Here is a 144,179-nt window from a genome sequence, read left to right on the forward strand (position 1 = left end):
GTTTCAAAATATATATACGAATACACAAAAAATAACGTAGATTTCTATGAAAATATATATACAAAATACACATAAAATGAAGTAAATACGTATAAAAAAATGTATACAAAATAAACATAAAATAATGAACATTCGTGTCAAAATATATAAACAAAAGACCAATAAAAGAATGTGTATTTGTATAAATATAAATATAAAAAATACGCATAAAATAACGTAAATTTATATAATACTATATACAAAAATACACAAAAATAATTAAATTTGTATGGGAATAGATTTATAAAATACACACAAAATAAGCTAAATTTGAATTGAAATATATATACAAAATACATAAAATAAAGCAAATTTGTATCAAAATATTTATACAAATACACATATAATAACGTAAATTTGTATAACAATATATAAACAAAATACACATTAAATAATGTAAATACGTATAAAAAAAATATATACAAAATACACATATAATCGTGTAATTCGTATGAAAATAAATAAACAAAATACTAAAATAATGTAAATTTGTATGAGAAAACATATACAAAATACACATAAAATAACGTAAATTTCTATAAAAATATATGTACAGAAATGCACATAAAATAAAATTGCATAAAAATATATATACAAAACACACTTGAGATAATGTAAATGAGTATAAAAATATTTATACAAAATACCTATGAAATAATCTAAATTCGTATCGAATTAAATTAAGAAAATACCAATAAAATATTGTAATTTTTAATGAAAATATATATAGAAAATAAATATAAAATAACCTAAATACAATTACAAATATACACAAAATAATTTAAAATTTAATGAAATAAATATTCAAAATAAACATTAAAAAAGGTTAATTAATAATGAAATAAATGTAAAAATACACATAAAATAATATAAATTTGTATGAAAATATATATAGAAATAAACATAAAATAACATGAATTTGTATGAAATTTGTATCAAAATACATACGAATACACACAATAAAATAACGTAAATTTTAATGAAAATGTACATACAAAATACACATCAAATAATTTAAACACGTAGAAAATTATATATACAAAATACACATAAAATAATGTAAATTCGTATCAAAATAAATGAACAAAATTCCAATAAAAGAATGTATATTTGTAGGAAAATATATATACAAAATACATATTTAAAAATAAAATTTGTATGAAAATATATTCAAAAATTCACAAAAATAAATTAAATTTGTTTGAAAATAGATATGCAAAATACACATAAAATTTGGAAAATTTGTATTGAAATACATATACAAAATACTCTTAAATAAAGTAAATTTGTTTGAAAATATCTAAACAAATACACATAAAATAACGTAGATATGAATAAAATATATAAACAAAATAAACATTAAATAATGTAAATATGTATAACAAAAATAAATACAGAATACACAAAAACAGATATGCAAAATACATATAAACAATGAAAAAAAAATTCAAAATATATATACGAATACACATTAAATAAGGTAGGTTTCTATAAAAATATATATTAAAAATACACATAAAATTAAGTAAATACGTATAAAAAAATGTATACAAAATACACATAAAATAATATAAATTCGTATCAAAATAAATAAACAAAATACCAATAAAAGAATGTATATTTGTATAAATATATATACACAAAATACACAATAAATAATGTAAATTTGTTTAAAACTATACAAAATACACATGAAATGATGTAAATACGAATAAAAATATATATACAAAATACACATTAAATAATATAAATTCGCGTCAAAATAAATAAACAAAATGTCAATAAAAGAATGTGTATTTGTATGAAAATAGATATACAAAATACACATAAAATAACCTAAATTTGTATCAAACTATATACAAAAGTACACAAAAATATTTTAAATTTGTATGAAAATAAATATACAAAATACACATAAAATTAGGTAAATTTGTATTGAAATACATATACAAAATATACATAAAATAATGTAAATTTGAATGAAAATACATAAACAAATACACTTAAAATAACGTAAATTTGTATAAAAAAATATGTACAAAACACAAATAGAATAATGTAAAATCTTATCAAAATAAATACACAGAATATTAATAAAATAATGTAAATTTGTATGAAAATAAAGAAGCAAGATACCCATAAAATAAAGAATTTTTTTTATTTATAAAAATATATATACCAAAATACACATACAAATTTTTTATTTGTATTAAAATAAATATACAAAAAACACATACAATAAGGTAAATTTGTATTGAAATAGATATGCAAAATACATATAAAACAATGTATATTTGTTTCAAAATATATATACGAATAGACATAAAATAACGTAGATTTCTATAAAAAATATATATACAAAATACACATAAAATGAAGTAAATTTATATAAAACTATATACAGAAATACACAGAAGTAGTTAAATTTGTATGAAAATAGACATACAAAATACACACAAAATAAGCTAAATTTGAATTGAAATATATATACAAAATACATCAAATAAAGTAAATTTGTATCATAATATTTATACAAATACACATATAATAACGTAGATTTGTATGAAAATATACAAACAAAATACACATTAAATAATGTAAATACGTAAAACAAATATGTACAAAATACACATATAATCCTGTTATTCGTATCAAAATAAATAAACAAAATACCAATAAAATAATATAAATTGGTATGAGTAAACGGGTATGTTGCATATTTTTTTAATACAAACTTACCTTATTATATACGCATTTTGTATATTAATTTAATACAAATTTAATTATTCGATGTGTATTTTTGTATCAGTATTTTTATAAACATATGCTTTATTATATGGGTATTTTGCATCTTTATTTTCATAGAAATTTACATTATTTTATTGATATTCTGCTCATTCATTTTGATACGAATTGACATTATTCTATGTGTATTTTGTATATATTTTTCATACAAATCTACGTTATTTTATGTGTATTTGTTTATATATTTTGACACAAATTTACAATATTTTATGGGTATTTTGTATATATATTTCAAAAGAAATTTACCTAGTTTTATGCGAATTTTGTATATCTATTTTCATACAAACTCAAATTATTTCTTTGTATTTTTGTATATATTTTAATACAAATTTTAGTTATGTTACGTGTATTTTGTAAATTTATTTTCATTCAAATATATATTATTTTATTGGTGTTTTGTTGATTTATATTGATACGAATTTACATTATTTTATATGTACAATGTATATATATTTTTATACGCATTTACATTATTTAATATTTATTTTGAATATATATTTTTATACAAAATCATGGTATTTTATGTGTATTTGTATATATATTTTAATATAAATTTATATCATTTTATGTGTATTTTGTACATATATTTTATTACAAATTTACCTTAATTTATGTTTATTTTGTATGTGTATTTTGTATATTTATATTTATCCAAATACACATTCTTTTATTGATATTTTGTTTATTTATTTTAATTCGAATTTACATTATTTTATGTGTATTTTGTATTTTTATTTTTCATAGAAATTTACGTTATTTTATTTGTATTCGTATATATATTTTGAAACAAATTTACATTGTTTTATATGTATTTTTGCAAATCACTTTCAATACAAATTTACCTTATTGTATTTTTTTTTTTTTTTTACAGCAAAGGAGACAGCTCAAGGGCACAAAAAAGTAAACATTAATAAAAAAAAAAAGCCCGCTACTCGCTGCTCCTATAAAGAATCCAAAGAGGTGGCCGAAAGATAAGTCAGTTTCGGGAGGAGAGGTGTCCTGATACCCTCCTCTTGAAAGAGTTCAAGTCGTAGGCAATAGGAAATACAGATGAAGGAAGATTGTTCCAGAGTTTACCAGCGTGAGGGATGAAAGAGTGAAGATGCTGGTTAACTCTTGCATAAGGGGTTTGGACAGTATAGGGATGAGCATGAGTAGAAAGTCGAGTGCAGCGGGGCCATGGGAGGGAGGCATGCAGTTAGCAAGTTCAGAAGAGCAGTCAGCGTGGAAATATCGATAGAAGATAGAAAGAGGCAACATTGCGGCGGAATTTAAGAGGTGAAGACTATCAGTATGAGGAGGAGAGCTGATGAGACGAAGAGCCTTTGCCTCCACTCTGTCCAGAAGAGCTGTGTGGTGGAGCCCCCCACATGAGATGCATACTCCATACGAGGACGGACAAGGCCCTGTATATGGACATCAACTGTGCAGGGGAGAAGAACTGGCGGAGACGGTACAGAACGCCCAGCCTCGAGGAAGCTGATTTAGTAAGAGATGAGATATGAAGTTTCCAGTTGAGATTTTGAGTTAAGGATAGACCGAGGATGTTTAGTGTTGACGAAGGTGATAGCTGGGTGTTGTCAAAGAATAGGGGATAGTTGTTTGGAAGATTGTGTCGAGTGGATAGGTGGAGAAACTGTGTTTCTGAGGCGTTGAAGGACACCAGGTTCTTCTTGCCCCAATCGGAAATAATAGTAAGGTCTGAGGCTAAGCGTTCTGCAGCCTCCAGCCTTGAGTCGTTAAGTTCCTGAAGGGTGGGTCTTCTATTAAAAGAAGTTGAATAATGCAGAGTGGAATCATCGGCGTAGGAATGGATAGGACAGTTCGTTTTGGAAAGAAGATCATCAATGAACAACAGAAAAAGAGTGGGAGATAGGACAGAACCCTGTGGGACACCACTGTTAATAGATTTAGGGGAAGAACAGTGACCGTCTACCACGGCAGAAATAGAACGGTCAGAAAGGAAACTGGAGATAAAGGTACAGAGAAGGAGAGAAACCGTAGGAGGGTAGTTTAGAAAGCAAAGATTTGTGCCAGACCCTATCAAAAGCTTTTGATATGTCCAGCGCAATAGCAAAAGTTTCACCGAAACGGCTAAGAGAGGATGACCAAGAGTCAGTTAAGAAGGCTAGGAGATCACCAGTAGAACGCGACTTGCGGAACCCATACTGGCGATCAGATAGAAGGTCAGAAGTGGAAAGGTGCTTTTGAATCTTACGGTTAAGGATTGATTCAAAAGCTTTAGATAGACAAGAAAGTAAAGCAATAGGACGGTAGTTTGAGGGATTGGAGCGGTCACCCTTCTTAGGTACAGGCTGTGTGAAGGCATACTTCCAGCAAGAAGGAAAGGTAGATGTTGACAGGCAGAGGCGAAAGAGTTTGACCAGGCAGGGTGACAGCACGGAGGCACAGTTTTTAAGGACAATAGGAGGCACTCCATCAGGTCCATAAGCCTTCTGAGGATTGAGGCCAGAGAGGGCATAGAAAACATCATTTTGAAGAATCTTTATAACAGGCATAAAGGAGTCAGAGGGGGGATGAGTAGGAGGAATATGCCCAGAATCGTCCAGAGTGGAGTTTTTAGAAAAAGTTTGAGAGAAGAGTTCAGCCTTAGAGATAGATGAGACGGCAGTGTTGCCGTCAGGACTGAGGAGTGGAGGGAAAGATGAAGAAGTGAAGTTGGAGGAGATGTTTTTGGCTAGATGCCAGAAGTCACGGGAAGAGTTAGAGAAAGCAAGGTTTTGACATTTTCTATTAATGAAAGAATTTTTGGTTAGTCGGAGAATAGATTTGGCACGATTTCGGGCAGAAATGTAAAGTTCATAATTAGCATTAGTTTGTTCATTTTGTATATTTATTTCAATACAATTTAAATATTTTATATGTATTTTGGTATGTATATTTTTATAAGAAATGCGCTATTTTATGGGAATTTGGCATCTTTATTTTCATACAAATTTACATTATTTTATTAATATTCGGTGTATTTATTTTGATACGATTTTACATTATTCTATTTGTTTTTTGTATATATTTTTTTATACATATTTGCATTATTTAATGTGTATCTTGCATATATATTTTATACTAATTTATTATCTATTATCTATTTTCATACAAATACACATTCTTTTCATGATATTTTGTTTATTTATTTTGACACGAATTTACATTATTTAATATGTATTTTGTATATATATTTTTATACGTATTTACATAATTTCATATATATTTTGAATATATATTTCTATAGATATCTACTTTATTTTAAGTGTATTCGTATATATATTTTGAAACAAATTTACAATGTTTTATATATATTTTTGAATATCTCTTTCAATACAAATTTACCTTACTGTATATGCATTTCGTATATTTATTTCAATACAAATTTAAATATTTTATGTTTATTTTGGTATATATATTTTTTATAAAAAATGCGATACTTTTTGGGAATTTTGCATCTTTATTTTCATACAAATTTACATTATTTTATTGATATTCTGTGTATTTATTTTGATACGATTTTACAATGTTCTATTTGTGTTTTGTATATATTTTTTTTATACACATTTACATTATTTAATGTGTATCTTGCATATACATTTTATACATATTTACGTTATTTTAAGTGTATTTGTTTATATATTTTCATTCAAATTTACATTATTTCATGTTTATTTTGTATATGTATTTCAATACAAATATACCTAATTTTATGTGTATTTTGTAGATTTCTTTTCATACAAATTTAAATTATTTTTGAGTATTTTTGTATATAGTTTTATACAAATTTAGGTTATTTTATGTACGCATTTACATTATTTAATGTGTGTTTTGTATATATATTTTTATGCAAATTTACTTTATTTTATGTGCATTTTTGTACATATATTTTTATAGAAATTTGCGTTAATGGTATATGTTTTCTCATACAAATTTACATTATTTTATTGCTATTTTGTTTATTTATTTTGATAAGAATTACATGATTATATGTGTATTTTGTACATATTTTTTATACGTATTTACATTACTTAATGTGTATTTTGTTTATATATTTTTAATTAAATATACGTTATTATATGTATGTTTATAATTATTTTGATACAAATTTACACTGTTTTATGTATTTTGTATGTACATTTCAATTCAAATTTAGCTTATTTTAGCTGTATTTTGTATATCTATTTTCATACAAATTTAATTACTTCTGTGTATTTTTGTATATAGTTTTATACAAATTTACGATATTTTATGAGTATTTTGTATATTTATATTTATACAAAGACACATTCTTTTATTAGTATTTTGTTTATTTATTTGATACGATTTTACATTATTTTATGTGTATTTTTTATTCATTTTTTTATACGTATTTACTTCATTTTATGTGTATTTTGTATATATTTTTATAGAAATCTACGTTATGTGTATTCGTATATATATTTTGAAACAAATTTACATTGTTTTATATGTATTTTGCATATCTATTTCAATACATATTTACCTTATTGTATGTGCATTTTTTATATTTATTTTAATACAAATTTTAATATTTTATGTGTATTTTGGTATATGTATTTTTATAAAAAATGCGTTATTTTATGGCTATTTTGCATCTTTATTTTCATACAAATTTACATCATTTAATTAATATTCTGTGTTTTTATTTTTGATACGATTTTACATTATTCTATTTGTGTTTAGTATATATTTTTTTTATACATATTTACATTATTTAATGTGTATTTTGTATATATATTTGATACAAATTTACGTTATTTTAGGTGTATATGTTTATATATTCTCATTCAAATTTCCATTATTTTATGTGTATTTTGTATATGTATTTCAATACAAATTTACCTAATTTTATGTGTATTTTGTATATTTATTTTCATACAAATTTAAATTATTTTTGAGTATTTTTGTATATAGTTTCATACAAATTTAGGTTATTTTATGTGTATTTTGTATATCTATTTTCATACAAATACACATTCTTTTATTGATATTTTGTTTGTTTATTTTGACGCGAATTTACATTATTTAATGTGTATTTTGTATATATATTTTTATACGTATTTACATCATTTCATGGGTATTTTGTATATATATTTCTATAGAAATCTACGTTATTTTATGTGTATTCGTATATAGATTTTTAAACAAATCTACACTTTTATGTGTATTTTGCATATTTTTTTAATACAAATTTACCTTATTGTATATGCATTTTGTAAATTAATTTTAATACAAATTTAATTATTCTATGTGTATTTTTGTATATGTATTTTTATAAAAATATGCTTTATTTTATGAGTATTTTGCAGATTTATTTTCAAAAAAATTTACATTATTTTATTGATATTCTGCTCATTCATTTTGATACGATTTTACATTATTCTATGTGTATTTTGTATATATTTTTCATAAAAATTTACGTTATTTTATGTGTATTTGTTTATATATTTTGACTCAAATTTACAATATTTTATAGGTATTTTGTATATATATTTCAAAAGAAATTTACCTAGTTTTATATATAGTTTGTATATATATTTTCATACAAACTCAAATTATTTTAATGTATTTATGTATATATTTCAATACAAATTTTAGTTATGTTATGTGTATTTTGTAAATTTATTTTTATTCAAATATATATTATTTTATTGGTATTTTGTTGATTTATATTGATACGAATTTACATTATTTTATATGTACTTTGTATATATATTTTTATACGCATTTACATTATTTATTATTTATTTTGAATATATATTTTTATTCAAGTTCATGATATTTTATGAGTATTTGTATATATATTTTCATATAAATTTACATTATTTTATGTGTATTTTGTACATATATTTCATTGCAAATTTACCTTATTTTATGTTTATTTTGTATGTTTATTTTGTACATTTATATTTATACAAATACACATTCTTTTATTGGTATTTTGTTTATTTATTTTGATTCGAGTTTACATTATTTTATGTGTATTTTGTTTACATTTTTTATACGTATTTACTTCATTTTATGTGTATTTTGTATATATATTTTTATAGAAATCTACATTATTTTATGAGTATTCGTATATATATTTTGAAACAAATTTACATTGTTTTATATGTATTTTGCATATCTATTTCAATACAAATTTACCTTATTGTATGTGCATTTTGTATATTTATTTTAATACAAATTCAAATATTTTATGTGTATTTTGTTAAATATATTTTTATAAAAAATGCGTTATTTTATGGGTATTTTGCATCTCAATTTTCATACAAATTTACATTATTTTATTAATATTCTGTGTATTTATTTTTAAACGATTTTACATTATTCTATTTCTGTTTTGTATATATTTTTTTATACATATTTTCATTATTTAAGATATATATTGTATATATAGTTTATACAAATTTACATCATTTTAAGTGTATTTGTTTATACATTTTCATTCAAATTTACATTACTTTAAGTGTATTCTATATATGTATTTAAATAAAAATTTACGTAATTTTATGTGTATTTTGTATATTTATTTTCATACAAATTTAAGTTATTTTTGTGTATTTATGTATAAAGATTTATACAAATTTAGGTTATTTTAAATGTATTTTGTATATCTATTTTCATATAAATACACATTATTTTATTGATACTTTTTTATTTATTTTGAAGCGAATTTACATTATTTTATGTGTTAGGTTATTTTATTTGTATTTTGTATATATATTTTCCTACAAATATACATTCTTTTAGTGTAATTTTGTTTATTTGTTTTGATACGAATTTACATTATTTTATGTGTATTTTGTATATATATTTTTCTACATATTTACATTATTTTATGTGTATTTTGTATATATATATATATATATATATATATATATATATATATATATATATATATATATATATATATATATATATATATATATATATATATATATATATATATATATATATATATATATTTATATATATATATATATATAGTGTATATTTTGATACAAATTTCCATTATTATTTTATGTGTATTTTCCCTATACAATTTCATCCAAAATTGCATTATTTTATTGATATTTTGTTAATTTAATTCGATACGAGTTTAGATTATTTCAAAGGTATTTTGTATACATATTTTTATACGCATTTACATTATTTAATGTGTTTTTTGTATATATATTTTTATGCAGATTTACTTTATTTTATATGCATTTTTGTACATATATTTTTATAGAAATTTGCGTTATTTTATGTGAATTTTGTAGATGTTTTCTCATACAAATTTACATTAATTTATTGGTATTTTATTTATTTATTTTGATACGAATTACATGATTATAAGTGTATTTTGTTCATATTTTCTTATACGTATTTACATTATTTAATGTGTATTTTGTTAATATATTTTTAGACAAATTTAAGTTATTATATGTGTACTTGTATAAATATTTTGATATAAATTTACATTATTTTATGTATTTTGTATATATATTTCAATTAAAATTTAGCTTATTTTATGTGTATTTTGTATATCTACTTTCATACAAATTTTATTACTTCTGTGTATCTTTGTATATAGTTTTATATAAATTTACGTTATTTTATGTGTATTTTGTATATTTATATTTATACAAACACACATTCTTTTATTGGTATTTTGTTGATTTATTTTGATACGAATTTACACTATTTTAAGTGAATTTTGTGTACATTTTTTTATATGTATTTCCTTCATTTTATATGTATTTTGTATATATATTTTTATAGAAATCTACGTTATTTTATGTGTATTCATATATATATATTTTGAAACAAATTTATATTGTTTTATATTTATTTTGTATATCCATTTCAATACAAATTTACCATATTGTATGTTCATTTTGGATTTTTTTTAATACAAATTCAAACATTTTATGTGTATTTTGGTAATATATTTTAATAGAAAATGCGTTATTTTATGGGTATTTTGCATCTTAATTTTCATACAAATTTACATTATTTTATTAAAATTCTGTGTATTTATTTTGATACGATTTTACATTATTCTATTTGTGTTTTGTAAATATTTTTTTTTGTACATATTTACATTACTTAATGAGTATTTTGTATATATATTTTATATAAATTTACGTTAATTTAAGTGTGTTTGTTTATATATTTTCATTAAAATTTACATTATTTTATGTGTATTTTGTATATGTATTTCAATACAAATTTTCCAAATTTTATGTGTATTTTGTATATTTATTTTCATACAAATTTAAACTATTTTTGTGTATTTTTGTATATAGTTTTATACAAATTTACATTATTTTATGTGTATTTTGTATATGTATTTCAAAAGAAATTTACCTAGTTTTATGTATATTTTGTATATCTATTTTCAAACAAACTCAAATTATTTTTATGTATTTTTGTATATATTTTAATACAAATTTTAGTTATGTTATGTGTATTTTGTAAATTTATATTCACTCAAATATATATTATTTTATTGGTGTTTTGTTGATTTATATTGATACGAATTTACATTATTTTATATGTACTTTGTACATATATTTTTATATGCATTTACATTATTTAATATTTATTTTGAATATATATTTTTATACAAATTCATGGTATTTTATGTGTATTTGTATATATATTTTCATATAAATGTACATTATTTTATGTGTATTTTGTACATATATTTTATTACAAATTTACCTTATTTTATGTTTATATGTATGTTTATTTTGTATATTTATATTTATCCAAATACACATTCTTTTATTGGTATTTTTTTTATTTATTTTAATTCGAATTTGCATTATTTTATGTGTATTTTGTATACATTTTTTTATACGTATTTACTTAATTTTATGTGTATTTTGTATATATATTTTGATAGAAATCTACGTTATTTTATGTGTATTCGTATATATATTTTGAAACAAATTTACATTGCTTTATATGTATTTTTGCTTATCTCTTTCAATATAAATTTACATTATTGTATGTGCATTTTGTATTTGTAATTCAATACAAATTTAAATATTTTATGTGTATTTTGGTATATATATTTTTAAAAGAAATGATCTATTTTATGGGAATTTTGCATCTTTATTATCATAAAAATTTACATTATTTTATTAATATTCGGTGTATTTATTTTGATACGATTTTACATTATTCTATTTGTTTTTTGTATATAATTTTTTATACATATTTACATTATTTAATGTGTATCTTGCATACATATTTTATACAAATTTATTATCTATTATCTATTTTCATACAAATACAGATTCTTTTCATGATATTTTTTATTATTTATTTTGACACGAATTTACATTATTTAATATGTATTTTGTATATATATTTTTATACGTATTTACATAATTTCATATGTATTTTGGATATATATTTCTATAGAAATCTACGTTATTTTATGTGTCTTCGTATATATATTTTGAAACAAATTTACATTGTTTTATATGTATTTTTGAATATCTCTTTCAATACAAATTTACCTTACTGTATATGCATTTTGTATATTTATTTCAATACAAATTTAAATATTTCATGTGTATTTTGGTATATATATTTTAATAAAAAATGCGCTATTTTATGGGAATTTTGCATCTTTATTTTCATACAAATTTACATTATGTTATTGATATTATGTGTATTTATTTTGATACGATTTTACATTAGTCTATTTGTTTTTTGTATATATTTTTTTTTTATACACATTTACATTATTTAATATGTATCTTGCATATATATTTTATAGAAATCTACTTTATTTTAAGTGTATTTGTTTATATATTTTCATTCAAATTTACATTATTTGATGTGCATTTTATATATGTATTTCAATACAAATTTACCTAATTTTATGTGTATTTTGTATATTTCTCTTCATACAAATTTAAATTATTTTTGTGTATTTTTGTATATAGTTTTATACAAATTTAGGTTATTTTATGTACGTATTTACATTATTTAATGTGTGTTTTGTATATATATTCTTATGCAAATTTAATTTATTTTATGTGCATTTTTGTACATATATTTTTATAGAAATTTGCGTTATTTGTATATGTTTTCTCATACAAATTTACATAATTTTATTGCTATTTTGTTTATTTATTTTGATACGAATTACATGATTATATGTGTATTTTGTACATATTTTTTTATACGTATTTACATTACTTAATGTGTATTTTGTTTATATATTTTTAAACAAATCTACGTTATTATATATATTTGTATAAATATTTTGATACAAATTTACATTACTTTATGTATTTTGTACATACATTTCAATTCAAATTTAGCTTATTTTAGCTGTATTTTTTATATCTATTTTCATACAAATTTAATTACTTCTGTGTATTTTTGTATATAGTTTTATACAAATTTACGATATTCTATGTGTATTTTGTATATTTATATTTATACAAATAAACATTCTTTTATTGGTATTTTGTTTATTTATTTTGATACGATTTTACATTATTTTATGTGTATTTTGTATTCATTTTTTATACGTATTTACTTCATTTTATGTGTATTTTGTATATATTTTTTTAGAAATCTACGTTATTTCATGTGTATTCGTATATATATTTTGAAACAAATTTTTTATATGTTTTATAATGTTTTATATGCATTTTGCATATCTATTTCAATACAAATTTACCTTATTGTATGTGCATTTTTTATATTTATTTTAATACAAATTTTAATATTTTATGTGTATTTTTGTATATATATTTTTATAAAAAATACGTTATTTTATGGGTATTTTGCATCTTTATTTTCATACAAATTTACATTATTTTATTAATATTCTGTGTATTTATTTTTCATACGATTTTACTTTATTCTGTTTGTGTTTTGTATATATTTTTTTATACATATTTACATTATTTAATGTGTATTTTGTATATATATTTGATACAAATTTACGTTATTTTAAGTGTATATGTTTATATATTTTCATTCAAATTTACATTATTTTATGTGTATTTTGTATATTTATTTCAATACAAATTTACCTAATTTTATGTCTATTTTGTATATATATTTTCATACAAATTAAAATTATTTCTGTGTATTTTTGTATATAGTTTTATATAAATTTAGGTTATTTTATGTGTATTTCTGTATATCTATTTTCATACAAATACACATTCTTTTATATATATTTTGTTTATTTATTTTGACACGAATTTATATTATTTAATGTCTTTTTGTATATATATTTTTGTACGTATTTACAGCATCTCAAGTGTATTTTGTATATATATTTCTATAGAAATCTGCGGTATTTTACATGTATTCGTATATATATTTTGAAACAAATTTATATACTTTTATGTGTATTTTGCAATTTTTTTTTAATAAAAATTTACCTAATTGTATGTGCATTTTGTATATTAATTTTACTACAAATTTAATTATTGAATGTGTATTTATGTATATATATTTCTATAAAAATATGCTTTATTTTATGGGTATTTTTCATCTTTATTTTCATACAAATTTACATTATTTTATTGATATTTTGTATATTTATTTTGATAGGATTTTACATTATTCTAAGTGTATTTTATATATATATATATATATATATATATATATATATATATATATATATATATATATATATATATATATATATATATATATATATATATATATATATATATATATATATATATATATATATATATATATATATATATATATATATATATATATATATATATATATATATTTTGTACATGTATTTAAAGACAAATTTAACTAATTATATGTGTATTTTGTATATCAATTTTCATAAAAATTGATTTTTTTTTGTATATATTTTTATAGAAATTTTCTTTATTATATGTGTATTTTGTGTATTTATTTTCCTACATATATACGTTCTTTTATCTGAATTTTGTCTATTTATTTTGATACGAATTTACATTATTTTAGATGTATTTGGTATATATATTTTTATACTTATGTACATCATTTAAATGTATTTTGTATGTATATTTTCATAGAAATTTACTCTATTTTATGTGAATTCGTATATATATTTTGATACAAATTTACATTATTGATGTGTATTTTGCATATCTATTTCAATACAAATTTACTTTATTGTAGGTGCATTTTGTATATTTCTTTCAATACAAATTTAATTATTTCATGTGTATTTTTTTAAATATATTTTTATGCATATATGCGTTATTATATGGGTATTTTCCATCTTTATTTTCATACAAATTTACATTATTTTATTCATATTCTGTTTATTTATTTTGATACGATTTTACATTATTCTGTGCATTTTCTCTATATATTTTTATACATATTTTCATTATTTTATGTATTTTGTATATATATTTTATGGAAATTTACGTTATTTTATGTGTATTTTTTTATATGTTTTCATACAAATTTACATCATTTTATGTGTATTTTGTATATGTATTTCGATACAAGTTTATGAAAATATATATACAAATACACATAAAATACCATGAATTTGTATGAAAATATATATTCAAACTAAATATTAAATGATGTAAATGCGCATAAAAATATATATACAAAGTACGTATAAAATAATGTAAATTCGTATCAATATAAATCAACAAAACACCAATAAAATAATATATATTTGAATGAAAATAAATTTACAAAATACATATAACATAACTAAAATTTATATTAAAATATATACAAAAATACATAGAAATGATAGTTTGTATGAAAATAGATATACAAAATACACATAAAACTAGGTAAATTTCTTTTGAAATGTATATATAAAATACCCATAAAATATTGTAAGTTTGTGTCAAAATATATAAACAAATACACATAAAATAACGTAAATTTGTATGAAAAATATATACAAAATACACATAGAATAATGTCAATTCGTATCAAAATGAATGAGCAGAATATCAATAAAATAATGTAAATTTGTATGAAAATAAAGATGCAAAATACCCATAAAATAAAGCATGTTTATAAAAATACTGATACAAAAATACACATCGAATAATTAAATTTGTATTAAAATTAATACACAAAATGCGTATATAATTAGATAAATTTGTATTGAAAACATATGCAACATACACGTATACTCATACAAATTTATATTATTATATTGGTATTTTGTTTATTTATTTTGATACGAATTACATGATTATATGTGTATTTTGTACATATTTTTTTATTCGTATTTACATTATTTAATGTGTATTTTGTTTATATATTTTCATACAAATTTACGTTATTATATGTGTATTTGTATAAATATTATGAATAATGTAAAATCGTATCAAAATAAATACACAGAATATCAATAAAATAATGTAAATTTGTTTGAAAATAAAGATGCAAAATAACCATGAAAAAGCATATTTTTATAAAAATATGTATAAAAAACACACATCAAATAATTAAATCTGTATTAAAATAAATATACAAAATGCACGACCAATATGGTAAATTTGTTTTGAAATAGATATGCAAAACACACAAAAAACAATGTAAATTTATTTCAAAATATATATAAGAATACACATAAAAAAAGGTAAATTTCTATAAAAATATATATATAAAATACATACAAAAATACACAAAAATAGTTTAAATTTGTATGAAAATAAACATACAAAATACACATAAAATTAGGTAAATTTGTATTAAAATTCATATACAAAATACACATAAATTAATGAAAATCTGAATAAAAATATATAAAAAAATACACTTTAAATTACGTAAATATGTATAAAATATATATATAAAATACACATTAAATAATGCAAATATGTATGAAAAAAATATATACAAAACACAAGTAGAATATATATATGTATGTATATATATATATATATATATATATATATATATATATATATATATATATATATATATATATATATATATATATATATATATATATATATATATATATATATATATATATATATATATATATACACACACAATATATCAAATAATGTAAATTTGTATCAAAATATTTATACAAATAAACATATAATAACGTAAATTTGTATAAAAACACATTAACAAAATACACATTAAATAATGTAAATACGTATAAAAAAATATGTACAAAATACATATATAATCATGTAATTCGTATCAAAATAAATAAACAAAATACCAATAAAATAATGTAAATTTGTATGAGAATACATATACAAAATACACATACAAAATGAACAAACAATATGGTAAATTTGTATTGAAATAGATATACAAAACAGGAAAACACACATAAAACAAGGTAAATCTATTTCAAAATATATATACGAATACACATAAAAAACGTAATTTTCTATAAAAGTATATATAAAAAATACATACATATAATGCAAATATGAATGAAAAAAATATATACAAAACACAAATAGAAAGGGTAAAATCGTATAAAAATAAATACACAGAATATTAATAAAATAATGTAAAATTGTATGAAAATAAAGATGCAAAACACCCATAATATAAGGCATTTTTTAGAAAAAAAAGGAGAGAAAAAAAAAAAAAATATATATATATATATATATATATATATATATATATATATATATATATGTATATATATATATATATATATATATATATATATATATATATATATATATATATATATTTATATATATATATATATATATATATATAAATATATATATATATATATATATATATATATATATATATCTATATATATAAATGTATATATATATATATATATATATATATAAATTTATATATATATATATATATATATATATATATTTATATATATATATATATATATATATATATATATATATATATATATATATATATATATGTATATATATATATATATATATATATATACATATATATATATATATATATATATATATATATATATATATATATATATATATATATATATAAAAAAATGTATACAAAATACACATCTAAATTTGTATGAAAATATTTATACAAATACACATAACATAACAGGAATTTGTATAAAATTTGTCTCAAAATATATACGAATACACACAAGAAAATAACTGTATAAACAAAATACACATATAATAATTTAAATACGTAGAAAAGAATATATACAAAATACACATAAAATAATGTAAACACGTATCAAAATAAATAGAAAAAATTCCAATAAAAGAATGTATATTTGTAGGAAAATATATATACAAAATACAAATAAAATATCTAAAATTTGTATAAAAATATTTACAAAAATACACAAAAATAGTTTAAATTAGTTTGAAAATAGATATGCAAAATACACATAAAATTAGGCAAATTTGTATTAAAATACACATACAAAATACACATAAAATAATGTAAATGTGTATGAAAATATATACAAATACACATAAAACAACGTAAATTTGGATAAAATATATATACAAAATAAACATTAAATAATGTAAATATGTATAAAAAATATATATACAAAATACACATAGAATAATGTTAAATCGTATCAAAATAAATAAACAGAATATCAATAAAATAATGTAAATCTTTTTGAAAAAAAAGTATCAAAATACCCATATAATAACGCATATTTGCATAAAAAATATATTTAAAAAAGTACGCATAAAATAATTTAATTTGTATTAAAATAAATATACAAAATGCACATACCATAAAGTAAATTTGTATTAAAATAGATATGCAAAATACACATAAATAATGTAAATTTGTATCAAAAGATGTATACGAATAAACATAAAATAGAGTAAATTTCTATGAAAATATGTATACAAAAGACATATAAAATAATGTAAATAAATATAAAAAATATATATACCAATACCCCTAAAATAATGGAAACTCGTATCAAAATAAATAAACAAAATTCCGATAAAAGAAAATATATTTTTAGGAAAATAAATATACAAAATAAACATAAAATAGCGAGAATTTGTATAAAAATATATACAAAAAAAACACAAAAATAATTTCAATTTGTTTGAAAATAGATATACAAAATACACATATAATTAGTTAAATTTGTATTTAAATACATGTACAAAATACACATAAAATAATTTAAATTTCTATGAAATGAAAACAAATACACATAAAATAATTTAAATTTCTATGAAATGAAAACAAATACACATAAAATAACATACATTTGTATAAAATATATATACAAAATACACATAGAATAATGTAAAATCGTATCAAAATAAATACACAGAGTATCAATAAAATAATGTAAATTTGTATGAAAATAAAAATGGAAAATACCTATAAAATAAAGTATATTTTTATAAAAATACATATACAAAAATACACATAGAATAATTAAATTTGTATTAAAATTAATATACAAAATGCACATACAATAAGGTAAATTTGTATTAAAAAAATATGCAAAATACACATAAAACAGTGTAAATTTGTTTCAAAATATATATACGAACATACATAAAATAACGTAGATTTCTATAGAAATATATATACAAAATATACATGAAATTATGTAAATACGTATAAAATATATATACAAAATATACATTAAATAATGTAAATTCGTGTCAAAATACATAAACAAAATATCGATAAAAGAATGTGTATTTGTATGAAAATAGATATGCAAAATACACATAAAATAACCTAAATTTATATAAAAATATATACAAAAATACACGAAAATAATTTAAACTTTAATGAAAATAAATTTTCAAAATACACATAAAATTAGGTAAATTTGTGTTGAAATGCGAATACAAAAATAGATATATAATAATTTAAATTTGAATGAAAATACATAAACAAATAAAATTAAAATAACGTAAATTTGTATAATATATATATATATATATATATATATATATATATATATATATATATATATATATATATAAATTACAAATTAAATAATGTAAATATGTATAAGAAAATATATACAAAACACAAAAAGAATAATGTAAAATCGTATCAAAATAAATACACATATTATTAATAAAATAATGTAAATTTGTATGAAAATAAAGAAAAAAATACCAATAAAATAACGCATTTAAAAAAAATAGATATACCAAAATACACATAGAAAAATTTAATTTGTATTAAAATAAATATACGAAATACACATACAATAATTTAAATTTGTACTGAAATAGATATGCAAAATACATATAAAACAATGTAAATTCCTTTCAAAACATATATACGAATACACATAAAATAACGTAGATTTCTATGAAAATATATATACCAAATACACATAAAATGAAGTAAATACGTATAAAGAAATGTATACAAAATACAGAATACACATAGAATAATGTTAAATCGAATCAAAATAAATACACAGAATATCAATAAAATAATGTAAATTTGTATGAAAATAAAGATGCAAAATACCCATAAAATAAAGCATATTTTAATATAAATACATATTCAAAAATACACATACAATAATTAAATTTGGATTAAAATTAATATTTAAAATGCACATACAATAAGGGAAATTTGTATTGAAAAAATATGCAAAAAACACATAAAACAGTGTAAATTTGTTTCAAAATATATATAAGAACACACATAAAATAACGTAGATTTCTATAGAAATATATATACAAAATACACATGAAATGATGTAAATACGTATAAAAATATATATACAAACTACACTTTAAATAATGTAAATTCCCGTCAAAATAAATAAACAAAATATCAATAAAAGAATGTGTATTTGTATGAAAATAGATATACAAAATACACATGAAATAACCTACATATGTATAAAATTATATACAATAATACATAAAAATAATTTAAATTTGTTTGAAAATAAATATACAAAACACACATAAAATTAGGTAAATTTGTATTTAAATACATATACAAAATACACTTAAAATAATGTAAATTTGAATGAAAATATATAAACAAATACACTTAAAATAATGTAAATTTGTATAAAATATATATACAAAATACACATTAATAATGTAAATATACATAAAAAAATATATACAAAACACAAATAGAATAATGTAAAATCGTATCAAAATAAATATACAGAATGTTCATAAAATAATGTAAATTTGTATGAAAATTAAAATGCAAAATACCCATGAAATAACGCATTTTTTTATAAAAAATATATATACCAAAATACACATAAAATAATTGAATTTGTATTAAAATAAATGTACAAAATGTACATACAATAAGGTAAATCTGTATTTAAATAGATATGCAAAATACATATAAACAATGTAAATTTCTTTCAAAATATATATACGAATACACATAAAATAAGGTAGATTTCTCTAAAAAATATAAATACAAAATAAACATAAAATTAAGTAAATACGTATTAAAAAATGTATACAAAATACACATAAAATAATGTAAATTCGTATCAAAATAAATAAACAAAATACCAATACAAGAATCTGTATTTATATAAATATAAATATACAAAATACACATTAAATAACGTAAATTTGTATAAAACTATTCACAAAAATACACAGAAGTAATTAAATTTGTATGAAAATGGATATAAAAAATTCACATAAAATAAGCTAAATTTGAATTGAAATATATATACAAAGTACATAAGATAATGTAAATTTGTATCAAAATATTTATAAAAATACACATTTAATAAAGTGGATTTGTATAAAAATATATAAACAAAATACTCATTAAATAATGTAAATACGTATAAAAAATTTGTACAAAATACACATATAATAAAGTAATTCGTATCAAAATAAATAAACAAAATACCATAAAAATAATGTACATTTGAATGAGAAAACATATACAAAATACATATAACATAACGCAAATTTTTATAAAAATATATGTCCAAAAATGCACATAAAATAAAGTAAATTTGCATAAAAATATATACAAAACACACATTAAATAATGTACATGCGTATAAAAATATGAATACAAAATACCAAAGAAATAATCTAAATTCGTTTCGAATTAAATTAACAAAATAATAAAATAAAAATAATGTAATTTTGGATGAAAATATATATAGAAAATGCACATAAAATAACCTAAATACAAATACAAATATACACATAAAATAATTTAAAATTGAATGAAATAAATATTAAAATAAACATAAAATAAGGTAAATCTGTAATGAAATATATGTACAAAATAACATTAAATAATATAAATTTGTATGAAAATATATATACAAATACACATAAAATAACATGAATTAGTATAAAAATATATATATTCAAAATAAACGGTAAATAATGTATAAAATATATAAACAAAATACATATAAAATAATGTAAATTCTTATAAAAATAAATCAACAAAATACCAATAAAATAATATATATTTGAATTAATATAAATTTACAAAATACACGTAAGTAAAATTTGTATTAAAATATATAAAAAATACATAGAAATAATTTGAATTTGTATGAAAATAGATATACAAAATACACATAAAACTAGGTAAATTTCTTTTGAAATATATATACAAAATACCCATAAGATATTGTAAATTTATATCAACATATATCAAGAAATACACGTAACGTAACGTAACGTAACGTATCGTAAATTTGTATAAAATATATATACAAAATACACATTAAATTAAGGAAAAATGTATAAAAAATATATATACGAAATACACATAGAATAATGTAAAATCGTATCAAAATAAATGATAAGAATATCAATAAAATAATTTCTATGAAAATAAATATGCAAAATACCCATGAAATAACGCATATTTGTATAAAAATATATATACAAAAATACATATAAAATAATTAAATTTGCATTAAAATAAATATACAAAATGCACATACAATAAGGTAAATTTGTATTGAGGTAGATAAGCAAAATACTCATCAAATAATGTAAATTTGTATTAAAATATATATACGAAAACATAAAATAGCGTAAATTTCTATGAAAATATATATAAAAAATACACATAAAATGATGTAAATAGGTATAAAAATATATATACAAAATACACCTAAAATAAGGTAAATTCGTATCAAATTCACATAAAATAACGTAGATTTCTATAAAAATATGTATACAAAATACACATAAAATGAAGTAAATACGTATAAGAAAATGCATAAAAAATACACATAAAATAATGTAAATTCGTATCAAAATAAATAAACAAAATACCAATAAAAGAATGTGTACTTGTATAAATATAAATATACAAAATACACATAAAATAACGTAAATTTGTATAAAACTATATAAAAAAATACACAGAAATAATGAAATTCGTATGAAAATACATATACAAAATACAGATAAAATAACCAAAATTTGAATTGAAGCGTATATACAAAATACATAAAATAATGCAAATTTGTATCAAAATATTTATACAAATACACATAATAACGTAAATTTGTTTAAAAATATATAAACAAAATACACATTAAGTAATGTAAATACGTATAAAAAATATGTACAAAATACACATATAATCATGTAACTCGTATCAAAATAAATAAACAAAATAGCAATAAAATAATTTAAATTTGTATGAGAAAACATATACAAATACATATAAAATAACACAAATTTCTATAAAAATATATGTACAAAAATGCGCATAAAATCAAGTAAATTTGCATAAAAATATATATACAAAACACACATTAAATAATGTAAATGCATACATAAAATAACCTAAATTTGAATAAAACTATAAACAAAAATACACTAAAATAATTTAAATTTGTATGAAAAGAAATATACAAAATGCACATAAAATTAGGTAAATTTGTATTGAAATACATATACAAAATACACATAAAATAATGTAAATTTCAATGAAAATATATAAACAAATACACTTAAAATAACGTAAATTTGTATAAAATATATATACAAAATACACATTAAATAATGTAAATATGTATAAAAAAATATATACAAAACACAAATAGAATAATGTAAAATCGTATCAAAATAAATACACAGAATATTAATAAAATAATGTAAGTTTGTGAAAATTAAGATGCAAAATACCCATAAAATAACGCATTTTTTTATAAAAATATATACCAAACACTCAAAAAATATTTGAATTTGTATTAAAATAAATATACAAAATGCACATACAATATGATAAATTTGTATTGAAAGAGATATGCAAAATACATATAAAACAATATAAATTTGTTTCAAAATATATATACGAATACGCATAAAAAAACTTAGATTTCTATAAAAATATATATACGAAATACACATAAAATGAAGTAAACACGTATAAAAAAATATATACAAAATACATATAAAATAATGTAAATTCGTATCAAAATAAATAAACAAAATACTAATAAAAGAATGTGTATTTGTATAAATATAAATATACAAAATAAACATAAAATAACGTATATTTATATAAAACTATATACAAAAATCCACACAAGTAATTAAATTTGTATGAAAATAGATATTCAAAATACACATAAAATAAGCTAAATTTGAATTGAAATATATATGCAGCATATATAAAATAATGTAAATTTGTATCAAAATATTTATACAGATTTGTCTAGAAATATATAAACAAAATACACATTAAATAATGCAAATACGTTAAAAAAGATATGTACAAAATATACAAATAATCAAAAAATTCGTATCAAAATAGATAACCAAAATAGCAATAAAATAATGTAAATTTGTATGAGAAAACATATACAAAATACACAAAAAATAACTCAAATTTCAATAACAATATATGTACAAAAATGCACATAAAATAAAGTAAATTTGCATAAAAATAAATATACAAAACACCTATTAAACAATGTAAATACTTATAAAAATATGTATACAAAATACCTATGAAATAATCTAAATTCGTATCGAATTAAACTAACAAAATACCAATAAAATAATGTAATTTTGGATGAAAATATATATAGAAATACACATAAAATAACCTAAATACAAATACAAATATACATATAAAAAAATATAAAATTGAATGAAATAAATATAAAAATAAACATAAAATAAAGTAAATTTGTAATGAAATATATGTAAAAATGCACATAAAATATCGTAAATTTGCATGAAAATATATATACAAATACACATAAAATAACATGAATTTGAATAAATTTGTATCAAATTATAAACGAATACACACAATAAAATAAAATAAATTTTTATGAAAATAGATATACAAAATACACATAAAATAATGTAAATACGTAGAAAAATATATATATAAAATACACATAAAATAATGTAAATTCGTATCAAAATAAATAAACAAAATTCCAATAAAAGAATGTATGTTTGTAGGAAAATATATATACAAAATACAAATAAAATAACTAAAAATTGTATAAAAATATATAGAAAAATACACAAAAATAATCTAAATGTGTTTGAAAATAGATATGCAAAATACACATAAAATTAGGCAAATTTGTATTGAAACACATATACAAAACACACATAAAATAATGTAAATTTGTATGAAAATATAAAAAAATACACTGAAAATAACGTAAATTTGCATAAAATAAATATACAAAATATACATTAAATAATTTAAATATGTATAATAATATATATACAAAATACACATAGAATAATGTAAAATCGTATCAAAATAAATAAACAGAATATCAATCAAATAATGTAAATTTGTATGAGAATAAAGATGCAAAATACCCATATAATAACGCATATTTGTATAAAAATATATATGCAAAAATACATATAAAATAATTAAATTTGTATTAAAATAAATATATAAAATGCACATACAATAAAGTAAATTTGTATTGAAATAGATATGCAAAATACACATCAATAATGTAAATTTGTATCAAAAATTATATACGAATACTCATAAAATAGAGTAGATTTCTATGAAAATATACATACAAAATACATACAAAATGATGTAAATAAATATAATAATATATATACCAAATATACCTCAAATAATGTAAATTCGTAACAATATAAATAAACAATATTCCGATAAAAGAACGTATATTTGTAGGAAAATAAATACACAAAATACTAATAAAAAAACGAAAATTTACATAAAAAGATATACAAAAATACACAAAAATAATTTTAATTTATATAAAAATAGATATACAAAATACATATATAATTAGTTAAATTTGTATTTAAATACATGTACAAAGTACACATAAAATAATGTAAATTTGTATGAAATGAAAACAAATACACATAAAGTAACGTACATTTGTATAAAATATATATACAAAATACATATAGAATAATGTAAAATCGAATTAAAATAAATACACAGAATATCAATAAAATAATGTAAATTTGTATGAAAATATAGATTCAAAATACTTATAAAATAAAGCATATTTTTATAAAAATACATATACAAAAATACACAGAAAAATTAAATTTGTATTAAAATTAACATACAAAATGCACATACAATAAGGAAAATTTGTATTGAAAAAATATGCAAAATACACATAAAACGGTGTAAATTTATTTCAAAATATATATACGAATACACATAAAATAACGAAGATTTCTATAGAAATATATATACAAAATACACATGAAATGATGTAAATACGTATAAAATATATATACAAAATACACATTAAATAATGTAAATTCGCGTCAAAATAAATAAACAAAATATCAATATAAGAATGTGTATTTGTACGAAAATAGTTATACAAAATACACATAAAATAACCTAAATTTTTATAAAACTATAAAAAAATACACAAAAATAATTTAAATTTGTATGAAAATAAAAATACAAAATAAACATAAAATTAGGTAAATTTTTATTGAAATACATATACAAAATACTGTTAAAATAATGTAAATTTTTTATGAAAATATATAAACAAATATACATAAAATAACGTAAATTTGTATGAAATATATATACAAAATACACATTAAATAATGTAAATATGTATAAAAAAATATATACAAAACACAAATAGAATAATGTAAAATCGTATCAAAATATGTACACAGAATATTAATAAAATAATGTAAAATTGTATGAAAATTAAGATGCAAAATACCTATAAAATAACGCTTTTTTTTTTAAATTATAGATACCAAAATACACATAAAATATTTGTATTAAAATAAATATACAAAATGCACATAAAACAAGGTTAATTTGTATTGAAATAGATATGCAAAATACGTATAAAATAATGTAAATTTGTTTCAAAATATATATACGAATACACATAAATTAACGTAGATTTCTATGAAAATACATATACAAAATATACATAAAATTAAGTAAATACGTAAAAAGAAATGTATACAAAATACACATAAAATAATGTAAATTCGTATAAATATAAATAAACACAATACCAATAAAAGAATGTGTATTTGTAAAAATATAAATATACAAAATGCACATAAAATAACGTAAATTTATTTAAAACTATTTACAAAAATACACAGAAGTAATTAAATTTGTATGAAAATAGATATACAAAATACACACAAAGTAAGCTTAATTTGAATTGAAATATATATACAAAATACATAAAATAAAGTAAATTTGTATCAAAATATTTTTACAAATACACATATAATAACGTAAATTTGTATAAAAATATATAAACAAAATACACCTTAAATAATGTAAATATGTATAAAAAATATGTACAAAATACATATATAATCATGTAATTCGTATCAAAATAAATAAACAAAAAAACAATAAAATAAAGTAAATTTGTATGAGAAAACATATACAAAATACACATAAAATAACGCAAATTTCTATAAAAATATATGTACAAAAATGCAAATAAAATTAATTTGCATAAAAAAATATATATAAAACACACATTAGATAATGTAAATGAGAATAAAAATATGCATACAAAATACCTATGAAATAATCTATATATCTATATCTATAATTAAGAAAATACCAATAAGATAATGTAATTTTGGATGAAAATATATATAGAAAATACACAAAAAATAACCTAAATACAAATACAAATATACACATAAAATAATTTAAAATTGAATAATATAAATATACAAAATAAACATAAAATAAGGAATTTTTTTAATGAAATACATGTAAAAATACACATAAAATAATATAAATTTGTATGAAAATATATATACAAATACACATAAAATAACATGAATTTGTTTAAAATTTGTATCAAAATATATATGAATACACACAAGAAAATAACGTAAATTTTTATGAAAATGTATATATAAAATACACATAAAATAATTTAAATACGTAGAAAAATATATATACAAAATACACATAAAATAATGTAAATTCGTAAAAAAATAAATACACAAAATTCCAATAAAAGAATGTATATATGTAGGAAAATATATATACAAAATACAAATAAAATAACCAAAATTTGTATAAAAATATATACAAAAATACACAAAAATAATTTAAATTTGTTTGAAAATAGATATGCAAAATACACATAAAGTTAGGCAAATTTGTATTGAAATATATATACAAAGCTCACATAAAATAATGTAAATTTGTATGAAAATATATAGACAAATACACATAAAATAACGTAAATTTGGATAAAATATATATACAAAATATACATTAAATATTTTAAATATGTATAAAAATATATTATATTATATATATTTTTATTGAAATTTCCGTTATTTATGTGTATTTTGTATATGTTTTCTCATACAAATTTATATTATTTTATTGGTATTTTGTCTATTTATTTTGATACGAATTACATGATTATTTGTGTATTTTGAACATATTTTTTAATATGTATTTACATTATTTAATGTGTATTTTGTTTATATATTTTTATACAAATTTACGTTATTATATGTGTATTTTTATGAGTATTTTTATACAAATTTACATTATTTTATGTATTTTGTATATATATTTCAATTCAAATTTAGCTTATTTTATGTGTATTTTGTATATCTATTTTAATACAAATTTAATTACTTCCATGTATTTTTGTATATAGTTTTATATAAATTTACGTTATTTTATGTGTATTTTGTATATTTATATTTATACAAACAACCATTCTTTTATTAGTATTTTGTTTATTTATTTTGATACGAGTTTACATTATTTTATGTGTATTTTGTATACATTTTTTTATACGTATTTACTTAATTATATGTGTATTTTGTATATATATTTTTATAGAAATCTACGTTATTTTATGTGTATTCCTTTGTATATTTTGAAACAAATTTACATTGTTTTATATGTATTTTGCGTATCTATTTCAATACAAATTTTCCTTATTGTATGTGCATTTTGTATACTTATTTTAATACAAAATCAAATATTTTATGTGTTTTCGTATATATATTTTTTATAAAAAATGCGTTATTTTATGGGTATTTTGCATCTTAATTTTCATACAAATTTACATTATTTTATTAATATTTTGTGTATTTATTTTGATACGATTTTACATTATTCTATTTGTGTTTTGTATCTATTTTTTTTATACATATTTGCATTATTTAATGTGTATTTGTATATATATTTGATACAAATTTACGTTATTTTAAGTGTATATGTTTATATATTTTCATTCAAATTTATATTATTTTATGAGTATTTTGTATATGTATTTAAAAACAAAATTACCTAATTTAATGTGTTTTTTGTATATTTATTTTCATACAAGTTTAAATTATTTTTGTGTATTTTTGTATATAGTTTTATTCAAATTTAGGTTATTTTATTTGTATTTTGTATATCTATTTTCATACAAATATACATTCTTTTCATGATATTTTGTTTATTCATTTTGACACGAATTTACATTATTTAATGTGTATTTTGTATATATATTTTTATACGTATTTACATCCTTTCATGTGTATTTTGCATATCAATTTCAATACAAATTACTTTATTGTACGTGCATTTTTTATATTTATTTTAATTCAAATTTAATTATTTTATATGTATTTTTGTATATATACTTTTATGCAAATATTCGTTATTATATGGATATTTTGCATCTTTATTTTCATACAAATTTACATTATTTTATTGATATTCTGTTTATTTATTTTTATACGATTTAACATTATTCTATGTATATTTTCATAGAAAGTTACTCTATTTTATGAGTATTCGTATATATAATTTGATACAAATTTACTTTATTTATGTGTATTTTGCATATCTATTTCAATACAAATTTACTTTATTGTATGTGCATTTTGAATATTTATTTTAATACAAATTAAATTATTTTATGTGTATTTTTGTATATATATTTTTATGCAAATATGCGTTATTAAATGGGTATTTTAAGTCTATATTTTCATACAAATTTATTTTATTTTATTGATATTCTGTTTATTTATTTTGATACGATTTAACATTATTCGATATGTATTTTGTATATATTTTTTTATACATATTTACATTATTTAATGTTCATTTTGTATATATATTTTATCCAAATTTACATTATTTTATGAGTATTTCTATATATATTTTTATACAAATTTACATTATTTTATGTGTATTTTGTATATGTATTTCAATACAAATTTGTCTAATTTTATGTGTATTTTGCATATATATTTTCAAACAATTTTAAAGTATTTTTGTGTATTTTTGTATATATTTTTATACAAATTTTATTTATTTTATTTGTATTTTGTAGATATATTTTCCTACAAATATACATTCTTTTACTGGATTTTTTTTATACGAATATACATAATTTTATGTGTATTTTGTATAAATATTTTTCTACATATTTAAATTATTTTATGTGTATTTTGTATATAAATTTTCATAAAAATTTACGTTATTTTCTTGTGATAATAAAAGAAGATAGATATACAAAATACACATATAATAACCTAAATTTGTATCAAACTATATACAAAAATACAAAAAAATATTTCAAATTTGTATGAAAATAAATATACAAAATACACATAAAAGTAGGTAAATTTGTATTGAAATACATATTCAAAATACACATAAAATAATGTATATTTGAATGAAAATACATAAACAAATACACTTAAAATAACGTAATTTTGTATAAAAAAATATGTTAAAAAACAAATAGAATAATGTAAAATCGTATGAAAATAAATACGCAGAATATTAATAAAATAATGTAAATTTGTATGAAAATAAAGAAGCAAAATACCCATAAAATAACGCATTTTTTTTTATTTATTAAAATATATATTCCAAAATACACATAAAAAAATTAAATTTTTATTAAAATAAATATACATAAAACACATCAAATAAGGTAAATTTGTATTGAAATATATATGCAAAATACATATAAAACAATGTAAATTTTTTTCAAAATATATATACGAAAACACATAAAATAAAGTAGATTTCTATAAAAATATATATTCAAAATACACATATAATGAAGTAAATACGTATAAAAAAATGTATACAAAATACATATAAAATAATGTAAATTCATATCAAAATAAATAAACAAAATACCAATAAAAGAATGTGTATTTGTATAAATATAAATATACAAAATACACATAAAATAACGTAAATTTGTATAAAACTATATACAAAAATACAGAGAAGTAATTAAATTTGTATGAAAATAGATATACAAAATACACACAAAATAAGCTAAATTTGAATTGAAATATATATATAAAATACATGAAATAAAGTAATTTTGTATCATAATATTTATACAAATACAAATTTGTATGAAAATATATAAACAAAATACACATTAAATAATGTAAATACGTATAAAAAAATATGTACAAAATACACATATAATCATGTAATTCGTATCAAAATAAATAAACAAAATACTAATAAAATAATATAAATTTGTATGAGTAAACGTGTATGTTGCATTTTTTTTCAATACAAATTTACCTTATTATATATGCATTTTGTATATTAATTTTAATACAAATTTAATTATTCGATGTGTATTTTTGTATCAGTATTTTTATAAGCATATGGTTTATTTTATGGGTATTTTGCATCTTTATTTTCATACAAATTTACATTATTTTATTGATATTCCGCTCATTCATTTTGATACGAATTGACATTATTCTATGTGTATTTTGTATATATTTTTCATTTAAATTTATGTTATTTTATGTGTATTTACTTATATATTTTGACACAAATTTACAATATTTTATGGGTATTTTGTAAATCCATTTCAAAAGAAATTTACCTAGTTTTATGTATATTTTGTATATCTATTTACATAAAAACTCAAATTATTTCTATGTGTTTTTGTATATATTTTAATATAAATTTTAGTTATGTGTATTTTGTAAATTTATTTTCATTCAAATATATATTATTTTATTGGTGTTTTGTTGATTTATATTGATACGAATTTACATTATTTTATATGTACTTTGTATACATATTTTTATACGCATTTACATTAGTTAATATTTATTTTGAATATATATTTTTATACAAATTCATGGTATTTTATGTGTATTTGTATATATATTTTCATTTCAATTTATATTATTTTATGTGTATTTTGTACATATATTTTATTACAAATCTACCTTATTTTATGTTTATTTTGTATATGTATTTTGTATATTTATATTTATCCAAGTACACATTCTTTTATTGGTATTTTCTTTATTTATTTTAATTCAAATTTACATTATTTTGTGTGTATTTTGTATACATTTTTTTATACGTATTTACTTAATTTTATGTGTATTTTGTATATATATTTTTATAGAAATCTACGTTATTTTATTTGTATTCATATATATATTTTGAAACAAATTTACATTTTTTTATATGTATTTTTGGAAATCTCTTTCAATACAAATTTACCTTATTGTATGTGCATTTTGTATATTTATTTCAATACAAATTTAAATATTTTATGTGTATTTTGGTATATATATTTTTATAAGAAATGCGCTATATTATGGGAATTTTGCATCTTTATTTTCATTCAAATTTACATTATTTTATTAATATTCGGTGTACTTATTTTGATACGATTTTACATTATTCTATTTGTTTTTTGTATATACTTTTTTATACATATTTACATTATTTAATATGTATCTTGCATATATATTTTATACAAATTTATTATCTATTATATTATATTTTCATACAAATACACATTCTTTTCATGATATTTTGTTTATTTATTTTGACACGAATTTACATTATTTAATATATATTTTGTATATATATTTTTATACGTATTTACATAATTTCATATGTATTTTGTATATATATTTCCATAGAAATCTACTTTATTTTATTCGTATATATATTTTGAAACAAATTTACATTGTTTTATATATATTTTTGAATATCTCTTTCAATACAAATTTACCTTACTGTATATGCATTTTGTATATTTATTTCAATAAAATTTTTAATATTGTATGTGTATTTTGGTATATATATTTTTATAAAAAATGCTATATTTTTTGTGAATTTTGCATCTTTATTTTCATACAAATTTACATTATTTTATTGATATTCTGTGTATTTATTTTGATACGATTTTACATTATTCTATTTGTTTTTTGTATATATTTTTTTATACACATTTACAATATTTAATGTGTATCTTGCATATATATTTTATACAAATTTACGTTATTTTAAGTGTATTTGTTTATATATTTTCATTCAAATTTACATTATTTGATGTGTATTTTGTATATGTATTTCAATACAAATTTACCTAATTATATGTGTATTTTGTATATTTCTTTTCATACAAATTTAAATTATTTTTGTGTATTTTTGTATATAGTTTTATACAAATTTAGGCTGTTTTATGTACGCATTTACATTATTTAGTGTGTGTTTTGTATATATATTTATATGCAAATTTACTTTATTTTATGTGCATTTTTGTTCATATATTTTTTTAGAAATTTGCATTATTTTATTTGTATTTGTTTATGTTTTCTAACACAAATTTACATTATTTTATTGCTATTTTGTTTATTTATTTTGATACGAATGAAAATAGATATACAATAATCTAAATCTGTATTGAAATATATATACAAAATACATAAAATAATGTAAATTTATATCAAAATATTTTAACAAATGCGCATAAAATAACGTAAATTTGTTTTAAAATATACAAAATACACATTAAATAATGTAAATATGTATAAAAAAATATATACAAAACACGAATAGAATAATGTAAAATCGTATCAAAATAAATACACAGAATATTAATAAAACAATGTAAATTTGTATGAAAATAAAGAAGCAAAATACCCATTAAATAACGCATTTTTTATGAAATTATATATACCAAAATACACATAAAATATTTAAATTTGTATTGCAATAAATATATAAAATGCACATACAATAAGGTATATTTGTAATGAAATAGATATGCAAAATACATATAAAACAATGTAAATTTCTTTCAAAATATATATAAGAATACACATAAAATAACGTAGATTTCTATAAAAATATATATACAAAATACACATAAACTGAAGTAAATACGTATAAGAAAATGTATACTAAATACATAAAATAATGTAAATTCGTATCAAAATAAATAAACAAAATACCAATAAAAGAATGTGTATTTGTATAAATATAAATATACAAAATACACATAAAATAACGTAAATTTGTATACAACTATACACAAAAATACACAGTGTAATTAAATTCGTATGAAAATATTTATACAAAATACAGATAAAATAAGCTAAATTTGAATTGAAATGTTTATACAAAATACATTTTATTGTGTAAATTTGTATCAAAATATTTATAAAAATACATATAATAACGTAAATTTGTTTAAAAATATATAAACAAAATACACATTAAGTTATGTAAATACACATATAATCATGTAATTCGTATCAAACTAAATAAACAAAATAGCAATAAAATAATGTAAATTTGTATGAGAAAACATATACAAATACATATAAAATAACGCAAATTTTTATTAAAATATATGTACAAAAATGCACGTAAAATAAAGTAAATTTGCATAAAAATATATATACAAAACACACATTAAATAATGTAAATGCGTACATAAAATAAAATGAATTTGTATAAAACTATATACAAAAATACACAAAAATAATTTAAATTTGTATGAAAAGAAATATACAAAATACACATAAAATTAGGTAGATTTGTATTGAAATACATATACAAAATACACATGAAATAATGTAAATTTGAATGAAAATATATAAACAAATACACATAAAATAACGTAAATTTGTATGAAATATATATTCAAAATACACATTAAATAATGTAAATATGTATAAAAAAAATATATACAAAACACAAATAGAATAATGTAAAATCGTATCAAAATATATACACAGAATATAAATAAAATAATGTAAATTTGTATGAAAATTGAGATGCAAAATACCTATAAAATAACGCATTTTTTTTTATAAAATTATAGATACCAAAATACATATAAAATATTTGAATTTGTATTAAAATAAATATACAAAATGCACATACAATAAAGTAAATTTGTATTGAAATAGATATGCAAAATACATATAAAATGGTGTAAATTTGTTTCAAAATATATATACGAATACACATAAAATAACGTTTATTTCTATAAAAATACATATACAAAATACACATAAAACTAAGTAAATACGTATAAAAAAATGTATACAAAATACACACAAAATAATGTAAATTCGCATAAATATAAATAAACAAAATACCAATAAAAGAATGTGTATTTGTATAAATATAAATATACAAAATGCACATAAAATAAGGTAAATTTATATAAAACAATATACAAAGATACACAGAAGTAATTAAATTTGTATGAAAATAGATATACAAAATACACACAAAATAGGTTTAATTTGAATTGAAATATGTGTACAAAATACATAAAATAAAGTAAATTTGTATCAAAATATTTTTACAAATACACATATAATTACGTAAATTTTATATAAAAATATACAAACAAAATACACATTAGATAATGTAATTACGTATACAAAATATGTACAAAATACACATATAATCATGTAATTCGAATCAAAATAAATAAACAAAATACCAATAAAATAAGGTAAATTTTTATGAGAAAACATATACAAAATACACAAAATAAACAAATTTCTATATAAATATATGTTTAAAAAATGCACATAAAATAAATTTGCATTAAAAAATATATACAAAACACACATTACAGTGAAAATGAGTATAAACATATGTATACAAAATACCTATGAAAAAATCTAAACTCGTATCGAGTTAAATAAAGAAAATACCAATAAAATAATGTAATTTTGGATGAAAATATAGATAGAAAATACACATAAAATTACGTAAATACAAATACAAATATACACATAAAATAATTTAAAATTGAATGAAATAAATATACAAAATAATCATAAAATAAGGTAAATTTGTAATGAAAAATATGTAAAAATAAACATAAAATAATATGAATTTGTATGAAAAAATATATACATATACACATAAAATAACATGAATTTGTGTAAAATTTGTATCAAAATAAATACGAATACACACAATAAAATAATGTAATTTTTTAAAAATATATATACAAAATACACATAAAATAATATAAATACGTAGAAAAATTTATATATATATATATATATATATATATATATATATATATATATATATATATATATATATATATATATATATATATATATATATATATATATATATATATATATATATATATATATATATACAAAATAATGTAAACTCGTATCAAAATAAATAAAGAAAATTATAATAAAAGAATGTATATTTGTAAGAAAATATATGTACAAATAACAAATAAAGTAACTAAAATTTGTATAAAAATAAATACAAAAATACACAAAAATAATCTCAATTTGTTTGAAAATAGATTTGGAAAATACACATAAAGTTAGACAAATTTGTATTGAAATACATATACAAAATACACATAAAATAATGTAAATTTGTATGAAAATATATAAACAAATACACATAAAATAACGTAAATTTGTATAATATATATATATATATATATATATATATATATATATATATATATATATATATATATATATATATATATATATATATATATATATATATATATATATATATATATATATATATATATATATATATATATATATATATATATATAAAATATATACATTATATAATATAAATATGTATAAAATATATATACAAAATACACATAGAATAATGTTAAATCGTATCAAAATAAATAACAGAATATCAATATATTAATTTAAATTTGTATGAAAATAAAGATGCAAAATACGCATATATGCATAAAAATATATATACAAAAATACACATGAAATAATTAAATTTGTATTGAAATAAATATACAAAATGCATAGACAATAAAGTAAATTTGTATTGAAATACATATGCAAAATACACATCAATAATGTTAATTTGTATCAAAATATATGAACGAATACACATAAAATAGAGTAAATTTCTATGAAAATATACATACAAAATACATATAAAATTATGTAAATAGTATAAAAATATATATACCAAATACACCTAAAATAATGAAAATTTGTATCAAAATAAACAAACAAAATTCCGATAAAAGAACGTATATTTGTAGGAAAATAAATATACAAAATTCACATAAAATAACGAAAATTTTTATAAAAAATATATACAAAAAACAAACAAAAATAATTTCAATTTTTATGAAAATTGATATACAAAATACACATATAATTAGTTAAATTTGTCTTTAAATACATGTACAAAATACACATAAAATAATGAAAATTTGTATGAAATGAAAACAAATACACATAAAATAACGTACATTTGTATTAAATATATATACAAAATACACATAGAATAATGTAAAATCGTATCAAAAATAAATACACAGAATATTAATAAAATAATGTAAATTTGTATGAAAATATATAAACAAATACTCATGAAATAACGAAAATTTGGATAAAATATATATACAAATTATACATTAAATGATGTAAATATGTATAAAAATATATATACAAAATACACATAGAATAATGTTAAATCGTATCAAAATATATAAACAGAATATCAATAAAATAATGTAAATTTGAAGGAAAATAACGATGCAAAATACTCATATAATAACGCATATTTGTATAAAAAATATATTGAGAAAAATACATGTAAAAATAATTAAATTTGTATTATAATAAATATAAAAAATGCACATACAATAAAGTAAATTTGTATTGAAATAGATATGCTAAATACACATCAATAATGTAAATTTGTATCAAAATATATTTATGAATATTCATTAAATAGAGTAAATTTCTATAAATATATACAAACAAAATACATATAAAATAATGTAAATAAGTATAAAAATACATATACTAAATATACCTCAAATAATGTAAATTAGTATCAAAATAAATAAAAAAAAATTCGATAAAAGAACGTATATTTGTAGGAAAATAAATATACAAAATACACATAAAATAAAGAAAATTTTATAAAAATATATACAAAAATACACAAAAATAATTTCAATATGAATGAAAATAGATATACAAAATACACATATAACTAGTTAAATTTGTATTTAAATACATGTACAATAATGTAAATTTGTATGAAATGAAAAAAAATACCCATAAAGTAACGTACATTTGTATAAAATATATATACAAAATACACATAGAATAATGTAAAATCCTATCAAAATAAATACACAGAATATCAATGACATAATGTAAATTTGTATGAAAATAAAGATGCAAATTACCCGTAAAATAAAGCATATTTTTTAAAAAAATGCATATACAAAAAAACACGTAGAATAATTAAATTTGTATTAAAATTAATATACAAAATGCATATACAATAAGGTAAATTTGTATTGAAAAAATATGCAAAATACACATAAAACAGTGTAAATTTGTTTTAAAATCTATATACGAATACACATAAATCAACGTAGATTTCTATAGAAATATATATACAAAATACACATGAAACGATGTAAATACGTATAAAAATATATATACAAAATACACATTAAATAATGTAAATTCGCGTAAAAATAAATAAACAAAATATCAATAAAAGAATGTGTATTTGTGTGAAAATAGATATACAAAATACACATAAAATAACCTAAATTTGTATAAAACTATATACAAAAATACACAAAAATAATTAAAATTTGTATGAAAATAAATATACAAAATACACATAAAATTAGGTAAATTTGTATTGAAATACATTTACAAAATACACATCAAATAATGTAAATTTGAATGAAAATATATAAACAAATACACTTAAATTAACGTAAATTTGTATAAAATATATATACAAAATACACATTAAATAATGTAAATATGTATACAAAAATATATACAAAACACAAATAGAATAATGTAAAGTATCAAAATAAATACACAGAATATTAATAAAATAAAATATATTTGAATGAAAATTAAGATGTAAAATACCCCAAAAATAGCGCATTTTTTATAAAAATATATACTCCAAAACACACATAAGATATTTGAATTTGTTTTAAAATAAATATACGAGATGCAAACACAATAAGGTAAATTTGTTTTGAAATAGATATGCAAAATACATATAAAACAATGTAAATATGTTTCAAAATATATATACGAATACACATAAAATAACGCAGATTTCTATAAAGATATATATATATATATATATATATATATATATATATATATATATATATATATATATATATATATATATATATATAAATATATATATATATATATATATATATATATATATATATATATATATATATATAAAATACACATAAAATTAAGTAAATACGTATAAAAAAAATGTGTACAAAATACACATAAAATAATGTAAACTCGTATCAAATAAACAAACAAAATACTAATAAAAGAATGTGTATTTATATAAATATAAATATACAAAATACACATAAAATAACGGAAATTGATATAAAAGTATATACAAAAATACACAAAAGTATTTAAATTTGTATGAAAATAGATATACAAAATACACATAAAATAACTAATATTTAAAAAAAATATATACAAAAATACACATAAAATAATTAAATTTGTATTAAAATAAATATACAAAATAAACATACTATAAGGTAAATTTGTATTTAAATAGATATGCAAAATACACATCAAATAATGTAAATATGTATTAAAATAGATACGAATACACACAATAAAATAACGTAAATTTTTATGAAAATATATCTACAAAATACACGTAAAATAATGTAAATACGTAGAAAAATATATATATACAAAATACACATAAAATAATGTAAATTCGTATCAAAATAAATAAACAAAATTCCAATAAAAGAATGTATATTTGTAGGAATATATATATATATATATATATATATATATATATATATATATATATATATATATATATATATATATATATATATATATATATATATATATATATATATATATATATATATATATATATATATATATATATAAAATACAAATAAAATAACAAAAATTTGTATAAAAATATATACAAAAATAAACAAAAAAAATTTAAATTTGTTTGAAAATAAATATGCAAAATACATATAAAATAAGGCAAACTTGTAATGAAATACATATACAAAATACACATAAAATGATGTAAATTTGTATGAAAATATATAAAAAATACACATAAAATAACGTTAATTTCCCTAAAATATATATACAAAATAAACATAAAATAATGAAAATATGTATAAAAATATATATATAGAAAATACACAGAATAATGTAAAATCGTATCGAAATAAATAAACAGAATATCAATAAAATAATGTAAATTTTTATGAAAATAAAGATGGGAAATACCCATATAATAACTCATATATGCATAAAAATATATTTACAAAAATACACGTGAAATAATTAAATTTGTATTGAAATAAATATACAAAATGAACCTACAATAAAGTAAATTTGTATTGAAATAGATATGCAAAATACTCATCAATAATATAAATTTGTATCAAAATATATACGAATACATAAAATAGAGTAAATTTCTATGAAAATATACATTCAAAATACATATAAAATGATGTAAATAGTATAAAAATATATATACCAAATACACCTAAGATAATGTAAATTCGTATCATAATAAATAAACAAAATTCCGATTAAAGAACGTATATTTGTAGGAACAAAATAGGTACAAAATACACATAAAATAAGGAAAATTTGTATAAAAATATTTACAAAAATTCATAAAATTAATTTCAATTTCTATGAAAATAGATATACAAAATACACATATAATAAGTTAAATTTGTATTTAAATAGATGTACAAAATACACATAAAATAATGTAAATTTGTATGAAATTAAAACAAATTCACATAAAATAACGTTCATTTGTATAAAATATATATACAAAATATACATAGAATAATGTAAAATCGTATCAAAATAAATACACAGAATATCAATAAAATAATGTAAATTTGTATAAAAATAAAGATGCAAAATACACATAAAATAAAGCATATTTTTTATAAAATTGCATATACATAAATACACATAGAATAATTAAATTTGTATTAAAATTAATATACAAAATGCACATACAATAAGGTAAATTTGTATTGAAAGAATATGCAAAATACACATAAAACAATGTATATTTGTTTCAAAATATATATACGATTACACATAAAATAACGTAGATTTCTATAGAAATATATATACAAAAAATAGATGAAATGACGAAAATACGTATAAAAATATATATACACAATACACATTAAATAATGTAAATTCGTGTCAAAATAAATAAACAAAATATCAATAAAAGAATGTGTATTTGTATGAAAATAAGTATACAAAATACACAGCAAATATTGTAAATTTGTATAAAACTCTATACAAAAATATACAAAAAATAATTTAAATTTGTATGAAAATTAATATAAAAAATACAAATAAAATTAGTTAAATTTGTATTGAAATACATATACAAAATACACGTAAAATAATGTAAATTTGAATGAAAATATATAAACAAATACACTTAAAATAACGTAGATTTCTATGAAATATATATACAAAATACACATTAAATAATGTAAATATGTATAAAAAAAATATATAGAAAAGACAAATAGAATAATGTAAAATATTATCAAAATAAATACACAGAATATTAATAAAATAATGTAAATTTGTATGAAAATAAAGATGCAAAATACCAATAAAACATATATACCAAAATACACATAAAATATTTAAATTTGTATTACAATAAATATACAAAATGCACATACAATAACGTAAATTTGTATTGAAATAGATATGCAAAATACATATAAAACAATGTAAATATCTTTCAAAATATATATACGAATACACATAAAATAACGTAGATTTCTATAAAAATATATATACAAAATACACATAAAATGAAGTTAATACGTATAAGAAAATGTATACAAAATACACATAAAATAATGTAAATTCGTATCAAAATAAATAAACAAAATGCCAATAAAAGAATGTGTACTTGTATAAATATAAATATACAAAATACACATAAAATAACGTAAAATTGTATAAAACTATAAACAAAATAATTAAATTTGTATGAAAATAGATATACAAAAGACAAAATAAGCTAAATTAGAATTGAAATAAATATAGAAAATACATAAAATAATGTAAATTTGTATCAAAATATATATTCAAATACACATATAATAACGTAAATTTGTATAAAAATATATAAACAAAATACACATTAAATAATGTAAATACGTATAAAAGATATGTACGTAATGTAAAAATTTATAAAAATAAAGATGCTAAATACCCATACAATAACTCATATTTAAAAAAAATATATATACAAAAATGCACATAAAATAATTAAATTTGTATTAAAATAAATATAGAAAATACACATACAATAAGGTAGATTTTTATTGAAAAAGATATGCAAAAAACACATAAAATAATGTAAATTTTTATCAAAATATATACGAATACACACAATAAAATAGCGTAAATTTTTATGAAAATATATATACAAAAAACACATAAAATAATGTAAATACATTGAAAAATATATATACAAAATACACATAAAATAATGTAAATTCGTATCAAAATAAATAAACAAAATTCCACTAAAAGAATGTATATTTGTAGGAAAATATATATACAAAAAACAAATAAAATAACAAAAAATTTCTATAAAAATATATACAAAAATACACAAAAATAATTTAAATTTGTTTGAAAATAGATATGCAAAATACACATGAAATTAGGCAAATTTTTTTTTAAATACATATACAAAATACACATAAAATAATGTAAATTTGGGTGAAAATATATAAACAAATACACTTAAGATAACGTAAATTTCCATAAAATATATATTCAAAATATACATTAAATAATGTAAATATGTCTAAGAAAATATATACGAAATACACAGAATAACGTAAAATCGTATTAAAATAAATAAACAGAATATCAATAAAATAATGTAAATTTGTATGAAAATAAAGATGCAAAATACCAATAAAATAAAGCATATTTTTTTTAAATATATATACAAAAATACACATAGATTAATCAAATTTGTATTAAAGTTAATATACAAAATACACATACAATAAGGTAAATTTGTATTGAAAAAATATGCAAAATACACATAAAACAATGTAAATTTGTTTCAAAATATATATACGAATACACATAAAATAACGCAGATTTCTATAGAAATATATATACAAAATACACTTGAAATAATGTAAATACGTATAAAAATATATATACAAAATACACATTAAATAATGTTAATTCGTGTCAAAATAAATAAACAAAATATCATGAAAAGAATGTGTATTTGTATATTAATATATATACAAAATACACATAAAATAACCTAAATTTGTATAAAACTATAAACAAAAATACACAAAAATAATTTAAACTTGTATGAAAATAAATATACAAAAAACATATATTATTAGGTAAATTTGTATTGAAATACATATACAAAATACACATAAAATAATGTAAATTTGAATGAAAATATATAAACATATAGACTTAAAATAACGTAAATTTGTATCAAATATATATACAAAAAACACATTAAATAATGTAAATATGTATAAAAAATATATATACAAAACACGAATAAAATAATGTAAAATCTTTTCAAAATAAATACAGAAAATATTAGTAAAAAAATGTAAATTTGTATGAAAATTAAGATGCAAAATACACATAAAATAACGCATTTTTTATAAAAATATATATACGAAAAAACATAAAATATTTGAGTTTGTATTAAAATAAATAGATCTACAAAATAAACATAAAATAAGCTAAATTAAATGAAAAATATATACAAAATACACATAGAATAATGTAAAATCGTATCAAAATAAATACACAGAATATCAATAAAATAATGTAATTTTGTATGAAAATAAAGATGCAAAATACCCATAAAATAGAGCATATTTTTTTTTAAAATACATATACAAAAGTACACATAGAATAATTAAATTTGTATTAAAATTAATATACAAAATGCACGTACAATAAGGTAAATTTGTATTGAAAAAATATACAAAATGCACATTAAAGCGTAATTTTGTTTTAAAATCTATATACGAATACACATAAAATAACGTAGATTTCTATAGAAATATATATACAAAATACACATGAAATGATGTAAATACGTATAAAAATATATATATACAAAATACACATTAAATAATTTAAATTCTCGTCAACATAAATAAACAAAATATCAATAAAAGAATGTGTATTTGTATGAAAATAGATATACAAAATACTCATAAAATAACCTAAGTTTGTATAAAACTATATACAAAAATACACAAAAATAATTTAAATTTGTATGAAAATAAATATACAAAATACACATAAAATTAGGTAAATTTGTATTGAAATACATATACAAAATACACATAAAATAATGGAAATTTGAATGAAAATATATAAACATATACACTTAAAATAACGTAAATTTGTATCAAATATATATACAAAATACTAATTAAATAATGTAAATATGTATAAAAAAATATATACAACACACAAAAAGAAACATGTAAAATCGTATCAAAATAAATACACAGAATATTAATTAAATAATGTAGATTTGTATGAAAATAAAGATGCAAAATAGCCATAAAATAACGCATTTTTTTATAAATATATATATATATATACCAAAATACACATAAAATATTAAAATTTGTATTAAAATAAATATAAAAAATGCACATACTCCAAGGTAAATTTGTATTGAAATAGATATGCAAAATACATATAAAACAATGTAAATTTGTTTCAAAATATATATACGAATACACATAAAATAACGTTGATTTCTATAAAAATATATACAAAATACACATAAAGTTAAGTAAATACGTTTAAAAAAAATGAATACAAAATACACATAAAAATCGTATCAAAAGAAATAAACAAAATACCAGTAAAAGAAAGTGTATTTGTATAAATATAAATATACAAAATACACATAAAATATCGTAAATTTGTATAAAACTATATACAAAAATATACAGAACAAATACACATTCTTTTATTGGTATTTTGTTTATTTATTTTGTTTCGAATTTGTATTACTTTATGTGTATTTTGTTTACATTTTTTTAAACGTATTTACCTAATTTTATGTGTATTTTGTATATACATTTTTATAGATATCTACGTTATTTTATGTGTATTCGTATATATATATGTATTTTTGCATATCTCTTTCAATAGAAGTTTACCTTATTGTATGTGCATTTTGTATATTTATTTCAATATAAATTTAAATATTTTATGTGTATTTTGGTATATATATTTTTATAAATGCGCTATTTGATGAATTTTGCATTTTATTTTCATACAAATTTACATTATTTTATTAATATTATGTGTATTTATTTTGATACGATTTTACATTATTCTATTTATTTTGTTTTATACATATTTACATTATTTAATGTGTATCTATATATATATTTATATATATATATATATATATATATATATATATATATATATATATATATATATATATATATATATATATATATATATATATATATATATATATATATATATATATATATATATATATATATATATATATATATATATATATATATATATATATATATATATATATATATATATATATATTTAATACGTATTTACATAATTTCATGTGTATTTTGTATATATATTTCTATAGAAATCTACGTTATTTTATGTGTATTCGTATATATATTTTGAAACAAATTTACACTGTTTTATTTGTATTTTGCGTTTTTTTTTCAATACAAATTTACCTTATTGTATGTGTTCATTTTGTATATTAATTTTAATACAAATTTAATTATTCTATGTGTATTTTTGTATATGTATTTTTAAAAAAAATATGCTTTATCTTATGGGTATTTTGCATCTTTATTTTCATAGAAATTTAAATTATTTTATTGATATTCTGTGTACCTATTTTGATACGATTTTACATTATTCTATGTATAACAAAAATAAAAACAATACACAAAAATAGATATGCAAAATACATATAAACAGTGTAAATTTGTTTCAAAATATATATACGAAAACACATGAAATAAGGTAGATTTCTATAAAAATATATATGCAAAATACACATAAAATTAAGTAAATACGTATAAAAAATGTATACAAAATACACATAAAATAATGTAAATTATTATCAAAATAAATAAACAAAATACCAATAAAAGAATGTGTATTTGTATAAATATATATATAAAAAATACACATTAAATAATATAAATTTGTTTAAAACGATACAAAATACACATGAAATGATGTAAATACGTATAAAAATATATACACAAAATACACATTAAATAATATAAATTCGCGTCAAAATAAATAAAAAAATATCAATAAAAGAATGTGTATTTGTATGAAAATAGTTATACAAAATACACATAAAATAACCTAAATTTGTATCAAACTATATACAAAAATACACAAAACTATTTTAAATTTGTATGAAAATAAATGTACAAAATACACATAAAATTAGGTAAATTTGTATTGAAAAACACACAAAATACACATAAAATAATGTAAATTTGAATGAAAATACATAAACAAATACACTTAAAATAACGTAAATTTGTATAAAAAAAAATATGTACAAAACACAAAAAGAATAATGTAAAATCGTATCAAAATAAATACACAGAATATAAATAAAATAATGTAAATTTGTATGAAAATAAAGAAGCAAAATACCCATAAAATAACGCATTTTTTTATTTATAAAAATATATATACCAAAATACACATCAAAAAATTAAATTTGTATTAAAATAAATATACAAAAAACACATACAATAAAATTAAATTTTGAAATAGATATGCAAAAATACATATAAAACAATGTAAATTTGTTTCAAAATATATATACGAATACACATAAAATAACGTAGATTTCTATAAAAATATATATACAAAATACACATAAAATGAAGTAAATACGTTTAAAAAAATGTATACAAAATACACATAAAATAATGTAAATTCGTATAAAAATAAATAAACAAAAAACTAATAAAAGAATGTGTATTTATATGAATATAAATATACAAAATACACATAAAATAACGTAAATTTATATAAAACTATATACAAAAATACACAGAAGTAATTAAATTTGTATGAAAATATATACAAAATACACACAAAATAAGCTAAATTTGAATTGAAATATATATACAAAATACATGAAATAAAGTAAATTTGTATCAAAATATTTATACAAATACACATATAATAACGTAAATTTGTATGAAAATATATAAACAAAATACACATTAAATAATGTAAATACGTATAAAAAAATATGTACAAAATACACATATAATCATGTAATTCGTATCAAAATAAATAAATAAAATACCAATAAAATAATATAAATTTGTATGAGTAAATATACGTTAAATAATGTTCTATAAAAAATATATGTACATAAATGCATATAAATAAAGTAAATTTGGTATAAAATATATATATACAAAATACACAAATAACAGAAATGCGTACATAAAATAACCTAAATTTGTATAAAATTATATAGGCAAAAAATACACAAAATAATTTAAATTTGTATGAAGAAGAAATATACAAAATGGCTACATATTAAATTAGGTAATTTGTATTGAAATTATAAATACAAAATACACATCAAATAATGTAAATTTGGACGAAAATATATAACAAATACACTTAAATAATGTAATTGTATAAAATATATATGCAAGATACATTAAATAATGTAAATGTGTATAAAAAAATATATACAAAAAGAAACAGAATATTGTAAAATACTATTGTAATAATAATATCACAGAATAAATAATCGTAATTTGTATGAAGAATAAAGATGCAAAATTCCTATAAAAATTATCGCATTTTATAAAAATATATTTACCATAAAATACACATTAAATATTTAAATTTGTATTGAAAACAACATGTACAAAATGCATATATAGTACAAGGTAAATTTGTAATGAAAAGAGATATTCAAATATATATAAAACAATGTAAATCTGTTTCTAAAATATATTTGAATACGCTACAAATAATCAGTATTTCTAGTAGAAATATATATATACAAATACATATGAAATTATGTAAATACGTATAAAAATATATATACAAATATATATCTTGGTAAATATCAATTAAAATAAAAATAAATAAATAAAATATCATGAAAAGAATGTGTGTATTTGTATAGTAACAGATAATAGATAACAAATTTGTATGATATATATGCAAGATACATTAAATAATGTAAATATGTATAAAAAAAAAAGATGTATACAAAACAAATAGAATAATGGAAATCGTATCAAAATAAATACACTGAATAATAACAGAATAATGTAATTTGCATGAAAATAAAGATGCAAAATTTACCTATAAAATAGCTGCTGTATTTCTTGCATAAATATATAAAATTAAAATACATAAAATATTTAAATTTGTATTGAAATAATTATACAAAATGCACAGACAAAATAAGGGCAAACTTGTATTGGAAAGAGATATGCAAAATAAATATAAAGCAAATGTAAATTTTGTTTCTAGCCAAAACATATACGAATAAATAAAAATAACGTAGATTTCTATAAAAATATATATGCTGTAAAACATACATATAAATTGAAGTAACATGCATAAAATATATACAAAATACATATAGAATACGTAAATTGAATTAAAACAAAATAAACAAAATACCAATAAAAGAATATGTATTTGTATAAATATAAATATACTAAATACCTATTATTAAAATAAAGTGACAAATACAGACTTATAATAAAATATATGTACATTAAATACATATAGCAAAGACAAATTTATATTAAAATTAATATACAAAATGCACACAAAAGGTACCATGAATCTGTATTGAAAATATATTCAAAAATAAATATTAAATAATGTAAAAAGCATTTCAAAATGTATATACTAGCACATATAAATGAAATTAAGATTGCAATATATAAATACATATATAAATATTGAATTCAGGCTGTAATATACATACAAATAGCAGTAAATTTATTGAAGATATGCAAAATACATATAAATATATGTAAATTTGTTTCAGGTCAGCAGAATATATATATATACTAGATTTCTATAAAAATACATACAAATATATAAATATATAAATACGTATATAAATGTATATAAATACACATAAAATAATGTAAATTCGTCAAAATAAAGGTAACTAAATTATACTAATAAAAATGAATGTGTATTTGTATGAATATAAATATACAAAAATGCACATAAAATAACGTAAATTTATATAAAACTATATACATAAATAATCCAAATTCTCATAAAAATATATGTGTCAAAATGACAACAACTTAGTATGAAGATATAAAATACATATAAAATTAGATAAATTTGTATTGAAATGAGTATAAAAATACAGATAAATACCTATGAAATACCCCAAATTTGTGCACGAACCAATTAAGAAATACCACTTAAAATAATGTAATTTTGGATGAAAATATATATAAAAAAATACAAAATACACATAAAATAACCTAAATACAACAGCTATGTTGGCTACAAAAATACTAATAAAATAATGTAAATGAATGAAATTATGATGTAAAATAAACATAAAATAAGGTAATTTGAATGAAATATACAAATCAATACATACATAAATATTGAATATAAATGAAAATATATATACAAATACATGTATATAACAATATGAATTTAGCAAAATTTGGTATTCAAAAATATATGCAAAATATATACACAATAATAAGCAAAGTACTTTTTAGAAAAATGTATATACAAAACACATAAATAACGTAGATTACGAAAATAAATTTATAAAAACATTACATAAAATAATGTAAAATATGTATTATACATAAATAAATAATACATTAATAAAATAATGCAATTTGGATAATAAATATATACAAAATTAATATTAAATAAATGTAAATATATATGTTAAAAATATATACAAAATACACAAAGTACAGAATTAATGTTAAATCGATATGAAAATGTGTATTTTGTAAATATAATATCAATACAAATTGAACGTAAATTTGTATGAAAATACATTTTCGTTGTTAAAATAATCCATATTTTATGTGTATAACGTATATTTATTTTTTCACAAAATATACGTACAAAAATACATAAATATCTACTTATTAGAATTTGAAACGAATTAAATAGTATTTTGAACAGATACTGCAAAATGGTATTATTTCACTGTATTTCTTTTGTAGATACTTGATAAATATACGTTATTTAATGTGCATTTTATATTTATAATTACACAAATAGAGTAAATTTCTTATTGGTATTTGTAAATATATATGACAAAATAGTCAGCATATACAAAACACATAACTAGTATTGAAGAGATATGTAACATATTTGATAATACAACTGTTACAAAAACACATACGAAATATTATAAAATAGATTTGCATGAAATGAAACAAATACATATAAAATTTTATGAAATAATATATATAGTTGGTATACAAATATGATACAGAATAATGTGGGAATATATCGGGGTAATAAATACACAGAATATCGACAAAATAATGTAAATTTGTATGAAAATAAAGATGTAAAATAACGGCATAAATAAAAGCATATTTTATAAAATACATATACAAAAATACACGTATAGATTAATTAAATTTGTATTAATTAATATACAATGCATATAATAATATATTTAATTTGTATTGAAAAAAATACACATAAAATAGTGTAAATTTGTTTCAAAATATATATATGAATACACATAAAATAACGTAGATTTCTTTATAGAATATATACAAATACATATTGAAATAATGTAAATACGTATGTAAAAATATATATACAAATACACATTAAATAATGTTAATTCATGTCAAAATAAATAAAACAAATATCATGAAAGAATGTATTTGTATGAAAATAGATATAAGAATACATAAAATAACTTACATTTGTATAAATTCATGGCCGTACAAAAATATACTTAAATCTCAGATGAATACACAAAACATACATAAAATTAGGTAAATTTGTATTGATGATATATATGCCAAAATACATAATGTAATAATAAAAGTAAATTTTGGCGAAAATATATAAACAAATAGACTTAAATAATGTAAACTATCAAATATATAAAAAACACATAACAATGTAATGAAAATATATACAAAAACACAAATAGAATAATAAAATCGTACTCAAAATAAATACACAGAATATTAATAAATAATGTAAATTTGTAAGAAAATTAAGATGCAAAATACCTTATAAAATAATGCATTTTTATAAAAATATATATACGAAAATACATAAAATATTTGATTTTGTATTTAAATAATAGATATATAGGGTCAAAAATACACATACAATAAGTTAACGAATTACAAATAAATATATAACAAATATACAATAAAGTCAAATTTGTATTGATATAAAACTATGTAATTTTTTTCAAAATATATATACGAATACACATAGTAACGTGTAAATTTCTATAAAATATATATACAAAATACATATTAAATAATGTAAATACGTATAAAAATGTTATTACAAATACATTAAATATCGTTAAATTGTATCAAAATAAATAAACAAAATAATAATAAATAATGTAAATTTCTTTATGAGATAAACATATACAAAATACACATAAATAATGTAAATATCAATAAACTATATGTATTAATATATATTTTTATACATATTTACATTATTTAATTATATTTTGTATATATATTTATACAAATTTACGTTATTTTATGTATATGTTTATATATTTTCATTCAAACTTCCATTATTTTATGTGTATTTTGTATATGTATTTCAATACAAATTTACCAAATTTTATGTGTATTTTGTATATTTATTTTCATACAAATTTAAATTATTTTTGTGTATTTTTGTATATAGTTTTATACAAATTTTATGTTTTTTTATAAGTATTTTGTATATCTATTTTCATACAAATACACATTATTTTATTGATATTTTGTTTATTTATTTTGACGAGAATTTAAATTATTTAATGTGTATTTTGTGTATATATTTTTATACGTATTTACATCATTTCATGTGTATTTTGTATATATATTTCTCTAGAAACCTACGTTATATTACGAGTATTCGTACATAGATTTCTAAACAAATTTACACTTTTATGTGTATTTTGCATATTTTTTCAATACAAATTTACCTTATTGTATATGCATTTTGTATATTAATTTTAATACAAATTTAATTATTCTATGTGTATTTTTGTATATGTATTTTTATAAAAATATGCTTTATTTTATGGGTATTTTGCATCTTTATTTTCATACAAATTTACGTTATTTTATTGATATTCTGCTCATTCATTTTGATACGATTTGACATTATTCTATGTGTATTTTGTAAATATTTTTCATACAAATTTACGTTATTTTATGTGTATTTGTTTATATATTTTGACACAAATTTACAATATTTTATGGGTATTTTGTATATATATTTCAAAAGAAATTTACCTAGTTTTATGTGTATTTTGAATATCTATTTTCATACAAACTCAAATTATTCTTATGTATTTTTGTATATATTTCAATACAAATTTTAGTTATGTTATGTGTATTTTGTAAATCTATTTTCATTCAAATATATATTATTTTATTGGTATTTTGTTGATTTATATTGATACGAATTTACATTTTTTTATATGTACTTTTGAATATATAATTTTATACAAATACATGGTATTGTATGTGTATTTGTATATATATTTTCATATAAATTTGCATTATTTTATGTGTATTTTGTACATATATTTCATTACAAAATTACCTTATTTTATGTTTATTTTGTATGTGTATTTTGTACATTTATATTTATATACATTACCATACAAATTTATATTATTTTATGTATTTTGTTTATTTATTTTGATACGAATTACATGATTATATGTGTATTTTGTAATTTTTTATACCATTTACATTATTTAATGTGTATTTTGTTTATATATTTTCATACAAATTTACTTTATTTTGTGTGTTTTGTATATATTTTCATACAAATTTAATTACTTCTGTGTATTTTGTATATAGTTATATAATTTTACGTTATTTTATGTGTATTTTGTATATTTATATTTATACAAATACACATTCTTTTATTGGTATTTTGTTTATTTATTTTGATACGAATTTACATTATTTTATGTGTATTTTGTATACATTTTTTATACGTATTTACTTCATTTTATGTGTATTTTGTATATATATTTTTATAGAAATCTACGTTTTTTTATGTGTATTCGTATGCATATTTTTAATCAAATTTACAGTGCTTTATATGTTTTTTGAATATCTATTTCTATACAAATTTACCTTATTGTAAATATAAAACAAAGTAAATTTGTTTCAAAATATATGCATGAATACACATAAAATAATTTTCTATAAAATATATATATACAAAATACATAAATTAAGTAAATACGTATAAAAATGTAACAAAATACATAAAATAATGTAAATTGAAACAAAATAAATAAACAAAATACCAATAAAAGAATGTATTTGTATAAATATAAATGTACAAAATACACATACAAAATAAACAAAAATAAGGTAAATTTGTAATGAAATATATGTACAAAATACACATAAATAATGTAAATTTATATGAAAATATATATACAAATACACATAAAATACCATGAATTTGTATAAAATTATATACTCAAAATGAATATTAAATAATGTAAATGTATAAAAAAATATATAAATTAAATACAAAATAATGTAAATTCGTATCAATATAAATCAACAAAATACCAATAAAATGATATATATTTTAATGAAAATAGATTTACAAAATACACATAACCTAACTAAAATTTGTATTGAAATATATATAAAAAAATACATAAAAATAATTTGAGTTTGTATGAAAATAGATATTCAAAATACACATAAAACTAGGTAAATTTCTTATGAATATATATACAAAATACCTATAAAATATTTAAATTTGTGTCAAAATATATAAAAATACACATAAAATAACGTAAATATATACAAAATACACATAGAATAATGTCAAATCGTATCAAATGAATGAGCAGAATATCAATAAAATAACGTAAATTTGTGAAAATAAGATGCAAAATTAAAATAAAGTATATTTATAAAAATACATATAGAAAAATACACATAGAATAATTGAATTTGTATTAAAATTAATATACAAAATGCATATACAATAAATTTAAATTTGATTATATTGAATGAAATAAATATACAAAATAAACATAAAATAAGGTAATTGTGTAATAAAATATATGTAAGAATACACATAAAATAAATTTGTATGAAAATATATATACAAATACATAAAATAACATGAATTTGTATAAAATTTGTTTCAAAATATATATACACACAATAAAATAACGTAAATTTTATGAAAATGTATATATAAAATACACATAAAATAATTTAAATACGTAGAAAAATATATAATCAAAATACACATAAAATAATGTAGATTCGTAACAAAATAAATATACAAAATTCCAATAAAAGAATGTATTTTTGTACGAAAATATATATACAAAATAAAAATAAAATAACAAAAATTTGTATAAAAATACAAAAAAATAGTTTTAATTTGTTTGAAAATAGATAAGCAAAATACACATAAAGTTAGCCAATTTTGTATTGAAATACATATACAAAACTCACATAAAATAATGTAAATTTGTATGAAAATATATAAATAAATACACATAAAATAACGTAAATTTGATTAAATATATATACAAAATATACATTAAATATTTTAAATATGTATGAAAATATATTATATTATATATATTTTTATTGAAATTTGCGTTATTTATGTGTATTTTGTATATGTTTTCTCATACAAATTTACATTATTTTATTGGTATTTTGTCTATTTATTTTGATACGAATTACATAATTATTTGTGTATTTTGTACATATTTTTTTATACGTATTTACATTATTTAATGTGTATTTTGTTTATATATTTTATACAAATTTACGTTATTATATGTGCATTTGTAAAAGTATTTTGATACAAATTTACATTATTTTATGTATTTTGTATATATATTTCAATTCAAATTTAGCTTATTTTATGTGTATTTTGTATATCTATTTATTTTAATACAAAATCAAATATTTGATGTTTTTTCGTATATATATTTTTATAAAAATGCATTATTTTATGGGTATTTTGCATCTTAATTTTCATTCAAATTTACTTTATTTTATTAATATTTTCTGTATTTATTTTGAAACGATTTTACATTATTTTATTTGTGTTTTGTATATATTTTTTATACATATTTACATTATTTAATGAGTTTTTTGTATATATATTTGATACAAATTTACGTTATTTTAAGTCTATATGTTTATATATTTTCATAAAAATTTAACTTATTTTATGTGTATTTTGTATATGTATTTCAACACAAATTTACCTAATTTTATATGTTTTTTGTATATTTATTTTCATACAAGTTTAAATTATTTTTGTGTAATTTTGTATATAGTTTTATACAAATGTAGGTTATTTTATGTGTATTTTGTATATCTATTTTCATACAAATACACTTTCTTTTCATGATATTTTGTTTATTTATTTTGACACGAATTAACATTATTTAATGTGTATTTTGTATATATATTTTTATACGTATTTACATTATTTCAAGTGTATTTTGTATATATATTTCTATAGAAATCTGCGTTATTTTATGTGTATTCGTATATATATTTTGAAACAAATTTACATTGTTTTATGTGTATTTTGCATATTTTTTAATACAAATTTACCTTATTGTATGTGCATTTTGTATATTAATTTTAATACAAATTTGATTAATCTATGTGTATTTTTGCATATGTATTTTTATAAAAATATGCTTTATTTTATGGGTATTTTGCATCTTTATTTTCATACAAATTTACATTATTTTATTGATATTCTGTGTATTTATTTTGATATGATTTTACATTATTCTATGTGTATTTTGTATATATATTTTATATAAAATGTATTTGTTTTCATTTCATACAAATCTACATTATTTTATGTTTTTTTGTACATGTATTGAAATACATATTTAACTAGTTATATGTGTTTTTGTATATCTATTTTGTATGTATATTTTCATAGAAATTTACTCTATTTTATGAGTATTCGTATATATATTTTGATACAAATTTACATTATTAATGTGTATTTTGTATATCTATTTCAATACAAATTTACTTTATTGTACGTGCATTTTGTATATTTATTTTAATACAAATTTAATTATTTTATATGTATTTTTGTATATATATTTTTATGCAAATATACGTTATTATATGGATATTTTGCATCTTTATTTTCATACAAATTTACATTATTTTATTGATATTCTCTTTATTTATTTTCATACGATTTAACATTATTCTATGTGTTTTTTGTATATATTTTTTTATATATATATTTACATTATTTAATGTTAATTTTGTATATATTTTTTATCCAAATTTACATTATTTTATGTGTATTTGTTTATATATTTTCATACATATTTACACTATTTTATGTGTTTTTTGTATATATATTTTTCTACGTATTTAAATTATTTTATGTGTATTTTGTATATACATTTTCACAAAAGAATTACTTTATTTTATTGTGTGTATAAGTATATATTTTGATACAAATTTTATACAAATTCATGTTATATAATGTGTATTTGTATATATATTTTCATACAAATTTATATTATTTTATGTGTATTTTTTCATATATTTCATTACAAATTTACCTTATTTTATGTTTATTTTGTATATTTATTTCATTCAATTTTAAATTATTTTATGTGTATATTTGTATTTGTATTTAGGTTATTTTATGTGTATTTTGTATATATATTTTCATCCAAATTACATTATTTTATTGGTATCTTAATTTAATTCGATACGAATTTAGATTATTTCATAGGTATTTTGTATACATATTTTTATACTCATTTACATTATCTAATGTGTTTTGTATATATATTTTTATGCAAATTTATTTAATGTTCATTTTTGTACATATATTTTTATAGAAATTTGCGTTATTTTATGTATATAGTTTTATATAATTGTACGTTATTTTATGTGCATTTTGTATATTTATATTTATACAAATACATATTCTTTTATTGGTATATTGTTTATTTACATTTATACGAATTTACATTATTTTATGTGTATTTTGTATACATTTTTTTATACGTATTTACTTAATTTTATGTGTATTTTGTATATGTATTTTTATAGAAATCTACGTTATTTTATGTGTATTCGCATATATATTTTGAAACAAATTTACATTATTTTATATGTATTTTGCATATCTATTTCAATACAAATTTACCTTATTGTATGTGCATTTTGTATATTTATTTTAATACAAGTTCAAATATTTTATGTGTATTTTATAGGTATTTTGCATCTTAATTTTCATTTTATATGTACTTTGTATATATATTTTTATACGCTTTTACATTATTTAATATTTATTTTGAATATATATTTTTATACAGATTCATGGTATTTTATGTGTATTTGTATATATATTTTTATATAAATTTACATTATTTTATGTGTATTTTGTACATATATTTTATTACAAATCTACCTTATTTTATGTTTATTTTGTATGTGTATTTAGTATATTTATATTTATCCAAATACACATTCTTTATTGGTATTTTGTTTATTTATTTTAATTCGAATTTACATTATTTTATGTGTATTTTGTATACATTTTTTTATACGTATTTACTTAATTTTATGTGTATTTTGTAAATATATTTTTATAGAAATCTACGTTTTTTATTTGTATTCGTATATATATTTTGAAACAAATTTACATTGTTTTATATTTATTTTTGCATATCTCTTTCAATACAAATTTGCCTTATTGTCTGTGCATTTTGTATAATTATTTCAATACAAATTTAAATATTTTATGTGTATTTTGGTACATATATTTTTATAAGAAATGCGCTATTTTATGGGAATTTTGCATCTTTATTTTCATACAAATTTACTTTATTTTACTAATATTCGGTGTATTTATTTTGATACGAATTTACATTATTCTATTTGTTTTTTGTATATTCTTTTTTATACATATTTACATTATTTCATGTGTATCTTGCATATATATTTTATACAAATTTGTTATCTATTATCTATTTTTATACAAATACACATTCTTTTCATGATATTTTGTTTATTTATTTTGACACGAATTTACATTATTTGATATGTATTTTGTATATATATTTTTATACGTATTTACATAATTTCATATGTATTTTGTATATATATTTCTATAGAAATCTACTTTATTTTATGTGTATTCGAATATATATTTTGAAACAGATTTACATTGTTTTATATATATTTTTGAATATCTCTTTCAATACAAATTTACCTTACTGTATATGCATTTTGTATATTTATTTCAATACAAATTTAAATATTTTAAGTGTATTTTGGTAAATATATTTTTTTAAAAAATGCGATAATTTTTGGGAATTTTGCATCTTTATTTTCATACAAATTTACATTATTTTATTGATATTCTGTGTATTTATTTTGATACGATTTTACATTATTCTATTTGTTTTTTGTATATATTTTTTTATACACATTTACATTATTTAATGTGTATCTTGCATATATATTTTATACAAATTTACGTTATTTTAAGTGTATTTGTTTATATATTTTCATTCAAATTTACATTATTTGATGTGTATTTTGTATATGTATTTCAATACAAATTTACCTAATTTTATGTGTATTTTGTATATTTCTTTTCAAACGAATTTAAATTATTTTGTATTTTGTATATAGTTTTGTACAAATTTAGGTTATTTTATGTACGCATTTACATTATTTAGTGTGTGTTTTGTATATATATATTGATGCAAATTTACTTTATTTTATGTGCATTTTTGTACATATATTTTTATAGAAATTTGCGTTATTTGTATATGTTTTCTCATACAAATTTACATTATTTTATTGCTATTTTGTTTATTTATTTTGATACGAGTTACATGATTATATGTGTATTTTGTACATTTTTTATACGTATTTACATTACTTAATGTATTTTGTTTATATATTTTTAAACAAATCTACGTTATTATATGTATTTGTATAAATATTTTGATACAGATTTACATTATTTTATGTATTTTGTATGTACATTTCAATTCAAATTTAGCTTATTTTAGCTGTATTTTGTATATATATTTTCATACAAATTTAATTACTTCTGTGTATTTTTGTATATAGTTTTATACAAATTTACGATATTTTATGTGTATTTTGTATATTTATATTTATACAAATACACATTCTTTTACTGGTATTTTGTTTATTTATTTTGATACGATTTTGATGTGTATTTTGTATTCATTTTTTTATACGTATTTACTTCATTTTATGTGTATTTTGTATATATTTTTATTGAAATCTACGTTATTTTATGTGTATTCGTATATATATTTTGAAACAAATTTACATTGTTTTATATGTATTTTTGAATATCTCTTTCAATACAAATTTACCTCTCCATATATACCAAAATACACATAAAAAAATTAAATTTGTATTAAAATAAATATTTAAAAAACACATAAAATAAGGTAAATTTGTATTGAAATAGATATGCAAAATACATATAAACAATGTAAATTTGTTTCAAATATATATACGAATACATAAAATAACGTTGATTTCTATAAATATATATACAAAATACACATAAATGAGGTAAATACGTATAAAAATGTATACAAAAATACATAAATAATGTAAATTGCATCAAAATAAATATACAAAATACCAATAAAAGAATGTGTATTTGTATAAATATAAATATAAAATACATAAAATAACGTAAATTTATATAAACCTATATACAAAAATACACAGAAGTATTTTAATTTGTATGAAAATAGATATACAAAATAAGGTAAATTCGTTTCAAATTCAATAAACAAAATTCAGATTTTATAAAAATAATATAAAATCAGATTATCAGATTTTGTATAAATATTTTCATACAAACTCAAATTATTTCTATGTATTTTGTATATATTTTAATACAAATTTTAGTTATGTTATGAGTATTTTGTAAATTTATTTTCATTCAAATATATATTATTTTATTGGTGTTTTGTTGATTTATATTGATACGAATTTACATTATTTTATATGTACTTTGTATATATATTTTTATACGCTGTTACATTATTTAATATTTATTTTGAATATATATTTTATACAAATTCATGGTATTTTTTTTATTTGTATATATATTTTCATATAAATTTACATTATTTTATGTGTATTTTGTACATATATTTTATTACAAATCTACCTTATTTTATGTTTATTTTGTATGTGTATTTTGTATATTTATATTTATCGAAACACATTCTTTTATTGGTATTTTGTTTATTTATTTTGATACGAATTTACATTATTTTATGTGTATTTTGCATACATTTTTTATACGTATTTACTTCATTTTATGTGTATTTTGTATATATATTTTTATAGAAATCAACGTTATTTTATGTGTATTCGTATATATATTTTGAAACAAATTTACATTGTTTTATATGTATTTTTGCATATCTCTTTGAATACAACTTTACCTTATTGTATGTGCATTTTGTATATTTATTTCAATACAAATTTTAAAATTTTATGTGTATTTTGGTATATATATTTTTATAAGGTATGCGCTATTTTATGGGAATTTTGCATCTTTATTTTCATACAAATTTACATTATTTTATTAATATTCGGTGTGTTTATTTTGATACGATTTTACATTATTCTATTTGTTATTTGTATATACTTTTTTATACATATTTACATTATTTAATGTGTATCTTGCATATATATTTTATACAAATTTATTATCTATTATCTATTTTCATACAAATACACATTCTTTTCTTGATATTTTATTTATTTATTTTGACACGAATTTACATTATTTAATATGTATTTTGTATATATATTTTTATACGTATTTACTTCATTTTTTGTGTATTTTGTAAATATATCTTTATAGAAATCTACGTTATTTTATGAGTATTCGTTTATATATTTTGAAACAAATTTACATTGTTTTATATGTATTTTGCATATCTTTCAATTCAAATTTACCTTATTGTATATGCATTTTGTATATTTATTTCAATACAAATTTAAATATTTTATGTGTTTTTTGGTATATATTTTTTTTTATAAAAAATGCGATATTTTTGGGGAATTTTGCATCTTTATTTTCATACAAATTTATATTATTTTATTGATATTGTGTGTATTTATTTTGATACGATTTTACAATATTCTATTTGTTTTTTGTATATATTTACATTTACATTATTTAATGTGTATTTTGTATATATTTTATACAAATTTACGTTCTTTTAAGTGTATTTGTTTATATATTTTCATTCAAATTTACATTATTTGATGCGTATTTTGTATATGTATTTCAATACAAATTTACCTAATTTTATGTGTATTTTGTATATTTCTTTTCATACAAATTTAAATTCTTTGTGTGTATTTTTGAATATAGTTTTATACAAATTTAGGTTATTTTATGTACGCATTTACATTATTTAATGTGTGTTTTGTATATATATTTTTATGCAAATTTACTTTATTTTATGTGCATTTTTGTACATATATTTTTATAGAAATTTGGGTTATTTGTATATATTTTTCTCATACAAATTGACATTATTTTATCAGTATTTTGTTTATTTATTTTGATGCGAATTTACATTCTTTTATGTGTATTTTGTATATATATTTTTATACGTATTTACATTATTAATGTGTATTATATATATATATTTTATACAAATTACGTTATTTTATGTCTATTCGCATATATATTTTGATACAAATTTACATTACTCTATATGTATTTTGTTTATATATTTCAATACAAATTCAGCTTATTTTATGTGTATTTTGTATATCCTTTTTCATACAAATTTTTTTTTTTTTGTATTTTTATATATAGTTTTATACAAATTTACGTTATTTTATGTGTACTTTGTAGATTTATTTTCATACAAATATACATTTTTTTATTCTTATTTTGTTTATTTATTTTGATACGAATTTACATTATTTTATGTGTATTTTGTATATATATTTATATACGTATTTACATAATTTTATGTGTATTTTGTATATATATTTTTATAGAAATTTACGATATTTTATGTGTATTCTAATATATATTTTGAAACAAATTTACAGTGTTTTATGTGTATTTTGCATATCTATTTCAATTCAAATTTACCTTACTGTATGTGCATTTTGTATATTTATTTTAATACAAATTTAAATATTTTATGTGCATTTTTGTATATATATTTTTATACAAATGCGTTATTTTATGGGTATTTTGCATCTTTATTTTCATACCAATTTACATTATTTTATTAATATTCTGTGTATTTATTTTGATACGATTTTACATTATTCTATGTGTATTTTGTGTATATTTTTTTATACATATTTGCATTATTTAATATGTATTTTGTATATATAATTTATACAAATTTACGTTATTTTATGTGTATTTGTTTATACATTTTCATACAAATTTACATTATTTTATATGTATTTTGTATATGTATTTCAATAAAAATCTTCCTAATTTTATGTGTATTTTGTATATCTATTTTCATAAAAATTAAAATAATTTTTTGTGTATTATTGGATATATATTTATACAAATTTTAGTTATTTTATGTGTATATTTTATATATATGTATTTCAAAAAATATATATTCTTTTATTGGAATTTTGTCTATTTATTTTGTTACGAATTTACATTAATTTAGCTGTATTTCGTATATATATTTTTCTACGTATTTTTATATTTTTATTTTATTTAATGTGTATTTATATATATTTCATACAAATTTACGTTATTTTATGTGTATTTTTTTATATGTTTTTAATCAAATTTACATTACTTAATGTGTATTTTTAATATATATTTTTATACAATTTTATGTTATTTTATGAGTATTTGTATATATATTTTGATACAAAATTACATTATTTTATCTGTATTTTGTATATATATTTCATTCCAAATTTACCTTGTTTTATGTTTATTTTGTATATTTATTTTCATTCAAGTTTGAATTATTTTATGTGTATATTTGTATTTGTATTTTATAAAATATGCTTTATTTTATGGGTATTTTGCATCTTTATTTTCATACAAAATTACATTATTTTATTGATATTCTGTGTATTTATTTTGATACGATTTTACATTATTCTATGTATATTTTGTATATATATTTCATACAAATGTACGTTATTTTATGTGAATTTGTTTTCATTTCATACAAATTTACATTATTTTATGTGTATTTTGTACATGTATTTAAATACAAATTTAACTAATTATATGTGTATTTTGTATATCTATTTTCATACAAATTTAAATTAATTTTGTGTATTTTTGTATATATTTTTATTCAAATTTTCGTAATTTTATGTGTATTTTGTATATTTATTTTCCTACAAATATACGTTCTTTTATCGGAATTTTGTTTATTTATTTTGATACGAATTTACATTATTTTAGGTGTATTTGATATATATATTTTTATACTTATTTACATAATTTTATATGTATTTTGAATATATATTTTCATAGAAATTTACTCTATTTTATGTGTATTCGTATATATATTTTGATACAAATTTACATTATTTATGTGTATTTTGCATATCTATTTCAATACATATTAATTTATTGTTTGTGCAGTTTGTATATTTATTTTAATACAAATTTAATTATTTTATGTGTATTTTTGTATATATATTTTTAAACAAATATGCGTTATTATATGGGTATTTTGCATCTTTATTTTCATACAAATTTACATTATTTTATTGATATTCTGTTTATTTATTTTGATACGATTTTACATTATTCTGTGTATTTTGTATATATTTTTATACATATTTACATTATTTAATGTATATTTTGTATATATATTTTATGCAAATTTACGTTATTTTATGTGTATTTGTTTATATATTTTCATACAAATTTACATTATTTTATGTGTATTTTGTATATGTATTTCAATACAAATTTGCCTAATTTTATGTGTATTTTGCATATCTATTTTCAAACAAATTTAAATAATTTTGTGTATTTTTGTATATATTTTTATACAAATTTTAGTTATTTTATTTGTATTTTGTATATATTTTCCTACAAATATACATTCTTTTATTGGAATTTTGTTTATTTATTTTGATACGAATTTACATTATTTTATGTGTATTTTGTATATATATTTTTTTCTACGTATTTACATTATTTTATGTGTATTTTGTATATATATTTTCATAAAAATTTACGTTATTTTATTGTGTATTCGTATATATTTTGATACAAATTTACATTATTTTATGTGTATTTTGCATATCTATTTCAATAAAAATTTACCTTATTGTATGTGTATTTTGTATATTTATTTTAATACAAATTTAATTATTTCATGTGTATTTTTGTTTATATTTTATGGGTATTTTGCATCTTTATTTTTATAAATTTTTACATTACGTACATATCTTTTATACGTATTTACATTATTTAATGTGTATTTTGTTTATATATTTCTATACAAATTTACGTTATTATATGTGTATTTGAATATATTTTGATACAAATTTACATTATTTTATGTATTTTCTATATTTATTTCAATTCAAATTTAGCTTATTTTATGTGTCTTTTGTATATCTATTTTCATACAAATTTAATTATTTTTGTTTATTTTTGTATATAGTTTTATACAATTTTACGTTATTTTATGTGTATTTTGTATATTTATATTTATACAAGTACACATTCTTTTATTGACATTTTGTTTATTTATTTTGATACGAATTTACATTATTTTATGTGTATTTTGTATACATTTTCTTATACGTATTTACTTCATTTTATGTGTATTTTGTATATATATTTTTATAGAAATCTACGTTATTTTATGTGTATTCGTATATATATTTTGAAAGAAATTTACATTGTTTTATATGTATTTTGCATATCTATTTCAATACAAATTTACCTTATTGTATGTGCATTTTGTATATTTATTGTAATACAAATTTAAATATTTTATGTGTATTTTGGTATATATATTTTCATAAAAAATGCATTGTTTTATGGGTATTTTGCATCTTTATTTTCATACAAATTTACATTATTTTATTAATATTCTGTGTATTTATTTTGATACTATTTTACATTATTCTATTTGTCTTTTGTATATATTTTTTATACATATTTACATTATTTAATGTGTATTTTGTATATATATTTCATACAAATTTACGTTATTTTAAGTGTATTTGTTTATATATTTTCATTCAAATTTACATTATTTTATGTGTATTTTGTATATGTATTTCAATACAAATTTACCTAATTTTATGTGTATTTTGTATATTAATTTTCATACAAATTTAAATAGTTTTTTGTGTATTTTTGTATAGTTTTATACAAATTTACAATATTTAATGTGTATTTTGTATATCTATTTTCATACAAATACACATTCTTTTATTGATATTTTGTTTATTTATTTTGACACGAATTTACATTATTTAATGTGTATTGTGTATGTCTATTTTATACGTATTTACGTCATTTCATCTATTTTTTGTATATATATTTCTATAGAAATCTACGTTATTTTATGTGTATTCGTATATATATTTTGAAACAAATATACATTGTTTTATGTGTATTTTGCATATTCTTTCAATACAAATTTACCTTATTGTATGTGCATTTTGTATATTAATTTTAATACAAATTTAATTATTCTATGTGTATTTTTGTATATGTAATTTTATAAAAATATGCTTTATTTTATGGGTATTTTGCATCTTTATTTTCATACAAATTTACATTATTTTATTGATATTCTGTGTATTTAATTTGATACGATTTTACATTATTCTATGTATATTTTGTATATATATTTTATACAAATGAACGTTATTTTATGTGAATTTGTTTTAATTTCATACAAATTTACATTATTTTATGTGTATTTTGTACATCTATTTAAATACAAATTTAACTTATTATATGTGTATTTTGTATATCTATTTTCATAGAAATTGAAATTAATTTTGTGTATTTTTGTATATATTTTCATACAAATTTTCCTTATTTTATGTGTATTTTGTATATTTATTTTCCTACAAATATACGTTCTTTAATCGGAATTTTGTTTATTTATTATGATACGAATTTACATTATCTTAGGTGTATTTGGTATATATATTTTTATACTATTTACATCATTTTATATGTATTTTGTATGTATATTTTCATAGAAATTTACTCTATTTTATGTATTCGTATATATATTTTGATACAAATTTACATTATTGATGTGTATTTTGCATATCTATTTCAATACAAATTTACTTTATTGTAGGTGCATTTTGTATATTTATTTCAATACAAATTTAATTATTTCATGTGTATTTTTGTAAATATATTTTTATGCATATATGCGTTATTATATGGGTATTTTCCATCTTTATTTTCATACAAATTTACATTATTTTATTGATATCCTGTTTATTTATTTTGATACGATTTTACATTATTCTGTGTATTTTCTATATATATTTTTATACATATTTTCATTATTTTATGTATATTTTGTATATGTATTTTATGGAATAAATTTCCATAAAATATATAAAAAATTTTTTATATATTTTCATACAAATTTACATCATTTTATGTGTATTTTGTATATGTATTTCAATACAAGTTTGCCTAATTTTATATGTATTTTGCATATCTATTTTCAAACAAATTTAAATTTTTTTGTTTATTTTTGTATATATTTATATATATATATTTTTATATATATATATATATATATATATATATACATATATATATATATATATATATATATATATATATATATATATATATATATATATATATATATATATATATATATATATATATATATATATATATATATATTGTGTTATTGGAATTTTGTTTATTTATTTTGATACGAATTTACATTATTTTATGTGTATTTTGTATATATATTTTTCTACGTATTTACATTATTTTATGTGTATTTTGTATATATTTTCATAAAAATTTACGTTATTTTATTGTGTGTATTCGTATCTATTTTGATACAAATTTACATTATTTTATGTGTATTTTGCATATCTATTTCAATACAAATTTACCTTATATTATGTGTATTTTGTATATTTATTTTAATACAAATTTAATTATTTTATGTGTATTTTTGTATATATTTTTTTTAAATATGAGTTATTTTATGTGTATTTTGTATATCTATTTTCATACAAATTTAATTACTTTTGTGTATTTTTGTATATACTTTTATATCAATTTACGTTATTTTATGTGTATTTTGTATATTTATATTTATACAAATACACATTCTTTTATTAGTATTTTGTTTATTTATTTTGATACGAGTTTACATTATTTTATGTGTATTTTGTACACATTTTTTTATACGTATTTACTTCATTTTATGTGTATTTTGTATATATATCTTTATAGAAATCTGCGTTATTTTATGTGTATTCGTATATATATATATATTTTTAAACAAATTTACATTGTTTTATATGTATTTTGCATATCTATTTCAATACAAATTTACCTTATTGTGTTTGCATTTCGTATATTTATTTTAAAACAAATTCAAATATTTTATGTGTGTTTTGGTATATATATTTTTATAAAAAATGCGCTATTTTTGGGGTATTTTGCATCTTAATTTTCATACAAATTTACATTATTTTATTAATATTCTGTGTATTTATTTTGATACGATTTTACATTATTCTATTTGTGTTTTGTATATATTTTTGTATATATATTTACATTATTTAATGTGTATTTTGTATATATATTTTATACAAATTTACGTTAATTTAAGTGTATTTGTTTATATATTTTCATTCAAATTTACATTATTTGATGTGTATTTTGTAAATGTATTTCAATACAAATTTACCTAATTTTATGTGTATTTTGTATATTTATTTTCATACAAATTTAAATTATTTTTGTGTATTTTTGTATATAGTTTTATACAAATTTAGGTGATTTTATGTGTATATTGTATATCTATTTTCATACAAATACACATTCTTTTATTGATATTTTGTTTATTTATTTTGACGCGAATTTACATTATTTAATGTGTATTTTATATATATATTTTTATACGTGTTTACATCATTTGATGTGTATTTTGTATATATATTTCTATAGAAATCTACGTTGATTTATGAGTATTCGTATATAGATTTTGAAACAAATTTACACTGTTTTATAAGTATTTTGCATATTTTTTCAATACAAATTTACCTTATTGTATATGCATTTTGTATATTAATTTTAATACAAATTTAATTATTCTATGTGTAATTTTGTATATGTATTTTTATAAAAATATGTTTTATTTTATGGGTATTTTGCATCTTTATTTTCATACAAATTTACATTATTTTATTGATATTCTCTGTATTGATTTTGATACGATTTTACATTATTCTATGTGTATTTTGTATATATATTTTATACAAATGTACGTTACTTTATGTGTGTTTGTTTTCATTTCATACAAATTTACATTATTTTATGTGTATTTTGTACATGTATTTAATTACAAATTTAACTAATTATATGTGTATTTTGTATATCTATTTTCATACAAATTGAAATTATTTTTGTGTATTTTTGTATATATTTTTATATAAATTTTCGTTATTTTATGTGTATTTTGTATATTTATTTTCCTACAAATATACTTTCTTTTATCGGAATTTTGTGTATTTATTTTGACACGAATTTACATTATTTGAGGTATATTTGGTATATATATTTTTATACTTATTTACATCATTTTATATGTATTTTGTATGAATATTTTCATAGAAGTTTACTCTATTTTATGAGTATTCGTATATATATTTTGATACAAATTTACATTATTGATGTGAATTTTCCATATCTATTTCAATACAAATTTACTTTATTGTATGTGGATTTCGTATATTTATTTTAATACAAATTTAATTATTTTATATGTATTTTTGTATATATATTTTTATACAAATATGCGTTATTATATGAGTATTTTGCATCTTTATTTTCATACAAATTTACATTATTTTATTGATATTCTGTTTATTTATTTTGATACGATTTAACATTATTCTATGTGTATTTTGTATATATATGTTTATACATATTTACATCACTTAATGTATATTTTGTATATATATTTTATCCAAATTTACGTTATTTTATGTGTATATGTTTATATATTTTCATACAAATTTACATTGTTTTATGTGTGTTTTGTATATGTATTTCAATACAAATTTGCCTAATTTTATGTGTATTTTGCATATCTATTTTCAAACAAATTTAAATTATTTTTGTGTATTTTTGTATATATTTTTATACAAATTTTAGTTATTTTATTTGTATTTTGTATATATATTTTCCTACAAATATACATTCCTTTATTGGAATTTTGTTGATTTATTTTGATACGAATTTACATTACTTTATGTGTATTTTGTATATATATTTTTCTACGTATTTACATTATTTTATATGTATTTTGTATATATATTTTCATAAAAATTTACGTTATTTTATTGTGTATATTCGTATATATTTTGATACAAATTTTATACAAATTCATGTTATTTTATGTGTATTTGAATATATATTTTCATAAAAATTTACATTATTTTATGTGTATTTTTACATATATTTCATTACAAATTTACTTTATTTCATGTTTATTTTATATATTCATTTCATGCAATTTTAAATTATTTTATGTGTATATTTGTATTTGTATTTAGGTTATTTTATGTGTATTTTTTATATATATTTTCATCCAAAATTACATTATTTTATGGGTATTTTGTTAATTTAATTCGATACGAATTTAGATTATTTCAAAGGTATTTTGTATACATGTTTTTATACGCATTTACATTATTTAATGTGTGTTTTGTATATATATTTTTATGCAAATTTACTTTATTTTATGTGCATTTTTGTACATATATTTTTAAAGAAATTAGCGTTATTTTATGTGTATTTTGTATATGTTTTCTCATACAAATTTACATTATATTATTGGTATTTTGTTTATTTATTTTGATACGAATTACATGATTATATGTGTATTTTGTACATATTTTTTATACGTATTTACATTATTTAATGTGTATTTTGTTTATGTGTTTTTATACAAATTTACGTTATTATATGTGTATTTGTATAAATATTTTGATACAAATGTACATTATTTTGATGTATTTTGTATATATATATATTTCAATTCAAACTTCGCTTATTTTATGTGTATTTTGTATATCTATTTTCATACAAATTTAACTACTTTTGTGTATTTTTGTATATAGTTTTATATAAATTTACGTTATTTTATGTGTATTTTGTATATTTATATTTATACATATACACATTCTTTTATTGGTATTTTGTTTATTTATTTTGATACGAATTTACATTATTTTATGTGTATTTTGTATACATTTTTTTATACGTATTTACTTCATTTTATGTGTATTTTGTATATATAATTTTATAGAAATCTACGTTATTTTATGTGTATTCGTATTTATATTTTAAAACAAATTTACATTGTTTGATATGTATTTTGCATATCTATTTCAATATAAATTTACCTTATTGTATGTGCATTTTCTATATTTATTTTAATATAAATTTAATTTTTTATATGTATTTTGGTATATATATTTTTATAAAAAAATGCGTTATTTTATGGGTTTTTTGCTTCTTTATTTTCATACAAATTTACATTTTTTATTAATATTCTGTGTATTTATTTTGATACGATTTTACATTATTCTATTTGGGTTTTGTATATATTTTTTTTATACATATTTACATTATTTAATGTGTATCTTGCATATATATTTCATACAAATTTATTATCTATTATTTATTTTCATACAAATACACATTCTTTTCATGATATTTTGTTTATTTATTTTGACACGAATTTACATTACTTAATATGTATTTTGTATATATATTTTTATACGTATTTACATAATTTCATGTGTATTTTGTATATATATTTCTATAGAAATCTACGTTATTTTATGTGTATTCGTATATATATTTTGAAACAAATTTACATTGTTTTATATGTATTTTTGAATATCTCTTTCAATACAAATTTACCTTACTGTATATGCATTTTGTATATTTATTTCAATACAAATTTAAATATTTTATGTGTATTTTGGAATATATATTTTTAAAAAAAGCGCTATTTTATGGGAATTTTGCATCTTTCTTTTCATACAAATTTACATTTTATTATTGATATTCTGTGTATTTATTTTGATACGATTTTACATTATTCTATTTCTTTTTTGTATATATTTTTTTATACACATTTACATTATTTAATGTGTATCTTGCATATATATTTTATACAAATCTACGTTATTTTAAGTGTATTTGTTTATATTTTCATTCAAATTTACATGTATGTGCATTTTTTATGTTAATTTTAATACAAATTTAATTATTTTATGAGTATTTTGCATCTTTATTTTCATACAAATTTACATTATTTTATTGATTTATTATTTATTTTAATTCGATTTTTCATTATTCTATGTGTATTTTGTATATATATTTTATACAAATATACGTTACTTTATGTGTATTTGTTTTCATTTCATACAAATTTTCATTATTTTATGTGTATTTTGTACATGTATTTAAATGTGTATTTTGTATATTTATTTTCCTACAAATATACGTTCTTTTATCGGAATTTTCTTTATTTATTTTGATACGAATTTACATTATTTGAGGTATATTTGGTATATATATTTTTATACTTATTTACATCATTTTATATGTATTTTGTATGTATATTTTCATAGAAATTTACTCTATTTTATGAGTATTCGTGTGCATTTTGTATATTTATTTTACTACAAATTTACTTATTTCATGTGTATTTTTGTATATATATTTTTATACAAATATGCGTTATTTTATGGGTATTTTGCATCTTTATTTTCATAGAAATTTACATTATTTTATTGATATTCTGTTCATTTATTTTGATACGATTTTACATATATATATTTTTTTATACATTTTTCCTTAATTTAATGTGTATTTTGTATATATATTTTATACAAATTTACGTTTCGTTACGTTACGTTACGTGTATTTGTTGATATATGTTGACACAAATTTACAATATCTTATGGGTATTTTGTATATATATTTCAAAAGAAATTTACCTAGTTTTATGTGTATTTTGTATATCTATTTTCATACAAATTGAAATTATTTCTGGGTATTTTTTATATATTTTTATACAAATTTTACTTATGTTATGTTTATTTTGTAAATTTATTTTCATTCAAATATATATTATTTTATTGGTATTTTGTTGATTTATTTTGATAAGAATTTACATTATTTCATATATACTTTGTATATATATTTTTATACATTATTTAATGTTTATTTTGAATATATATTTTTATACTAATTTATGTTATTTTATGTGTATATATATTTTCATACAAATTTATATTATTTTATGTGTATTTTGTACATATATTTCATTACAAATTTACCTTATTTATGTTTATTTTGTATATTTATTTCATTCAATTTTAAATTATTTTATGTGTATATTTGTATTTGTATTTAGGTTATTTTATGTGTATTTTCTATATATATTTTCATCCAAAATTCCATTATTTTTTTGGTATTTTGTTAATTTGATTCGATACGAATTTAGATTATTTAATTGGTATTTTGTATACATATTTTTATACGCATGTACATTATTTAATGTGTGTTTTGTATATATATTTTTATGCAAATTTACTTTATTTTATGTGCATTTTTGTACATGTATTTTTATAGAAATTTGCGTTATTTGATGTGTATTTTGTATATGTTTTCTCATACAAATTTACATTATTTTATTGGTATTTTGTTTATTTATTTTGATACGAATTACATTATTATATGTGTATTTTGTACAAATTTCATATACGTATTTACATTATTTAATGAGTATTTTGTTTATATATTTTTATACAAATCCACTTTATTATATGTGTATTTTTATAAATATTTTGATACAAATTTACATTATTTTATGTACTTTGTATATATATTTCAATTCAAATTTAGCTTATTTTACTTTTGTGTATTTTTGTGTATAGTTTTATACAAATTTACGTAATTTAATGTGTATTTTGTATTTTTATATTTATACAAATACACATTCTTGTATTGGTATTTTGTTTATTTATTTTGATGTGAATTTACATTATTTTATGTGTATTTTGTATACATTTTTTTATACGTACTTACTAAATTTTATGTGTATTTTGTATATATATTTTTATAGAAATCTACCTTATTTTATGTGTATTCGTATATATATTTTGAAACAAATTTACATTGTTTATATGTATTTTGCATATCTATTTAAATACAGATTTACCTTATTGTATGTGCATTTTGTAAATTTATTTTAATAGAAATTCAATTATTTTATGTGTATTTTGGTATGTATATTTTTTATAAAAAATGCGCATTTTATGTGTATTTTGCATCTTAATTTTCATACAAATTTACATTATTTTATTAACATTCTGTGTATTTATTTTGAAACGATTTTACATTATTCTATTTGTGTTTTGTTATTTTTTTTTATATATATTTACATTATTTAATGTGTATTTTGTATATATATTTTATACAATTTTACGTTATTTTAAGTGTATTTGTTTATATATTTTCATTCAAATTTACATTATTTTAAGTGTATTTTGTATATGTATTTAAATACAAATTTACCTAATTTTATGTGTATTTTGTATATTTCTTTTCATACAAATTTTAATTATTTTTGTGTATTTTTGTATATAGTTTTATACAAATTTATGTTATTTCATGTGTATTTTGTATATCTATTTTCATATAAATACACATTCTTGTATTGATAGTTTGTTTATTTATTTTGACGCGAGTTTACATTATTTAATTGTGTATATGTATTTTTATAAAAATATACTTTATATCATGGGTATTTTGCACCTTTATTTTCATACAAATTTACATTATTTTATTGATATTCTGCTCATTCATTTTGATACGATTTGACTTTATTCAATGTGTATTTTGTATATTATTTTCATAAAAATTTACATTATTTTATGTGTATTTGTTTATATATTTTGACACAAATTTACAATATTTTATGGGTATTTTGTATATATATTTCAAAAGAAATTTACCTAGTTTTACGCGTATCTTGTATATCTATTTTCATATAAATTCAAATTATTTCTATGTATTTTTGTATATATTTTAATACAAATTTTAGTTATGTTATGTGTATTTTATAAATTTCTTTTCATTCAAATATATATTATTTTATTGGTATTTTGTAGATTTATTTTGATACGAATTTACATTATTTTATATGTACTTTGTATATATATTTTTATACGCATTTACATTATTTAATATTTATTTTGAATATATATTTTTATACAAATTCATAGTATTTTATGTGTATTTGTATATATATTTTCATATAAATTTACATTATTTTATGTGTATTTTGTACATATATATCATTACAAATTTACCTTATTTTATGTTTATTTTGTATGTGTATTTTGTATATTTATATTTATACAAATACACATTCTTTTATTGGTATTTTATTTATTTATTTTGACTCGAATTTACATTTTTTATGTGTATTTTGTATACATTTTTTTATACGTATTTACTTAATTTTTTGTGTATTTTGTATATATATTTTTATAGAAGTCTATGTTATTTTATATGTATTCGTATATATATTTTGAAATAAATTGACTTTGTTTTATATGTATTTTTGCATATCTCTTTCAATACAAGTTAACCTTATTGTATATGTATTTTGTATATTTATTTCAATACAAATTTAAATATTTGATGTGTATTTTGGTATATATATTTTTATAAAAAAAAGCGCTATTTGATGGGAATTTTGCATCTTTATTTTCATACAAATTTACATTATTTTATTAATATTCGGTGTATTTATTTTGATACGATTTTACATCATTCTATTTGTTTTTTGTATATATTTTTTTATACATATTTACATTATTTAATGTGTATCTTGCATATATATTTCATACAAATTTATTATCTATTACTTATTTTCATACACATACACATTCTTTTCATGATATTTTGTTTATTTATTTTGACACGAATTTACATTACTTAATATGTATTTTGTATATATATTTTTATACGTATTTACATAATTTCATGTGTATTTTGTATATTTCTATAGAAATCTACGTTATTTTATGTGTATTCGTATGTATATTTTGAAACAAATTTACATTCTTTTTTATGTATTTTTGAATATCTCTTTCAATACAAATTTACCTTAATGTATATGCATTTTGTATATTTATTTCAATACACATTTAAATATTTTATGTGTATTATGGTATATATATTTTTATAAAAAATGCGCTATTACATGGGAATTTTCCATCTTTCTTTTCATACAAATTTACATTTTATTATTGATATTCTGTGTATTTATTTTGATACGATTTTACATTATTCTATTTCTTTTTTGTATATATTTTTTTATACACATTTACATTATTTAATGTGTATCTTGCATATATATTTTATACAAATTTACGTTATTTTAAGTGTATTTGTTTATATATTTTCATTCAAATTTACATTATTTTATGTGTATTTTGTATATGTATTTCAATACAAATTTACCTAATTTTATGTGTATTTTGTATATTTCTTTTCATACAAATTTTAATTATTTTTTGTGTATTTTTGTATATAGTTTTATACAAATTTAGGTTATTTTATGTACGCATTTACATTATTTAATGTGTTTTATATATATATATATATATATATATATATATATATATATATATATATATATATATATATATATATATATATATATATATATATATATATTTTTATGCAAATTTACTTAATTTTATGTGCATTTTTGTACATATATTTTTTTAGAAATTTGCGTTATTTTATGTGTATTTGTATATGTTTTCTCATATAAATTTACATTATTTTATTGCTATTTTGTTTATTTATTTTGATACGAATGAAAATAGATATTCAAAATATACATAAAATAAACGAAATTTGTATTGAAATATATATACAAAATACATAAAATAATGTAAATTTGTATCAAAATATTTTAACAGATGCGCATAAAATAACGTAAATTTCTTTTTAAAATATACAAAATACACATTAAATAATGTAAATATGTATAAAAAAAATATATACAAAACACAAATAGAATAATGTAAAATCGTATAAAAATAAATACACAGAATATTAATAAAACAATGTAAATTTGTATGAAAATAAAGATGCAAAATACCCATTAAATAACGCATTTTTTATAAAAATATATATACCAAAATACACATAAAATCTTTAAATTTGTAATACAATAAATATACAAAATGCACATACAATAAGGTAAATTTGTATTGAAATAGATATGGAAAATACATATAAAACAATGTAAATTTCTTTCAAAATATATATAAGAATACATATAAAATAACGTAGATTTCTATAAAAATATATATACAAAATACACATAAAATGAAGTAAATATGTATAAGAAAATGTATACAAAATACACAGAAAATAATGTAAATTCGTATCAAAATAAATAAACAAAATACCAATAAAAGAATGTGTATTTGTATAAATATAAATATACAAAATACACATAAAATAACGTAAATTTGTATAAAACTATATACAAAAATACACAGATGTAATTAAATTCGTATGAAAATATTTATACAAAATACAGATAAAATAAGCTAAATTTGAATTGAAATGTATATACAAAATACATAAAATAATGTAAATTTGTATCAAAATATTTATAAAAATACATATAATAACGTAAATTACACATTAATACACATTAAGTTATGTAAATACGTATAAAAAATATGTACAAAATACACATATAATCATGTAATTCGTATCAAACTAAATAAACAAAATAGCAATAAAATAATGTAAATTTGTATGAGAAAACATATACAAATACATATAAAATAACGCAATTTTTTAAAAAAATATATGTACAAAAATGCACGTAAAATAAAGTAAATTTGCATAAAAATATATATACAAAACACACATTAAATAATGTAAATGCGTACATAAAATAACCTAAATTTGTATAAAACTATATACAAAAATACACAAAAATAATTTAAATTTGTATGAAAAGAAATATACAAAATACACATAAAATTAGGTAAATTTGTATTGAAATACATATACAAAATACACATGAAATAATGTAAATTTGAATGAAAATATATAAACAAATACACATAAAATAACGTAAATTTGTATGAAATATATATTCAAAATACACATTAAATAATGTAAATATGTATAAAAAAATATATACAAAACACAAATAGAATAATGTAAAATCGTATCAAAATATATACACAGAATATTAATAAAATAATGGAAATTTGTATGAAAATTAAGATGCAAAATACCTATAAAATAACGCATTTTTTATAAAATTATAGATACCAAAATACACATAAAATATTTGAATTTGTATTAAAATAAATATACAAAATGCACATACAATAAGGTAAATTTGTATTGAAATAGATATGCAAAATATATATAAAATAGTGTAAATTTGTTTCAAAATATATATACGAATACACATAAAATAACGTAGATTTCTATAAAAATACATATACAAAATACACTTAAAATTAAGTAAATACGTATAAAAAAATGTATACAAAATACACACAAAATAATGTAAATTCGTATAAATATAAATAAACAAAATACCAATAAAAGAATGTGTATTTGTATAAATATAAATCTACAAAATGCACATAAAATAAGGTAAATTTATATAAAACAATATACAAAGATACACAGAAGTAATTAAATTTGTATGAAAATAGATATACAAAATACACACAAATATTTAAATTTGTATTGAAATACATATACAAAATGCACATACAATAAGGTATATATGTATTGAAAGAGATATGCAAAAATACATATAAAGCAATGTAAATTTGTTTCAAAATATATATACGAATATACATAAAATAACGTAGATTTCTATAAAAATATATATACAAAATACACATAAAATAATATAAATACGTAGAAAAATATATATACAAAATACACATAAAATAATGTAAATTCGTATCAAAATAAATAAACAAAATACCATTAAAGGAATGTGTATTTGGATAAATATAAATATACAAAATACACATACAAAATAAACATGAAATAAGGTAAATTTGTAATAAAATATATGTACAAAATTCATATAAAATAATACCATGAATTTGTATAAAAATATAAATTCAAAATAAATATTAAATAATGTAAATGCGTATAAAAATATATATACAAAGTACATATAAAATAATGTAAATTCGTATCAATATAAATCAACAAAACACCAATAAAATAATATATATTTGAGTGAAAATAAATTTACAAAATACACATAACATAACTAAAATTTGTATTAAAATATACACAAAAATACATAAAAATAATTTGAGTTTGTATGAAAATAGATATACAAAATACACATAAGACTAGGTAAATTTCTTTTGAAATACATAAACAAAATACACACAAGATAACATAAATTTGTATAAAACTATATACAAAAATTCACAAAAATAATTTAAATTTGTATGAAAATAAATATACAAAATACACATAAAATTAGGTAAATTTGTATTGAAATACATATACAAAATACACATAAAATAATGTAAATTTGAATGAAAATATATAAACAAATACACTTAAATTAACGTAAATTTGTATAAAATATATATACAAAATACTCATTAAGTAATGTAAATATGTATAAAAAAATATTTCCAAAACACAAATAGAATAATGTAAAATCGTATCAAAATAAATACACAGAATGTTAATAAAATAAAGTAAATTTGTATGCAAATTAAGATGCAAAATACCCATAAAATAACGCATTTTTTATTAAAATATATTACCAAAATACACATAAAATATTTGAATTTGTATTAAAATAAAAATACAAAATAAACATACAATAAGGTAAATTTGTATTGAAATAGATATGCAAAATAAATATAAAACTATATAAATTTGTTTAAAAATATATATACGAATACACATAAAATAACGTAGATTTCCATAAAAGTATATATTCAAAATACACATAAAACGAAGGAAGTACATATAAAAAAAATGTATACAAAATACACTTAAAATAATGTAAATTCGTATCAAAATAAATCAACAAAATACCAATAAAAGAATGTGTATTTGTATAAATATAAATATACAAAATACACATAAAACAACGTAAATTTAAATAAAACTATATACAAAAAATACACAGAAGTAATACAATTTGTATGAAAATAGATATACAAAATACACACAAAATAAGCTAAATTTGAATTGAAATATATATACAAAATACATAAAATAACGTAAATTTGTATCAAAATATTTATACAAATACACATATAATAACTTAAATTTGTCTAAAAATATATAAACAAAATACACATTAAATAATGTAAATACGTATAAAAAAATATGTACAAAATACACATATAATCATGTAATTCGTATCAAAATAAATAAACAAAATACCAATAAATTAATGTAAATTTGTATGAGAAAACATCTACAAAATACACATAAAATAACGCAAATTTCTATAAAAATATATGTACAAAAATGCACATAAAATAAAGTAAATTTGCATAAAAATATATATACAAAAAACACATTAAATGATGTAAATGCGTATAAAAATATGTATACAAAATACCTATGAAATAATCTAAACTCGTATCGAATTAAATTAACAAAATATCAATAAAATAATGCAATTTTGGATGAAATTGTATAGGGAAAATACATATAAAATAATAATGTAAATTTGTATCAAAATATATACGAATACACACAATAAAATAACGTAAATTTTAATGAAAATATATATACAAAATACACATAAAATAATGTAAATACGTAGAAAAATATATATACAAAATACACATAAAATAATGTAAATTCGTATCAAAATAAATAAACAAAATTACACTAAAAGAATGTATATTTGTAGGAAAATATATATACAAAATACAAATAAAATAACTAAAATTTGTATAAAAATATATACAAAAATACACAAAAATAATTTAAATTTGTTTGAAAATAGATATGCAAAATACACATAAAATTAGGCAAATTTGTATTGAAATACATATACAAAATACACATAAAATAATGTAAATTAGGCGAAAATATATAAACAAATACACATAAAATAAAGTAAATTTCCATAAAATATATATACATAATATACATTAAATAATGTAAATATGTATGAAATATATATACAAAGTACACATAGAATATTGTAAAATCGTATCAAAATAAATAAACAGAATATCAATAAAATAATGTAAATTTGTATGAAAATAAAGATGCAAAATACCGATAAAATAAAGCATATTTTAATAAAAATACATATACAAAAATACACTTTGAATAATTAAATTTGTATTAAAATTAATATACAAAATGCACATACAATAAGGTAAATTTGTATTGAAAAAATATGCAAAATACAAATAAAACTGTAAATTTGTTTCAAATATATATACGAATACACATAAAATAACGTAGATTTCTATAGAAATATATGTACAAAATACACATGAAATGATGTAAATACGTATAAAAATATATATACAAAATACACATTAAATAATGTAAATTCGCTTCAAAATAAATAAACAAAATATCAATAAAAGAATGTGTATTTGTATGAAAATAGATATACAAAATACATATAAAATAACCTAAATTTGTATAAATCTATATACATAAATACACAAAAATAACTTAAATTTGTATGAAAATAAATATACAAAATACACATAAAATTAGGTAAATTTGTATTTAAATACATATACAAAATACACTTAAAATAATGTAAATTTGAATGAAAATATATAAAGAAATACACTTAAAATGATGTAAATTTGAAAAACTTTGTATACAAAATATACATTAAATAATGTAAATATGTATAAAAAAATATATACAAAACACAAATAGAATAATGTAAAATCGTTTAAAAATAAATACACAGAATATTAATAAAATAATGTAAATTTAACCATAAAATAACGCATTTTTTATAAAAATATATATAAAAAAGTACACATAAAATATTTGAATTTGTATTAAAATAAATATACAAAATGCACATACAATAAGGTAAATTTGTATTGAAATAGATATGCAAAATACATATAAAACAATGTAAATTTGTTTCAAAATATATATACAAAATACACATAAAATGAAGTAAATACGTATAAAAAAATGTAAGAAAATTCATATAAAATAATGTAAACTCGAATCAAAATAAATAAACAAAATACCAATAAAAGAATGTGTATTTGTATAAATATAGATGTACAAAATACACATACAAAATAAACATAAAATAAGGTAAATTTGTATTGAAATATATGTACAAAATACACATAAAATAATTTAAATTTATATGAAAATATATATACAAATACACATAAAATACCATGAATTTGTTTAAAAATATATATTCAAAATAAATATTAAATAATGTAAATGCGTATAAAAATATATATACAAAGTACATATAAAATAATGTAAATTCGTATCAATATAAATCAACAAAATACCAATAAAATAATATATATTTGAATGAAAATAAATTTACAAAATACACATAACATAACTAAAATTTGTATTGAAATATATACAAAAATACATAAAAATAATTTGAGTTTGTATGAAAATAGATATACAAAATACACATAAAACTAGGTAAATTTCTTTTGAAATATATATACAAAATACCCATAAAATATTGTAAATTTGTGTCAAAATATATAAACAAATACACATAAAATAACGTAAATTTGTATGAAAAATATATACAAAATACACATAGAATAATGTCAAATCGTATCAAAATGAATGAGCAGAATATCAATAAAATAATGTAAATTTGTATGAAAATAAAGATGCAAAATACCCATAAAATAAAGCATATTTTTATAAAAATACATATACAAAAATACACATAGAATAATTAAATTTGTATTAAAATTAATATACAAAATGCATATACAATAAGGTTAATTTGTATTGAAAAAATATGCAAAATACACATAAAAGTGTAAATTTTTTTAAAAATCTATATACGAATACACATAAAGTAACGTAGATTTCTATAGAAATATATATACAAAATACACATGAAATGATGTAAATAAGTGTAAAAATATACAAAATACACATTAAATAATGTAAACTCGCGTCAAAATAAATAAACAAAATATCAATAAAAGAATGTGTATTTGTATGAAAATAGATATACAAAATACACATAAAATAACTTAAATTTGTATAAAACTATATACAAAAATACACAAAAATAATTTAAATTTGTATGAAAATAAATATACAAAATACACATAAAATTAGGTAAATTTGTATTAAAATACATATACAAAATACACATAAAATAATGGAAATTTGAATGAAAATATATAAACATATACACTTAAAATAACGTAAATTTGTATCAAATATATATACAAAATACACATTAAATAATGTAAATATGTATAAAAAAAATATATACAAAACACAAATAGAATAATGTAAAATCGTATCAAAAATAAATACTCAGAATATTAATAAAATAATGTAAATTTGTATGAAAATAAAGATGCAAATAGCCATAAAATAACGCATTTTTTATAAAAATATATATACCAATATACACATAAAATATTAAAATTTGTATTAAAATAAATATGAAATATGCACATACAATAAGGTAAATTTGTATTGAAATAGATATGCAAAATACATATAAAACAATGTAAATTTGTTTCAAAATATATATACGAATGCACATAAAATAACGTAGATTTCTATAAAAATATATACAAAATACACATAAAATGAAGTAAATACGTATAAACAAATGAATACAAAATACACATAAAATAATGTAAAATCGTATCAAAATAAATAAACAAAATACCAATAAAAGAATGTGTATTTGTATAAATATAAATATACAAAATACACATAAAATATCGTACATTTGTATAAAACTATATACAAAAGTACACAGAAGTAATTAAATTTGTATGAAAATAGATATACAAAATACAGCTAAAATAAGCTAAATTTGAATTGAAATGTACATACAAAATACATAAAATAATGTAAATTTGTATGAAAATATTTATACAAATACATATAATAACGTAGATTCGTTTAAAAATATATAAACAAAATACACATTAAGTAATGTAAATACGTATAAAAAATATGTACAAAATACACATATAATCATGTAATTCGTATCAAAATAAATAAACATAATACCAATAAAATAATGAAAATTTGTATGAGAAAACATAAGGCAAAGTTCTATAAAAATATTTGAACAAAAATGCACATAAAATAAATTAAATTTGCATAAAAATATATATACAAAACACACATTAAATAATGTAAATGCGTACATAAAAAAACCTAAATTTGTATAAAACTATATAATAAAATACACAAAAAACAATTTAAATCTGTATGAAAAGAAATATACAAAATACATTTTAAATTAGGTAAATTTGTATTGAAATACATATACAAAATACACATCAAATAATGTAAATTTGAATGAAAATATATAAACAAATACACTTAAAATAACGTAAATTTGTATAAAATATATATGCAAGATACACATTAAATAATGTAAATGTGTATAAAAAAAATATATACAAAAAACAAATAGAATAATGTAAAATCGTATCAAAATAAATACACAGAATATCAATAAAATAATGTAAATTTGTATGAAAATAAAGATGCAAAATTCTCAAAAAATATCGCATTTTTTATAAAAATATATATATACCAAAATACACATAAAATATTTAAATTTGTATTGAAATAAATATACAAAACGCATATACAGTAAGGTAAATTTGTATTGAAAGAGATATTCATAAATACATATAAAACAATGTAAATTTGTTTCAAAATATATATACGAATACACATAAAATAAAGTAGATTTCTATAGAAATATATATACAAAATACATATGAAATTATGTAAATACGTATAAAAATATATATACAAAATACATATTAAATAATGTAAATTCGTGTCAAAATAAATAAACAAAATATCATGAAAAGAATGTGTATTTGTATGAAAATAGATAATAGATAATAAATTTGTATAAAATATATATGCAAGATACACATTAAATAATGTAAATATGTATAAAAAAGTATATACAAAAAACAAATAGAATAATGTAAAATCGTATCAAAATAAATACACCGAATATTAATAAAATAATGTAAATTTGTATGAAAATAAAGATGCAAAATTCCCATAAAATAGCGCATTCCTTATAAAAATATATATACCAAAATACACATAAAATATTTAAATTTGTATTGAAATAAATATACAAAATGCACATACAATAAGGTAAATTTGTATTGAAAGAGATTTGCAAAAATACATATAAAACAATGTAAATTTGTTTCAAAATATATATACGAATACAAATAAAATAACGTAGATTTCTATAAAATATATATACAAAATACACATAAAATGAAGTAAATACGTATAAAAAAATGTATACAAAATACACATAAAATAATGTAAATTCGAATTAAAATAAATAAACAAAATACCAATAAAAGAATGTGTATTTGGATAAATATAAATATACAAAATACACATACAAAATAAACATAAAATAAGGTAGATTTGTAATAAAATATATGTACAAAATACACATAAAATAATGTAAATTTATATGAAAATATATATACAAATACACATAAAATACCATGAATTTGTATAAAAATATATATTCAAAATAAATATTAAATAATGTAAATGCGTATAAAAATATATATACAAAATACATATAAAATTATGTGAATTCGTATCAGTATAAATCAACAAAACACCAATAAAATAATATATATTTAAATGAAAATAAATTTACAAAATACACATAACATAACTAAAATTTATATTAAAATATATACAAAAATACATAGAAATAATTTGAGTTTGTATGAAAATAGATATACAAAATACACATAAAACTAGGTAAATTTCTTTTGAAATGTATATACAAAATACCCATAAAATATTGTAAATTTGTGTCAAAATATATATAAATACACAAAAAATAACGTAAATTTGCATGAAAAATATATACAAAATACACATAGAATAATGTCAATTCGTATCAAAATGAATGAGCAGAATATCAATAAAATAATGTAAATTTGTATGAAAATAAAGATGCAAAATACCCATAAAATAAAGCATGTTTAAAAAATACTGATACAAAAATACACATCGAATAATTAAATTTGTATTAAAGTTAATATACAAAATGCGTATAAAATTAGATAAATTTGTATTGAAAAAATATGCAACATACACGTTTACTCATACAAATTTATATTATTTTATTGGTATTTTGTTTATTTATTTTCATACGCATTACATGATTATATATGTATTTTGTATATATTTTTTTTATACGTATTTACATTATTTAATGTGTATTTTGATTATATATTTTTATACAAATTTACGTTATTATATGTGTATTTGTATAAATATTTTGATACAAATTTGCTTTATTTGATGTATTTTGTATATATATATACATATATATATATATCAATTCAAATTTATCTTATTTTGTGTGTATTTTATATATCTATTTCCATATAAATTTAATTATTTCTGTGTATTTTTGTATGTAATATTATATAAATTTACGTTATTTTATGCGTATTTTTTTATATTTATATTTATACAAATACACATTCTTTTATTGGTATTTTGTTTATTTATTTTGATACGAATTTACATTATTTTATGTGTATTTTGTATACATTTTTTATACGTATTTAGTTCATTTTATGTGTATTTTGTTTATATATTTTCATTGAAATATACGTTATTTTATGTGTATTCGCATATATATTTTGAAACAAATTTACATTGTTTTATATGTATTTTGCATATCTATTTCAATACAAATCTAAATTAGTGTATGTGTATTTTGTATAATTATTTTAATACAAATTAAATTTTTTTGTGTATTATGGTATATCTATTTTTATAAGAAAATATGTTATTTTATGGGTAGTTTTCTTCTTTATTTTCATACAAATTTACATTATTTTATTAATATTCTGTGTATTTATTTTGATACGATTTTACAATATTCTATTTGTGTTTTCTATATATTTTTTTATACATATTTTATACACGATTTTACATTATTCTATGTGTATTTTGTATATATATTTTATACAAATGTATGTTATTTTATGTGTATTTGTTTTCTTTTCATAAATATTTAAATTATTTTATGTGTATTTTGTACATGAATTTAAATACAAATTTAACTAATAATATGTGTATTTTGTATATCTATTTTCATACAAATTATTTTTTTTTTGTATATATATTTTTATACAAATTTAAATTATTTATGTGTATTTTGCTTATATATTTTAATATAAATTTACTTTATTGTATGTGCATTTTTATATTTATTTTGATACAAATTTAATTATTTTATGTATTTTGTATATTTATTTTTTATTACATTTACATTATTTTATTGATATTCTGTTTATTTATTTCATACGATATTACTTTATTCTATGTGTATTTTGAATATGTATTTTTACACATATTTACATTATTTAATGTATATTTTGTTTATATATTTTATGCAAATTTACGTTATTTTATGTGTATTTTTTTATAAATTATCATACAAATTTAATTTATTTTATGTGTATTTTGTATATGTATTTCAATACAAATTGGCCTAATTTTATGTGTATTTTGCATATTTATTTTCAAACTAATTTTAATTATTTTTGTGTATTTTTGTATATATTTTTATTTTGATACGAATTTACATTATTTTATGTGTGTTTTGTATATATACTTTTCTACGTATTTAAATTATTTTATGTGTATTTTGTATATGCATTTTCATAAAAATTTACGTAATTTTCTTGTGTGCATTCGTATATATTTTCATACAAATTTTATACAAATTCATGATTTTTTATGTGTATTTGTAGAAATATTTTCATACAAATTTAGATGTGCATTTTGTATATATTTTTATAGAAATCTACGTTATTTTGTGTTTTCGTATATATATTTTTAAACAAATTTACATATTTTTATATATATTTTGCATATCTATTTCAATACAAATTTACCTTAATGAATGTGCATTTTGTATATTTATTTTAATACAAATTTAAATATTTTATGTGTATTTTGGTATATATATATTTTCTAAAAAATGCGTTATTTTATGGGTATTCTGCATCTTTATTTTCAAACAATTTTACATTATTTTATTAATATTCTGAGTATTTATTTTGATACGATTTTACCCTATTCTATTTGTGTTTTGTATATATTTTTTTCATTCATATTTGCATTATTTAATGTGTATTTTGTATATATATTTTATACAAATTTACGTTATTTTAAGTGTATTTGTTTATATATTTTCATTCAAATTTACATTAGTTTATGTGTATTTTGTATATGTATTTCAATACAAATTTACCTAATTTTATGTGTATTTTGTATATTTATTTTCACACAAATTTAAATTATTTTTGTGTATTTTTGTATGTATTTTTTATATTTATTTTCATTAAAAAATACGTTTTTTTATGTGTTTTCGTATATATATTTTGAAATAAATTTACCTTGTTTTAAGTGTGTTTTGCATATCTATTTCAATAAAAATACCATATTGTTTGTTCATTTTGTATATTAATTTTAATACAAATTTAATTTTTCTATGTGTAATTTTGTATATGTATTTTTATAAAAATATGCTTTATTTTATGGGTATTTTGCATCTTTATTTTCACACAATTTTACATTATTTTATAGGCATTCTGTGTATTTATTTTGATTCAATTTTACATTATTGCATGTGTATTTTGTATATATATTTTATAAAAATGTAAGCTAAATTTGAATTGAAATCTATATAGAAAATATATAAAATAATGTAAATTTGTATCAAAATATTTATACAAATACACATATAATAACGAAATTTTTTAAAAAATATATGAACAAAATACACATTAAATAATGTAAATACGTATAAAAAAATATGTACAAAATACTTATATAATCATGTAATTCGTATCAAAATAAATAAACAAAATACCAATAAAATAATGTAAATCTGTGTGAGAAAACATATACAAAATACACATAAAATAACGCAAATTTCTATAAAAATATATGTACAAAAATGCACAAAATAAAGTAAATTTGCATAAAAATATGTATACAAAACACACATTAGATAATGTAAATGAGTAAAAAAATATGTATACAAAATACCTATGAAATAATCTAAATTCGTATCGAATTAAATTAAGAAAATACCAATAAAATAATGTAATTTTGGATGAAAATATATATAGAAAATACATATAAAATAACCTAAATACAAATACAAATATACACATAAAATAATTTAAAATTAAATGAAATAAATATAAAAATAAACATAAAATAAGGTAAATTTGCAATGAAATATATGTAAAAATACACATAAAATAATATAAATTTGTATGAAAATATATATACAAATACACATAAAATAACATGAATTTGTATAAAATTTGTATCAAAATATATACGAATACACACAATAAAATAACGTAATTTTTTATGAAAATATATATACAAAATACACATAAAATAATGTAAATACGTAGAAAAATATATATACAAAATACACATAAAATAATGTAAATATGTAAGGAAAATATATACAAAATACACCTAGAATAATGTAAAATTGTATCAATATAAATGTACAGAATATCAATAAAGTAATGTAAAAATGAAAACAAAGATGTAAAATACCCATAAAATTACTCATTTAAAAAAATATATATACAAAAATACACATCAAATAATTAAATTTGTATTAAAATAAATATACAAAATACACATACAATAAGATAATTTTTTATTGAAATAGATATGCTAAATACACATAAAATAATATAAATTTGTATCAAAACATATACGAATACACAAAATAAAATAACGTAAATTTTTATGAAAATATATACAAAATACACATAAAATAATGTAAATACGTAGAAAAATACATATTTAAAATACACATAAAATAATGTAAATTCGTATCAAAATGAATAAACAAAATTCCAATAAAAGAATGTATATTTGTAGGAAAATATATATACAAAATACAAATAAAATAGCTAAAATTTGTATAAAAATATATACAAAAATACACAAAAACAATATAACTTTGTTTGAAAATGGATATGCAAAATTCACATAAAATTAGGCAAATTTTAATTGAAATACATGTAATATCTATTTTCATACAAATTTAATAATTTTTTTTATTTTTGTATATAGTTTTATACAATAATACGTTATTTTATATGTATTTTGTATATTAATATTTATACAAGTACACATTCTTTTATTGGCATTTTGTTTATTTATTTTGATACGAATTTACATTATTTTATGTGTATTTTGTATACATTTTCTTACACGTATTTATTTCATTTTATGTGTATTTTGTATATATATTTTTATAGAATTCTACGTTAATTTGTGTGTATTCGTATATATATTTTGAAAGAAATTTACATTGTTTTATATTTATTTTGCATATCTATTTCAATACAAATTTACCTCATTGTATGTGCATTTTGTATATTTATTGTAATACAAATTTAAATATTTTACGTGTATTTTGGTATATATATTTTCATAAAAAATGAGGTGTTTTATGGGTATTTTGCATCTTTATTTTCATACAAATTTACATTATTTAATCAATATTCTGTGTTTTTGATACTATTTAACATTATTCTATTTGTCTTTTGAATTTATTTTTTAATACATATTTACGTTATTTAATGTGTATTTTGTATATATATTTCAAACAAATTTACGTTATTTTAAGTGTATTTTTTTAAATATTTTTATTCAAATTTACATTATTTTATGTGTATTTTGTATATATATTTCAATACAAATTTACCTAATTTTATGTGTATTTTGTATATTAATTTTTCATACAAATATTAAATATTTTTTTTGTATTTTTGTATAGAGTTTTATACAAATTTACGTTATTTTATGTATATTTTGTATATTTATATATATTTTAAAACAAATTTACGTTATTTTATGCGTATTTGTTTAATTATTTTGATAAAGATATACATTATTTTATGTATTTTTTATATATATTTCAATACAAATTTATTTTATTTTATACATATTTTGTATATCTATTTTCATACAAATTTAAATTACTTTTGTGTATTTTTGTATAGAGTTTTATACAAATTTACGTTATTTTATGTATATTTTGTATATTTATTTTCATACAAATTCACATTCTTCTATTGGTATTTTGTTTATTTATTTTGGTACGAATTTACATTATTTTATGTGTATTTTGTATATATATTTTTATACGTATTTACATCATTTTATGTGTATTTTTTTATATATATTTTTATAGAAATTTACGTTTTTTTATGTTTATTCGTATATATATTTTGCAACAAATTTACATTGTTTGATGTGTGTTTTGCATATCTATTTCAATACAAATTTACCATATTGTATGTGTATTTTGTATATTTATTTTAATACAAATTTAACTATTTGATATGTATTTTTGTATATATATTTTCATAAAAATATGCTTTTTATATGATTATTTTGCATCTTTATTTTCTTACAATTTTACATTATTTTATTGATATTCTGTGCATTTATTTTTTATACGATTTAACATTATACCCATTAAATAACGCATTTTTTATAAAAAATATATATACCAAAATACACATAAAATATTTAAATTTGTATTACAATAAATATACAAAATGCACATACAATAAGGTAAATTTGTATTGAAATAGATATGCAAAATACATATAAAACAATGTAAATTTGTTTCAAAATATATAAGAATACACATAAAATAACGTAGATTTCTATAAAAATATATATACAAAATACACATAAAATGAAGTAAATACGTATAAGAAAATGTATACAAAATACACATAAAATAATGTAAATTCGTATCAAAATAAATAAAAAAATACCAATAAAAGAATGTGTATTTGTATAAATATAAATATACAAAATACACATAAAATAACGTAAATTTGTATAAAACTATATACAAAAATACACAGAAGTAATTAAATTCGAATGAAAATAGACACAAAATATACACAAAATAAGCTCAATTTCAATTGAAATATATGTAACAAATACATAAAATAAAGTAAATTTGTATCAAAATATTTTTACAAATACACATATCATTACGTAAATTTTATATAAAATATATAAACAAAATACACATTAAATAATGTAAATACGTATAAAAAAATATGTACAAAATACACATATAATCATGTAATTCGTATCAAAATAAATAAACAAAATACCAATAAAATAATGTAAATTTTTATGAGAAAACATATACAAAATACACACAAAATAACGCAAATTTCTATAAAAATATATGTACAAAAATGCACATAAAATAAATTTGCATTAAAAAATATATACAAAACACACATTACATAATGTAAATGAGTATAAACATATGTATACAAAATACCTATGAAATAATCTAAATTCGTATCGAATTAAATTAAGAAAATACCAATAAAATAATGTAATTTTGGATGAAAATATTTATAGAAAATACACATAAAATAACCTAAATACAAATTCAAATATACACATAAAATAATTTAAAATTGAATGAAATAAATATACAAAATAAACATAAAATAAGGTAAATTTGTAATGAAATATATGTAAAAATACACATTAAATAATATAAATTTGTATGAAAATATATATACAAATACACATAAAATAACATGAATTTGTATAAAATTTGTATCAAAATATATACGAATACACACAATAAAATAACGTAAATTTTAATGAAAATGTATATACAAATTACACATAAAGTAATTTAAATACGTAGAAAAATATATATACAAAATACACATAAAATAATGTAAATTCGTATAAAAATAAATAAACAAAATTCCAATAAAAGAATGTATATTTGTAGGAAAATATATATACAAAATACAAATAAAATAACTAAAATTTGTATAAAAATATATACAAAAATACACAAAAATAATTTAAATTTGTTTGAAAATATATATGCAAAATACAAATAAAATTAGGCAAATTTGTATTGAAATACATATACAAAATACACATAAAATAATGTAAATTTGTATAAAAATATATAAACAAATACACATAAAATAACGTAAATTTGGACAAAATATATATACAAAATAAACATTAAATAATGTAAATATGTATAAAAAATATATATACAAAATACACATAGAATAATGTTAAATCGTATCAAAATAAAAAAACAGAATATCAATAAAATAATGTAAATTTGTATGGAAATAAAGACGCAAAATACCCATATAATAACGCATATTTGCATAAAAATATATATATACAAAAATACATATTAAATAGTTTAATTTGTATTAAAATAAATATTCAAAATGCACATACAATAAAGTAAATTTGTATTGAAATAGATATGCAAAATACACATAAATAATGTAAATTTGTATCAAAATATATATACGAATACACATAAAATAGAGTAAATTTCTATGAAAATATACATACAAAATACATATAAATGATGTAAAAAAGTATAAAAATATATATACCAAATACACCTAAAATAATGTAAATTCGTATCAAAATAAATAAACAAAATTCCGATGAAAGAACGTATATGTGTAGGAAAATAAATATAGAAAATACACATAAAATACCGAAAATTTGTATAAAAATATATACAAAAAACCACAACAATAATTTCAATTTGTATGAAAATAGATATACAAAATACACATATAATTAGTTAAATTTGTATTTAAATACATGTACAAAATACACATAAAATAATGTAAATTTGTATGAAATGAACACAAATACACATAAAATAACGTACATTTGTATAAAATATATAAACAAAATACACATAGAATAATGTAAAATCGCATCAAAATATATACACAGAATATCAATAAAATAATATAAATTTGTATGAAAATAAAGATGCAAAATAACCATAAAATTAACCATATTTTTATAAAAATACAAATACAAAAATACACATAGAATAATTAAATTTGTATTAAAATTAATATACAAAATGCAGATACAATAAGGTAAATTTGTATTGAAAAAATATGCAAAATACACATAAAACAGTGTAAATTTCTTTCAAAATATATATACGAATACACATAAAATAACGTAGATTTCTATAGAAATATATATACAAAATACACATGAAATGATGTAAATACGTATAAAAATATATATACAAAATACACATTAAATAATGTAAATTCGCGTCAAAATAAATAAACAAAATATCAATAAAAGAATGTGTATTTGTATGAAAATAGCTATACAAAATACACATAAAATAACCTAAAATTATATAAAACTATATACAAAAAACACAAAAATAATTTAAATTTGTATGAAAATAAATATACAAAATACACATAAAACTAGCTAAATTTGTATTGAAATACATATACAAAATACACATAAAATAATGTAAATTTGAATAAAAATACATAAACAAATACACTTAAAATAACGTAAATTTGTATAAAATATATATACAAAATACAAATTAAATAATGTAAATATGTATAAAAAATATATACAAAACACAAATAGAATAATGTAAAATCGTATCAAAATAAATACACAGAATATTAATAAAATAATGTAAATTTGTATGAAAATAAAGAAGCAAAATACCCAATAAATAACGCCTTTTTTTATAAAAATATATATACAAATATACACATAAAAATTTAAATTTGTATTAAAATAAATATACAAAATACACATACAATAAAGTAAATTTGTATTGAAATAGATATGCAAAATACATATAAAACAATGTAAATTTGTTTCAAAATATATATACGAATACACATAAAATAACGTAGATTTCTATAAAAATATATATACAAAATACACATAAAATGAGGTAAATACGTATAAAAATGTATACAAAATACACATAATTTAATGTAAATTCGTATCAAAATAAATAAACAATATACCAATAAAAAAATGTGTATTTGTATTAATATAAATATACAAAATACACATAAAATAACGTAAATTTATATAAAACTATATACAAAAATACACAGAAGTAATTAAATTTGTATGAAAATAGATATACAAAATACACACAAAATAAGCTAAATTTGAATTGAAATATATATACAAAATACATAAAATAAAGTAAATTTGTATCAAAATATTTATACAAATACACATATAATAACGTAAATTTGTATAAAAATATATAAACAAAATACACATTAAATAATGTAAATACGTATAAAAAATACACATATAATCATGTAATTCGTATCAAAATAGATAAACAAAATACCAATGAAATAGTACAAATTTGTATAAGAAAACATATACAAAAAACACATAAAATAACGCAAATTTCTATTAAAATATATGTACAAAAATGCACATCAAATAAATTTGCATAAAAATATATATACAAAACACAGATTAGATAATGTAAATGAGTATAAAAATATGTATACAAAATACCTATGAAATAATCTAAATTCGTATCGAATTAAATTAAGAAAATACCAATAAAATAATGTAATTTTGGATGAAAATATATATATAAAATACACATAAAATAACCTAAATACAAATACAAATATACACATAAAATAATTTGAAATTGAATGAAATAAATATACAAAATAAACATAAAATAAGGTAAATTTGTAATGAAATATATGTAAAAATACACATAAAATAATATAAATTTGTATGAAAATATATATTCAAATACACATTAAATAACAAGAATTTGTATGAAATTTGTATCAAAATATATACGAATACACAGAATAAAATAACGTAAATTTTTATGAAAATGTATATACAAAATACACATAAAATAATTTAAATACGTAGAAAAATATATATACAAAATACACATAAAATAATGTAAATTTGTATGAAAATATATAAACAAATACACATAAAATAATGTAAATTTGGATAAAATATATATACAAAATAAACATTAAATAATGTAAATATGTATAAAAAAAATATATACAAAATACACATAGAATAATGTTAAATCGTATCAAAATAAATAAACAGAATATCAATAAAATAATGTAAATTTGTATGAAAATAAAGATGCAAAATATCCATATAATAACGCATATTTGCATAAAAATATATATACAAAAATACATATAAAATAATTAAATTTGTATTAAAATAAATATACAAAATGCGCGTACAATAAAGTAAATTTGTATTGAAATAGATATGCAAAATACACATCAATAATGTAAATTTTTATGAAAATATATATACGAATACTCATAAAATAGATATACAAAATACACATATAACTAGTTAATTTCTATTTAAATACATGTACAAAAAACACATAAAATAATGTAAATTTCTATGAAATGAAAACAAATACACATAAAATAACGTATATTTTATATAAAATATATATACAAAATACACATAGAATAATGTAAAATCATATCAAAATAAATACACAGAATATCAATAAAATAATGTAAATTTGTATGAAAATAAAGATGCAAAATACCCATAAAATAAAGCTTATTTTTATAAAAATACATATACAAAAATAAACATAGAATAATCAAATTTGTATTAAAATTAATATACAAAATGCACATACAATAAGGTAAATTTGTATTGAAAAAATATGCAAAATACACATAAAACAATGTAAATTTGTTTCAAAATATATATACGAATTCACATAAAATAACGTAGATTTCTATAGAAATATATATACAAAATACACATGAAATGATGTAAATACGTATAAAAATATATACAAAATACACATTAAATAATGTAAATTCGTGTCAAAATAAATAAACAAAATATCATGAAAAGAATGTGTATTTGTATGAAAATAGATATACAAAATACAAATAAAATATCCTAAATTTGTATAAAACCATATACAAAAATACACAAAAATAATTTAAACTTGTATGAAAATAAATATACAAAAAACACATAAAATTAGGTAATTTTGTTTTGAAATACATATACAAAATACACATAAAATAATGTAAATTTGAATGAAAATATATAAACATATACACTTAAAATAACGTAAATTTGAATCAAATATATATACAAATACACATTAAATAATGTAAATATGTATAAAAAAATAGATACAAAACACAAATAGAATAATGTAAAATCGTATCAAAATACACAAAATATTAATAAAATAATGTAAATTTGTATGAAAATTAAGATGCAAAATACCCATAAAATAACGCATTTTTTATAAAAATATATATACGAAAACACATAAAATATTTGATTTTGTATTAAAATAAGTATACAAAATGCACATACAATAAGGTAAATTTGTATTGAAATAGATACGCAAAATACATATAAAACAATGTAAATTTGTTTCAAAATATATAAAGGAATACACATAAAAATTGAAATAGATATGCAAAATACATATAAAACAATGTAAAATTTGTTTCATAATATATACACATAAAATAACGAAGATTTCTATAAAAATATATATACAAAATACACATAAAATGAAGTAAAAAAATGTATACAAAATACACATAAAATAATGTAAATTCGTATCAAAATAAATAAACAAAATACCAATAAAAAAATGTGTATTTGTATAAAAATAAATATACAAAATACACATAAAATAACGTAAATTTATATAAAACTATATACAAAAATACACAAAAGTAGTTAAATTTGTATGAAAATAGATATACAAAATACACATAAAATAAACTAAATTTGAATTGAAATATATATATATATATATATATATATATATATATATATATATATATATATATATATATATAGATATATATATATATATATATATATATATATATATATATATATATATATATATATATATATATATATATATATATACATCAAATAATGTAAATTTGTATCAAAATATTTATACAAATACACATATTATAACGTAAATTTGTATAAAAACACATAAACAAAATACACATTAAATAATGTAAATACGTATAAAAAAAAATGTACAAAATACACATATAATCATGGAATTCGTATCAAAATAAATAAACAAAATACCAATAATATAATGTAAATTTGTATGAAAAACATATTCAAAATACACATAAAATAACGCTAATTTCTTTAAAAATATATGTACAAAAATTCACATCAAATAAAGTAAGTTTGCATCAAAATATATATACAAAACACACATTCTTATTGTATGTGCATTTTGTACATTAATTTTAATACAAATTTAATTATTCTATGTGTATTTTTGTATATATATTTTTATAAAAATATGCTTTATTTTATATGTATTTTGCATCTTTATTTTCATAAAAATTTACATTATTATATTAATATTCCGTTTATTTTTTTTAAACGATTTTACATTATTCTATGTGTATTTTGTATATATATTTTATACGAATGTACGTTATTTTATGTTTATATGTTTTAATTTCATAAAAATTTACATTATTTTATATGTATTTTGTACATGTATTTAAAGAAAATTTAACTAATTATATGTATTTTGTATATCTATTTTTATACAAATTGAAATTATTTTTGTGTTTTTTTTTTATAAATTTTTATACAAATTTTCGTTATTTTATGTATATTTTGTATATTTATTTTCCTACATATATACGTTTTTTCATCGGAATTTAGTTTATTTAGTTTGATACGAGTTTACATTATTTTTGGTGTATTTATTATATATATTCTTTACTATTTACATAAGTGTGTGTGTATTTTGTATGTATATTTTCATAGAAATTTACTCTATTTTATGTGTATTCTTATGTATATTTTGATACAAATCTACATTATTGATTTACATATCTATTTCAATACAAATTTACTTTATTGTATATTTATTTCAATACAAATTTAATTATTTCATGTGTATTTTTGTATATATATTTTTATGCAAATATGCGTTATTATATGGGTATTTTGCATCTTTATTTTCATACAAATTTACATTATTTAATTGATATTCTGTTTATTTATTTTGATACGATTTAACATTATTCTATGTGTATTTTGTATTTTTTTTTAAACATATTTACATTATTTAATGTATAGTTTGTACATATATTTTATCCAAATTTACGTTATTTTATGTTTTATACAAATTTACGTTATTTAATGTGTATTTTGTATATTTATATTTATACAAATACACATTCTTGTATTGGTATTTTGTTTATTTATTTTGATACGAATTTACATTATTTTATGTGTATTTTGTATACATTTTTTAATACGTATTAATTTTATGTTTATTTTGTATATATATTTTTTATAGAAATCTACCTTATTTTATGTGTATTCGAATATATATTTTGAAACAAATTTACATTGTTTATATGTATTTTGCATATCTATTTAAATACAGATTTACCTTATTGTATGTGCATTTTGTATATTTATTTTAATACAAATTCAATTATTTTATGTGTATTTTGGTATATATATTTTTTAAAAAAATGCGTTATTTCATGGGTATTTTGCATTTTAATTTTCATACAAATTTACATTATTTTATTAACATTCTGTGTATTTATTTTGATACGATTTTACATTATTCTATTTGTGTTTTGTATATATTTTTTTATGTATATTTACATTATTTAATGTGTACTTTGTATATATATTTTATACAAATTTACATTATTTTAAGTGTATTTGTTTATATATTTTCATTCAAATTTACATTATCTTAAGTGTATTTTGTATATGTATTTAAATACAAATTTACCTAATTTTATGTCTATTTTGTATATTTATTTTCAAACAAATTTAAATTATTATTGTGTATTTTTTTATGTATTTTTTATATATATTTTCATAGAAAATTACGTTTTTTTATGTGTATTCGTATATATATTTTGAAATAAATTTACATTGTTTTATGTGTGTTTTGCATATCAATATCAATACAAATTTACCATATTGTATGTGCATTTTGTATATTTATTTTAATACAAATTTAATTATTCTATGTGTATTTTGTATATATATTTTTATTAAAATATGCTTTATCTTATGGGTATTTTGCATCTTTATTTTCATACAAATTTACATTATTTTATTGATATTCTGTTTATTTATTTTGATATGATTTAACATTATTCTATGTGTATATATATATATATATATATATATATATATATATATATATATATATATATATATATATATATATATATATATATATATATATATATACTTTATATATATTTGTTTATATATTTTCATACAAATTTACATTATTTTATGTGAATTTTATATGTATTTAAATACAAATTTAACTAATTTTATGTGTATTTTGTATATCTATTTTCACACAAATTAAATTATTTTGTATTTTTGTATATATTTTTATATAAATTTTAGTTACTCTATATGTATTTTGTATATTTATTTTACTAAAAATATACATTCTTTTATTATAATTTTGTTTATTTATTTTGATACGAATTTACATTATTTGAGGTATATTTGGTATTTATATTTTTATACTTATTTACATCATTTTATATGTATTTTGTATGTCTATTTTCATAGAAGTTTACTCTATTTTATGAGTAATCGTATATATATTTTAATACAAATTTACATTATTGATGTGTTTTTTGCATATCTATTTCAATACAAATTTACTTTATTGTATGTGCATTTTGTATATTTATTTTAATACAAATTTAATTATTTTACGTGTATTTTTGTATATATATTTTTATACAAATATGTGTTATTATATTGGTATTTTGCATCTTTATTTTCATACAAATTTACATTATTTTATTGATATTCTGTTTATTTATTTCATACGATTTTACTTTATTCTATGTGTATTTTGTATATATTTTATATATTTTAAAATATTTAATGTGCATTTTCTATATATATTTTATACAAATATATGTTACTTTATGTCTATTTGTTTATATATTTTCATACAAATTTACATTATTTTATGGGTATTTTCTATATATATTTCAAAAGAAATTTAACTAGTGTTATGTGAATTTTGTATATCTATTTTCATACAAATTCAAATTATTTCTGGGTATTTTTGTATATATTTTCATAGAAATTTTAGTTATGTTATGTGTATTTTGTAAATTTATTTTCATTCAAATATATCTTATTTTATTGGTATTTTCTTGATTTATTTTCATACAATTTACATTATTTTATATGTATTTTGTATATATATTTTTATAAATTTACATTATTTTATGTATATTTTGAATATATATTTTATACAAATTTATGTTATTTTATGTGTATTTGTATATATATTTTCACACAAATTTACATTATTTTATATGTATTTGTATATATATTTCATTACAAATTTACTTTATTATGTTTATTTTGTATATTATTTCATTCAATTTAAATTATTTTATGTGTATTTGTATTTGTATTTTCAGGTTATTTTATGTGTATTTTGCATATATATTTTTATACATAATTACATTATTTTATTGGTATTTTGTTAATATATTTCATACAATTTAGATTATTTCATAGATATTTTGTATACATATTTTTATACAAATTTACATTATTTAATGTGTATTTTGTATATATATTTTATACAAATTTACCTATTTTACGTGCATTTTGTATATATATTTTGTATATTTCTTTTCAAACGAATTTAAATTATTTTTGTGTATTTTTGTATATAGTTTCATACAAATTTAGGTTATTTTATGTGTATTTTGTATATCTATTTTCATACATATACACATTCTTTTATTGATATTTTGTTTATTTATTTTGACGCAAATTTACATTATTTAATGTGTATTTTGTATATATATTTTTATACGTATTTACATCATTTCATGTGTATTTTGTATATATATTTCTATAGAAATCTACGTTATTTTATGTGTATTCGTATATATATTTTGAAATAAATTTACACTGTTTCATGTGTATTTTGCATATTTTTTCAATATAAATTTACCTTATTGTATGTGCATTTTGTATATTAATTTTAAGACAAATTAAATATTCTATGTTATTTTTGTATATGTAATTTTATTAAAATATGTTATATTTTAGGAGTATTTTGCATCTTTATTTTCATACAAATTTACATTATTTTATTAATATCCTGTGTATTTATTTTGATTCGATTTTACATTATTCTATGTGTATTTTGTATATATATATATATATATATATATATATATATATATATATATATATATATATATATATATATATATATATATATATATATATATATATATATATATATATATATATATATATATTATATATATATATATATATATATATATATATATATATATATTATATATATATTTATATATAATTTATATATTTATATATATATATATATATATATATATATATATATATATTACATTATTTTTATATGTGTATTTGTATATATATTTTATACAAATTTTTATTTTATGTATTTTGTACATCTATTTTCATACAAATTTAATTATTTATATTTGTGTATTTTATTTATGTATTTTTGTATATTTTTTATAAATTTCGTTACATTATTTGTGTATTTTGTATATCTATTTTCATACAATTATACGTTCTTTTATCTGAATTTTGTTTATTTATTTTGATACGAATTTACATTATTTGAGGTATATTTGGTATATATATTTTTATACTTATTTACATCATTTTATATGTATTTTGTATGTATATTTTCATAGAAATTTACTCTATTTTATGAGTATTCGTAAATATATTTTGATACAAATTTACATTATTGATGTGTATTTTGCATATCTATTTCAATACAAATTTACTTTATTGTATGTGCATTTTGTATATTTATTTTAATACAAATTTAATTATTCTATATGTATTTTTAAATATATATTTTTATACAAATATGCGTTATTATATGGGTATTTTGCATCTTTATTTTCATACAAATTTACATTATTTTATTGATATTCTGTTTATTTATTTTGATACGATTTAACATTATTTTATGAGTACTTTGTATATATATTTTTATACATATTTAAAATGTTTAATGTATATTTTGTATAAATAAAATATATTCAAAAATGCAATGTAAATTTGTTTAAAATATTATCATAAAAATTTACATATATATATATATATATATATATATATATATATATATATATATATATATATATATATATATATATATATATATATATATATATATATATATATATATATATATATATATATATATATATATATATATATATATATATATATATATATATATATATATATATATATATATATATATATATATATATATATATATATATATATATACTCATTAAATAATGTAAGTTCGTGTCAAAATAAATAAACAAAATATCAATAAAAGAATGTGCATTTGTATGAAGATAAATATACAAAATACACATAAAATAACCTAGATTTGAATAGAACTATATACAAAAAAAAAAAAAAAATACTTTAAATTTGTATGAAAATAATTATACAAAATACACATAAAATTAGGTAAATTTGTATTGAAATACATATACGAAATACACATAAAATAATCATTAAATTTGAATGAAAATATGTAAGCAAATGCACCTAAAATAACGTAATTTTGTAAAAAATATATATACAAAATACGCATTAAATAATGTAAATATGTATAAAAAAATATATACAAAACACAAATAGAATAACGTAAAATTGTATCAAAATAAATACACAGTATGTTAATAAAATAATGTAAATTTGTATGTAAATCAAGATGCAAAATACCCTTAAAATAACGGTTTTTTTTATTAAAATATATATTCCAAAATACACATAAAATATTTGAATTTTTATCAAAATAAATATACAAAATGTACTTACAATAAGGTAGATTTGTATTGAAATAGATATGCAAAATACATATAAAACAATGTAAATTTGCTTCAAAATATATATACGAATACACATAAAATATCGTAGATTTCTATAAAAAAAATATATATAAAAAATACACATAAAACTAAGTAAATACGTATAAAAAAATGTATACAAAATACACATAAAATAATGTAAATTCGTATGAAAATAAATAAACAAAATACCAATAAAAGAATGTGTAATTTTATACAAATAAATATACAAAATACACATAAAATAACGTAATTTTTTTTAAAACTATATACAAAAATACAGAAAAGTAATAAATTTTGTTTGAAAATAGATATACAAAATAGACATAAAATATGCTAAATTTAAATTGAAATATATATACAAAATACATAAAATAATATAAATTAGCATCAAAATATTTATACAAATACACATATAATAACGTAATTTTTTTAAAAAATATATAAACAAAATACTCATTAAATAATGTAAATACGTATAAAAAATATATACAAAATACTTATATAATAATATAATTTTTCAAATTAATAAACAAAATTCCAATAAAATAAAGTAAATTTGTATGAGAAAACATATACAAAATACACATAAAATAACGGAAATTTCTTTAAAAATATATGTTCAAAAAATGCACATAAAATAAAGTAAATTTGCATAAAAATATATATACAAAACCCACATTAAATAATGTAAATGCGTATAAAAATATGTATACAAAATACCAATCAAATAATCTAAACTCGTATCGAATTAAATTAACAAAATACAAATAAAATAGTGTAATTTTGGATGAAAGTATATATAGAAAATTCACATAAAATAACCTAAATACAAATACAAATATACACATAAAATAATTTAAAACTGAATGAAATTAATATACAAAATAAACATCAAATGAGGTAAATTTGTAATGAAATATATGTACAAAATACACATAAAATAATGTAAATTTATATGAAAATATATATATATATACAAAATAAACATCAAATGAGGTAAATTTGTAATGAAATATATGTACAAAATACACATAAAATAATGTAAATTTATATGAAAATATATATACAAATACCCATAAAATAAAACATATTTTTATAAAAATACATATACAAAAATACACATTTAATAATTAGATTTGTATTTAAATTAATATACAAAATGCACATACAATAAGGTAAATTTTTATAAAAAAAAATGCAAAATACACATAAGAGAATGTAAATTTGTTTCAAAATATATATACGAGTACACATAAAATAACGTAGATTTCTATTGAAATATATATACAAAATACACTTGAGATGCTGTAAATACGTATAAAAATATATATACAAAATAGACATTAAATAATGTAATTTCGTGTCAAAATAAATAAACAAAATATCAATAAAAGAATGTGTATTTGTATGAAAATAGATATACAAAATGCACATAAATTAACGTAAATTTGTATAAAACTATATACAAAAATACACAAAAATAATTTAAATTTGTTTAAAAAATAAATATATAAAATACACATAAAATTAGGTAAATTTGTATTGAAATACATATACAAAATACATATAAAATAATGTAAACTTGAATGAAAATACATAAACAAATACCCATAAAATAACGTAAATTTGTATAAAATATATATACAAAATACACATTAAATAATGTAAATATGTATAAAAAAAATATATTCAAAAAACAAATAGAATAATGTAAAATCGTATCAAAATAAATACACAGAATATTAATAAAATAATGTAAATTTGTATGAAAATAAAGAAGCAAAATACCCATAAAATAACGCATTTTTTTATAAAAATATATATACCAAAATACACATAAAAAATTTAAATTTGTATTAAAATAAATATACAAAATGCACATATAATGAGGTAAATTGAAATTGAAATAGATATGCAAAATACATATAAAACAATGTAAATTTGTTTCAAAATATATATACGAATACACATAAAATAACGCAGATTTCTATAAAAATATATATACAAAACACACATAAAATGAAGTAAATACGAATGAAAAAATGTATACAATTTCTATTTTCATAGAAATTTACTCTATTTTTTGAGTATTCGTTTATATATTTTGATACAAATTTACATTATTGATGTGTATTTTGCATATCTATTTCAATACAAATTTACTTTATTGTATGTGCATTTTGTATATTTATTTTAATACAAATTTAATTATTTTATATGTATTTTTGTATATATATTTTTATACAAATATGCGTTATTATATGAGTATTTTGCATCTTTATTTTCATAAAAATTTACTTTATTTTATTGATATTCTGTTTATTTATTTTGATACGATTTAACATTATTCTATGTGTATTTTGTATATATATTTTTATACATATTTACATCATTTAATATATATTTTGTATATATATTTTATCAAAATTTACGTTATTTTATGTGTATTTGTTTATATATTTTCATACAAATTTACATTATTTTATGTGTGTTTTGTATATGTATTTCAATACAAATTTGCCTAATTTTATGTATATTTTGTATATCTATTTTCAAACAAATTTAAAATATTTTTGTGTATTTATGTATATATTTTTGTATAAATTTTAGTTATTTTATTTGTATTTTGTATATATATTTTCCTACAAATATACATTCTTTTATTGGAATTTTGTTGATTTATTTTGATACGAATTTACATTACTTTATGTGTATTTTGTATATATATCTTTCTACGTATTTACATTATTTTTTGTGTATTTTGTATATATATTTTCATAAAAATTTACGTAATTTTATTGTGTGTATTCGTATATATTTTGATTCAAATTTTATACAGATTTATGTTATTTTATGTGTATTTGAATATATATTTTTATATAAATTTACATTATTTTATGTGTATTTTTACATATATTTTATTACGTATTGACCTTATATTATGTTTATTTTATATATTCATTTCATGCAATTTTAAATTATTTTATGTTTATATTTGTATTTGTATTTAGGTTATTTTATGTGTATTTACTATATATATTTTCATCCTAAATTACATTATTTTATTGGTATTTTGTTAATTTAATTTGATACGTATTTAGTTTACTTCAAAGGTATTTTGTATACATGTTTTTATACGCATTTACATTATTTAATGTGTGTTTTGTATATATATTTATTTGCAAATTTACTTTATTTTTTGTGCATTTTTGTACATATATTTTTAAAGAAATTAGCGTTATTTTATGTGTTTTTTGTATATGTTTTCTCATACAAATTTACATTATATTATTGGTATTTTGTTTATTTATTTTGATACGAATTACATGATTATATATGTATTTTGTACATATTTTTTTATACGTATTTACATTATTTAATGTGTATTTTGTTTATGTGTTTTTATACAAATTTACGTTATTATATGTGTATTTGTATAAATATTTTGATACAAATTTACATAATTTATTTATTTTGTATATATATATTTCAATTCAAATTTAGCTTATTGTATGTGTATTTTGTATATCTATTTTCATACAAATATAACTACTTTTATGTATTTTTGTATATAGTTTTATATAAATTTACGTTATTTTATGTGTATTTTGTATATTTATATTTATACAAATACACATTCTTTTATTGGTATTTTGTTTATTTATTTTGATACGAGTTTACATTATTTTATATGTATTTTGTATACATTTTTTTTATACGTATTTACTTAATTTTATGTGTATTTTGTATATATATTTTTATAGAAATCTACGTTATTTTATGTGTATTCCTATATATATTTTGAAACAAATTTACATTGTTTTATATGTATTTTGAATATATATTTCAATACAAATTAACCTTATTGTATGTGCATTTTGGGTATTTATTTTAATACAAAATCAAATATTTTATGTGTTTTCGTATATATTTTTTTTTTATAAAAAATGCGTTATTTTATGGGTATTTTGCATCTTAATTTTCTTACAAATTTACATTATTTTATTAATATTCTGTGTATTTATTTTGATACGATTTTACATTATTCTATTTGTGTTTCGTATATATATATATTTTTTATACATATTTACATTATTTAATGTGTAGTTTGCATATATATTTGATAGAAATTTACGTTATTTTAAGTGTATATGTTTATATATTTTCATTCAAATTTACATTATTTCATGTGTATTTTGTATATGTATTTCAAAACAAATTTACCTAATTTTATGTGTATTTTGTATATCTATTTTCATAAAAATTAAAACTATTTTTGTGTATTTTGATGCGAATTTACATTATTTAATGCTTATTTTGTATATATTTTTTTTTACGTATTTACATAATTTCATGTGTATTTTGTATATATATTTCTATGAAATCTACGTTATTTTATGTGTATTCGTATATAGATTTTGAAACAAATTTACACAAATTTTGCTTATTTTTTCTAAACAAATTTACCTTATTATATATGCATTTTGTGTATTAATTTTAATACAAATTTAATTATTCTATTTGTATTTTTGTATATGTATTTTTATAATAATATGCTTTATTTTATGGGTATTTTGCATCTTTATTTGCATACAAATTTACATTATTTTATTGATATTCTGCTCATTCATTTTGATACGATATGACATTATTCTATGTGTATTTTGTATATATTTTTCATACAAATTTACGTTATTTTATGTGTTTTTGTTTATATATTTTGACACAAATTTACAATATTTTATGGGTATTTTGAATATATATTTCAAAAGAACTTTACCTAATTTTATGTGTATTTTGTATTTCTATTTTCATACAAATTCAAATTATTTATATCTATTTTTGTATATATTTTAATACAAATTTTAGTTATGTTATGTGTATATTGTAAATTTATTTTCATTCAAATATATATTATTTTATTGGTATTTTGTTGATTTATTTTGATACGAATTTACATTATTTTATATATACTTTGTATATATATTTTTTATATGCATTTGCATATATTTTTATACAAATTCATGGTATTTTATGTGTATTAGTATATATATTTTAATATAAATTTACATATTGTATATTTATTTTAATACAAATTTAATTATTTGATGTGTGTTCTTGTATACATATTTTTATAAAAATATGCTTTTTTTAATGGTATTTTGCATCTTTTTTCTCATACAAATTTACATTATTTTATTGAAATTCTGTGTATTTATTTTGATACGATTTTACATTATTCTATGTATATTTTGTATGTATTTTATTTTACATATTTACATTATTAATATGCATTTTCTATATATATTTAATACAAATATATATTAGTTTTTGTCTATTTGTTTATATATTTTCATACAAATTTACATTATTTTATGTGTATTTTGTATATGTATTTCAATACAAATTTACCAAAATTTATGTGTATTTTGTATATCTTTTTTCCATACAAATTGAAATTATTTTTGTGTATTTTTGTATATATTTTTATACAAATTTTAGTTATTTTATATATTATTTTGTATATTTATTTTCCTACATTAATACATTCTTTTATTGAAATTTAGTTTATTGAATTTGCGACGAATTTACCTCATTATAGGTGTATTTTGTATATATATTTTTATACGTATTTACATCATATAATGTGTATTTTGTATATACATTTTCATAGATATTTACTTTATTTTATGTGTTTTCGTATATATTTTTTAATACAAATCTTCATTATTTGATGTGTATATTGCATATCTATTTCAATACAAATTTACATTATTGTACGTGCATTTTGTATATTTATTTTAATACAAATTTAATTATTTTATGTGTATTTTTGTATATATATTTTTATACAATTATCTGTTATTTTATGGGTATTTTGCATCTTAATTTTCATAGAAATTTACATTATTTTATTGATATTCTGCTCATTTATTTTGATACGATTTTACATTATTCTATGTGTATTTTGTATATATTTTTTATACATTTTTCCATTATTTCATGTGTATTTTGTATATATATTTTACACAAATTTACATTATTTTATGTGTATTTGTTTGTATATTTTGACACAAATTTACAATATTTTATGAGTATTTTGTATATATATTTCAAAAGAAATTTACCTAGTTTTATGTGTATTTTGTACATCTATTTTCATACAACTTTATATTATTTTATGTGTATTTTGTACATATATTTCATTATAAATTTACCTTATTTTCTGTTTATTTTGTATATATATTTCATTCAATTTTAAATTATTTTATGTGTATATTTGTATTTGTATTTAGGTTTTTTTATGTGTATTTTCTATATACTATATTTACATCCAAAATTCCATTATTTTTTTGTATTTTGTTAATTTAATTCGATCCGAATTTAGATTATTTCATAGGTATTTTGTATACATATTTTTATACGCATTAACATTATTTAATGTGTGTTTTGTATATATATTTTTATGCAAATTTACTTTATTTTATGTGCATTTTTGTACACATATTTTTATAGAAATTTGCGTTATTTTATGTGTATTTTGTATGTTTTCTCATACAAATCTACTTTATTTTATTGGTATTTTGTTTATTTATTTTGACACGAACTACATTATTATATGTGTATTTTGTAAATATTTTTTATACGTATTTGCATTATTTAATGAGTATTTTGTTTATATATTTTTCTACAAATTTACTTTAATATATGTGTATTTTTATAAATATTTTGATACAAATTTTCAATATTTTATGTATTTTGTATATCTATTTTCATACAAATTTTATTACTTTTGTGTACTTTTGTGTATAGTTTTATACAAATTTACGTTATTTAATGTGTATTTTGTATATTTATATTTATACAAATACACATTCTTTTATTGGTATTTTGTTTATTTATTTTGATACGATTTTACATTATTTTATGTGTATTTTGTATACATTTTTTTATACGTATTTACTTAATTTTATGTGTAATTTCTTTATATATTTTTATAGAAATCTACCTTATTTTATGTGTATTCGTATATATATTTTGAAACAAATTTACATAATTTATATGTATTTTGCATATCTATAACAATACAGATTTACCTTATTGTATGTGCATTTTGTATATTTATTTTAATACAAATTCAATTATTTTATGTGTATTTTGGTATATATATTTTTATAAAAAATCCATTATTTTATGGGTATTTTGCATCTTAATTTTCATACAAATTTACATTATTTTATTAACATTCTCTGTATTTATTTTGTTTCGATTTTACATTACTTATTTGTGTTTTGTATATATTTTTTTATATATATTTACATTATTTAATGTGTATTTTGTATATTTATTCTATACAATTTTACATTATTTTAAGTGTATTTGTTTATATATTTTCATTCAAATTTACATTATTTTAAGTGTATTTTGTATATGTCTTTAAATAAAAATTTACTTGGTTTTATGTGTATTTTGTATATTTATTTCCATACAAATTTAAATTATTTTTGTGTATTTTTGTATATAGTTTTATACAAATTTCATGTGTATTTTGTATATCAAATTTCATACAAATACACATTCTTTTATTGATATTTTGTTTATTTATTTTGATGCGAATTTACATTATTTAATGTGAATTTTGTATATATATTTTTATACGTATTTACATCATTTCATGTGAATTTTGTATATATATTTCTATAGAAACCTACGTTATTTTATGTGTATTCGTATATATATTTTGAAACAAATTTACACTGTTTTATGTGTATTTTGCATATTTTTTCAATACAAATTTACCTTATTGTATGTGCATTTGTATAAATAAATATATACAAAATACACATAAAATAACGTAAATTTGTATAAAACTTTATACAAAAATACATATAAGTAATTAAATTTGTATGAAAATAGATATACAAAATACACTTAAAATAAACTAAATTTGAATTGACATATATATACAAAATACATTAAATAATGTAAATTTGTATCAAACTATTTATACAAATACGCATATAATAACGTAAATTTGTATAAAAACATATAAACAAAATACTTATAATATTATAAATATTTTTTTTTTAATTTGTGTTATTTTATATGTATTTTGTATATGTTTTTTATTACAAATTTACATTAATTCATTGATATTTTGTTTATTTATTTTGATACGAATTACATTATTATATGTGTATTTTGTACATATTTTTTATACGTATTTAAAGTATTTAATGAGTATTTTGTTTATATATTTTTATACAAATTTACGTTATTATATGTGTATTTGTATAAATATTTTGATACAAATCTACATTATTTTATGTATTTTGTATATATATTTCAATTCAAATTTAGCTTATTTTATGTGTATTTTGTATATTTTTATTTATACAAATACACATTCTTTTATTGGTATTTTGTTTATTTATTTTGATTCGAATTTACATTATTTTATATGTATTTTGTATACATTTTTTTATACGTATTTACTTAATTTTATGTGTATTTTGTATATACATTTTTATAGAAATCTACGTTATTTTATGTGTATTCGTATATATATTTTGAAACAAATTTACATTGTTTTATATGTATTTTTGCATATCTCTTTCAATACAAATTTACCTTATTGTATGTGCATTTTGTATATTTATTTCAATACAAATTTAAATATTTTATGTGTATTTTGGTATATGTATTTTCATAAAAAATGAGCTATTTTATGGGAATTTTGCATCTTTATTTTCATACAAATTTACATTATTTTATTAGTATTCTGTGTATTTATTTTGATACGATTTTACATTATTCTATTTGTTTTTTGTATATATTTTTTTTATACATATTTACATTATTTAATGTGTATCCTGCAAATATGTTTTATTCAAATTTACGTTATTTTATGTGTATTTGTTTATATATTTTCATACAAATTTACTTTATTTTATGTGTATTTTGTATATGTATTTCAACACAAATTTTCCTAATTTTATGTGTATTTTGCATATCTATTTTCAAACAAATTTAAATTATTTTTTTGTATTTTTGAATATATTTTTATATAATTTTGTTTATTTTATTTGTATTTTGTATATATATTTTCCTATAAATATACATTCTTTTATTGGAATTTTGTTTATTTTTTTTATACGAGTTTACATTATTTTATGTGTATTTTGTATATATATTTTTTACGTATTTAAATTATTTTATGTGTATTTTGTATATAAATTTTCATAATAATTTACGTTTTTTTATTGTGTGTATTTGTATATATTTTTATACAAATTTTATACAAATTCATGTTATTTAAGGTGTATTTGTATATATATTTTCATACAAATTTATATTATTTTATATGCATTTTTACATATATTTCATTACAAATTTGCCTTATTTTATGTTTATTTTGTATATTTATTTCATTCAATTTTAAATTATTTTATGTGTATATTTGTATTTGTATTTAGGCTATTTTATGTGTATTTTCTACATATATTTTCATCCAAAATTACATTATTTTATTGGTATTTTCTTAATTTAATTCGACACGAATTTAGATTATTTCATAGGTATTTTGAATACATATTTTTATACTCATTTACATTATCTAATGTGTGTTTTGTATATATATTTTTATGCAAATTAATTTTATGTGCATTTTTGTATATATATTTCTATAGAAATTTGCTTTATTTAATGTGTATTTTGTATATATTTTCTGATACAAATTTACATTATTTTATTGGTATTATGTTTATTTATTTTGATACGAATTACATGATTATATGTGTGTTTTGTACATATTTTTCATACGTATTTACATTATTTAATGTGTATTTTGTTTATATATTTTTATACAAATTTACGTTATTATATGAGAATTTGTATAAATATTTTGATACAAATTTACTTTAGTTTATGTATTTTGTATATATATATTTGAATTCAAATTTAGCTTATTTTGTTTGTATTTAGTTTATCTATTTTCATACAAATTTAATTACTTCTGTGTATTTTTGTATATAGTTTTATATAAATTTACGTTATTTTATGTGTATTTTGTATATTTATATTTATACAAATACATATTCTTTTAATGGTATTTTGTATATTTATTTTGATACGAATTTACATTATTTTATGTATACATTTTTTTATACGTATTTACTTCATTTTATGTGTATTTTGAATATATATTTTTTATAGAAATCTACGTTATTTTATGTGTTTTCGTATATATATTTTAATACAAATTTACATTATTTGATGTGTATTTTGCATATCTATTTCAATACAAATTTACCTTATTGTATGTGCATTTTGTATATTTATTTTAATACAAATTTAATAATTTTATGTGTATTTTTGTATATATATTTTTATACAAATATGCGTTATTTTATGGGTATTTTGTATCTTTATTTTCATAGAAATTTACATTATTTTATTGATATTCTGTTCATTTATTTTGATACGATTTTACATTACTCAATGTGTATTTTGTATATATTTTTTTATACATTTTTCCTTAATTTAATGTGTATTTTGTATATATATTTTAATCAAATTTACGTTACGTTACGTGTATTTGTTGATATGTTGACACAAATTTACAATATCTTATGGGTATTTTGTATATATATTTCAAAAGAAATTTACCTAGTTTTATGTGTATTTTGCATATCTATTTTCATACAAATTCAAACTATTTCTGGGTATTTTTTATATATTTTAATACAAATTTTACTTATGTTATGTGTATTTTGTAAATTTATTTTCATTCAAATATATATTATTTTATTGGTATTTTGTTGATTTATTTTGATAAGAATTTACATTATTTTATATGTACTTTGTATATATATTTTTATACATTATCTAATGTTTATTTTGAATATATATTTTTATACTAATTCATGTTATTTTATGTGTATTTGTATATATATTTTCACACAAATTTATATTATTTAATGTGTATTTTGTACATATATTTCATTACAAATTTAACTTATTTTATGTTTATTTTGTATATTTATTTCATGCAATTTAAAAAAAAAAATTATGTGTATATTTGTATTTGTATTTAGGTTATTTTATGTGTATTTTCTATATATATTTTCATCCAAAATTCCATTATTTTATTGGTATTTTGTTAATTTAATTCGATACGAGTTTAGATTATTTCATAGGTGTTTTGTATACATATTTTTATACGCATGTACATTATTTAATGTGTGTTTTGTATATATATTTTCATGCAAATTTACTTTATTTTATGTGCATTTTTGTACATATATTTTTATAGAAATTTGCGTTATTTTATGTGTATTTTGTATATGTTTTCTCATACAAATTTACATTATTTTATTGGTATTTTGTTTATTTATTTTGATACGAATTACATTATTATATGTGTATTTTGTACAAATTTTTTATACGTATTTACATTATTTAATGAGAATTTTGTTTATATATTTTTATACAAATTCACTTTATTATATGTGTATTTTTATAAATATTTTGATACAAATTTACATTATTTTATGTACTTTGTATATATATTTCAATTAAAATTTAGCTTATTTTATGTGTATTTTGTATATCTATTTTCATACAAATTTAATTACTTTTGTGTATTTTTGTGTATAGTTTTATACAAATTTACGTTATTTAATGTGTATTTCGTATATTTATATTTATACAAATACACATTCTTATATTGGTATTTTGTTTATTTATTTTGATACGAATTTACATTATTTTATGTGTATTTTGTATACATTTTTTTTATACATATTTACTTAATTTTATGTGTATTTTGTATATATATTTTTATAGAAATCTACCTTATTTTATGTGTATTCGTATATATATTTTGAAACAAATTTACATTGTTTATATGTATTTTGCATATCTATTTAAATACAGATTTACCTTATTGTATGTGCATTTTGTATATTTATTTTAATACAAATTCAATTATTTTATGTGTATTTTGGTATATATATTTTTATAAAAAATTCGTTATTTTACGGGTATTTTGCATCTAAATTTTCATACAAATTTACATTATTGTATTAACATTCTGTGTATTTATTTTGATACGATTTTACATTATTCTATTTGTGTTTTGTATATATTTTTTTATATATATTTACATTATTTAATGTGTATTTTGTATATATATTTTATACAAATTTACATTATTTTAAGTGTATTTCTTTATATATTTTCATTCAAATTTACATTATTTTAAGTGTATTTTGTATATGTATTTAAATACAAATTTACCTAATTTTATGTGTATTTTGTATATCTATTTTCATACAAATACACATTCTTTTATTGATATTTTGTTTATTTATTTTGACGCGAATTTACATTATTTAATGTGTTTTTTGTATATATATTTTTATACGTATTTACATCATTTCATGTGTATTTTGTATATATATTTCTGTAGAAATCTACGTTATTTTATGTGTATTCGTATATATATTTACACTGTTTTATGTGTTTTTTGCATATTTTTTCAATACAAATTTACCTTATTGTATGTGCATTTTGTATATTAATTTTAATACAAATTTAATTATTCTATGTGTATTTTTGTATATGTATTTTTATTAAAATATGCTTTATTTTATGTGTATTTTGCATCTTTATTTTTATACAAATTTACATTATTTTATCCATATTCTGTGTATTTATTTTGATTCGATTTTACATTATTCTATGTGTATTTTCTATCTATATATATATATATATATATATATATATATATATATATATATATATATATATATATATATATATATATATATATATATATATATATATATATATATATATATATATATATATATATATATATATATATATATATATATATATATATATATTATACAAATGTACGTTACTTTATGAGTATTTGTTTTCATTTCAACAAATTTACATTATTTTATGTGAATTTTGTACATGTATTTAAATACAAATTTAACTAATTATATGTGTATTTTGTATATCTATTTTCATACAAATTGAAACTATTTTTGTATATTTTTGTGTATATTTTTATATAAATTTTCGTTACTTTATGTGTATTTTGTATATTTATTTTCCTTCAAATATACGTTCTTTTATCGGAGTTTTGTTTATTTATTTTGATACGAATTTACATTATTTGAGGTATTTTTGGTATATATATTTTTATACTTATTTATATTATTTTATATGTATTTTGTATGTATATTTTCAGAGAAATTTACTCTATTTTATGTGTATTCGTATATATATTTTGATACAAATTTACATTATTAACGTGTATTTTGTATATCTATTTTAATCCAAATTTACTTTATTGTATGTGCATTCTGTATATTTATTTCAATACAAATTTAATTATTTTATATGTATTTTAGTATATATATTTTTATATAAATATGCGTTATTATATGGGTATTTTGCATTTTTATTTTCATACAAATTTACATTATTTTTTTGATATTCTGTTTATTTATTTTGATACGATTTCAGATTATTTTATGAGTATTTATATATATATTTTTATACATATTTAAAATATTTAATGTATATTTTGTATATATATTTTATCCAAATTTACGTTGTTTTATGTATTTGTTTATACATTTTCATACAAATTTACATTATTTTATGTGTGTTTTGTATATGTATTTCAAAACAAATTTGCCTAACTTTATGTGTTTTTTGCATATCTTTTTTCAAACAAATTAAAATTATTCATGTGTATATTTGTATATATTTTTATACAAATTTTAGTTATTTTATTTGTATTTTTAATATATTTTTTCTACAAATATACATTCTTTTATTGATATTTTGTTTATTCATTTTGACGCGAATTTACATTTTTTAATGTGTATTTTGTATATATATTTTTTTTACGTATTTACATCATTTCATGTGTATTTTGTATATATATTTCTATAGAAATCTACGTTATTTTATGTATATTCGGTATAGATTTTGAAACAAATTTACACTTTTATGTGTATTTTGCATATATTTTCAATACAAATTTACCTTATTGTATATTTATTTTGTATGTTAATTTTAATACAAGTTTAATTATTCTATGTGTATTTTTGTATATATATTTTTATAAAAATATGCTTTATTTTATTGTGTGTATTCGTATATATTTTGATACAAATTTTAAACAAATTCATGTTATCTTATGTGTATTTGTATATATATTTTCATACAAATTTACATTATTTTATGTGTATTTTTACATATATTTCATTACAAATTTACCTTATTTTATGTTTATTTTGTATATTTATTTCATTCAGTTTAAAATTATTTTATGTGTATATTTGTATTTGTATTTAGGTTATTTTATGTGTATTTACTATATATATTTTCATCCAAAATTACATTATTTTATTGGTATTTTGTTAATTTAGTTAGATACGAATTTAGATTATTTCATAGGTATTTTGTATGCATATTTTTATACACATTTACATTATTTAATGTGTGTTTTGTATATATTTATTTTTATACAAATTTACTTTATTTTATGTGCATTTTTGTACATATATTTTTATTGAAATTTACTTTATTTATGTGTTTTGTATATTTTTTCTCATACAAATTTACATTATTTTAATGGTATTTTGTTTATTTATTTTGATACGAATTACATGATTATTTGTGTATTTTGTATATACACTTTTTTAAGTATTTACATTATTTAATGTGTATTTTGTTTATATATTTTTATACAAATTTACGTTATTATATGTGTATTTGTATAAGTATTTTGATACAAATTTACATTATTTTATGTATTTTGTATATATATTTCAATTCAAATTTAGCTTATTTTATGTGTATTTTGTATATCTATTTTCATACAAATTTAATTACTTCTGTGTATTTTTGTATATAGTTTTATATAAATTTACGTTATTTTATGTGTATTTTGTATATTTATATTTATACAAATACACATTCTTTTATTAGTATTTTGTTTATTTATTTTGATACGAGTTTACATTATTTTATGTGTATTTTGTATACATTTTTTTATACGTATTTACTTAATTTTATGTGTATTTTGTATATATATTTTTATAGAAATCTACGTTATTTTATGTGTATTCCTATATATATTTTGAAACAAATTTACATTGTTTTATATGTATTTTGCATATCTATTTCAATACAAATTTACCTTATTGTATGTGCATTTTGTATATTTATTTTAATACAAATTCAAATATTTTATGTGTTTTCGTATATATATTTTTATAAAAAATGCGTTATTTTATGGGTATTTTGCATCTTAATTTTCATACAAATTTACATTATTTTATTAATATTCTGTGTATTTATTTTGATACGATTTTACATTATTCTATTTGTGTTTTGTATATATTTTTTTTTATACATATTTACATTATTTAATGTGTATTTTGTATATATATTTGATACAAATTTACGTTATTTTAAGTGTATATGTTTATATATTTTTATTCAAATTTACATTATTTTATGTGTATTTTGTATATGTATTTCAATACAAATTTACCTAATTTTATGTGTATTTTGTATATCTATTTTCATACAAATTTAAATTATTTTTGTGTATTTTTGTATACAGTTTTATACAAATTTAGGTTATTTTATGTGTATTTTGTATATCTATTTTCATACAAATACACATTCTTTTATTGATATTTTGTTTATTTATTTTGACGCGAATTTACATTATTTAATGCGTATTTTGAATAAAAATATTTTTTTACGTATTTACATCATTTCATGTGTTTTTCTATAGAAATCTACGTTATTTTATGTGTATTCGTATATAGATTTTGAAACAAATTTACACTTTTATGTGTATTTTGCATATTTTTTCAATTCAAATTTACCTTATAGTAAATGCATTTTGTATATTAATTATATTCAAATTTAATTATTCTATGTATATTTTTGTATATGTATTTTTATAAAAATATGCTTTATTTTATGGGTATTTTGTATCTTTATTTTCATACAAATTTACATTATTTTATTGATATTCTGCTCATTCATTTTGATACGATTTGACATTATTCTATGTGTATTTTGTATATATTTTTCATACAAATTTACGTTATTTTATGTGTTTTTGTTTATATATTTTGACACAAATTTACAATATTTTATGGGTATTTTGTATATATATTTCAAAAGAAATTTACCTAGTTTTATGTGTATTTTGTATATCTATTTTCATACAAATTCAAATTATTTATATGTATTTTTGTATATATTTTAATACAAATTTTAGTTATGTTATGTGTATTTTGTAAATTTATTTTCATTCAAATATATATTATTTTATTGGTATTTTGTTGATTTATTTTGATACGAGTTTACATTATTTTATATGTACTTTGTATATATATTTTTATACGCATTTACATTATTTAATATTTATTTTGATTATATATTTTTATACTAATTCATGTTATTTTATGTGTATTTGTATATATATTTTCATTCAAATTTATATTATTTTATGTGTATTTTGTACATATATTTCATTACAAATTTACCTTATTTTATGTTTATTTTGTATATTTATTTCATTCAATTTTAAATTATTTTATGTGTATTTGTATTTAGGTTATTTTATGTGTATTTTCTATATATATTTTCATCCAAAATTCCATTATTTTATTGGTATTTTGTTAATTTAATTCGATTTTTATACGCATATACATTATTTAATGTGTGTTTTGTATATATATTTTTATGCAAATTTGCTTTATTTTATGTGCATTTTTGTACATATATTTTTATAGAAATTTGGGTTATTTAATGTGTATTTTGTATATGTTTTCTCATACAAATGTACATTATTTTATTGGTATTTTGTTTATTTATTTTGATACGAATTTACATTATTTTATGTGTATTTTGTATACATTTTTTTATACGTATTTACTTAATTTTATGTGTATTTTGTATATATATTTTTTATAGAAATCAACCTTATTTTATGTGTATTCGTATATATATTTTGAAACAAGTTTACGTTGTTTATATGTATTTTGCATATCTATTTAAATACAGATTTACCTTATTGTATGTGCATTTTGTATATCTATTTTAATACAAATAAAATTACTTTATGTGTATTTTGGTAAATATATTTTTATAAAAAAAGCGTTATTTTATGGGTATTTTGCAACTTAATTTTCGTACAAATTTACATTATTTTATTAACATTCTGTGTATTTTTTTTAATACGATTTTACATTATTCTATTTGTGTTTTGTATATCTTTTTTTTATATATATTTACATTATTTAATGTGTATTTTGTATATATATTTTATATAAATTTACATTTTTTTAAATGTATTTGTTTATATATTTTCATTCAAATTTACATTTTTTTAAGAGTATTTTTTATATGAATTTAAATACAAATTTACCTAATTTTATGTGTATTTTGTATATTTATTTTCATTCAAATTTAAATAATTATTGTGTATTTTTGTATATAGTTTTATACAAATTTAGGTTATTTTATGTACGCATTTACATTATTTAATGTGTGTTTTGTATATATATATTTTTATGCAAATTTACTTTATTTCATGTGCATTTTTGTACATAGATTTTTTTTTAAATTTGCGTTATTTAATGTGTATTTGTATATGTTTTCTCATACAAATTTACATTATTTTATTGCTATTTGTTTATTTATTTTGATACGAATGAAAATAGATATACAAAAAATACATAAAATAAACTAAGTTTGTATTGAAATATATATACAAAATACATAAAATACTGTAAATTTGTATCAAAATATTTTAACAGATGCGCATAAAATAACGTAAATTTGTTTTAAAATATACAAAATACACATTAAATAATGTAAATATATATAAAAAATATATACAAAACACAAATAGAATAATGTAAAATCGTATCAAAATAAATGCACAGAATATTAATAAAACAATATAAATTTGTATGAAAATAAAGATGCAAAATACCCTTTGAATAACGCATTTTTTTATAAAAAATATATATACCAAAATTCATATAAAATATTTAAATTTGTATTACAATAAATATACAAAATGCACATACAATAAGGTAAATTTGTATTGAAATAGATATGCAAAATACATATAAAACAATGTAAATTTCTTTCAAAATATATATAAGAATACACATAAAATAACGTAGATTTCTATAAAAATATATATACAAAATACACATAAAATGAAGTAAATACGTATAAGAAAATGTATACAAAATACACATAAAATAATGTAAATTCGTATCAAAATAAATAAACAAAATACCAATTAAAGAATGTGTATTTGTATAAATATAAATATACAAGATACACACAAAATAACGTAAATTTGTATAAAACTATATACAAAAATGCACAGAAGTAATTAAATTCGTATGAAAATATTTATACAAAATACAGATAAAATAAGCTAAATTTGAATTGAAATGTATATACAAAATACTTAAAATAATGTAAATTTGTATCAAAATATTTTTACAAATACACTTATAATTACGTAAATTTTATATAAAAATATATAGACAAAATACACATTAAATAATGTAATTACGTATAAAAAAATATGTACAGAATACACATATAATCATGTAATTCGTATCAAATTAAATAAACAAAATACCAATAAAAAATGTAAATTTTTATGAGAAAACATATACAAAATACACACACACAAAAAAATTTCTATAAAAATATATGTGCAATAATGTACATAAAACAAATTTGCATTAAAAAATATATACAAAACACACATTATATAATGTAAATGAGTATAAACATATGTATACAAAATACCTATGAAAAAATCTAAATTCGTATCGATTTAAATAAAGAAAATACCAATAAAATAATGTAATATTGGATGAAAATATATATAGAAAATACACATAAAACTACGTAAATAAAAATACAAATATACACATATAATAATTTAAAATTGAATGAAATAAATATACAAAATTAACATAAAAATAAGGTAGATTTGTAATGAAAAATATGTAAAAATACTCATAAAATAATATAATTTTGTATGAAAATATATATACAAATACACATAAAATAACATGAATTTGTATAAAATTTGTATGAAAATAAATACGAATACACACAATAAAATAATGTAAATTTTTATAAAAATATATATACAAAATACACAAAATACTGTAAATACGTAGAAAAATGTATATACAAAATACACATAAAATAATGTAAACTCGTATCAAAATAAATAAACAAAATTATAATAAAAGAATGTATATTTGTTGGAAAATATATAGAAAATACAAATAAAATAACTAAAATTTGTATAAAAATAAATACACAAATACACAAAAATAATTTAAATTTGTTTGAAAATAGATATGCAAAATACACATAAAGTTAGGCAAATTTGTATTGAAAATTTATATTATTTTATTGCTATTTTGTTTATTTATTTTGATACGAATGAAAATAGATATACAAAATATACATAAAATAAACTAAATTTGCATTGAAATATATATACAAATTACATAAAATAATGTAAATTTGTATCAAAATATTTCAACAGATGCGCATAAAATAACGTAATTTTGTTTTAAAATATACAAAATACACATTAAATAATGTAAATATGTATAAAAAAAAATATATGCAAAACACAAATAGAATAATGTAAAATCGTATCAAAATAAATACACAGATTATTAATAAAACAATGTAAATTTGTAAGAAAATAAAGATGCAAAATACCCATTAAATAACGCATTTTTTATAAAAATATATATACCAAAATACACATAGAAAATTTGAATTGAATTTGAATTGAAATAGATATGCAAAATACATATAAAACAATGTAAATTTCTTTCAAAATATATATAAGAATACACATAAAATAACGTAGATTTCTATAAAAATATATATGCAAAATACACATAAAATGAAGTAAATACGTATAAGAAAATGTATACAAAATACACATAAAATAATGTAAATTCGTATCAAAATAAACAAAATACCAATAAAAGAATGTGTATTTGTATAAATATAAATATACAAAATACACATAAAATAACGTAATTTTGTATAAAACTATATACAAAAATGCACAGATGTAATTAATTTCGTATGAAAATATTTATACAAAATACAGATAAAATAAGCTAAATTTGAGTTGAAATGTATATTCAAAATACATAAAATAATGTAAAATTGTATCAAAATATTTATAAAAATACATATAATAACGTAAATTTGTTTACAAATATATAAACAAAATACACATTGTTATGTAAATACGTATATAAAATATGTACAAAATACACATATAATCATGTAATTCGTATCAAACTAAACAAACAAAATAGCAATAAAATAATGCAAATTTGTATGAGAAAACATATACAAATTCATATAAAATAGCGCAAATTTTTATAAAAAAATATGTACAAAATGCAGGTAAAATAAAGTAAATTTGAATAAAAATATATACACAAAACACACATTAAATAATGTAAATGCGTACATAAAATAACCTAAATTTGTATAAAACTATATACAAAAATACACAAAAATAATTTAAATTTGTATGAAAAGAAATATACAAAATACACATAAAATTAGGTACATTTGTATTGAAATACATATACAAAATACACATGAAATAATGTAAATTTGAATGAAAATAAATAAACAAATACACATAAAATAACGTAAATTTGTATGAAATATATATTCAAAATACACATTAAATAATGTAAATATGTATAAAAAATATATATATACAAAGCACAAATAGAATAACGTAAAATCGTATCAAAAATATATACACATAATATTAATAAAATAATGTAAATTTGTTTGAAAATTAAGATGCAAAATACCTATAAAATAAAGCATTTTTTATAAAATTATAGATACCAAAATACACATAAAATATTTGAATTTGTATTAAAATAATTATATAAAATGCTCATACAATAAGGTAAATTTGTATGGAAATAGATATGCAAAATACATATAAAATAGTGTAAATTTGTTTCAAAATATATATACGAATACACATAAAATAACGTAGATTTCTATAAAATACATATACAAAATACACATAAAATTAAGTAAATACGTATAAAAAAATGTATACAAAATACACACAAAATAATGTAAATTCGTATAAATATAAATAAACAAAATACCAATAAAAGAATGTGTATTTGTATAAATATAAATATACAAAATGCACATAAAATAAGGTAAATTTATATAAAACAATATACAAAGATACACAGAAGTAATTAAATTTGTATGAAAATAGATATACAAAATACACACAAAATAAGCTTAATTTGAATTGAAATATATGTACAAAATACATAAAATAAAGTAAATTTGTATAAAAATATTTTTACAAATACACATATAATTACGTAAATTTTATAAAAAAATATATAAACAAAATACACATTTAATAATGTAATTACGTATAAAAAAATATGTACAAAATACACATATAATCATGTAATTCGTATCAAAATAAATAAACAAAATACCAATAAAATAAATTTTTATGAGAAAACATACAAAATACACATAAAATAAATAAATTTCTATAAAAATATATGTACAAAAATGCACATAAAATAAATTTGCATTAAAAAATATATACAAAACGCACATTACATAATGTAAATGAGTATAAACATATGTATACAAAATACCTATAAAAAATCTAAATTCGTATCGAGTTAAATAAAGAAAATACCAATAAAATAAAGTAATTTTGGATGAAAATATATATAGAAATTACATATAAAATTACGTAAATACAAATACAAATATACACATAAAATAATTTAAAATTGAATGAAATTAATATACAAAATAATCATAAAATAAGGTAAATTTGTAATGAAAAATATGTAAAAATACACATAAAATAATATAAATATATATACAAAATACATATAAAATAATGTAAATACGTAGAAAAATATATATATACAAAATAGCAATAAAATAATGTAAATTTGAATGAGAAAACATATACAAATAACGCAAATTTCTATAAAAATATATGTACAAAAATGCACATAAAATAAAGTAAATTTGCATAAAAATATATATACACAACACACATTAATTAATGTAAATGCGTACATAAAATAACCTAAATTTGTATAAACTATATTCAAAAATACACAAAAATAATTTAAATTTGTATGAAAAGAAATATACAAAATACACATAAAATTAGGTAAATTTGTATTGAAATACATATACAAAATAAACATCAAATAATGTAAATTTGAATGAAAATAGATAAACAAATACACTTAAAATAACGTAAATTTGTATAAAATATATATGCAAGATACACATTTATTAATGTAAATGTGTATAAAAAAATATATACAAAAAACAAATAGAATAATGTAAAATCGTATCAAAATAAATACACAGAATATCAATAAAATAATGAAAATTTGTATGAAAATAAAGATGTAAAATTCCCAAAAAATATCGCATTTTTTATAAAAATATATATACCAAAATACACATAAAATATTTAAATTTGTATTGAAATAAATATATTATATGCATAAACAGTAAGGTAAATTTGTATTGAAAGAGATATTCAAAAATACATGTAAAACAATGTAAATTTCTTTCAAAATATATATACGAATACACATAAAATAAAGTAGATTTCTATAGAAATATATATGCAAAATACATATGAAATTATGTAAATACGTGTAAAAATATATATACAAAATACATATTAAATAATGTAAATTCGTATCAAAATAAATAAACAAAATATCATGAAAAGAATGTTATTTGTATGAAAATAGATAATAGATAATAAATTTGTATAGAATATATATGCAAGATACACATTAAATAATGTAAAAATGTATAAAAAAAAATATACAAGAAACAAATAGAATAATGTACAATCGTATCACAATACACAAATACACCGAATATTAATAAAATAATGTAAATTTGTATGAAAATAAAGATGCAAAATTCCCATAAAATAGCGCATTTCTTATAAAAATATATATACCAAAATACACATAAAATAATGTAAACTCGTATCAAAATAAATAAACAAAATTATAATAAAAGAATGTATATTTGTTGGAAAATATATAGAAAATACAAATAAAATAACTAAAATTTGTATAAAAATAAATACACAAATACACAAAAATAATTTAAATTTGTTTGAAAATAGATATGCAAAATACACATAAAGTTAGGCAAATTTGTATTGAAATACATATACAAAATACACATAAAATAATGTAAATTTGTATGAAAATATATAAACAAATACACAAAATAACGTAAATTTGGATAAAGTATATATAAAAAATATACATTAAATAATGTAAATATGTGTAAATATATATATACAAAATACACATAGAATAATGTTAAATCGTATCAATATAAATAAACAGAATATCAATAAAATAATTTAAATTTGTATGAAAATAAGGATGCAAAATACCCATATAATAACGTATATACGCATAAAAATATATATACAAAAATATACATGAAATAATTAAATTTGTATTGAAATAAATATAGAAAATGCATGTACAATAAAGTAAATTTGTATTGAAATACATATGCAAAATACACATCAATAATGTAAATTGTATCAAAATATATACGAATACACATAAAATAGAGTAAATTTCTATGAAAATATACATACAAAATACATATAAAATGATGTAAATAGAATAAAAATGTATATACGAAATACACCTAAAATAATGTAAATTCGTATCAAAATAAACAAACAAAATTTCGATAAAAGAACGAATATTTGTAGGAAAATAAATATACAAAATACACATAAAATAACATAAATTTGTATAAAAAAATAAAAAAATAAAAATTATGAAAATTGATATACAAAATACACATATGAATAGTAAAATTTGTTTTTAAATACATGTACAAAATACACATAAAATAATGAAAATTTGTTTGAAATGAAAACAAATACACATAAAATAACGTACATTTGTATTAAATATATATACAAAATCGTATCAAAATAAATACACAAAATATCAATAAAATAATGTAAATTTGTATGAAAATAAAGAAGCAAAATACCCATAAAATAAAGCATATTTTTATAAAAATACATATACATAAATACACATAATAACAATGAAATAATGTAGTTTTGTATGAGAAAACATATACAAAATACACATAAAATAACGCAAATTTCTTTAAAAATATATGTACAAAAATACACATAAAATAAAGTAAATTTGCATAGAAATATATATACAAAACACACATTAAATAATGTAAATGCGTATATAATATGTATACTAAATACCTATCAATTAATCTAAATTCGTATCGAATTAAATTAATAAGATACCAATAAAATAATGAAATTTTGGATGAAAATATATATAGAAAATACACATAAAATATCCTAAATACAAATACAAATATACACATTAAATAATTTAAAATTGAATGAAATTAATACACAAAATAAACATAAAATAAGGTAAATTTGTAATGAAATATATGTACAAAATACACATAAAATAATGTAAATTTGTATGAAAATATATATACAAATACACATATAATAACATGAATTTGTATAAAAATATATTTTCAAAATAAACAATAAATAATGTAAATGCGTATAAAAATATATATACAAAGTACATATAAAATAATGTAAATACGTATCAAAATAAATCAACAAAATACCAATAAAATAATATATATTTGAATGAAAATAAATTTACAAAATACATATAACATGAGTAAAATTTGTATTAAAATATATACAAAAATACCCAGAAATAATTTGAATTTATATGAAAATAGATATACAAAATACACATAAAACTGAAATTGAAATTTCTTTATAATATATATATATATATATATATATATATATATATATATATATATATATATATATATATATATATATATATATATATATATATATATATATATATATATATATATATATATATATATATATATATATATATATATATATATATATATATATATATATATATATATATATATATATATATATATATATATATATATATATATATATATATATATATATATATATATATATATATATATATATATACAAAATACGCATAGAATAATGTAAAATCGTATCAAAGTAAATGAACAGAATATCAATAAAATAATATAAATTTCTATGAAAATAAAGATGCAAAATACCCATAAAATAACGCATATTTGTATAGAAATATATATACAAAAATACACATAAAATAATTAAATTTGTATTAAAATACATATGCAAAATGCACATACAATAAGATAAATTTGTATTGAAATAGATATACAAAATACACATCAAATAATCTAAATTTGTATTAAAATATGTATACGAAAACACATAAAATAGCGTAAATTTCTATGAAAATATATATAAAAAAATATAAATACGAATAAAAATATATATACAAAATACAATTAAAATAATGTAAATTCGTATGAAATTCAATAAACTAAATTTCAATAAAAGAATGTATATATGTAGGAAAATAAATATACAAAATAATATATAAAATAACTAACATTTGTATAAAAATACATACAAAAATACACAAAAATAATATCAATTTGTATAATAATACAAATACAAAATACACTTAAAATCAGATAAATTTGTATTGAAATACATAAAAAAATACACATAAAATAATGTAAATTTGTATGAAAATATATAACCAAATAGACATAAAGTAAAGTATATAAGGCTAAAATATATATATATAGAAAATGCACATTAAATAATATAAATATGTAAAATAAAATATATACAAAATACACATAGAACAATGTTAAATCGTATCAAAATAAATGCACAGAATATCAATAGAATAATGTAAAATTGTAAGAAAATAAAGATGGAAAATAATCATATAAAAAGCATATTTTTATGAAAATATATATACAAAAATACATATCAAATAATTAAATTTGTATTAAAATAAATATACAAAATACACATATAATATGGTAAATTTGTATTGAAATAGATATGCAAAACACACATCAAACAATGTAAATTTGTTGCAAAATATATATACCAGTAAACATAAAAAAACGTAAATTTCTCTAAAAATATATATAAAAAATACACATAAAATGATGTAAATACGTATAAAAATATATATACAAAATACACATAAAATAATTAAATTTGTATTAAAATACATATGCAAAATGCACATACAATAAGATAAATTTGTATTGAAATAGATATACAAAATACACATCAAATAATCTAAATTTGTATTAAAATATGTATACGAAAACACATAAAATAGCGTAAATTTCTATGAAAATATATATAAAAAAATATAAATACGAATAAAAATATATATACAAAATACAATTAAAATAATGTAAATTCGTATGAAATTCAATAAACTAAATTTCAATAAAAGAATGTATATATGTAGGAAAATAAATATACAAAATAATATATAAAATAACTAACATTTGTATAAAAATACATACAAAAATACACAAAAATAATATCAATTTGTATAATAATACAAATACAAAATACACTTAAAATCAGATAAATTTGTATTGAAATACATAAAAAAATACACATAAAATAATGTAAATTTGTATGAAAATATATAAACAAATAGACATAAAGTAAAGTATATAAGGCTAAAATATATATATATATATAGAAAATGCACATTAAATAATATAAATATGTAAAATAAAATATATACAAAATACACATAGAACAATGTTAAATCGTATCAAAATAAATGCACAGAATATCAATAGAATAATGTAAAATTGTAAGAAAATAAAGATGCAAAATAATCATATAAAAAGCATATTTTTATGAAAATATATATACAAAAATACATATCAAATAATTAAATTTGTATTAAAATAAATATACAAAATACACATATAATATGGTAAATTTGTATTGAAATAGATATGCAAAACACACATCAAACAATGTAAATTTGTTGCAAAATATATATACGAGTAAACATAAAAAAACGTAAATTTCTCTAAAAATATATATAAAAAATACACATAAAATGATGTAAATACGTATAAAAATATATATACAAAATACACATAAAATAATGTAAAATCGTACCAAAATAAATAAACAAAATACCAATAGAAGAATGTGAATTTGTATTAAAATAAATATACAAAATACACATAAAATAACGTAAATTTGTATAAAACTCAATACAAACATACACAAAAGTAATTTAAATTTGTATGAAAATAGATATACAAAATATGAATAAAATAAAATAAATTTGTATTGAAATATATATTTTTAGAGAAATTAACGTTTTTTTATGTTTACTCGTATATATATTTTGCAACAAATTTACATTGTTTGATGTGTGTTTTGCATATCTATTTCAATACAAATTTACCATATTATATGTGTATTTTGTATATTTATTTTAATACAAATTTAATTATTTGATATGTATTTTTGTATATATATTTTCATAAAAATATGCTTTTTATATGATTATTTTGCATCTTTATTTACAATAAATATACAAAATGCACATACAATAAGGTAAATTTGTATTGAAATAGATATACAAAATACATATAAAACAATGTAAATTAGTTTCAAAATATATATACGAATACACATAAATTAACGTAGAATTCTATAAAAATATATATACAAAATACACATAAAATGAGGTAAATACGTATAAGAAAATATATACAAAATACACATACAATAATGAAACTCGTATCAAAATAAATAAACAAAATGCCAATGAAAGAATGTGTACTTGTATAAATATAAATATACAAAATACACATAAAATAACGTATAATTGTAAGAAACTATATACAAAAATAAACAAAAATAATTAAATTTGTATGAAAATAGATATTATATGTATTTCAATTAAAATTTGCCTAATTTTATGTGTAGTTTGCATATCTATTTTCAAACAAATTTATATTATTTTTGTGTATTTTTGTATATATTTTTATACAAATTTTAGCTATTCTATTTGTATTTTGTATATATATTTTCCTACAAATATACATTCTTTTATTGGAATTTTGTTTATTCATTTTGATACGAATTTACATTATTTTATGTGTATTTTAAATATGTATTTTTCTACGTATTTACATTATTTTATGTGTATTTTGTATATATATTTTCATAAAAATTTACGTTATTTTATTTAGTGTATTCGTATATGTTTTGATACAAATTTATATTATTTTATGTGCATTTAGCATATCTATTTCAATAAAAATTTATCTTATTGTATGTGTATTTTGTATATTTATTTTAATACAAATTTAATTATTTGATATGTATTTTTGTATATATATTTTTTTTAATTGAGTAATTTTTGGGGGTATTTTACATCTGTTCTCATTTTTACATTACTTAATTGATATTCTGAACATTTATATTGATACAATTTTACATTATTCTAGGTGTATTTTGTATATATTTTCCTTACATATTTACATTATTTTATGTGTATTTTGTATATATTTTTCTACGTATTTACATTATTTTATGTGTATTTTGTATATATATTTTTCACATACAAATTCATGTTATTTTATGTGTATTTGTATATATATTTTCATACTAATTTATATTATTTTATGTGTATTTTTACAAATATTTCATTACAAATTTACCTTATTTTATGTTTATTTTTTATATTTATTTCATTTAATTTTAAATTATTTTATGTATATATTTGTATTTGTATTTAGGTTATTTTATATGTATTTTCTATTTATATTTTCATCCAAAATTACATTATTTTATTGGTATTTTTTAAATTTAATTCGATACGAATTCAGATTATTTCATAGGTATTTTGTATACATATTTTTTTTACTCATTTATATTATGTAATGTGTGTTTTGTATATATATTTTTATGCAAATTTACTTTATTTTATGTGCATTTTTTTACATATATTTTTATAGAAATTTGCGTTATTTTACGTGTATTTTGTATATGTTTTCTTACACAAATTTGCATTATTTTATTGGTATTTTGTTTATTTATTTTCATACGAATTACATGATTATATGTGTATTTTGTACATATTTTTTTATACGTATTTACATTATTTAATGTGTATTTTGTTCATATATTTAAAAAAAAAAATTACGTTATTATATGTGTATTTGTATAAATATTATGATTCAAATTTACACTATTTTATGTATTTTGTATATATATTTCAATTCAAATTTAGCTTACATTTTTATAAAATATGGAATAATGTAAAATTGTATCAAAATAAATACACAAATTGTCAATAAAATAATGTAAATTTGTATGAAGATAAAGATGCAAAATACCCATCAAATAAAGCATATTTTTATAAAAATACATATACAAAAATACACATAGAATAATTAAATTTATATTAAAATTAATATACAAAATGAGCAAACAATATGGTAAATTTGTATTGAAATAGGTATGCAAAACACACATAAAACAAGGTTAATTTATTTCAAAATATATATACGAATACACATAAAAAAACGTAATCTTCTATAAAAATAAATATAAAAAATACATACAAAAATACACAAAAATAACTTAAATTTGTATGAAAATAAATATACAAAATACACATAAAATTAGGCAAATTTGTATTAAAATACATATACAAAATACACATAAAATAATGTAAATTTGAATGAAAACATATAAACAAATACACTTTAAATAACGTAAATTTGTATAAAATATATATACAAAATACACATTAAATAATGCAAATATGAATGAAAAAAATATATAGAAAACACAAATAGAATAGGGTAAAATCGTATCAAAATAAATACTCAGAATATTAATAAAATAATGTAAAATTGTATGAAAATAAAGATGCAAAATACCCATAAAATAACGCATTTTTTAGAAAATATATATATACCAAAATACTCATAAAATATTTAAATTTGTATTAAAATATATATACAAAATGCACATTCATTAATGTAAATTTGTATTGAAATAGATATGAAAAATACATATAAAACTATGAAAATTTGTTTAAAAATATATATACGAATACAGAAAATAACGTAGATTTCTATAAAAATATATATAAAAAATACACATAAAATTAAGTAAATACGTATAAAAAAATGTATACAAAATACACATCTAAATTTGTATGAAAATATTTATACAAATACACATAAAATAACATGAATTTGTATAAAATTTGCATCAAAATATATACGAATACACACAAGAAAATAACGTAAATTTTTATGAAAATGTATAAAAAAAATACACATAAAATAGTTTAAATACGTAGAAAAGTATATATACAAAATACACATAAAATAATGTAAATTCGTATCAAAATAAATAGACAAAATTCCATTAAAAGAATGTATATTTGTAGGAAAATTTATATACAAAATACAAATAAAATATCAAAAATCTGTATAAAAATATATACAAAAATACTCAAAAATAGTTTAAATTAGTTTGAAAATAGATATGCAAAATACACATAAAATTAGACAAATTTGTATTAAAATACATATACAAAATACACATAAAATACTGTAAATTTGTATGAAAATATATTAACAAATACACATAAAACAACGTAAATTTGGAGAAAATATATATGCAAAATAAACATTAAATTATGTAAATATGTATAAAAAATATATATACAAAATACACATAGAATAATGTTAAATCGTATCAGAATAAATAAACAGAATATCAATAAAATAATGCAAATTTGTATGAAAATAAAGATGCAAAATACCCATATAATAACGCATATCTGCATAAAAAATATATATAAAAAAATACACATAAAATAATTTACTTTGTATTAAAATAAATATACAAAATGCACATACAATAAAGTAAATTTGTATTAAAATAGATATGCAAAATACACATAAATAATGTAAATTTGTATCAAAAGATATATACGAATACACATAAAATAGAGTAAATTTCTATAAAAATATGCATACAAAATACATATAAAATGATGTAAATAAATAAAATAATGTAAACTCGTATCAAAATAAATAAAAAAAATTCCGATAAAAGAAAGTATATTTGTAGGAAAATAAATATACAAAATAAACATAAAATAGCGAAAATTTGTATAAAAATATATAAAAAAAAACAAAAATAATTTCAATTTGCATGAAAATAGATATACAAAATACACATATAATTAGTTAAATTTGTATTTAAATACATGTACAAAATACACATAAAATAATGTAAATTTGTATGAAATGAAAACAAATATACATAAAATAACATACATTTGTATAAAATATATATACAAAATACACATAGAATAATGTAAAATCGTATCAAAATAAATACACAGAGTATCAATAAAATAATGAAAATTTGTATGAAAATAAAGATGCAAAATACCCATATAATAAAGTATATTTTTATAAAAATACATATACAAAAAATTGAGGCCGTGCGAGCGAAAACGTACAAAGCGCCATCTGGCCAAAAATGCGATTTTGTGGTATAACACTATTTTGACCCTTCCTTTATAAGCGAGGAATGTCGGTTTGTACAAAACTGCAGTGGAAATAGGCCTGGGAGTCCTTCAAAATAACCCTACATTATCACCTACGCAGTTGAAAGTGAGATAAGAAAGCAGTCGCGAGCGAAAATGTACAGAGCGCCAATAGCATCACTGCAAACGTGCAAGCATTTCCGTCTAGCGCGTAGTGCAAACTCTTAGCATTTATTGTTTATTAGTATATTTTACGTTTTGTAACTTCCTTCATGTTCCGGATTATTATGAATATCATGAACTGTGTATGACATATTAAAAAGTTAATTAATATTGCACATCATGGATGTTTTTGAAAAACCTACTTTTTCGTACCTATATATTTTTTTTTTTTATAACTGAGTACATGCCAATATTCTACATACCTTAACCTTCATTTTGGTCTTTGATTGAAGTGTCCACCTTAAAAACCAATGAAGTTATGATAATTTAAACATTGCAAAACTTTAAACGCGATTTCCCGCATTTAAAAAAATGGCGCTTTGTACGTTTTTGCTCGCACGGCCTCAAATACACATAGAATAATTAAATTTGTATTAAAATTAATATACAAAATGCACATACAATAAAGTAAATTTGTATTGAAAAAATATGCAAAATACACATAAAACAGTGTAAATTTGTTTCAAAATATATATACGAACACACATAAAATAACGTAGATTTCTATAGAAATATATATACAAAATACACATGAAATGATGTAAATACGTATAAAAATATATATACAAAATACACATTAAATAATGTAAATTCGAGTCAAAATAAATAAACAAAATATCGATAAAAGAATGAGTATTTGTATGAAAATAGATATACTAAATACACATAAAATAACCTAAATTTGTATAAAAAATATACAAAAATACACAAAAATAATTCAAACTTGTATGAAAATAAATATACAAAATACACATAAAATTAGGTAAATTTGTGTTCAAATACGTATACAAAATGCACATATAATAATGTAAATTTGAATGAAAATACATAAACAAATACACTTAAAATAACGTAAATTTGTATAATATATATATATATATATATATATATATATATATATATATATATATATATATATATATATATATATATATATATATATATATATATATATATATATATATATATATATATATATATATATATATATATATATATATATATATATATATATATATATATATATATATATATATATATATATATATATATATATATATATATATATATATATATATATATATATATATATATATATATAAGTTACAAATTAAATAATGTAAATATGTATAAAAAAAATATATACAAAACACAAATAGAATAATGTAAAATCGTATCAAAATAAATACACAGAATATTAATAAAATAATGTAAATTTGTTTGAAAATAAAGAAGAAAAATACCCATAAAATAACTCATTTAAAAAAAAATAGATATTCCAAAATACACATAGAAAATTTAATTTTGTATTAAAATAAATATACAAAATACACATACACTAATTTAAATTTGTATTGAAATAGATATGCAAAATACATATAAAACAATGTAAATGTGTTTCAAAATATATATACGAATACACATAAAATAACGTAGATTTCTATGAAAATATATATACAAAATACACATAAAATGAAATAAATACGTATAAAAAATGTATACAAAATACACTTAAAATAATGTAAATTCGTATCAAAATAAATAAACAAAATACCAATAAAAGAATGTGCATTTGTATAAATATAAATATAAGAAATACGAATGAAATAACGTAAATTTATATAATACTATATACAAAAATACACAGAAGTAATTAAATTTGTATGGAAATAGATATATAAAATACACACAAAATAAGCTAAATATGAATTTAAATATATATACAAAATACATAAAATTAATTCGATACGAATTTAGATTATTTCATAGGTAATTTGTATACATATTTTTATACTCATTTACATTATCTAATGTGTGTTTTGTATATATATTTTTATGCAAATTTATTTTATGTGCATTTCTGTACATGTATTTTTATAAAATTTTACGTTACTTTATGTGTATTTTGTATATGTTTTCTCATACAAATTTACATTATTTTATTGGTATTTTGTTTATTTATTTTCATACGAATAACATTATTATATGTGTATTTTGTATATATTTTGTATACGTACTTACATTATTTAATGTGTATTTTGTTTATATATTTTTATACATATCTACGTTATTATATGTGTATTTCTATAAATATTTTGATACAATTTTGCTTAAATTAAGAAGATACCAATAAAATATTGTAATTTTGAATAAAAATATATATAGAAAGTAAATATAAAATAACCTAAATACAGTTACAAATATACACGTATAATAATTTAAAATTTAATGAAATAGATATACAAAATAAACATAAAAAAAGGTAAATTAATAATGAAATGAATGTAAAAATACACATAAAATAATATAAATTTGTATGAAAATATATATACAAATACACATAAAATAACATGAATTTGTATAAAATTAGCATCAAAATATATACGAATACACACAATAAAATAACGTAATTTTTTATGAAAATGTATATACAAAATACACATAAAATAATTTAAATACGTAGAACATTATATATACAAAATACACATAAAATAATGTAAATTCGTATCAAAATAAATGAACAAAATTCTAATGAAAGAATGTATATTTGTAGGAAAATATATATTCAAAATACAAATAAAAGAACTAAAATTTGTATGAAAATATATACAAAAATACACAAAAATAAATAAAATTTGTTTGAAAATAGATATGCAAAATACACATAAAACTAGGAAAATTTGTATTGAAATACATATACAAAATACACATCAAATAAAGTAACTTTCTTTGAAAATATATAAACAAATACACATAAAATAACGTAAATTTGGATAAAATATATATACAAAATAAACATTAAATAATGTAAATATGTATAAAAAAAATACAGAATACACAAAAATAGATATGCAAAATACATATAAACAATGTAAATTTGTTTCAAAATATATATACGAATACACATAAAATAAGGTAGATACCTATAAAAATATATATACAAAATACACATAAAATTAAGTAAATATGTATACAAAACTGTATACAAAATACACATAAAATAATGCAAATTCGTATCAAAATAAATAAACAAAATACCAATACAAGAATGTGTATTTGTATAAATATAAAAATACAAAATACACATTAAATAACGTAAATTTGTATAAAACTATACACAAAAATACACAGAAGTAACTAAATTTGTATTAGAATAGATATACAAAATACACATAAAATAAGCTAAATTTGAATTCAAATATATATACAAAGTATATAAAATAATGTAAATTTGTATCAAAATATTTATAAAAATACACATATAATAAAGTGGATTTGTATGAAAATATATAAACAAAATACTCATTAAATAAAGTAAATACGTATATGAAATTTGTACAAAATACACATATAATAATGTAATTCGTATCAAAATAAATAAACAAAATACCAATAAAATAATGAAAATTTGTATGAGAAAACATATACAAAATACACTTAAAATTACGGAAATTTCTATAAAAATATATGTACAAAAATGCACATAAAATAAAGTAAATTTGCATAAAATTATATACAAAACACATCAAATAATGTACATGCGTATAAAAATATGTATACAAAATACCTTTGAAATAATCTAAATTCGTATCGAATCAAATTAACAAAATACCAAAAAAATAATGAAATTTTGGATGAAAATATATATAAAAAATACACATAAAATAACCTTAATACAAATACAAATATACACATAAAATAATTTAAAATTGAATGAAATAAATATACAAAATAAACATAAATAAGGTAAATTTGTAATGAAATATATGTACAAAATACACATAAAATAATACAAATTTGTATGAAAATATATATACAAATACACATAAAATAACATGAATTAGTATAAAAATTTATATTCAAAATAAACATTCAATAATGTATAAAAATATATATACAAAGTACATATCAAATAATGTAAATTCTTATCAAAGTAAATCAACAAAATACCAATAAAATAATATATATTTGAATGAAAATAAATTTACAAAATAAACATAACATAAGTAAAATTTGTATAAAAATATATAAAAAGTACCCAGAAATAATTTCAATTTGTATGAAAATAGATATACAAAATACACATAAAACTAGGTAATTTTCTTTTGAAATATATATACAAAATACCCATAAGATATTGTAAATTTGTGTCAACATATATCAACAAATACACGTAACGTAACATAACGTTACGAAACGTATATTTGTATAAAATATATATACAAAATACACATTAAATTAAGGAAAAATGTATAAAAAAAAATATACAAAATACACATAGAATAATGTAAAATCTTATCGAAATAAATGAACAGAATATCAATAAAATAATGTAAATTTCTATGAAAATAAAGATGCAAAATACCCTTAAAATAACGCATATTTGTATAAAAATAAATATACAAAAATACACATGAAACAAGAAAATTTGTAGTAAAATAAATATACAAAATGCATACGAATACTCATAAAATAGAGTAAATTTCTATGAAAATATACATACAAAATACATATAAAATGATGTAAATAAGTATAAAAATATATATACCAAATATACCTCAAATAATGTAATTTCGTATCAAAATAAATAAAGAAAATTCAGATAAAAGAACGTATATTTTTAGGAAAATAAATATACAAAATACACATTTAAATACATGTACAAAATACACATAAAATAATGAAAATTTTTATGAAATGAAAACAAATACACTTAAAATAACGTTAATTTGTATAAAATATATATGCAAGATACACATTAAATAATGTAAATGTGAATAAAAAAATATATACAAAAAAGAAATAGAATAATGTAAAATCGTATCAAAATAAATACACAGAATATCAATAATAAAATGTAAATTTGTATGAAAAGAAAGATGCAAAATTCCCATAAAATAGCGCATTTTTTATAAAAATATATATACCATAATACACATAAAATATTTAAATTTGTATTGAAATAAATATACAAAATGCATATACTGTAAGGTAAATTTGTATTGAAAGAGATATTCAAAAATACATATAAAACAATGTAAATTTGTTTCAAAATATATATACGAATACACATAAAATAACGTAGATTTCTATAGAAATATATAAAAATTATACAAAATACACATGAAATTATGTAAATACGTATAAAAATATATATACAAAATACATATTAAGTAATGTAAATTCGTGTCAAAATAAATAAACAAAATATCATGAAAAGAATGTGTATTTGTATGAAAATAAATAATAGATAATAAATTTGTATGAAATATATATGCAAGATACACATTAAATAATGTAAATATGTATAAAAAAAATATATACAAAACCCAAATAGAATAATGTAAAATCGTATCAAAATAAATACACAGAATATTAATAAAAAAATTAAATTTGTATGAAAATAAAGAAGCAAAAAACCCATATAATAACGCATTTTTTTATAAAAATATATATACCAAAATACATATAAAAAATTTAATTTATATTAAAATAAATATAGAAAATGCACATACAATAAGGTAAATTTATATTGAAATAGATATGCAAAATACATATGAAACAATGTAAATTTGTTTTAAAATATAAATACGAATACACATAAAATAACGTAGATTTCTATAAAATTATATAAACAAAATACACATAAAATGAAGTAAATACGTATAAAAAATGTATACAAAATACACATAAAATAATGTAAATTCGTATCAAAATAAATAAACAAAATACCAATAAAAGAATGTGTATATGTATAAATATAAATATACAAAATACACATAAAATAACGTAAATTTATATAAAACTATATACAAAAATACACAAAAGTAGTTAAATTTGTATGAAAATAGATATACAAAAAACACATAAAATAATAGAAGTTTGAATTGAAATATATATATATATATATATATATATATATATATATATATATATATATATATATATATATATATATATATATATATATATATATATATATACAAAATACATCAAAATAATGTACATTTGTATCAAAATATTTATACAAATACACATATAATAACGTAAATTTGTATAAAAACACATAAACAAAATACACATTAAATAATGTAAATACGTATAAAAAAATATGTACAAAATACACATATAATCATGTAATTCGTATCAAAATAAATAAACAAAATACCAATAATATAATGTAAATTTGTATGAGAAAACATATACAAAATACACATAAAATAACGCTAATTTCTTTAAAAATATATGTACAAAAATGCACATAAAATAAAGTAAATTTGCATAAAAATATATATACAAAACACACATTAAATAATGTAAATGCGTATAAAAACATGTATACAAAATACCTTTGAAATAATCTAAATTCGTATCGAATTAAATTAACAAAATACCCATAAAATAATGTAATTTTGGATGAAAATATATATAAAAAATACACATAAAATAACCTAAATACAAATACAAATATACACATAAAATAATTTACAATTGCATGAAATGAATATATAAAATAAACATGAAATAAAGTAAATTTGTAATGAAATAGATGTAAAAATACACATAAAATAATATACATTTTTATGAAAATATATATTCAAATACACATAAAATAACATGAATTTGTATAAAATTTGTGTCAAAACATATACGAATATACACAATAAAATAACGTAATTTTTTATGAAAATATATATACAAAATACATATAAAATAATGTAAATACGTAGAAAAATATATATACAAAATACACATAAAGTAATGTAAATTCGTTTCAAAATAAATCAACAAAATTCCAATAAAGGAATGTATATTTGAAGGAAAATATATATACAAAATATAAATAAAATAAGTAAAATTTGTATAAAAATATATGCAAAAATACACAAAAACAATTAAAATTTGTTTGAAAATAGGTATGCAAAATACACATAAAATTAGGCAAATTTGTATTGAAATACATATACAAAACACACATAAAACAATGTAAATTTGTATGAAAATATATAAACATATACACATAAAATAACGTAAATTTGGATAAAATATATATACAAAATATACATTAAGTGATGTAAATATGTATAAACATATATATACAAAATACACATATAAAAATGTTAAATCGTATCAAAATAAATAAACAGAATATCAATGAAATAATGTAAATTTGTATGAAAATGAAGATGCAAAATACTCATATAATAACGCATATTTGTATAAAAATATATATACAAAAATACATATAAAATAATTAAATTTGTATTAAAATAAATATACGAAATCCACATACAATAAAGTAAATTTGTATTGAAATAGATATGGAAAATTCACATCAATAATGTAAATTTGTATCAAAATATATATACGAATACTCATTAAATAGAGTAAACTTCTATGAAAATATTCATACAAAATACATATAAAATGATGTAAATAAGTATAAAAATATATATATATATATACCAAATATACCTCAAATAAAGTAAATTCGTGTAAAAAAAAATACACAAACTTCCGATCAAAGAAAGTATATTTGTAGGAAAATAAATATACAAAATACACTTAAAATAACGAAAATTTACATAAAAATATATACAAAAATACACAAAAATAATTTCAATTTGTATGAAAATAGATATACAAAATACACATATAATTAGTTAAATTTGTAATTAAATACATGTACAAAATACACATAAAATAATGTAAATTTGTATGAAATGAAAACAAACACACATAAAGTAACGTACATT

The sequence above is a fragment of the Eriocheir sinensis genome, unplaced genomic scaffold, assembly GCF_024679095.1.
Source record: "Eriocheir sinensis breed Jianghai 21 unplaced genomic scaffold, ASM2467909v1 Scaffold206, whole genome shotgun sequence".
In the NCBI taxonomy this organism is placed as follows: domain Eukaryota; kingdom Metazoa; phylum Arthropoda; class Malacostraca; order Decapoda; family Varunidae; genus Eriocheir; species Eriocheir sinensis.